The following is a 144,179-nucleotide window of genomic DNA, read 5'->3' as shown; positions in this document are numbered from 1 at the left end:
GCTGAAGCCGCCTATCTTTCGGAGGTGTCAGAGCTCACATTATTCCAGGAGGATGTGGAAGATGTGGAAGAGTATTCTTTGAGATATTGGAAGGTTTGTGCCTGTTGATGCAGGGGGAGGTTTGTGTTGGACAATGCTTGTTTATACTGAGACAGAGAGAGAGAGGAAAAGGAATCACCTGAATCCCATTGGGTCACAGGCTGAGTACCAGGATGATGAATCAGCCATCCCAGACAGAGAGTGTGTATCTCACCTCACAGGGTGTGGCATTCACTCTCTTCAAAACTCTCCACATCCCAAGCAAAGAGCAACAGGGAACATGGGCCTCAGGTTACAGGAGCCTGGGCTTTGGGACATGTTGGTAAAAGATATTAATCAGATGGTAAGAATGCTATTGTCACCTTGATTTTTTTAGGTCCTTTCTCTCCTATGCTGACCTGAAGAATGATTCCAAATATTCCCCGATTTTGTTTATTCTCATCTTCTTTAAATATTCAGAAGAGGAATTTTATTTGGTACTTCCAGTCTTCACCAGTAGATGGCAGAAATCGACTGTCACAGTGGTCAACAGCAATGGGAAAAGGGGAGAGGGTGTGGGGGAAATGGGGGAGAGGGTGTGGGGGAAATGGGGGAGAGGGTGTAGAGAAAGTGGGGGGAGAGGGTATGAGGGAAATGAGGGAGCGGGTGCAGAAAAAGTGGGGGGAGAGGGTTTGATGGAAATGGGGGAGCGGATGTACAGAAAGTGAGGGAGCAGGTGTGAGGGAAATGGGGGAGCGGGTGTAGAGAAAGTGGGGGGCGGTGAGGATGTGGCGATTGGGAAAATAGAAAAACTCTGCAGGAGGTTTCTTGCACATGCATTATCACCATCATCACAAAGCACTGTTTTCATCACCATTTGCGAATAGGAAGTGTACACCTCTCCGAAACCAACCACCCCCGCCCCCGCAGGTAAGTGAGCAAGAAGCTCCCTTATTTAACCATCAATTAAGACTCATCAGGTATTTCTTTTGACATCAACCAAATAAAGGACTCATCAGGTAATTCATACTCTAACAAGCCAATCTCATTAGCCTGGCTGAAGTCATAACACCAGGATGTGCTTCGCATGGAATGGGGCATGTACTATCTTTCAAAGATGGGTACCACCAAGTGGGTTGATGAATAAACAATTTACTAAGGGAAGTAACTACGTACTTCCAGAGAGAGATATAAAGGCCACCATACTCCACAGCTCCAAAGACCTAACTGGCAAGCTCAGATTCATGTCAAAATTGGCCAAAAGGGTCACATGATCCTCCGAGAGCTTGCCCTTAAAGGGGCACACTAACACACCCTTCCCTGTTTAAGTTCCCAATTAACACATTTCAGTAATAATGGAACTATTTCCTATATTATACAACAGGAACATTACTTGGCTCTTCCTTGGGGTAACTTGCTGTAACTTTACCTTCATCCAGAGCAATATCACTGACCGGCATACATGAGGCGGACTGGCCCACTAATTCTGTGCACAATTTTCTCCTCAAATGGTCCAGGTGTTTCTTTATACTTTTCCTTTGGACAACTATTTCATATGACATTGTTCTAGCCATTAATGTTCCAGGGATTCAATTTGGACCAGCAGCATAATTCTTTACATATATCAAGTCATCCACCTCAGAAGCCCTCTCCATTTTTGTCAAGCCGTAATACTTTTTTGTGCATTCTGTTTTGTCTCCATCCTCCCTGCCAAATTTGTTATCATGAAATCCAACCTTGTTTTAATACGTCTGCTCATTAATAATTGGCAGATATAAGAGGTGTTGTTTTATAGGAGATCTGGAAATGGGCTACTTTGGTTTGTAGAGGCTGATGACTGTTTCTTCATGTTGGCTTTGAATGTTTGGACGTTCCAGTCCATTTGAAGCTGGGTGGTGGGGTGCAGTTCAAACAGGTTGAATGCCTCTGGCTTTCAGTGATAAGTTGGAACCCTTCACTACTGAAAGCAGTCACATTATTGGATACTCACACCTCAGGGAACTTGTGGATGGCGAATGTCTGCTGCAAATTCTTGGCTATTGTTGATGGGGTGATGGACTTCAGTTCATGTATGGCCAACCATTTGGTGCGTGTATCTATTATGAGCAAGAACTTGGTGCCCACGAGTATGTCGCAAAATTGATGCGTCGTCACACTCGTCATTGACCTCACCACTCCCAATGTGTGTTAGGGCCACAGATGCCAATTTTTACTGCATTTGACTTTGGTCACATTGTTTGACCAGATTCTCAATGTAGGTATTTATCCCAGGCCATCACACATAACTGCGTGTGAGCATCTTCACTTCTATCATCCCAGGATAGGTACAAATAACTCTTGTAACAATAATTCTCTAGCTGTCTTCACAATTTAAATGGTCTTGTCTGAAAAGGTCTTAATTGTTCAGGCCTGTTATCATAATGCCAGCTGGAGTGAACTATAAGCTTAACTTGAGATAATATGGGGGCTTTCAGGGCCCAAAACTGACCTGTTGTGCCAATATGAATAATAAATCAAGAAGGTTTAGGGCCAGAACAATTGCTTACAGTGAGGGGAGCAGCATGCTTTCCATTGGCGAAGATGGCTTAAAGCATCTGTATTTGAAATGTGTGTGCCCAGTCAACGTTGAAAAGTGTGCTTGTAAGCTGCTAGCAATAGACCCCATGAGAGGATTGGCCTTCACTTCCTCAAATAAGCTCAATAGAGGTTTGTGGTCACTAACCCAATGGAATTGTAATGTCCTAACTATGTTAGAGCATGTGTTTTATACAAAGAAAAAATGTGGTTTGCATACGTAGATTCAAAATAACACGCAACAGGTTTATTCCAGGAGCTCTTAGCGGTACAGAGAACAAACTGAAAGCAAAACAGCAGCCTGTGACATTACCATCAAACCACGTGATCACCTTTTAAAGCAATCTGCAACTATTTAAATATATAACATCCATCCCCTTTTACTGCTGTGGTCATGATAATAAATTGTTAAGAGGTTGGACTAAACATAGGACCAATAATACTTTATACACAGCATTATGCATCATTAATCACTGTACACAGTCAATAAGAAAGTCAGTCAGGAGGACCTTTATTCTGCTTTGGTTGTATATGACATTTAGGCAACTTAACTTCAACTAAGTTTTCTGTAGTGGCATTCACACCACAATCCTGGAGATGATTCTGAGAAATTATTTTGAGATGACAATTGGTCAGCATGGCATTGCCAAACTAGTTCATCTTTGGTTTGAACCATGGAAGAAATTGGACCTGTTTTTGCTAAACCAATGGCTTGTAAACATTTCTCACTTGTAGCATAATAGCATGCTAACATTCAATCTCCTTTTTGAAATGTGTTGTTTTGCACTTACTTCTAATCTAGCAATTTGAGATTGTTGTTGCTGCTCTACTATCTCTGAAGGTGCTGGAGATAATAACAAATCAAACATAGTTCTCAACTTTCTCTTTAAGGTGAACTTTGAGTAGTTGCATGAGTAGTGTTTCTATAAGATGCTATTCACATGTTGTGATAATGAATTTTGTCCTCCTGATGTTCTTAAATAATATTTCAAGGATTGTACAAATCTTTCAGCTAATTCAGATGGATAACAAGGTGCAGATCTTAGATGCTGAATACCAGTTACTTTGAGATAATCCTCAAACTTTTGTGAATTGTGAACTGTTATCAATTGCAATTTGTTCTGTTTACCAAATTTTGCCAAAAGATTGTCAACTTTTTCAATGGTTTGTTTAGCTTAGTAGATCTCCTGATAATAACTTTGGCCACTTTGATTGTGGATTAATTATGACCAAGAACATGTAACCTACAAATAGACTAGTAATATCCACATGCAATCATTGCCATGGCATTTTAGGCCACTCCCAAAGGTATAAAGGAGACTGTGGTGGTGTATTTTTTATTTGTGCACACTTTTTCTTCAATCTGAGCATCCAGACCCGGCCACCAAAAAAAAACTACGTGCTAATTCCTTCATCTGGACTATATCAGGATTTCCATTTGAGAACCCTTCCATGCAAACCAGGAGGAATGATTGCCTGAATTCACCACAATAGACACCCAGCTTGGATGGTCAACTCACATTTTCTTGACACATGATTTTGAATCAGGATGTGTATGATGCATTTCAGCTATTGTTCCTTTAAATGACAGATCCATCATCTTCCCCATCACAGGATTATTTCTGGTATGCCTCTGACATTGAGAAACTGTCAAAGGCAAATTATCTACTCCTGAAAAATAAAGTATATTAGCAAAACTAGTTTATGGCATCTGCTCAATAGGTAAAGGTAAGCATGATAATGTGTCAACACTAGCATGGCACTCTGATTGCTGATGCTTTATATTGTAGGAATGTGCAGATTAAATCAATGCAAGGGCTAGCAGTTAACAAAGATAAATCTTTATATAGTCCAAAAATAATGCTAAATGTTGATCAGTCAATAATGTGAAATGATGTTTCTGATTTCTGCAAAGTATCTTTGATATTCTTGTATGCTTTTTTTCATCTGTTGTCCAGTCTCATTATTGTTCTTTACAAAGTAAAGTATGCAATGACTTCAATAATGTAGCTAAGTTAAGGACACTAATTTTCTAATCCTAGATAGGACCTCAGTTGTGTCATCTAAAATAACCTTTTTTTTGATGATTTTTGCAGATTGGCCTTTGCTATCAATACCATGACCCAATTATTAGACTGGCATGTGGCAAAAATCACACTTTTCTTTCTTGACGCACAGGCAATTGCTTGAAGACACTGTGATGTTGCTTCTTTATTATTCAAGCGCTCTTGTTCACTGTAATTAGAATATTATCCAGGTAACATTGTACATCAGAGAGACAAATTAAAAATTGATTAATCAATCTCTGGAGTTGGGCTGGTGCGAATGTTATGCCAAAAGGCAATTTTCTATATTAAAAAAGACCTTTATGACTGATAATGGTTATAATTTAGCCGCTACGTTCATCTGTAAATATGCTTTTTAAAGTTCAATCTTGCTGAGCTTCTGCCCACCTGATAACCCTATAAACAAATCTTCAAATAAAGGAAGTAGATATTGATTTTTCAAATCACCACGAATGCAAACTGCACCATTTGGTTTCATAATAGGTATGAAGCGAGTAGCCCAGTCACTCATTGTAACACACCAGTGTTAACAGGTTGTACTTATTCTTCTTCCAACTTGGGATAAATTGCATATGGCTCTTGCTTTGAGAATTTTTGGTTGACTATTAGGCTTTATCTTGAATCTCACTTGAACTCCCTTCATTGAGCTAGTTGTCTCCTTGAGTACACGCTTGTATTTATCCAGGTACTGTAGGTATGTTTTGGCATTGACAAATCTGTTGACAGCACTTTATTTAAGCTTTATCTTCTCCAACCATTATCTCCCAAATAGAGCTGGAAAACTGAATAAAATTGCAAACAAGCCACCCATACCAGCTTTCCTCAGTACAATAGCACAATTTCTCCCAAATAGAGACAACTCCACTGTTTGTCCACTCAACTCTACATTGACCATGATGTAACCTTTTTAGTGGCATGACATCTTCCATACATGTCCTTAAAATCACATCAGCTGGTTTTAAAGGAAGGTGCTTTAGCTTTTGTTGATATGTAATCTCAAAAATTAAAGATACAGGAGCACCATTATCAACCTCCAACTTAATATGTTGTCCATTTAACTTCAGAATCACCCAGAATCTGTGCATTCATCCTGTATGGATTAGGTGTTCAACTGGAGCTCTTCATCATATATCTGGACATTCTCTTCTTCACAGTCGCAATTTTTAAATTTAATTTAATTTTGTAGAATGCAACTTGTTCTCCTAGAAGGTACCCTGATTTTTCTTCTGAATATTCTTCCCAAGGGTTGTAGATTTAGCCCAACAAGCTGTGGCAATGTGACCCATTTTGCCACAGCTATATCATTGACTATCCTTGTTTTTGGATTCACTTACTGAATGGTCCATTTTGGCACATCTGTAACATGCTTGTTGCTGTTTTGACTTCTTATGGTCAGGTCCCAACTTGTTGATCTTCATTCCTACAGCAAATTGTGAAGCTTCTTTAGCAGGTGGTTCCATCAACACTGTGATTTCTACTGCTGTCTTTAAAGTCAAAGCAGGTTCAATAAGCAACCATCTTTCAATAGCATCATTTTGGAAACCACAAATTAGACTATCTAGAAGAGTGTCTTCTAATGACTTGTTACACTCACAATGTTGTGGCAGTCCTTTTTAAGGTTGTTACAAACTGAGCAATGCTTTCACCTTCCATTTGAGTTGATTAGTGGAAACTGAACCATTCTGTGATAATCATTGGCTTTGGAGATTAATGCTTTTCAGAGATTTCTCTTAAGTCATTGTAAATTTTGATTCCTGGCTTTACTGAATGAACCATGCTCTGGAGCAAATTGAAGATTTTATTTCCTATTGTACTGAGGAAAGCTGGTATGGGCAACTAGTTTGCAATTTTATTCTGTTTTACAAAGCACTGAAAACATTCTGCACATGATTCACGTTCTTTGTTGAAAGGTCGCATAGATCTTAAATGGACTTGTTATTTCGCTCGCAGGCACTAGTGACTTGAGACTGTTCAGTATTTTTATTTTACAGTCTTCCCAGTATTCCCCCTGGAGGCTGAATTGATTTTTTTTAAACAGCCTCAGCACACGGCACTGCATCCCCTTTCAAATATTCCAGATAGTGCCTAGAATCATACCTTTCTCTCATTGGGAAAAAAACCTCTCAAAACCACACAGAGCTTTTTTCTTCCTTGGTCTTACTGCACTGTGAGAAGATACATTGGATCTATCTTCACTAAGAAGGACAAAAAATAACTTTCCAGAAACACTGGGGAATATAAGTTCTAGCATGAAGGAGGAATTGAAGGAAATCCTCATTAGTCAGGAAATTGTATTGGGGAAATTGCTGAGATTAAACCCAACAAGTCCCCAGGGCCTGATGCTGTACATCCCAGAGTACTCAAGGAAGTGGCCCGAGAAATGGTGGACACATTGGTGATCATTTTCCAGCATTCTGTAGACTTTGGAAGGATTCCAGTAGGTTGGAGATTAGCTAATGTAACCCCACCTTTTAAAAAGGGAGGGAGAGAGGAAAATAGATAATTATAGATCGGTTAGACTGACATCGGTGGTGGGGAAAAATGCTGGAGTCAATTATTAAGATGTAACAGCTGAGGATTTGGAAAGCAGTGATAGGATTGGTCCAAGTCAGCATGGATTCACCAAAAGGAAATCACGTTTGACAAATCTTATGGAAGTATTTGAGGATGTGACCTCAAATAGTGGTGGACAAGGATGAACCCGTGGATGTTGTGTACTTTCCAAAGGCTTTTGGCAAAGTCCCACACAAAAGATTAGTGTGCGAAATTAAAGCTCATGGTATTGGGGATAATGTATTGATGTGGATAGAGAACTGGTTGGCAGACAGGAAGCAGAGAATGGGAATAAACTGGTCCTTTACAGATTGGCAGGTTGTGACTAATGGGGTACCACCAGGGTTTCAATGCTGGGACCCCAGCTATTCACAATGTACATTAATGTTTGGATGAAGGAATTGAATGCAATATCTCCAAATTTACAGATGACACTAAGCTGGGTGGCAGTATGCTTAGAGGCTGCAGGGTGACTTGGACAGACTGGCTAAGTGGGCAAATACTTGGCAAATACAATATGTGGATAAATGTGAGATTATCCACTTTGGTGGCAAAAGCAAGAAGACAGATTATTATCTGAACGGTGGCAGTTTAGGAAAAGGGAAAATGCAATGTAACCTGGGTGTCATAGTGGAACAGTTGCTGAAGGTTGGCATGTGGGTACAGTAGGCAGTGAGGAAAGCTAATGGCAAGCTGGTCTTGTTAGCAAGAGGATTTGAGTACAGGAGCCTTGCCGAAGTTTTGCAGGGCCTTGGTGAGGCCACACCTTGAGTATTGTGTTTAGTTTTGGTCTCCTAGTCTGAGGAAGGACATTCTTGCTACTGAGGGAGTCCAGCAAAGGTTCACCAGACTGATTCCTGGAATGGCAGGACTGATTATGAAGAGAGACTGAATCGACTAGGCTTGTACTCACTGGAATTTAGAAAAATGAGGGGGGGTCTCATAGAGACATAAAATCCTGATGGGACTGGACAGGCTAGATAAGGGAAAAATGTTCCATAGGGGAAATGCAGAATTAAGGGTTACTGTCTAATAATAAGGGGTAAAAGGGTAAGCCATTCAGGACTGAGATGGGGAAGAACTTTTTCACTCAGAGTTATGAAGGTATGGAATTCTCTACCACAGAACAGCCAGTTTGTTGGGGATGTTCAGGAGGAAGCTGGACGTGGTGTTTGTGGCTAAAGGGATCAAGGTGTATGGACAAAAAGTGGGAGAGGGATACTGAAAGTGCATGATCAACCATGATCATATTGAATAATGGTACAGGCTCGAAGGGCCAAATGGCCTACTCCTGCATCTATTTCCTGAGGTAGAGGGAAAGCTATAAAGGCTAGGCTGACATTGTTTCACTTCACACATCTGCTGAGGTTTAGATGGTGCAGACCGCAGGCGAACTCTGATCCAGGAGAGGAGGAGGGCCCATCACTGGTTGGCGCAAGGGCCAGAGTAGCAAGGGGCAGCAGGGCTTCAACAAGGGTAGAAGCTAGTGAGCAGGGTACACTGCCAACCTGAACATTGTTCAGGAATCCTGCCTCCATTAGGAATCTCTTATTCTGGCAGGAAATCCTCCTTCCCAGGACCAAATCTTCCGTCCCAGCAAGAATCCAAGGAGGAATCATCATTCCCAACATGAAACCCCCTTCCCAGCCAGAATCCTCCATTCCAATGTTAATCCCTCTTCCCAACAGGAATCCTATTTCAGATTAAGAATCCAGAACAAAGGAGAACTCCACGGACAGTGTCACCTATTCACTGAGGAGGCCATACAAAGTACAGCACAGGAACAGGCCCTTTGGCCCTCCAAGTCCGTGCCAATCATGATGCCCTATCTAATCTACGATAAAAAACCCTCTGCCCTAACTCAGTCCATATGCCTCTATTCCCCCATGTTTCTGTATCCATCCAGATGTCTCTTAAATGTTGCTAATGTGCCTGATTCTACCACTTGCTCTGGCAGTGCACTCCAGGCATCCACCACTCTGTGTGAAGCTCTTCCCTTAAACTTTCCCCTCTCACCTTGAACCTATGCCCCTTGTAACTGATATTTCCATCCTGGGAAAAAGCCTTTGACTATCCACCCTGTCTATGCCTCTCATAATTTTGTAGACCTCTACCAGGTCTCTCCCTCAGCCTCCATTTTTCTAGAGGAAAAAGTCCAATTTATTTAACCTCTCCCCATAGCCAACATTCTTGAGACCAGACATCATCCTGGTGAACATTCTTTGTATCCTCTCCAAAGCTTCCACATCCTTCTGATAGTGTAGTGACCAGAACTCTATGCAATACCCCAAATGCGACCTAACCAATGTTTTATGTAGCTGCAACATGATTTCCCAACTCTTGTATTCAATGCCCTGGCAGATAAAGACCTACACACCCAGATCCCCCTGGATGTTAATGGTCGTAAGGATTCTGCCATTTACAGTATAATTCAGACCTAAATTTGTCCCTCCAAACTGCATTTGTTGGATTAAACTCCATCTGCTATTTCTGTACCCAAGTCTCCAATCTATCTATATCTTAATGGATCCTCTGGCAATCTTTGTATCATCTGCAAACTTGCTAATCAGACCACCCGCATTTTCCTCCAGATCATTGATATACAACTACAAATAACAGCGGTCCCAGCACTGATCCCTTCGGAACATCACGAGCTACAGATCTCCATTCTGAAAAATACCCTACCACTGCTACTCTCTGTCTTCTATAACACAGTAAGAGGTCTTACAACACCAGGTTAGAGACCAACCAGTTTATTTGATAGTAATCCCACAAGCTTTCAGAAACGGTGTTCCTTCACACACCTGATGAAGGAACAGCGTTTCTGAAAGCTTGTGAGATTACTATCAAATAAACTGGTTGGACTTTAACCTGGGGTTGCGAGACTTCTTATTGTGTTTACCCCAGTCCAACACCGGCATCTCCACTTCTATAACAAAGCCAGTTCTATATCCATCTAGACAGCCCACCTCGCATGCCAAGTGATTTTACTTTTTGTACCAAAATGTTTCCTCACTCAGACACTCTGTCCCTCACTGAGGAGTTAATGTTTCCTCACTCAGACACTCTGCCCCTCACTGAGGAGTTAATGTTTCCTCACTCAGACACTCTGTCCCTCACTGAGGAGTTAATGTTTCCTCACTCAGACACTCTGCCCCTCACTGAGGAGTTAATGTTTCCTCACTCAGACACACTGCCCCTCACTGAGGAGTTAATGTTTCCTCACTCAGACACTCTGTCCCTCACTGAGGAGTTAATGTTTCCTCACTCAGACACTCTGTCCCTCGATGAAGAGTTAATGTTTCCTCACTCAGACACTCTGTCCCTCGATGAGGAGTTAATGTTTCCTCACTCAGACACTCTGTCCCTCACTGAGGAGTTAATGTTTCCTCACTCAGAGACTCTGTCCCTCACTGAGGAGTTAATGTTTCCTCACTCAGACACACTGCCCCTCACTGAGGAGTTAATGTTTCCTCACTCAGACACTCTGTCCCTCACTGAGGAGTTAATGTTTCCTCACTCAGACACTCTGTCCCTCACTGAGGAGTTAATGTTTCCTCACTCAGACACTCTGTCCCTCACTGAGGAGTTAATGTTTCCTCACTCAGACACTCTGTCCCTCACTGAGGAGTTAATGTTTCCTCACTCAGACACTCTGTCCCTCACTGAGGAGTTAATGTTTCCTCACTCAGACACACTGCCCCTCACTGAGGAGTTAATGTTTCCTCACTCAGACACTCTGTCCCTCACTGAGGAGTTAATGTTTCCTCACTCAGACACTCTGTCCCTCACTGAGGAGTTAATGTTTCCTCACTCAGACACTCTGTCCCTCACTGAGGAGTTAATGTTTCCTCACTCAGACACTCTGTCCCTCACTGAGGAGTTAATGTTTCCTCACTCAGACACTCTGTCCCTCACTGAGGAGTTAATGTTTCCTCACTCAGACACTCTGTCCCTCACTGAGGAGTTAATGTTTCCTCACTCAGACACACTGCCCCTCACTGAGGAGTTAATGTTTCCTCACTCAGACACTCTGTCCCTCACTGAGGAGTTAATGTTTCCTCACTCAGACACTCTGTCCCTCACTGAGGAGTTAATGTTTCCTCACTCAGACACTCTGTCCCTCACTGAGGAGTTAATGTTTCCTCACTCAGACACTCTGTCCCTCACTGAGGAGTTAATGTTTCCTCACTCAGACACTCTGTCCCTCACTGAGGAGTTAATGTTTCCTCACTCAGACACACTGCCCCTCACTGAGGAGTTAATGTTTCCTCACTCAGACACTCTGTCCCTCACTGAGGAGTTAATGTTTCCTCACTCAGACACTCTGTCCCTCACTGAGGAGTTAATGTTTCCTCACTCAGACACTCTGTCCCTCACTGAGGAGTTAATGTTTCCTCACTCAGACACTCTGTCCCTCACTGAGGAGTTAATGTTTCCTCACTCAGACACTCTGTCCCTCACTGAGGAGTTAATGTTTCCTCACTCAGACACTCTGTCCCTCACTGAGGAGTTAATGTTTCCTCACTCAGACACTCTGTCCCTCACTGAGGAGTTAATGTTTCCTCACTCAGACACTCTGTCCCTCACTGAGGAGTTAATGTTTCCTCACTCAGACACTCTGTCCCTCACTGAGGAGTTAATGTTTCCTCACTCAGACACTCTGTCCCTCACTGAGGAGTTAATGTTTCCTCACTCAGAGACCGTATCCTAAATGCTGTTTGAATGAGTGAAATCTTTATCTTTGCTAGAGAAAATAAATAATTGAGAGTCTAGGCCAAAGGATTGGTGACATGTAGCTGTATTGGGAAAACATAACAAATCCTCATATGGAGACAAAAATACCCTCAGTCTATACTGTGTGGAAGAATGCTTTGCTGTCAACTTGTTCTGAAAGAAACAGCAGTTAACCATCAGGATTTGAGAATCTCGAAAGGCTGGCCTTGGATTGGGAAATCCCATTATATGAGACAGCAAAGTTTCAGTGATTCATGTTGTATTTGAAGTGGTTTTGAATCTGAATGATTAGAGAGAGGAAGTCACTGGCTTGGTGCAATATTGTGTGAGAGTTTAACACGTAAGAACCTTCCCGGACAAATCGTGGGTTATAGCAGCCAGCAACTGGCAGAACAGGTTTCCCCATGCCTGTCTCTCAGTCAGATCACTCTGCCAGGCCCGATGTGCTGTATAGACTGAGGCCAGCAGCAGTTGTTCAAAGGTATCCATTTCAAAGGTCTCTCCGGAGCTTGGCAGATCACTGAGCCTTTTCTGGATGCTAGCTTGGGTCTTTGGGACACGAGTGTTCATAACGCTGTGGAAAACTTTAGCTGAACGCATTGATGATAATTCCTCATCATTCAGAGTTACAATATTCTTCTCATCAATTGTCAAGCCTCCTGCCAAGAACTGAAAAAAATCAGAACTATTAATGACACCACCACTCAATGGATTGAATAATGTGTCCCCTGCTTTCGCTTCAGATACGTCAATTATATAGATTGTTCCAGAAGGTGGCAAGATGAGCGTCCCCACCCCATCACATTTTGACTCCAATCAGTACAGCCTGTATATTGGGAGTAATTCAGCCCTGGGCCTGAACATTGTCAGTAATTTGATTTGTTATTGTCACATGTATTAACATACAGTGAAAAGTATTGTTTCTTGCGCACTACACAGACAAAGCATACCATTCGTAGAGAAGGAAAGGAGAAAGTACAGAATGTAGTGTTACAGTTATAGCTAAGGTGGAGAGAAAGATCAACTTAGTGCGAGGCAGGTCCATTCAAAAATCTGATGGCAGCAGGGAAGAAGCTGTTGTCCAGTCGGTTGATACATGACCTCAGACTTTTATATCTTTTTCTCAAAGGAAGAAGGTGAAAGAGAGAATGTCTGAGTCCTTGATTATGCTGGCTGCTTTGCTGAGGCAGTGGGAAGTGTAGACAGAGTCAATGGATGGGAGGCTGGTTTGTGTGATGGACTGGGCTATATTCACAATCTTTTGTACTTTCTTGCAGTCTTGGGCAGAGCAGGAGACATACCAAACCGTGATACAACTAGAAAGAATGCTTTCTATGGTGTATCTGTAAAATGTTGGTGAGGGTCGTAGCTGACATGCCAAATTTCCTTAGTTGTTTGAGAAAGTGGAGGCACTGGTGGACTTTCTTAACCGGCATGGAAGGACCAAGACAGGCTGTTAGGTGATCTGGATACCTAAAAACTTGAAGCTCTCGACCCTCAGTAACTCAGCAATGGGGCTGCATCACTGACAGGGTCCAGCCCCGGGCCTGAAACTTCCATTCACTCAGCCCCAGGCCCGAACACTGTCACTAACTCATCACCAGACCCGAACACTGTCACTAACTCATCACCAGGCCCGAACACTGTCACTAACCCATCACCAGGCCCGAACACTGTCACTAACTCATCACCAGGCCCGAACACTGTCACTAACTCATCACCAGGCCCGAACACTGTCACGAACCCATCACCAGACCCGAACACTGTCACTAACTCATCACCAGGCCCGAACACTGTCACTAACCCATCACCAGGCCCGAACACTGTCACTAACCCATCACCAGGCCCGAACACTGTCACTAACTCATCACCGGACCCGAACACTGTCACTAACCCATCACCAGGCCCGAACACTGTCACTAACTCATCACCAGGCCCGAACACTGTCACTAACCCATCACCAGACCCGAACACTGTCACTAACTCATCACCAGACCCGAACACTGTCACTAACCCATCACCAGACCCGAACACTGTCACTAACTCATCACCGGACCCGAACACTGTCACTAACTCATCACCGGACCCGAACACTGTCACTAACTCATCACCAGGCCCGAACACTGTCACTAACTCATCACCAGACCCGAACACTGTCACTAACTCATCACCAGGCCCGAACACTGTCACTAACCCATCACCAGACCCGAACACTGTCACTAACCCATCACCAGACCCGAACACTGTCACTAACTCATCACCAGACCCGAACACTGTCACTAACCCATCACCAGACCCGAACACTGTCACTAACTCATCACCAGACCCGAACACTGTCACTAACTCATCACCAGACCCGAACACTGTCACTAACCCATCACCAGACCCGAACACTGTCACTAACTCATCACCAGACCCGAACACTGTCACTAACTCATCACCGGACCCGAACACTGTCACTAACTCATCACCAGGCCCGAACACTGTCACTAACTCATCACCGGACCCGAACACTGTCACTAACTCATCACCGGACCCGAACACTGTCACTAACTCATCACCGGACCCGAACACTGTCACTAACTCATCACCAGGCCCGAACACTGTCACTAACCCATCACCAGACCCGAACACTGTCACTAACTCATCACCAGACCCGAACACTGTCACTAACTCATCACCGGACCCGAACACTGTCACTAACTCATCACCAGGCCCGAACACTGTCACTAACTCATCACCAGGCCCGAACACTGTCACTAACTCATCACCAGGCCCGAACACTGTCACTAACTCATCACCAGGCCCGAACACTGTCACTAACTCATCACCAGGCCCGAACACTGTCACTAACTCATCACCGGGCCCGAACACTGTCACTAACTCATCACCGGACCCGAACACTGTCACTAACCCATCACCGGGCCCGAACACTGTCACTAACTCATCACCGGACCCGAACACTGTCACTAACTCATCACCAGGCCCAAACACTGTCACTAACTCATCACCGGACCCGAACACTGTCACTAACTCATCACCGGACCCGAACACTGTCACTAACTCATCACCGGACCCGAACACTGTCACTAACTCATCACCGGACCCGAACACTGTCACTAACTCATCACCAGGCCCAAACACTGTCACTAACTCATCACCGGACCCGAACACTGTCACTAACTCATCACCGGACCCGAACACTGTCACTAACTCATCACCGGGCCCGAACACTGTCACTAACCCATCACCGGACCCGAACACTGTCACTAACTCATCACCGGACCCGAACACTGTCACTAACTCATCACCGGACCCGAACACTGTCACTAACTCATCACCAGGCCCGAACACTGTCACTAACTCATCACCGGACCCGAACACTGTCACTAACTCATCACCGGACCCGAACACTGTCACTAACCCATCACCAGACCCGAACACTGTCACTAACTCATCACCGGACCCGAACACTGTCACTAACTCATCACCAGACCCGAACACTGTCACTAACTCATCACCAGACCCGAACACTGTCACTAACTCATCACCGGACCCGAACACTGTCACTAACTCATCACCGGACCCGAACACTGTCACTAACTCATCACCAGGCCCGAACACTGTCACTAACTCATCACCGGACCCGAACACTGTCACTAACCCATCACCAGACCCGAACACTGTCACTAACTCATCACCAGGCCCGAACACTGTCACTAACCCATCACCAGGCCCAAACACTGTCACTAACTCATCACCGGACCCGAACACTGTCACTAACTCATCACCAGGCCCGAACACTGTCACTAACTCATCACCGGACCCGAACACTGTCACTAACTCATCACCGGACCCGAACACTGTCACTAACCCATCACCAGACCCGAACACTGTCACTAACTCATCACCGGACCCGAACACTGTCACTAACTCATCACCAGACCCGAACACTGTCACTAACTCATCACCAGACCCGAACACTGTCACTAACTCATCACCGGACCCGAACACTGTCACTAACTCATCACCGGACCCGAACACTGTCACTAACTCATCACCAGGCCCGAACACTGTCACTAACTCATCACCGGACCCGAACACTGTCACTAACCCATCACCAGACCCGAACACTGTCACTAACTCATCACCAGGCCCGAACACTGTCACTAACCCATCACCAGGCCCAAACACTGTCACTAACTCATCACCGGACCCGAACACTGTCACTAACTCATCACCGGACCCGAACACTGTCACTAACTCATCACCGGACCCGAACACTGTCACTAACTCATCACCGGACCCGAACACTGTCACTAACCCATCACCAGACCCGAACACTGTCACTAACTCATCACCGGACCCGAACACTGTCACTAACTCATCACCAGACCCGAACACTGTCACTAACTCATCACCAGACCCGAACACTGTCACTAACTCATCACCGGACCCGAACACTGTCACTAACTCATCACCGGACCCGAACACTGTCACTAACTCATCACCAGGCCCGAACACTGTCACTAACTCATCACCGGACCCGAACACTGTCACTAACCCATCACCAGACCCGAACACTGTCACTAACTCATCACCAGGCCCGAACACTGTCACTAACCCATCACCAGACCCGAACACTGTCACTAACTCATCACCAGACCCGAACACTGTCACTAACTCATCACCGGACCCGAACACTGTCACTAACTCATCACCAGGCCCGAACACTGTCACTAACTCATCACCGGACCCGAACACTGTCACTAACTCATCACCGGACCCGAACACTGTCACTAACTCATCACCGGACCCGAACACTGTCACTAACTCATCACCAGGCCCGAACACTGTCACTAACCCATCACCAGACCCGAACACTGTCACTAACTCATCACCAGACCCGAACACTGTCACTAACTCATCACCGGACCCGAACACTGTCACTAACTCATCACCAGGCCCGAACACTGTCACTAACTCATCACCAGGCCCGAACACTGTCACTAACTCATCACCAGGCCCGAACACTGTCACTAACTCATCACCAGGCCCGAACACTGTCACTAACTCATCACCAGGCCCGAACACTGTCACTAACTCATCACCGGGCCCGAACACTGTCACTAACTCATCACCGGACCCGAACACTGTCACTAACCCATCACCGGGCCCGAACACTGTCACTAACTCATCACCGGACCCGAACACTGTCACTAACTCATCACCAGGCCCAAACACTGTCACTAACTCATCACCGGACCCGAACACTGTCACTAACTCATCACCGGACCCGAACACTGTCACTAACTCATCACCGGACCCGAACACTGTCACTAACTCATCACCGGACCCGAACACTGTCACTAACTCATCACCAGGCCCAAACACTGTCACTAACTCATCACCGGACCCGAACACTGTCACTAACTCATCACCGGACCCGAACACTGTCACTAACTCATCACCGGGCCCGAACACTGTCACTAACCCATCACCGGACCCGAACACTGTCACTAACTCATCACCGGACCCGAACACTGTCACTAACTCATCACCGGACCCGAACACTGTCACTAACTCATCACCAGGCCCGAACACTGTCACTAACTCATCACCGGACCCGAACACTGTCACTAACTCATCACCGGACCCGAACACTGTCACTAACCCATCACCAGACCCGAACACTGTCACTAACTCATCACCGGACCCGAACACTGTCACTAACTCATCACCAGACCCGAACACTGTCACTAACTCATCACCAGACCCGAACACTGTCACTAACTCATCACCGGACCCGAACACTGTCACTAACTCATCACCGGACCCGAACACTGTCACTAACTCATCACCAGGCCCGAACACTGTCACTAACTCATCACCGGACCCGAACACTGTCACTAACCCATCACCAGACCCGAACACTGTCACTAACTCATCACCAGGCCCGAACACTGTCACTAACCCATCACCAGGCCCAAACACTGTCACTAACTCATCACCGGACCCGAACACTGTCACTAACTCATCACCAGGCCCGAACACTGTCACTAACTCATCACCGGACCCGAACACTGTCACTAACCCATCACCAGACCCGAACACTGTCACTAACTCATCACCAGACCCGAACACTGTCACTAACCCATCACCGGACCCGAACACTGTCACTAACCCATCACCAGGCCCGAACACTGTCACTAACCCATCACCAGACCCGAACACTGTCACTAACCCATCACCAGACCCGAACACTGTCACTAACCCATCACCAGACCCGAACACTGTCACTAACTCATCACCGGACCCGAACACTGTCACTAACTCATCACCGGACCCGAACACTGTCACTAACTCATCACCGGACCCGAACACTGTCACTAACTCATCACCAGGCCCGAACACTGTCACTAACCCATCACCGGACCCGAACACTGTCACTAACTCATCACCAGGCCCGAACACTGTCACTAACTCATCACCGGACCCGAACACTGTCACTAACTCATCACCAGACCCGAACACTGTCACTAACTCATCACCAGGCCCGAACACTGTCACTAACCCATCACCAGACCCGAACACTGTCACTAACTCATCACCAGGCCCGAACACTGTCACTAACCCATCACCGGACCCGAACACTGTCACTAACTCATCACCAGGCCCGAACACTGTCACTAACTCATCACCGGACCCGAACACTGTCACTAACTCATCACCGGACCCGAACACTGTCACTAACTCATCACCAGGCCCGAACACTGTCACTAACTCATCACCGGACCCGAACACTGTCACTAACTCATCACCGGACCCGAACACTGTCACTAACCCATCACCGGACCCGAACACTGTCACTAACTCATCACCGGACCCGAACACTGTCACTAACTCATCACCGGACCCGAACACTGTCACTAACTCATCACCAGGCCCGAACACTGTCACTAACCCATCACCGGACCCGAACACTGTCACTAACTCATCACCGGGCCCGAACACTGTCACTAACTCATCACCGGACCCGAACACTGTCACTAACTCATCACCGGACCCAAACACTGTCACTAACTCATCACCAGGCCCGAACACTGTCACTAACTCATCACCAGGCCCGAACACTGTCACTAACCCATCACCAGGCCCAAACACTGTCACTAACTCATCACCAGGCCCGAACACTGTCACTAACTCATCACCGGACCCAAACACTGTCACTAACTCATCACCAGGCCCGAACACTGTCACTGACTCAGCCTGGGGCCTGAACACTGTTACAAATTTGGCCCAGGCCAGGACACTGTCACTAACTCAGCCCAGGACTCGAATATTGCCACTAACTCAGCACGGGGCCCGAACACTGCCAGGAACTCAGCCCCAGGCCAGAACACTGTCACTAACTCAGACCCAGGCCTGAACACTATCACTAACTCAGACCCAGGCCTGAGCACGGTTATTTACTCAGCCCCGGGCCTAAACACTGTCACTAACTCAGCCCTGGGCCAGAACACTGTCACTAACTCAGCCCTGGGCCAGAACACTGTCACTAACTCAGCCCTGGGCCAGAACACTGTCACTAACTCAGACCCAGGCCTGAACACTGTCACTAACTCAGACCCAGGCCTGAACACTATCACTAACTCAGACCCAGGCCTGAACACGGTTATTTACTCAGCCCCGGGCCTAAACACTGTCAGTAACTCAGCCTCGGGCTCGAACACTGTCAGTGACTTGGCCCCAGGCCTGAACACTGTCACTAACTCAATGCCATGCTTGAACACCGTCACTAACTCAGCCCCAGGCCTGAACAATCACTAACACAGCACCAGGCCCGAACACTGTCATGAACTCGGCCCTAGGCCTGAACACTGTCACTAACTGAGCTGCGGGCCTGAACACTCTCAGTAAGTCAGCCCCAGGGCTGAACACTGTCACTAACTCAGCCTCTGACCCCAATACTGACACTAACTCGGCACCAGACCCGGACACTGTCACTAACTCAGCACTGGGCCCGAACACTGTCACTAACTCAGCCTGGGGCCTGAACACCATTACTGACTTGGCCCGGGCCAGGACACTGTCACTAACTCAGCCCAGGACTCGAATATTGCCACTAACTCAGCCCTGGGCCTGAATACTGTCACTAACCCAGCCCTGGGTCAGAACACTGACACTAACTCAGCCCCGGGCCTGAACACTGTCAGTAACTCAGCCCTGGGTCAGAACACTGTCACTAACTCAGCCCCGGGCCCGAACACTGTCACTAAGTAAATAGTCTGACAACACCAGGTTTTAGTCCAACCGATTTATTTGATAATAGATTCACAAGCTTTCGGGGTTAGTCCCTTCGTCAGGTGAATGGAGAGTTCTGGCCTCAGACAGAGCATATAAAGCACAGAGCATATATATGCTCTGTCTGAGGCCAGAACTCTCTATTCACCTGACGAAGGGACTAACCCGAAAGCTTGTGAGTTTACTATGAAATACATCAGTTGGACTAAAACCTGGTGTTGTCAGACTTTTTACTGTGTTTACCCCTGTCCAACGCCGGCACATCCATATCATCACTGTCACTAATGCAGGCCCGGGCCCAAACACTCTCATGAACTCGGCCCCAGGCCTGAACACTGTCACGAACTGAACCCAGACCTAAACACTGTCACTAACTCAGCTTCAGGCCCGAAAACTCTCAGTAACTCAGTCCTGGGGCTGAACACTGTCACTAACTTGACCCCAGGCCCAAACACTGTGACTAACTCAGCCCCTGGCCCAAACACTTATCACTAACTCAGCCCCGGGCCTGAACACTGTCACTAACACAGTCCTGGGTCTGAACACCATCACTAACTCATCCCCAGGTTCAAACACTGTGACAAACTCAGCCCAGGCCCAAACACTGTCACTAACTCAGCCCCAGGCCTGAACATTGTCACTGAGTCAACCCTGGGTCTGAACACTGTTACTAACTTAGCGCCAGGCCTGAACACTTTTACTACTTCTCCACAATCCTTCAGACTTCTTACCACTTTTACTAATACAGCCCTGGGTCTGGACACTGTCATTAGTTCAGCCCCAGGCCTGAACACTGTCAAGAGCTCAGCCCCGGGCCCAAACACTGTCAAGAGCTCAGCCCCAGGCTCGAACAATGTCACTAACTCAGCCCTGGGTCTGAACACTGTCACTAACTCAGCCCCAGGCCCAAACACTGTCACTAACTCAGCCCCAGGCCCAAACACTGTCACTAACTCAGCCCCGGACCCAAACACTGTCACTAACTCAGCCCCAGGCCCAAACACTGTCACTAACTCAGCCCCGGACCCAAACACTGTCACTAACTCAGCCCCGGACCCAAACACTGTCACTAACTCAGCCCCAGGCCCGAACACTGTCACTAACTCAGCCCCAGGCCCAAACACTGTCACTAACTCAGCCCCAGGCCCAAAACACTGTCACTAACTCAGCCCCAGGCCCAAACACTGTCACTAACTCAGCCCCAGGCCCGAACACTGTCACTAACTCAGCCCCAGGCCCAAAACACTGTCACTAACTCAGCCCCAGACCCAAACACTGTCACTAACTCAGCCCCAGGCCCAAACACTGTCACTAACTCAGCCCCGGACCCAAACACTGTCACTAACTCAGCCCCGGACCCAAACACTGTCACTAACTCAGCCCCGGACCCAAACACTGTCACTAGCTCAGCCCCAGGCCCAAACACTGTCACTAACTCAGCCCCAGGCCCAAACACTGTCACTAACTCAGCCCCAGGCCCAAACACTGTCACTAACTCAGCCCCAGACCCAAACACTGTCATAACTCAGCCCCAGGCCCAAACACTGTCACTAACTCAGCCCCAGGCCCAAAACACTGTCACTAACTCAGCCCCAGGCCTGAACACTATCACTATCTCAGCCCCGGACCCGAACATTGTCAGTAACTCAACCCTGGGACTGAACACTGTCACTAGCTCAGCCCCAGGCCCGAACACTGTCACTAACTCAGCCCCAGGCCCAAACACTGTCACTAACTCAGCCCCAGACCCAAACACTGTCACTAACTCAGCCCCAGGCCCAAACATTGTCACTAACTCAGCCCCAGGCCCAAAACACTGTCACTAACTCAGCCCCGGGCCCAAACACTGTCACTAACTCAGCCCCAGGCCCAAATACTGTCACTAACTCAGCCCCAGACCCAAACACTGTCACTAACTCAGCCCCAGGCCCAAACACTGTCACTAACTCAGCCCCAGGCCCAAAACACTGTCACTAACTCAGCCCCAGGCCCAAACACTGTCACTAACTCAGCCCCAGGCCCAAACACTGTCACTAACTCAGCCCCAGGCCCAAACACTGTCACTAACTCAGCCCCAGGCCCAAATACTGTCACTAACTCAGCCCCAGGCCCGAACACTGTCACTAACTCAGCCCCAGGCCCAAACACTGTCACTAACTCAGCCCCAGACCCAAACACTGTCACTAGCTCAGCCCTAGGCCCAAACACTGTCACTAACTCAGCCCCAGGCCCAAAACACTGTCACTAACTCAGCCCCAGGCCCAAACACTGTCACTAACTCAGTCCCGGACCCAAACACTGTCACTAACTCAGCCCCAGGCCCAAATACTGTCACTAACTCAGCCCCAGGCCCAAAACACTGTCACTAACTCAGCCCCAGGCCCAAAACACTGTCACTAACTCAGCCCCAGGCCCAAATACTGTCACTAACTCAGCCCCAGACCCAAACACTGTCACTAGCTCAGCCCTAGGCCCAAACACTGTCACTAACTCAGCCCCAGGCCCAAACACTGTCACTAACTCAGCCCCAGGCCCAAACACTGTCACTAACTCAGCCCCAGGCCCAAACACTGTCACTAACTCAGCCCCAGGCCCAAAACACTGTCACTAACTCAGCCCCAGGCCCAAAACACTGTCACTAACTCAGCCCCGGACCCAAACACTGTCACTAACTCAGCCCCAGGCCCAAACACTGTCACTAGCTCAGCCCCAGGCCCAAACACTGTCACTAACTCAGCCCCAGGCCCAAACACTGTCACTAGCTCAGCCCCAGGCCCAAACACTGTCACTAACTCAGCCCCAGGCCCAAACACTGTCACTAACTCAGCCCCAGGCCCAAACACTGTCACTAACTCAGCCCCAGGCCCAAAACACTGTCACTAACTCAGCCCCGGACCCAAACACTGTCACTAACTCAGCCCCAGGCCCAAACACTGTCACTAGCTCAGCCCCAGGCCCAAACAGTGTCACTAACTCAGCCCCAGGCCCAAACACTGTCACTAGCTCAGCCCCAGGCCCAAACACTGTCACTAACTCAGCCCCAGGCCCAAACACTGTCACTAACTCAGCCCCAGGCCCAAACACTGTCACTAACTCAGCCCCAGGCCCAAACACTGTCACTAACTCAGCCCCGGACCCAAAACACTGTCACTAACTCAGCCCCAGGCCCAAAACACTGTCACTAACTCAGCCCCAGGCCCAAACACTGTCACTAACTCAGCCCCAGGCCCAAACACTGTCACTAACTCAGCCCCAGGCCCAAAACACTGTCACTAACTCAGCCCCAGGCCCAAACACTGTCACTAACTCAGCCCCAGGCTCGAACACTGTCACTAACTCAGCCCCAGGCCCACACACTGTCACTAGCTCAGCCCCAGGCCCAAAACACTGTCACTAACTCAGCCCCAGGCCCAAACACTGTCACTAACTCAGCCCCAGGCCCAAAACACTGTCACTAACTCAGCCCCAGGCCTGAACACTATCACTATCTCAGCCCCGGACCCGAACATTGTCAGTAAGTCAACCCTGGGACTGAACACTGTCACTAGCTCAGCCTCAGGCCCGAACACTGTCACTAACTCAGCCCCAGGCCCAAACACTGTCACTAACTCAGCCCCAGACCCAAACACTGTCACTAACTCAGCCCCAGGCCCAAACACTGTCACTAACTCAGCCCCAGGCCCAAAACACTGTCACTAACTCAGCCCCAGGCCCAAACACTGTCACTGACTCAGCCCCAGGCCCAAATACTGTCACTAACTCAGCCCCAGACCCAAACACTGTCACTAACTCAGCCCCGGACCCAAACACTGTCACTAACTCAGCCCCAGGCCCAAACACTGTCACTAACTCAGCCCCAGGCCCAAACACTGTCACTAACTCAGCCCCAGACCCAAACACTGTCACTAACTCAACCCCAGGCCCAAAACACTGTCACTAACTCAGCCCCAGGCCCAAATACTGTCACTAACTCAGCCCCAGACCCAAACACTGTCACTAGCTCAGCCCCAGGCCCAAAACACTGTCACTAACTCAGCCCCAGGCCCAAACACTGTCACTAACTCAGCCCCAGGCCCAAAACACTGTCACTAACTCAGCCCCAGGCCTGAACACTATCACTATCTCAGCCCCGGACCCGAACATTGTCAGTAACTCAACCCTGGGACTGAACACTGTCACTAGCTCAGCCTCAGGCCCGAACACTGTCACTAGCTCAGCCCCAGGCCCAAACACTGTCACTAACTCAGCCCCAGGCCCAAATACTGTCACTAACTCAGCCTCGGGCCTAAACACTGTCACTAACTCAGCCCCAGGCCCAAAACACTGTCACTAACTCAGCCCCAGGCCCAAACACTGTCACTAACTCAGCCCCAGGCCCAAACACTGTCACTAACTCAGCCCCAGACCCAAACACTGTCACTAACTCAGCCCCAGGCCCAAACACTGTCACTAACTCAGCCCCAGGCCCAAAACACTGTCACTGACTCAGCCCCGGGCCCAAACACTGTCACTGACTCAGCCCCAGGCCCAAATACTGTCACTAACTCAGCCCCAGACCCAAACACTGTCACTAACTCAGCCCCAGGCCCAAAACACTGTCACTAACTCAGCCCCAGGCCCAAATACTGTCACTAACTCAGCCCCAGACCCAAACACTGTCACTAGCTCAGCCCCAGGCCCAAAACACTGTCACTAACTCAGCCCCAGGCCCAAACACTGTCACTAACTCAGCCCCAGGCCCAAAACACTGTCACTAACTCAGCCCCAGGCCTGAACACTATCACTATCTCAGCCCCGGACCCGAACATTGTCAGTAACTCAACCCTGGGACTGAACACTGTCACTAGCTCAGCCCCAGGCCCGAACACTGTCACTAACTCAGCCCCAGACCCAAACACTGTCACTAACTCAGCCCCAGGCCCAAACACTGTCACTAACTCAGCCCCAGGCCCAAAACACTGTCACTAACTCAGCCCCGGGCCCAAACACTGTCACTGACTCAGCCCCAGGCCCAAATACTGTCACTAACTCAGCCCCAGACCCAAACACTGTCACTAACTCAGCCCCAGGCCCAAAACACTGTCACTAACTCAGCCCCAGGCCCAAATACTGTCACTAACTCAGCCCCAGACCCAAACACTGTCACTAGCTCAGCCCCAGGCCCAAAACACTGTCACTAACTCAGCCCCAGGCCCAAACACTGTCACTAACTCAGCCCCAGGCCCAAAACACTGTCACTAACTCAGCCCCAGGCCTGAACACTATCACTATCTCAGCCCCGGACCCGAACATTGTCAGTAACTCAACCCTGGGACTGAACACTGTCACTAGCTCAGCCCCAGGCCCAAACACTGTCACTAACTCAGCCCCAGGCCCAAATACTGTCACTAACTCAGCCCCAGGCCCAAAACACTGTCACTAACTCAGCCCCAGGCCCAAATACTGTCACCAACTCAGCCCCAGACCCAAACACTGTCACTAACTCAGCCCCGGACCCAAACACTGTCACTAACTCAGCCCCAGGCCCAAACACTGTCACTAACTCAGCCCCAGGCCCAAACACTGTCACTAACTCAGCCCCAGACCCAAACACTGTCACTAACTCAACCCCAGGCCCAAAACACTGTCACTAACTCAGCCCCAGGCCCAAATACTGTCACTAACTCAGCCCCAGACCCAAACACTGTCACTAACTCAGCCCCAGGCCCAAAACACTGTCACTAACTCAGCCCCAGGCCTGAACACTATCACTATCTCAGCCCCGGACCCGAACATTGTCAGTAACTCAACCCTGGGACTGAACACTGTCACTAGCTCAGCCTCAGGCCCGAACACTGTCACTAGCTCAGCCCCAGGCCCAAACACTGTCACTAACTCAGCCCCAGGCCCAAATACTGTCACTAACTCAGCCTCGGGCCTAAACACTGTCACTAACTCAGCCCCAGGCCCAAAACACTGTCACTAACTCAGCCCCAGGCCCAAACACTGTCACTAACTCAGCCCCAGGCCCAAACACTGTCACTAACTCAGCCCCAGACCCAAACACTGTCACTAACTCAGCCCCAGGCCCAAACACTGTCACTAACTCAGCCCCAGGCCCAAAACACTGTCACTGACTCAGCCCCGGGCCCAAACACTGTCACTGACTCAGCCCCAGGCCCAAATACTGTCACTAACTCAGCCCCAGACCCAAACACTGTCACTAACTCAGCCCCAGGCCCAAAACACTGTCACTAACTCAGCCCCAGGCCCAAATACTGTCACTAACTCAGCCCCAGACCCAAACACTGTCACTAGCTCAGCCCCAGGCCCAAAACACTGTCACTAACTCAGCCCCAGGCCCAAACACTGTCACTAACTCAGCCCCAGGCCCAAAACACTGTCACTAACTCAGCCCCAGGCCTGAACACTATCACTATCTCAGCCCCGGACCCGAACATTGTCAGTAACTCAACCCTGGGACTGAACACTGTCACTAGCTCAGCCCCAGGCCCGAACACTGTCACTAACTCAGCCCCAGACCCAAACACTGTCACTAACTCAGCCCCAGGCCCAAACACTGTCACTAACTCAGCCCCAGGCCCAAAACACTGTCACTAACTCAGCCCCGGGCCCAAACACTGTCACTGACTCAGCCCCAGGCCCAAATACTGTCACTAACTCAGCCCCAGACCCAAACACTGTCACTAACTCAGCCCCAGGCCCAAAACACTGTCACTAACTCAGCCCCAGGCCCAAATACTGTCACTAACTCAGCCCCAGACCCAAACACTGTCACTAGCTCAGCCCCAGGCCCAAAACACTGTCACTAACTCAGCCCCAGGCCCAAACACTGTCACTAACTCAGCCCCAGGCCCAAAACACTGTCACTAACTCAGCCCCAGGCCTGAACACTATCACTATCTCAGCCCCGGACCCGAACATTGTCAGTAACTCAACCCTGGGACTGAACACTGTCACTAGCTCAGCCCCAGGCCCAAACACTGTCACTAACTCAGCCCCAGGCCCAAATACTGTCACTAACTCAGCCCCAGGCCCAAAACACTGTCACTAACTCAGCCCCAGGCCCAAATACTGTCACTAACTCAGCCTCGGGCCTAAACACTGTCACTAACTCAAACCCGGGCCTGAACGCTGTCAGTAACTCAGCCCCAAGTCTGAATCCAGATTTAATTTTCTATGTTGCCCCCTCACAATTCTCTCTTCTTCATAATAGCTTTTGCCTTGAGTATTCTGTGTGACGTTTGCTAAATTTGTTGTTCAATGTGTGAGCTGGTCTCATTGAGTTGGCTGGGAACTTGCTGGGAGCTGCTTAATCTCTGCTGGTTTTACACTGAGTTCCTTTGCTTTCTCTAACAACATAATGTTGGTGTCAAAGCAATGGCACTGGAACTGCTCTCAGTAATCAGCCAAACTTGCAGACTGGGTCCAGCACGACAGCTGTTTTTACTGCTGGCTAGACAGTTACAGGAATGCTGAACATCAACAGGAAGGCCAGCAATATTAATTCCAAATTCTCCACAGCTCCCTTTGCCATTGATCAGAGCTGAGAGTAGCACACTCTCCCATTACCAGGGCATTCACCCACACCACTGCCAGCTATCTGGGCAAATTGTGAGACGGCAGCTGCTGTGAGGCTCATACACTGCGTGTACACTGAGCACATTCACTAATCCTGCCATGCAAACATCAACAGCCTTTGACAGATGTTTATACAGCCTCATGTACAAGAAAAACTGCATGACCCCAAGATCTGGCCTGACTTTGGGAAACTGAAAGAGCCATCTGGAAGCTGCTGACAAACAGCATTGTGTTTTTCCATTCAATAAACAGAATGTGGGCTGAAAATAGAAATAGAGAAGGAACCAAGGAAACAGCTTAGCAAAAAACACACAGATACACTGGTCAACACAACATCACCATTGCACTGGAGACAGATTTTTGTCCTTTAAAAACTGGAAAGTAGATGTGTGGATGTGCGTGCAAGTACATGTGGTGCCTAGTGTTTCTGTGTGTCTCTGTGTAAGTGTGTTTCTAGTATCTCTGCGTGATTGCACGTGAGTGAGTGTGTATTTTTGAGTGTGCGTGTGTTCATAGAATCATTGAATTATAGAATCATACAGAGCAGAAGGAGGCCATTTGGCCCATTGAATCTGCACCCACCACAATCCCACCAGGCCCTATCCCCATAATTTTCACAATAACTTTTAATGTATTTACCCAAGCTAGACCCCCTGACACAAAGGGCAATATGGCACTGCCAATCCATCTAACCTGCATGTCTTTGGATTATGGGAGGAAAGCGGAGCACCTGGAGAAAATGCACACAGATGTAAGAACATAAGAACCAGGAGCAGGAGTTGGCCATCTGGCCCCTCGAGCCTGCTCTGCCATTCAATAAGATCACGGCTGATATTTTCGTGGACTCAGCTCCACTTAACCGCCTGCTCACCATCACCCTTGGTTCCTTTACTATTCAAAAATGTATCTATCCTTGCCTTAAAAACATTCAGTGAGGTAGCCTCAACTGCTTCACTGGGCAGAGAATTCCACAGATTCACAACCTTTCATGTGAAGAAGTTCCTCCTCAACTTAGCCCTGAATCTGCTTCCCCTTATTTTGAGGCTATGCCCCCTAGTTCTAGTTTCACCCACCAGTGGAAACAACTTCTCTGCTTCTATCTTATCTATTCCCTTCATAATATCTTATGTTTCTATAAGATCTCCCCTCATTCTTCTGAATTCCAATGAGTGTAGCCCCAGTCTACTCAGTCTCTCCTCATGAACCAACCCTCTCAGCTCCAGAATCAACCTAGTGAATCTCCTCTGCACCCCCTCAGGTGCCAGTATATCCTTTCTCAAACAAGGAGACCAAAACTATATACAGTACTCCAGGTGTAGCCTCACCAGCACCTTATACAGCTACAGCATAGCCTTGCTGTTTTTAAACAATGAAGGACAAAATTCCATTTGCCTTCTTAATTACCTGCTGTACCTGCAAACCAACTCCTTGTGATTCTTGCATAAAGTCACCCATGTCTCTCTGCAGGGAGAACGTGCAGACTCCACACAGACAGTGACCCAAGCCGGGAATCGAACCTGGGTATCTGGTGCTGTGAGGCAGCGGTGCTAACCACTGTGCCACCAAGCTGCCCACTCTTAATTTAAATGTTTCATCCCAGGTAGCACCCTGTGACTCTCCTCTGCACTCCCTCCAGTACGATCACATCCTTCCTGTAACGTGCTGACCAGAACTGCACCGTGGCTAAGCACTGCTGCCTCAAAGCACCAGGGATGCACGTTCGATTCCTGGCTTGGGTCACTGTCTGTGCAGAAGCTAAATGTTCTCCCCATGTCTGTGTGTGTTTCCTCCCATAGTCCAAAGATGTGTGCAAGTTAGGTGGATTGGCAATGCCATATTGCCCCATAGTGTCAGGGGCTTTAGCTAGGATAAATACATGGCGTTATGGGGATATAAATATTACAGCTGTGGCCTCACTAAAGTTCCATGTAACACTAACATGACTGGTCTGTTTTTGTAATCTGTCTTGATTGACAAAGTAAGAAGTCTCACAACACCAGGTTAAAGTCCAACAGGTTTATTTGGTAGCACATGCTTTCGGAATGTTACTTCTTCTTAGGTGAGCGAGGAGTTGTGTTGACAAACAGGGCATACATAGACACAGACTCAGTTACAAAATAATGGTTGGAATGCGAGTCTTAACAGGAAATCAAGTCTTTACAGGTGCAGACAATGTGAGTGGAGAGAGGGTTAAGCACAGATTAAAGAGGTGTGAATTGTCTCCGGACAGTACAGTTAGTGAGGTTTTACAAACCCAGGCAAGTCACGGGGGTTACAGATAGTGCGACATGAACCCAAGATCCCTGTTGAGACCGTCCTCATGTGTGCGGAACTTGGCTGTCAGTCTTTGCTCAGCGACTCTGCGCTGTCGTGTGTCGTGAAGGCTGCGTTGGAGAATGCTTACCCGAAGGTCAGAGGCTGAATGCCCGTGACCACTGAAGTGTTCCCCAAGAGGAAGAGTACAGTCTTGCCTGGTGATCGTCAAGCGGTGTTCAATCTGTTGTCATAGTATCGGCATAGTCTCCCCGATATACCATACCTCAGAACATCCTTTCCTGCAGCATATCAGGTAGACAACGTTGTCCGAGTTGCAAGTCTATGTATTGTGTACCTGGTGGATGGTATTCTCACGTGATATGATGGCATCCATGTCGATGATCCGGCATGTCTTGCAGAGGTTGCTGTGGCAGGGTTGTGTGGTATTGTGGTCACTGTTCTCCTGAAGACTGGGTAGATTGCTGAAGACAATGGTCTGTTTGAGGTTGTGTGGTTGTCTGAAGGCAAGAAGTGGGGGTGTGGGGATGGCCTTGGCAAGATGTTTGTCTTCATCAATGATATGTTCAAGTCTCCGGAGAAGATTTTGTAGCTTCTCCACTCTGGGGAAGTACTGGACGACGAAAGGTATTCCGTCCGCCATGTCATCCCACCATCGGACTCACCATGGACTACTCTCTGGAATCAGTTGCATTTTTGGACACACGCATCTCCATCAAGGACAGTCACCTCAGCACCTCACTGTACCGCAAGCCCACAGACAATCTCACAATGCTCCACTTCTCCAGCTTCCACCCTAAACATGTTAAAGAAACCATCCCCTACAGACAAGCCCTATGTATACCCAGCATCTGCTCAGATAAGGAGGATCGCAACAGACACCTCCAGATGTTGAAAAGTGCCCTCATCAGAACAGGATATGGTGCTCAACTCATCAACCGACCGTTCCGACGCCTCACAGTGATAAGCCGCACCGACCTCCTCAGAAGACAAACTCAGGACATGGCAGACGGCGTACCCTTCGTCGTCCAGTACTTCCCCGGAGCGGAGAAGCTACGACATCTTCTCTGGAGCTTTCAACATGTCATCGATGAAGATGAACATCTCACTAAGGCTATCCCCACACCCCCACTTCTTGCCTTCAGACAACCACACAACCTCAAGCAGACCATTGTCTTCAGCAATCTACCCAGTCTTCAGGAGAACAGTGACCACAATACCACACAACCCTGCCACAGCAACCTCTGCAAGACATGCCGGATCATCGACACGGATGCCATCATCTCATGTGAGAACACCATCCACCAGGTACACAGCACATACACTTGTAACTCGGCCAACGTTGTCTATCTAATATGCTGCAGAAGAGGATGTCCCGAAGCATGGTACATTGGGAAGACCATGCAGATGCTACAACAATGTATGAATGAACATCACTCGACAATCACCAGGCAAGACTGTTCTCTTCCTGTTGGGGAACACTTCAGCGGTCACGGGCATTTGGCCTCTGACCTTTGGATAAGCGTTCTCCAACGCACAGTTGCTGGGCAGAGACTGATAGCCAAGCTCCGCATACATGAGGGCAGTCTCAACTGGGATCTTGGGTTCATGTCGCACTAACTGTAACCCCCATGACTTGCCTGGGCTTGCAACATCTCACTTACTGTCCTGTCTGGAGACAATACACATCTCTTTAACCTCAGTTTAACCCTTTCTCCACTCACATTATCTGTACCTTTAAGACTTGATTGCCTGTAAACACTCACATTCCAATCATTATTTTATAAATTGAGTTTGTGTCTTTATACACCCTGCTTGTGAACAGAACTCCCACCCACCTAATGAAGGGACAGCACTCCGAAAGCTAGTGGCTTGTGCTACCAAATAAACCTGTTGGACTTTAACTTGGTGCTGTGAGACTTCTTACTGTGTTTACCCAGGTCCAACACTGGAATATCCACATCATCCTACAACTGAGACAATTTTGAATTCACTTCATCAAATTACTCTGTGTCCCATCTGCATTCCCCTTCTATATAGGTCTCCCAAGTTGGGCCTTGACAAAGGCTTTGTTGAAACCTATATAAATTACATTAACTGCACTACCCTCACCCACACGCCTGGTCACCTTCTCAAAAAATTTAATCAAAATTATTAGGCATAACCTCCCTCTGAAAAGCCATGCTGAGTATCCTTGATGAAACCTTGCCTCTCCAAATGGAGTTAGATGCTCTCCTTCAGTATTTTCTCCAATAGTTTCCTTACCATTAATGTCAGGCTCATTGGTTCCCTGGCTTCTCTCTACAACCTTTCTTAAATAGCAGAACCATATTACCTGTTCTCCAGTTCACTGAGTGGAATTAGAAATTTGGGTCAGAGTACCTGCAATCTCCATCCTTGCCTCCCACAGCAGCCTGGGAGACAATTCATCTGGACTTGGAGACTTGTTCACTTTTAAGCCTGTCAACACCTCCAATACCTTGTCCTTCACTATGTCAGTTTGCTGAAGAATCTTGCAGTCTCTTTCCCTGAATTCTATATCTTCATTTTTATTCTCTTGAGCGAAGATGGATATGAAGTATTCATTCAACACTGTACTACTGTCCTCTGCTTTCACCCACAGATTTCTCTCATTGTTCCAACTCTTTCCCTGGTTATCCTTGTCCCACTGATATACTTACGGAACATCTTTATCTGTGTGTATGCCTGTGAGGGTGCAACTGTTACTGTGTGTAGGTGTGGGTGAGGATGTGGTGAGCAGGCGAGGATGTATGCCCATGTCCATGTGGGTGAAGGGGAGTGTGTGTGGCAGGGGTGTGTGTGCTGTTTGTGTGTGGGTGAGTGCATTTCTGTGTCAGCAAAGGGATGGGCGAGAGGGGTGTGTGTCTAGGTGAGCCCATAAATGCATCAGTTCGTGTTCGGGATTACATTATAGAAGACATTTGGATTTCTGTTTATCTGAGCTGTCAGTCGCTTCTCATACCTCTTTCTGACCCTCATCCTTTTTTTCTCCTTCAGCACTTTTTATATTCAACCTGCTTTTCACACAAATCATTCACCTGAACTCTGTCATATTCGCCCTGTTTCTGCTTCTCTCTATCTCATTCCTCATTAGGCAAGCTCTTTATTTATCTCATTTTTCCCCTTTGAAACATACTTTGATTTGACATCAGCATTTCCTCCTTCCAGGCAACCTGTCAATTCACCCTGTTTTGCTGCCAATCTTTAATTCCAATTATCTTCAGCATGCTCCATTCATAACTCACTGAGATTGACCCTCCTTCAATTATATAAGTTGACTCCAAGGTGCTGCTGGTATTTTTCCATAACTCATCAAAACTGTATGATTCAATGATTTCTATTTGCTAAATGTTGTCCAAATGACATTTGTACATGCACATCCCCAGAATCATTACCTCTTGTCTCCTTTCTCATTAGGCCAAGGTGTTGGCTGTGGGAGTGCATCTGCCTGTCTACCCGTATATGTGTCCATGTGTGTATGTGTGTGCTTTTTATACACTTATGGGATGTTGGTGTCACTGGCTAGGCCAACATTTATTGCCCATCCCTAATTGCCCTTGAGTTGATGGAGGTGAGCTGCCTTATTGAACCATAGTTGTCCATGTAGTGTAGGGAGATGTTAGGGAGGGAGTTCCAGAATTTTGACCCAGTGACAGTGAAGGAATGATGATATATTTCCAAGTCAGGATGGTGAATGACTTAGAGGGGGGTCTCCAGGCAGTGATATTCCCAGATATTTGCTGTTCTTGTCATTCTAGATGGTAATGGTCATGGGTTTGGAAGATGCTGCCTAGGAACTTTAGTAAGTTCCTGCAGTGCATCTAGTAGATGGTACCCATGGCGCCACTGCTTATCAGTGGTGGAGGGATTGAATGTTTGTGGAAGGAATGCCAATTAAGCAGGCTGCTTTGTCCTGGATGGTGTTGAGATTCTCCAGTGTTGTTGGAGTTGCACTCATCCAGGCAAGTGGAGCATATTCTATCACACTCCTGACTTGTGCTTTGTAGATGGTGGACAAGTTTTGAAGAATCAGCAGGTGAGTTACTCACCACAGGATTCTTAGCCTTTGACCTGCTCTGATAGCCACAGTATTTATATGTCTAGTCTAGTTCAGTTTCTGGTCAGGGGGAACCCCCAAACTGGTGAAAGTGGGGGTTAAATGATGGTAGTGCCATTAAATGTCAAGGGGCAATGGTTAGATCCTTTCTTGTTGGAGATGGTCATTGACTGGCATTTGTGTGGCACAAATGTTACTTGCTAGCTGTCAGCCCAAGCCTGGATATTGTCCAGGTCATACTATATTTGTACATGAACTGCTTCAATATCTGAGGAGTTGTGAATGGTGCTGAATGTGGTGCAATCATCAGCGAACATCCCCACTTCTGACCTTCTGATGGGAGGAAGGTCATTGATGAAGCAGCTGAAGATAGTCGGGCTGAGCACACTACCCTGAGGAACTCCTGCAGAGATATTCTGGAGGTGAGTTGATTGACCTCCAACCACCACAACCATCTTCCTTTATGCCAGGTATGACTCCAGCCATTGGAGAGTTTTCCTCTGATTCCCACTGATTTCAGTTCAGCTAGCATTCCTTGATGCCACACTTGGTCAGATGCTGCCTTGTTGTCAAGGGCTGTCACTCTCACCATACCTCTGGCATTCCACGCTTTGGTCCATGCTTAGACCAAAGCTGTACTGAGGTCAGCAGCTGAGAGACCCTGGTGGCAATCAAACTGAGCGTCACTGAGCAGATTATTGCTGGCTAAGTGCTTGATAGTCCTGTTGATGGCATGTTTCTCTTGCCTGTGTTTGACCTGGTGCCATGAGACTTTATGGAGTACAGAGTCAATGTTGAGGACTCCCAGGGCAACTTCCTCCTGACTCTATACCACTGTGCCCCTACTTCTGCTGGATCTGTCCTGCCGGTGAGAACAGATACCCCCAGGAATGGTGATGCCTGGACATTATCTGTAAGGTATGATTCTATGAGTATGATTAGTGTGAGACAACTCTCCCAATTTCAGCACAAACCCTAATGTGTTAGTGAGGAGGATTTTGCAAGGTTGACAGGGTAGGGTTATCATTGTCATTTCCAGGTAGTCTGTTCAGTTTAATTCCTTTTTATTGGTGCTCTAGAAGTTTGATACATCACAGTGGCTGGCTCAACCATTTCATAGTCAATCACATTGCTGTGGGTCTGGAGTCATATCCAGGCCAGACTGTGTGTGTGTGTGTGTGTGTGTGTGTCCCTGTGACCAATGGTTGCAGCTGTTCAGAGCATCAACAATCATTGGCTGAAAGGCCTGTCAATCGGGATGGTCTCCATGCCTGATAGGCTTTTTTGGATATTGAGCCTAAAGCACTGTGTGTGTACTGCCCCCTCCCAGGCTCCTGTCTACACATGCAAGCTGGTTTGAACATGTGATGGTGCTTCGAGCAGCATTACCTCATACAGCAGGAAGCTGTCGCTGATATCACGATGGAACACAACTGGTTGCTCAGTCTGATCTCCCCAGAATAGATCTACAACCAAATAACAACTCATTAGCATAATAGTACGCTATTCAAACACCCGCAACACACCCCCCACAACACCCAACACACATACCCTAGATCGTCACAACACCCCACACACATACCCAACACTCCCACAACATACACACACATATAAGACATACACACACTTTATAAGACCCTTGTCAGGCCTCATTTGGAGTACTGTGCGCAGTTCTGGTCGCCTCACTATAGGAAAGACATAGAAGCTATTGAAAGGGTACAGAGGAGATTTACAAGGATGTTGCCTGGACTGGGAGGCATGCCTTATGAAGTTAGGTTGAGGGAGCTGGGACTCTTCTCCCTGGAGAGACGAAGGTTGAGAGGCGACCTGATAGAAGTTTACAAAATGTTGAGAGGAATAGATAGGGTGGATTCTCAGAGGCTATTTCCCCGGGTTGAAATGGTCGCTACAAGAGGACACAGATTTAAGGTGCGGGGAGGCAAGTACAGAAGTGATGTTAGGGGTAAGTTTTTCACTCAGAGGGTGGTGAGTGAATGGAATCGGCTGCCGTCAGTGGTGGTGGAGGCGAACTCGCTGGGGTCTTTTAAAAGACTTCTGGATGAGTATGTGGGGTTTTATGGGATTGGGGGTTATAGATAGGTCTATAGATTGGTAGGTGTTGATGTGATCGGCGCAACTCATGGGCCGAAGGGCCTGTTTGTGCTGTAGTGTTCTATGTTCTATGTTCTATATCCTAGACCCTCACAACACCCCACACACATACCCTAGACGTCCAGAATACTCCACAAAATACCACAGGCCCTCACCATACACAGACATACCCTAGATGCCCACCACCCACCCACCTTGCCCACACACATACCCCTTGCCCACCCCAACACACACACACACCCTGTCGCTGGGCTCTCCCACCAGTTCATGTCCATTTGATTTCTAATTGGAGAAATTCTGACATGGTTGATCTGAGCTGATCACTTTGGTGGGAATTTTCATTTAAAGTTTATTTATTAGTTACAAGTAGGCTTACATTCACACTGCAATGAAGTTATTGTGAAAATCCCCTAGTCGCCGGACTTTGGCGCCTGTTTGGTTACACTGAGGGAGAATTTAGCATGGCCAATTCACCTAAACTGCACATCTTTTGACTGCAGGAAGAAATCGAAGCACCTGGAGGAAACTCGCTCAGACACAAGTAGAATGTGCAAATTCCACACAGACAATAACCCAAGATGGGAATTGAACCCAAGTCCCTGGCGTTGTGAGGCAACAGTGCTAACCACTGTGCCATTGGGATGAGAGTAGGAGGGTGCAAGCAATTCCTTGCTTTCCTGCTGGCTTGTTTGTGCTCTGGTGTATTGTCTTGGAGGTTGATTAGGAGGGAGGCAGGGTAGCTGGTAACAGAAGCGGGTTGCCAGTTAGATCAATGAAAGTGTGTATTGATGGTAGTCAATAGATACTGGACTATTCCTGATGCCAGTGCCCTCGCTGATAAATAAATCCTCACCATCCTTCACTGAGGCTGCAGCCCACTCTATGGATAGAGGAGGTATCCTAGAGGCAGCCGATAAGTACCTCTTTATATCCCCGGACCCCACAGCCATGGTTGGCAGAGGGTGATGGCTGCAGCCCCAGGATGTTTTGGGGTAAGCACCACAATGCCCAGGGCCTCTTATGCAGAAACTACTGACTGTACTTGGAGGTTGGCTCCACCTCCAGGTGCCCTCCTGTTCTCACACCTACATTAGCAGTGCCCAGCTGTCCTGGTGAGGCTGCCAGCCCTTCAGGCATTATGATTGGCTCCCCAAACTCACAGAACTGCCCATTGCAGTTTTAATTGGATAGAGCTCCCAGAGGCAGCTTGTTCATTGCCACTTTCTCCAACATGTCTCAGGGTTCAGCCCACCAGAGGTTCCAGCTTCCGGAGCCATGCTCCATCATCATCCCTGCAGCAAGACCTGGGCTAAAACACCAGTAAGAAGTCTCACAACACCAGGTTAAAGTCCAACAGGTTTATTTGGTTGCAAAAGCCACTAGCTTTCAGAGTGCTGCTCCTTCGTCAGGTAAGTGGAAGTTGTGTTCACAAACAGGGCATATAAAGACACAAACTCAATCTACAAAATAATGGTTGGAATGCAAGTTTTTACAAGTAATCAAAGCTAAAAGATATAGACAATGTGAGTGGAGAGAGCGTTAAGCACAGATTAAACAGATGTGTATTGTCTCCAGCTGGGACAGTTCGTGAGATTTTGCAAGCCCAGGCAAGTCGTAGGGGTCACAGATAGTGTGACATGAACGCAAGATCCTGGTTGACGCTGTCCTCATGTGTCCAGAACTTGACTATCAGTCTCTGCTCAGCGACTCTGCGCTGTGTGTTGTGAAGGCCGCCTTGGAGAATGATTACCCAAAGGTCAGAGGCCGAATGCCTGTGATCGCTGAAGTGTTCCCCAACAGGAAGAGAACACTCTTGCCTGGTAATTGTTGAGCAGTGTTCATTCATCCGTTGTCATAGCGTGTGCATGGTCTCCCCAATGTACCATGCCTCATGACATCCTTTCCTGCAGCGTATCAGGTAGACAATGTTGGTCGAGTTGCAAGTGTAAAAACCATGTTCTTGGTGGATGGTGTTCTCACGTGAGAATATGTCATCCGTGTCAATGATCTGACACATCTTGCAGAGGTTGCTGTGGCAGGGTTGTGTGGTGTTGTGGTCACTGTTCTCCTGAAGGCTGGGTAGTTTGCTGCGGACAATGGTCTGTTTGAGGTTGTGTGGTTGTTTCAAAGCAAGAAGTGGGGGTGTGGGGATGGCTTTGGCGAGATGTTCGTCTTCATCAGTGACATGTTGAAGGCTTCGGAGAAGGTGTTGTAGCTTCTCTGCTCCGGGGAAGTACTGGACAACGAAGCGTACTCTGTCCATCATGTCCTGTGTTTGTCTTCTGAGGAGGTCGGTGCAGTTTTGTGGCGCGTTTGTCGATCGATGAGTCGAGTGCCATATCCTGCTCTTATGAGGGCATCTTTCAGTGTCTGTTGCGACTCTCCTCATCTGAGCAAATCCTGTGTATACGGAGGGCTTGTCCATAGGGGATGGCTTCTTTAATGTGTTTAGGGTGGAAGCTGGAGAAGTGGAGCATTGTGAGATTGTCTGTGGGCTTGCGGTACAGTGAGGCGCTGAGGTGACCGTCCTTGATGGAGATGCATGTGTCCAAGAATGCAACTGATTCCAGAGAGTAGTCCATGATGGAGTCTGATGGTGGAATGAAACTTGTTGAAGTCATCATATAGTTGTTGCAGTAATTGTTCACCATGAGTCCAAAGGAATAAAACGTCAACAATGTATCTAGTGTATAGCATTGGTTGAAGGTCCTGTGCGGTGAAGAAGTCTTGTTTGAGCCTGTGCATGAAGATGTTGGCATATTGGAGGTGCGAATTTCGTCCCATGGCTGTTCCGTGTGTCTGGATGATGAACTGGTTGTTGAAGGTGAAGACATTGTGGTCCAGGATGAAGCAGATGAGTTGTAAAATTGCATCTGGAGACTGGAAGTTGTTGGCATTGAGTACTGAGGCAGTTGCAGCAATGCCATCGTCGAGGGGGATGCTGGTGTAGAGCGCCGAGACATCCATTGTGATGAGGAGTGCATACTGAACAGAATGGATTACTGCAAAGAAGTATACCGACAACTGAACAATGAGGGACACTATAGACAGTTGCCTGCAGAACTGATCAAAGAACACACCCGTCAACTCAACAGATTGATCAAGACTTTTGATCCGGATCTTCAGAGCACCCTCCATGCTCTCATCCCCCGTACGCTCCGCATTGGAGATCTCTACTGCCTCCCGAAGATACATGAGACAAACACACCCGGCCTTCCCATCATATCGGCAAATGGGACCCTGTGCGAGAACCTCTCTGGCTACGTCGAGGGCATCTGAAACCCATTGTACAAAGAACCCCCAGCTTTTGTCACGATACGATGGACTTCCTATAGAAACTCGGCACACACGGAGCAGTTGAACCAGGGACACTCCTCGTCACAATGGATGTCTCAGCGCTCTACACCAACATCCCCCACGATGATGGTATTGCTGCAACTGCCTCAGTACTCAATGCTGACAACTGTCAGTTTCCAGATGCAATTTTACAACTCATCCAGTTCATCCTGGACCATAATGTCTTCATCTTCAACAACCAGTTTTTCATCCAGACACACGGAACAGCCATGGGGACCAAATTCGCACCTCAATATGCCAACATCTTCATGCACAGGCTCGAACAAGACTTCAACCACTAGATATATTGATGACATTTTCTTCTTTTGGCCTCATGGTGAACAATCATTGAAACAACTGTATGATGACATCAACAAGTTCCATCCCACCATCAGACTCACCATGGTCTACTCTCCAGAATCAGTTGCATTCTTGGACACATGGATCTCCATCAAGGACGGTCACCTCAGCACCTCACTGTACCGCAAGCCCACAGATAACCTCACGATGCTCCATTTCTCCAGCTTCCACCCTAAACGCGTTAAAGAAGCCATCCCCTATGGACAAGCCTTCCGTATACACAGTATCTGCTCAGATGAGAAGGATCGCAACATGCCCTCATAAGAACAGAATATGGCGTTCGACTCATTGATCGACAGTTCTGACGCGCCACAATGAAAAACCACACCGACCTCCTCAGAAGACAAACACGGGACACGGTGGACAGAGTACCCTTCATTGTCCAGTACTTCCCCGGAACGGAGAAGCTATGACGTCTTCTCTGGAGCCTTCAACATGTCATTGATGAAGATGAACATCTCGCCAAGGCCATTCTCGCACCCCCACTTCTTGCTTTCAAACAACCGCACAACCTCAAACAAACCATTGTCTGCAGCAAACTACCCAACCTTCAGGAGAACTGTGACCAAGTCACCACTTGGCCCTGCCACAGCAACCTCTGCAAGACGTGCTGGATAATTGACACGGATGCCATCACCTCAGTGAGAACACCATCCACCAGGGACATGGCACATACTCTTGAAACTCGGCCAACACTGTCTACCTGATATGCTGCAGGAACTGATGCCCCGAGGCATTGGGGAGACCATGCAGACGCTACAACAATGGATGAATGAACACCGGTCAACAATCACCAGGCAATAGTGTTCACTTACTGTTGGGGAACACTTCAGTGGTCACGGGCATTTGGCCTCTGATCTTTGGGTAAGCGGTCTCTAAGGTGGCCTTCACAGCACACGATAATGCAGAGTCGCAGAGCAGAGACTGATAGCCAAGATCCGCATACATGAGGATAGCCTCAACTGCGATATTGGGTTCTTGTCACACTATTTGTAACCCACTGCCCCGGCTGGAGACAATACACATCTCTTTAACCTGTGCTTAACCCTCTCTCCACTCACATTGTCTGTACCTTTAAGACTTGATTACAAAGACTCGCATTCCAACCATTATTTTGTAAATTGGGCTTGTGTCTTTATATGCTCTGTTTGTGGACAGAACTCCCACTTAGCTGACGAAGGAGCAGCTCTCCAAAAGCTAATGGCTTTTGCTACCAAATAAACCTGTTGGACTAACTTGGTGTTGTGATACTTCTTACTGTGTTTACTCCATTCCAACGCTGGCATCTCCACATCATCACTAAAACATCAGCTCCTCCGTCTGAAGCTGCCTCGGGATCAGTGACTCTTCCTGGGAATAATCTGAGGAATTGCAGAGAGGAAATGGGCATGGATGGGAATGACTGAGGAAGTGTATACCTGCCACTAAGACAGAGTGAACCAGAACAACCTCAAAGATAGGAAAGGCCAGTGACACAATGTTAACAGATGCATTTTCCTATCACTCCCTCAGAATAACACGCCTCACGACGGCCCTCAATCCTCTATCTCCACCTCACATTTCCATCTGAGCAGCCAGCCTTCACCTTCTTATCCTCTCACTCTCCACAGATGGCGCCCATTCCTCCATACCAGCCATTATCTGCTGCCACACCTGTCGATATACTCTCTTTGCAAGAAATGTGAGAACGTGAAAACATTATTTGATCATATTCACAGGCCCATGGCATGGGGGGAAGAAATGTGGCTGTGTACAACTGGCCTTCCAGTGACGGGCACTATGTGGGCCATTGGCAATGCATGCCCACCTGCTCCCCTTGTTGCAGGAGATTGCAGATGCCAGCAGTGAGCTCCTGAGTCACTGGTGCCCAGACAGGTGGTGAGAGCGGATCCTCTCTCGGCATGTAATCCCTGTGACGGGGGACGGTGCGGGGGGGGGGGAATCTCTCCTTCATCCAGCTGGATGTCAATGACCCTGTGAGGAGGCAGGGGGCTGAAGAGTAGGCAGCTGGTGCTGGTGGCTTTTGCCCTTGAACCTCAGCAGAGGTTGAAGGTGGAGCTGGAAGCCTCTGCCATGCTATTGTGAAAACTGTCAAATTGGCAATCAATTTGCAAGCAATGATAGCTGCTGTCTGAGAGAAGTGCTTTGAACAGCTGCCTCACCCCTGGCCATGGCGGCAGCTCCTCAGTCAAACTGAGCAAAGTCATGCCAGTTCGTGCCAGCTTCCTTGATGTGCACTCACTGCAGTGAGTTGAGTGGGTGCAGATACAGGCTGAAAGACATGTGAAAATGGGAAAGAAGGAAATCATGGTTAAAAATACTTGTCTTTGCTTCTTAATCTCTTGCGTTATTTTGAACCAAATCTAAGGAATTTTCTTCAGCACTCAGAAACTTTTCAGTAAAAAGCCAGAGGAGGGTGAGATAATGTCAGGATTCTGACCTGAAGCTATTTCCTGGGACTTTCCCTTGGCACAAACATTGGAATCTGCCTCCATCCAATGGGAGTGTGCACGTGTGGTTGTCAGCTCTGATATCGGTTTTCTGATACAGTGTGGGGCTAGGTGAGGACCCTGCATATCAACTGTGCACAATATATAAAGTACAGCTCCACAAGTCACTGGAGGCTAAACTACACCCTGCAAACACAGATCCCACATCCCAATACACCCTGGAAACACAGCTCCCACATCTCAATACACCCTGGAAACACAGCTCCCTCATCCCAATACACCCTGGAAACACAGCTCCCTCATCCCAATACACCCTGCCAACACAGCTCCCACATCCCAATACACCCTGCAAACACAGCTCCCACATCCCAATACACCCTGGAAACACAGCTCCCTCATCCCAATACACCCTGCCAACACAGCTCCCACATCCCAATACACCCTGCAAACACAGCTCCCACATCCCAATACACCCTGGAAACACAGCTCCCTCATCCCAATACACCCTGCCAACACAGCTCCCACATCCCAATACACCCTGGAAACACAGCTCCCTCATCCCAATACACCCTGCCAACACAGCTCCCACATCCCAATACACCCTGGAAACACAGCTCCCTCATCCCAATACACCCTGCCAACACAGCTCCCACATCCCAATACACCCTGGAAACACAGCTCCCACATCCCAATACACCCTGGAAACACAGCTCCCTCATCCCAATACACCCTGCAAACACAGCTCCCTCATCTCAATACACCCTGCAAACACAGCTCCCACATCCCAGTACACCCTGCAAACACAGCTCCCACATCCCAATACACCCTGGAAACACAGCTCCCACATCCCAATACACCCTGGAAACACAGCTCCCTCATCCCAATACACCCTGCAAACACAGCTCCCACATCCCAATACACCCTGCAAACACAGCTCCCACATCCCAATACACCCTGCAAACACAGCTCCCACATCCCAATACACCCTGCAAACACAGCTCCCATATCCCAATACACCCTGCAAACACAGCTCCCACATCCCAATACACCCTGCAAACACAGCTCCCACATCCCAATACACCCTGCAAACACAGCTCCCACATCCCAATACACCCTGCAAACACAGCTCCCACATCCCAATACACCCTGCAAACACAGTTCCCACATCCCAATACACCCTGCAAACACAGCTCCCACATCCCAATACACCCTGCAAACACAGCTCCCACATCCCAATACACCCTGCAAACACAGCTCCCACATCCCAATACACCCTGCAAGCACAGCTCCCATATCCCAATACACCCTGCAAGCACAGCTCCCACATCCCAATACACCCTGCAAACACAGCTCCCTCATCCCAATACACCCTGCAAACACAGCTCCCACATCCCAATACACCCTGCAAACACAGCTCCCACATCCCAATACACCCTGCAAACACAGCTCCCACATCCCAATACACCCTGCAAATACAGCTCCCACATCCCAATACACCCTGCAAACACAGCTCCCACATCCCAATACACCCTGCAAACACAGCTCCCATATCCCAATACACCCTGCAAGCACAGCTCCCACATCCCAATACACCCTGCAAACACAGCTCCCTCATCCCAATACACCCTGCAAACACAGCTCCCAAATCCCAATACACCCTGCAAATACAGCTCCCACATCCCAATTCACTCTGCAAACACAGCTCCCACATCCCAGTACACCCTGGAAACACATCTCCCTCATCCCAATACACCCTGGAAACACATCTCCCACATCCCAATACACCCTGCAAACACAGCTCCCACATCCCAATACACTCTGCAAACACAGCTCCCACATCCCAATACACCCTGCAAACACAGCTCCCACATCCCAATACACCCTGCAAACACAGCTCCCACATCCCAATACACTCTGCAAACACAGCTCCCACATCCCAATACACCCTGCAAACACAGCTCCCACATCCCAATACACCCTGGAAACACATCTCCCTCATCCCAATACACCCTGCAAACACAGCTCCCACATCCCAATACACTCTGCAAACACAGCTCCCACATCCCAATACACCCTGCAAACACAGCTCCCACATCCCAATACACCCTGCAAACACAGCTCCCTCATCCCAATACGCCCTGGAAACACATCTCCCTCATCCCAATACACCCTGCAAACACAGCTCCCACATCCCAATACACCCTGCAAACACAGCTCCCACATCCCAATACACCCTGCAAACACAGCTCCCTCATCCCAATACACCCTGCAAACACAGCTCCCACATCCCAATACACCCTGCAAACACAGCTCCCTCATCCCAATACACCCTGCAAACACAGCTCCCACATCCCAATACACCCTGCAAACACAGCTCCCATATCCCAATACACCCTGCAAACACAGCTCCCACATCCCAATACACCCTGCAAACACAGCTCCCACATCCCAATACACCCTGCAAACACAGCTCCCATATCCCAATTCACTCTGCAAACACAGCTCCCACATCCCAATACACCCTGGAAACACATCTCCCTTATCCCAATACACCCTGCAAGCACAGCTCCCATATCCCAATTCACTCTGCAAACACAGCTCCCACATAGAACATAGAACATAGAACATTACAGCGCAGAACAGGCCCTTCGGCCCACGCAATACACACTGCAAACACAGCTCTCTTGTTCCAATTCAATGATAGATTCTATCATTGAAGCTCGGCAGTATTTGCCACGTCTGTGGGGGGCTCTCCCTCTGAACTGCAATCTGGCAGTGTTTGAGCGCCATCCTGAACCGCTTCACATCTACTTCCAGGCACCAGCTGGAGTGCAGAGTCAGGAATTTCCTGAGCGCACGAGACTGGCAGTCATCCCACTAAAACAGAAGAGAAACCAAGTGAGAAGGAACATAAGAGGTGACAGGAGAGCCCTTTGCAAGGAAATAACATTGAAAAGGGAAGGAAAGGTGGCAATAGGAGTGAAGAGTAGCTGGATAAAACTCAGAGCCGAGTATCAATGTACTCACCTTCACCATTCCTCAGCCTGTGTGCTGTGCTCAGGGTCACACTGAATGAGAGGCATATCAACAGGCACCAAGCCACTCTCACTGCCATCCACATCATCGACATTCACACTGGACTGAAACCTGTCACTCTCCTAGCTCTCTGATCTTTCAGCCTTCCTCTTCAGTGTCCACATACACTGACACATTCCTATGTATTGAAATCACACACCCTTTGGCAGCAAGGAACTGAAAATGGAATTGGAGGCGAGGTTCTGGCAAGGACCAGACCCCTACGGCTCTCGGCATCTGACATACAACTGTGTAGTTAGCAGCATCAATCCTAAACACCTCATGGCAGCAGCTTGGACAAGAGGAATGCTGCAGTACAAAGAGTGAGAGCTACTCAGGAAGCTCCTAATTAACACCGTGATTCTTTGTTAAAAGTGAGTGAGAGAGAGAGACAGGAAGGTGATTTGATTTATCATTGTCACATGTATTAGTATACAGTGAAAAGTATTTTTCCTTGCAAGCTATACAAAGCATTCCGTTTATAAAGGAAAGAAGAGAGTGCAGAATATAATGTTAGTTATAGCTAGGATGTAGAGAAAGATCAACTTAATGCAAGGTCGGCCCATTCAAAAGTCTGATGGCAGCAGGAAAGAAGCCGATCTTTTGATTCGGGTGGTATGTGACCTCAGACTTTTGTATCTTTTCTCGACGGAAGAAGGTGGAATAAATTATGTCCTACCCTTTGTAGATCCTTGTGGTCTTGGGCAAAGCAGGAGCCAGACCAAGCTGTGATACAACCAGAAAGAATGCTTTCTATGGTGCACCTGTAAAAGTTGGTGAGAATCGTAGCCAAATGTGACAATGTGGGAGCTGTGTTTACAGGGTGTACTGGGATATGGGAGCTGTGTTTGCAGGGTGTATTGGGATGAGGGAGATGTGTTTGCAGGGTGTATTGGGATGTGGGAGCTGTGTTTGCAGGGTGTATTGGGATGTGGGAGCTGTGTTTGCAGGGTGTATTGGGATGTGGGAGCTGTGTTTGCAGGGTGTATTGGGATGTGGGAGCTGTGTTTGCAGGGTGTATTGGGATGTGGGAGCTGTGTTTGCAGGGTGTATTGGGATGTGGGAGCTGTGTTTGCAGGGTGTATTGGGATGTGGGAGCTGTGTTTGCAGGGTGTATTGGGATGTGGGAGCTGTGTTTGCAGGGTGTATTGGGATGTGGGAGCTGTGTTTGCAGGGTGTATTGGGATGTGGGAGCTGTGTTTGCAGGGTGTATTGGGATGTGGGAGCTGTGTTTGCAGGGTGTATTGGGATGTGGGAGCTGTGTTTGCAGGGTGTATTGGGATGTGGGAGCTGTGTTTGCAGGGTGTATTGGGATGTGGGAGCTGTGTTTACAGGGTGTATTGGGATGTGGGAGCTGTGTTTGCAGGGTGTATTGGGATGAGGGAGCTGTGTTTGCAGGGTGTATTGGGATGAGGGGGCTGTGTTTGCAGGGTGTATTGGGATGTGGGAGCTGTATTTGCAGGGTGTATTGGGATGTGGGAGCTGTGTTTGCAGGGTGTATTGGGATGTGGGAGCTGTGTTTCCAGGGTGTATTGGGATGTGGGAGCTGTGTTGGCAGGGTGTATTGGGATGTGGGAGCTGTGTTTGCAGGGTGTATTGGGATGTGGGAGCTGTGTTTGCAGGGTGTATTGGGATGTGGGATCTGTGTTTGCAGGGTGTATTGGGATGTGGGAGCTGTGTTTGCAGGGTGTATTGGGATGTGGGAGCTGTGTTTGCAGGGTGTATTGGGATTTGGGATCTGTGTTTGCAGGGTGTATTGGGATGAGGGAGCTGTGTTTGCAGGGTGTATTGGGATTTGGGATCTGTGTTTGCAGGGTGTATTGGGATGTGGGAGCTGTGTTTGCAGGGTGTATTGGGATTTGGGATCTGTGTTTGCAGGGTGTATTGGGATGTGGGAGCTGTGTTTGCAGGGTGTATTGGGATGTGGGATCTGTGTTTGCAGGGTGTATTGGGATGAGGGAGCTGTGTTTGCAGGGTGTATTGGGATGTGGGAGCTGTGTTTGCAGGGTGTATTGGGATGAGGGAGCTGTGTTTGCAGGGTGTATTGGGATGTGGGAGCTGTATTTGCAGGGTGTATTGGGATGTGGGAGCTGAGTTTGCAGGGTGTATTCGGACGTGGGAGCTGTGTTTGCAGGGTGTGTTCGGATGTAGATTAGATCAGAATTTTACACTGATGGACAGTGTGATCTGCCTTCACTATACACGCTTCACGGTGTATTGTCTCCCCTCCTCCATCTTCTAGCAGCTTGTCCTGCTCTCTGTCACCTCTTCTCATTCTCCCAGGCTGCTGCAGTGCAAGGGATGTGCTTTCTACTACAGCCATATCTGGGAGAAAGTGACTTGTGCAGAATAGACTTACTGCACATGCCATACATTTCCCATTAAATTCAGCAAGAGTGAATCAGCAATGAACCTGTAGTTGGTTAGTGATGTGGGGGATGGGCTGGTAAATCCCTCTGTTGAACATATGTTAAAGTTGAGATAATGTTTTCTAGAACATTGATCACCAATGACAGCGCTGGCATTAGATCAGAATTATACACTGATGGACAGTGTGATCTGCCTCCAGTATACACACTTCAGACAGACTGTCCTTGCTCTAGTGCTAATGGCCTTTTGGATGTTACACATGGGCATTTATATAGCACTTTGAATCTAGTAACTCACTTCCCAGAATGTAAGCATTTAGAATTTCACCCAAACCACGAAGAGAGAGCCCACAGGTACATCTTAAAGGAGGACAAAGGAGAGAAACACATGTTTCAGGAGCGGATTCCAGAGGTTAGGCCCTGTGAGAAATGAAGGCCGAGCCAACGATGGAGTAATTCAAACTGCGAATCCAGAATGAAAAGAAGCATACAGATCTCAGGACTGAAAGAGAGGACAGAGATAGTGAGAAGAAAGGCCATGAGAGATTTGAAAACAAAAAGAATTTTAAAATTGTGGCACTGTACTGACCAGGTAAATAGGCCTTGTCCAGTATTCATGTCCAATTGATCTTTTTGCCTCATAATTTTCTATCTAATGTATAGACTTTGATTTATTATTGCCGCATGTATTAGCAGACGGTGAAAAGTATTGTTTCTTGTGTACTATACAGACAAAGCATACCATTCATAGAGAATGAAACAAGGGAGTGCAGAATGTAGTGCTATAGTCATAGCTGGGGTGTAGAAAAAGATTAACTTAATGCGAAGTAGGTCCATTCAGAAGTCTGGCAGCAGCAGGGAAGAAGCTGTTCTTGAGTCGGTTGGTCTGTGACCTTTGTATCTTTTTCCTGATGGAAGAAGGTGGAAGAAAGAGTATCTGGGGTTTGTGGGGCCCTTAATTATGCTGACTGCTTTTCCAAGGCAGCGGAAAGTGTAGACAGAGTCAATGGATGGGAGGTTGGTTTGTATGATGGACTGGGCTTTGTTCACGACCCTTTGTAGTTTCTTGGGCAGAGCAGGAGCCATACCAAGTTGTGATATAACCAGAAAGAATGCTTTCTATGGTGCATCTTAAAAGTTGGTGAGAGTCATAACTGACATGCCAAATTTCTTTATCTTCTGAGAAAGTAGAGGCAATGGTGGGCTTTCTTAACTATAGTGTCGGCATGGCGGGGACTCAGGACAGGTTGTTGGTGATCTGGATACCTAAAAACTTGAAGCTCTCGATTATTTCTACTTCATCCTTGTTGATGTAGACTGGGGCATGCCCTCCACTACGTTCCTGAAGTCCATGACTGTCTCCTTCTTTTTGCTAACATTGAGGGAGAGATTATTGTTGTCACACCAGTACCTCCATCCTGTGCCGAGCTGGGTTATGAAATTACCATTGCTACTGTCAGCCTTTCCGCTCTAGATTGTAGAGGGGGGACTTAGTGGTAGGGGATGGGGAAATGGCTGAGGCCTTGAATAACTTTTTTGTTTCAGTCTTCACGGAGGAGGACGTGAATAATTTGCCGGTTGTTAGCGATGGGAAGATGGTAGGAGTGGAGGGCCTGAATGACATTACTGTTACGAGAGAGGCAGTGCTCGACAGACTGGAGGGACTGATTGTGGACAACTAGAGGTGAGGCTATATTGGATTTGGTGCTGGGAAATGAGCTAGACCAGGTGCTAGACTTGGAAGTTGGGGTGCATTTTGGTGATAGTGACCACAATTCGGTTACGTTCACCTTAGTGACGGAAAGGGATAGGCAGGAACCTTGGGTCAGTAGTTTTAGCTGGGGGAAGGGTAATTATGAGGCTATTAGGAGAGAATTAGGAAGCATAGGTTGGACTAGGAGACTACAGGGTCTCGGAACGTCCGAAATGTGGAGTTTTTTCAAGAAGCAGCTACTGCGAGTCCTTGATATGTATGTCCCTGTCAGGCAAGGAGGTATTGGTCGAGCTAGGGAACCGTGGTGCATTAGGAAAGTTGATTCGCTGGTTAAAAAGAAAAAGGAGGCTTATGTCCGGATGAGACTTGAGGGCTCAGATAGTGCACTAGAGAGCTTTAGATTGGCTAGGAGGGAGTTAAAGAGAGAGTTAAGAAGGGCTAAAAGAGGACATGAGAAGACTTTGGCTGATAGGATTAAGGAGAATCCTAAGGCGTTCTATAGATATGTTAAGAACAAAAGGTTGGTTAGGGCAAGATTAGGGCCAGTTAAAGACAGCAGTGGGAATTTATGTGTGGAACCGGAAGAGATTGGAGAGGCATTGAACCAATATTTCTCTTCGGTGTTCACACAGGGGGACATAAATGTAGCTGTGGAGAACACTGGGTTGCAGGGGTGTAAACTGGACAGTATTGCAGTTGACAAGGAGGATGTGCTAGTTATTCTTGAGGGTTTGAAAATAGATAAGTCCCCTGGGCCGGACGGGATTTACCCTAGGATTCTCTGGGAGGCAAGGGAGGAGATTGCAGAGCCTCTGGCTCTGATCTTCAGGTCGTCGTTGGTCACCGGTATAGTGCCAGAAGATTGGAGGTTAGCGAATGTTGTCCCATTGTTTAAGAAGGGGAACAGAGACTTCCCCGGGAATTATAGACCGGTGAGTCTCACTTCTGTTGTGGGCAAGGTTTTAGAAAAAATTATTAGGGATAGGATTTGTAGTTATTTAGAGAGTAATGAAATGATTAGAGATAGTCAGCATGGTTTTGTGGAGGGTAGGTCGTGCCTTACTAACCTTATTGAGTTTTTTGAGAAAGTGACCAAAGAGGTGGATGGGGGTAAGGCAGTTGACGTGGTATATATGGAATTTAGTAAGGCGTTCGATAAGGTTCACCATGGAAGGCTTCTGCAGAAAATGCAGATGTATGGGATTGAGGGTGATTTAGGAAATTGGATCAGGAATTGGCTGGCAGATAGGAGACAGAGGGTAGTGGTTGATGGTAAGTATTCGACATGGAGTTCGGTTACGAGTGGTGTGCCTCAGGGATCTGTTTTGGGGCCACTGCTGTTTGTAATTTTTATAAATGATCTGGATGAGGGTATAGCTGGGTGGATTAGTAAATTTGCTGATGACACCAAAGTCAGAGGTGTGGTAGATAGTGAGGAAAGGTGTCTTAGTCTACAGGGAGACTTGGTCAAGTTGCAGAGCTGGGCCGAGAGGTGGCGGATGGAGTTTAATGCGGAAAAGTGTGAGGTAATTCACTTTGGCAGGAATAACAGATGTGTAGAGTATAGGGCTAACAGTAGGACTCTGAATAGTGTGGATGAACAGAGGGATCTAGGTGTATGTGTCCATAGATCCCTGAAAGTTGGGAATCAAGTAGATAGGGTTGTTAGGAAGGCATACGGTGTCTTGGCGTTTATTGGTAGGGGGATTGAATTTAAGAGCCGCAGCGTCATGTTGCAACTGTACAAAACTCTGGTGCGTCCGCACTTGGAGTATTGTGTGCAGTTCTGGTCCCCACATTATAGGAAGGATGTGGAGGCTTTGGAGAGGGTGCAGAGGAGGTTTACCAGGATGTTGCCTGGTATGGAGGGGAGGTCCTATGAGGAGAGTCTGAGGGAATTGAGTTTGTTTTCGTTCAAAAGAAGGTGGCTGCGAGGGGACCTTACTGAAACATATAAGATGATCAGAGGTTTGGATAGGGTGGACAGTGATAGCCTTTTTCCTCGGATGGAGAAAGCTAGCACGAGGGGGCATAGCTTTAAATTAAGGGGTGGTAGTTATAGGACGGATGTCAGGGGTAGGTTCTTTACCCAGAGGGTGGTGAGGGATTGGAATGCCCTGCCTGCTGCAGTTGTGGATGCGCCTAGTTTGGGGGCGTTTAAGAGATCTGTGGATAGGTTTATGGATGGAAAGGGTTTGGTTTAGGTTAGAGGGTCATTGTTTTTTAACTGGTTGGCGCAACATCGTGGGCCGAAGGGCCTGTTCTGCGCTGTAATGTTCTATGTTCTAAGTCCCCAGGACCGGATGGAATGCATCCAAGGGTTCTGAAAGAAATGGCGGAGGTGATAGTGGATGCCTTGGTGATTATTTTCCAAACCTCGCTGGATTCCGGGGAAGTGCCGGAGGATTGGAAAACGGCTAATGTTACGCCGTTGTTTAAGAAGGGTGGCAGGCAAAAGGCAGGGAATTATAGGCCGGTTAGTTTAACGTCTGTTGTAGGTAAAATGTTAGAATCCGTGATCAAGGAGAAAATAGCGTAGCATCTTGAGAAGAATTGTTTGATAGAGCAGACGCAGCACGGTTTCATTAAGGGGAAGTCGTGTCTGACGAATTTATTGGAATTCTATGAGGATGTGTCTAGGGCGGTGGATAGAGGAGAGCCAGTAGATGTGGTGTTTCTTGATTTTCAGAAGGCGTTTGATAAGGTGCCGCATAAGAGGTTATTACAGAAGGTCAGGGGGCATGGAGTTGGGGGTAGGGTGTTAGCGTGGATAGGGGATTGGCTGTCAAATAGGAGGCAGAGAGTGGGGGTCAATGGGTGCTATTCGGATTGGCGGTTGGTGACTAGTGGAGTGCCCCAGGGGTCGGTGCTGGGGCCTCAGCTATTTACCATTTATATAGATGATCTGGAGGAGGGAACCAAGTGTATGGTGTCGAAATTTGCTGATGACACCAAGATTGGTGGAAAGGCAAATTGTGCAGAGGGTGTGGAGAGTCTGCAGAAGGATCTAGATAGGCTGGGCGAATGGGCCAGGAACTGGCAAATGGAATTTAATGTTGGCAAGTGTGAGGTTGTTCACTTTGGTAGGAATAATGGTAGGAAGGACTATTACTTACTTGGCGAAAAACTGCAGCATGCGACGGTGCAGAGGGATCTCGGGGTCCTTGTGCATGAGTCGCAAAAACCCAGCCTGCAGGTGCAGCAGGTGGTCAGGAAGGCGAATGGGATGCTGGCCTTCATAGCGAGGGGGATTGAATATAAAAGTAGGGAGGTCTTGCTGCAACTGTACAGGGCACTGGTGAGGCTGCAGCTGGAGCACTGCGTGCAGTTTTGGGCGCCGCACTTACGCAAGGATATTTTGGCCTTGGAGGGAGTGCAGAGGAGGTTTACTAGGCTGATACCGGAGTTTAGGGGGTTGAACTATGAGGAGAGGCTGAATAAACTAGGCTTGTACTCGTTACAGTTTAGAAGAATGAGGGGAGATCTCATTGAGACATATAAGATGATGAATGGGATGGATAGGATAGAGGTGGAGAGGCTCTTCCCGCTCTGAAAGGACAGTAGGACCAGAGGGCACAGCCTCAAGATAAAGGGGGGGGGGCGGTTTAGAACGGGGTTGAGGAGGAACTTCTTCACTCAAAGGGAGGCGAATCTCTGGAATTCTCTGCCCGTTGAAGTGGTGGAGGCTGCCTCACTAAATATATTTAAGACGCGGGTTGATAGGTTTTTGATAGGCAAGGGGATTAAGGGTTCTGGGGAGAGGGCGGGAATGTGGAACTGAGACACGACAGATCAGCCATGATCTTATTGAATGGCGGGGCAGGCTCGAAGGGCTGGATGGCCTACTCCTGCTCCTATTTCTTATGTTCTTATGTAACGTGCGACCCCTGGAACTGTGTGCGCCAATGTCATACAGGAGCAGCATTAGACTGGATGACAGTGCCTTCCATCGTCAAGGGTTTAGGTGCATTGACTCACTTATCTTCAATGAGAACATTGCTGACAATTGGAAACTTTGACATGGTGCTGCTCAAAAACTGCCACATAAGATAAAGGAGCACGGTGTTACGGGTAATATATTAGCATGGATAGAGGATTGGTTAACTAACAAAGCAAAGAGTGGGGGTAAATGGGTGTTTTTCTATTTGGCTTTCAGTGACTAGTGGTGTGCCTCAGGGATCAGTGTTGGGTCTGCAATAGATGATTTGGAGTTGAGGACCAAATGTAGTGTGTCAAAATTCACAGATGACACGAAGATGAGTGGCAGAGCAAAGTGTGCAGAGGACGCTGAAAATCTGCAAAGGGATATAGATAGTCTCACTGAGTGGGCAAAGGTCTGGCAGGTGGAGGCCAATGTTGGTAAATGGGAAGTCACCAATTTTAGTAGGAATAAGAGCAAAATGGACTATTATTTAAATGGTAAAAAATTGCAGCGTGCTGCTGTGCAGGATCTCAAGGCATTGGTTTGCAGGTCCAGCAGGTAATTAAGAAGGCAAATGGAATTTTGTCCTTCATTGCTAGAGGGATGGCATTTAAAAACAGCGATGTTATGTTGCAGCTGAATAAGTTGCTGGTGAGACCACACCTAGAGTACTGCATACAGTTTTGGTCTGCTTACTTGAGAAAGGATATACTGGCACTGGAGGGGGTGCAGAGGAGATTCACTTGGTTGATTCCAGAGTTGAGAGAGTTGGCTTATGAGGAGAGACTGAGTAGACTGGGGTTATACTCACTGAGTTCAGAAGAATGAGGGGAGATCTTATAGAAGCATACAAGATTGTGAAGGGAATAGATAAAATAGAAGCAGGGAAGTTGTTTCCACTGGAGGGTGAAACTAGAACTAGGGGGCATAGCCTCAAAAAAACAGGAAAGCAGATTTAGGACTGAGTTGAGGAGGAACTTCTTCACATAAAGGGTTGTGAATCTGTGGAATTCCCTGCCTAGTGAAGCAGTTGAGGCTACCTCATTGAATGTTTTTAAAGCAAGGATAGATACATTTTTGAACAGTAAAGGAATTAAGGTTTATGATGAACGGGTGGGTCAGTGGAGCTGAGTCCACAAAAAGATCAGCCATGATCTTACTGAATGGTAGAGCAGGCTCGAGGGGCCAGATGGCCTACTCCTACTCCTAGTGTATATGTTCTTAAAAGGAATGGCATGTATACCAGCATTCTGGACAGATACAGATTTGTCCACGTGCTCTATGCTATTTCCACCAATAGTGAGGTCTTCCATTGGTCTATGGATTAGTGCTTTGCAGGATAACCTTGTCAAATCACCTTCCTGGTTAGGTGAAATACAAGAACATGATGCATCTCTGCGTTTGCCCCTCAGCAGAATCAGTACCATAGAGCTGAAGCTCAACTCTGCTAAATGCAGATTCAGCATCAGCCAGCTCCCCTGTGTGGGCCACCTGCTCACTGCTGATGGCATAATGCCAGACTCAGGTAAAACAACAGCTTTATGTAAATGTCCACTCCTGAGGACAAGCATGCCCTGCCGTGTTTCCCCATGATGAATCACCGATCAAAGATTGTTTGCTGTTACATCGAGGTAACTCTCCACCCTGCCCCTATCAACTTCCCCACCAGGATGTAGATTGCCAATGGCTTATTATCAATGACTTAGAAGAAGGGACTGAAGGGTGGGTTAGTAAATTTGCTGATGACACCAAGTTTGGTGGAGTAGTGGATGAGGTGGAGGGCTCTTGCAGGCTGCAAAGGGACATTGATAGGATGCAGAGCTGGGCCGAAAAGTGGCAGATGGAGTTTAACCCTGATAAGTGTGAGGTGATTCATTTTGGTAGGGCAAACTTGAATGTGAATTACAGGGTCAACGGCAGGGTTCTGAGGAATGTGGAGGAACAGAGAGATCTTGGGGTTCATATCCACAGATCTCTGAAGATTGCCACTCAAGTAGATAGAACCGTGAAGAAGGCTTATAGTGTGTTAGCGTTTATTAACAGGGGGTTTGAGTTTAAGAGCCGGGGGATTATGCTGCAACTATACCAGATGTTGGTGAGACCACATTTGGAATATTGTGTTCAGTTCTGGTCACCTCATTATAAGAAGGATGTGGAAGTATTGGAGAGAGTGCAGAGGAGATTTACCAGGATGCTGCCTGGTTTGGAGGGTAGGTCTTATGAAGAAAGGTTGAGGGACCTGGGGCTTTTCTCTTTGGAGCAGAGGAGGATGAGAGGAGACTTCATAGAGGTTTATAAGATGATGAGAGGGATTGATAGAGCGGACGTGCAGAGATTATTTCCTCAGGTGGATGTAGCTGTTACTAGGTGGCATAACTATAAGGTTCATGGTGGGAGATATAGGAGGGGATGTCCGAGGTATATTCTTCACCCAGAGAATGGTTGGGTGTGGAGTAGTCTGCCTGCTGTGATAGTGGAGTTGGAGACTTTAGGAACTTTCAAACGGTTATTGGATAGGCACATGGAGCACACCAGAATTATAGGGAGGGGATAGATTGATATTGTGATTGGACATAGCTCGGCACAACATTGAGGGCCAAAGGGCCTGTACTGTGCTGTTATGTTCTATGTTCTATGCTGTTGTCAGGAGCTCTACAATGCTACATTCAATAAATTCAAGGATTCTGCAGTCAGCCCCAATACTTCCACATTTGAACATCTGAACTCTTACCAGCAGATGTTTCTCATTACGGCCTTGGAGCATTGTGCATCCAGAATGGCAGACCAGTGGCTATCACATCAAGGGCTCTGTGTCCAATTTCATTACGTCTAGATCGAGAAGGAACTCAGAATTCTTACAATGCAGAAGGAGACCATTTGACCTACCCAGCCAACACTGTTCACAATCCCTCCCAGGCCCTATCCCCATAACCCCATTTACTTACCTCACTAATCCCCTGACACTAAGGGTCAATTTATCATGGTCAATCAAACTAAACCATGCATCTTTGGACTGTGGAAGAAAGCCAGCGCACCCGGAGGAAACCCACGCAGACACGGGGAGAATGTGCAAACTCCACATAGACAGTGACCCAAGCTGGGAATTGAACCTGGGACCCTGACACTGTGAGGCAGTGGTGCTAGTGCTCTAGTCTTCATATGTCAGGAATTCCATGATTTCATCTATATCTGCTCTGCCAATGTCACAAATGATCATTACCATCCTTAAAAAGCCCTTTCATACCGCATCATCATGCCTACAGCAAATGATGCTCAATCTCCAAGGGTACCAGGGGAATTTCACAGTAACTTAATTGCAGTGTTAACATTAGCCTTACTTGTGACTAATAAATAAACTTTAACTTTACAACCTTAGTGTGATCAACAAGTGTGATAAGGAGCTATCCCTCACCAATGCCCGCTCTAGGGCTTACTTACCCACTGCTGAGCATGCAGATTTTGAGGAGGATATTGATATTATGACAATGTTATCCCAAAGAATTGAGGAACTCAAAACTGTCCACAAGTGATCACACAAGCAGGCAGCTCCACGATATCATCATGAAAGGATGGCCCGTGTCATCAAAAGAATTTCCTCATAACTGCTGCATTTTTATGTCATGAAAGAGGAGTTAACTGTGCAAGATGTTGTGATGCTGCAGGGCCAGAGGTTCACCATCCCCAGCTCTCCAGAGAGGTACTTCACCCAGCAACTCCACCAGGGGTACTTGGGAATGGAAGCAACTAAGAAAGGGCAAAAGAAACTGTGTACTGACCCTCAATGTATAGTGACATAGAAAGGGAAGTATCCTGATGTGCATCAGGCAACATCTCTGAAGCCTCATCAAACTACAGAAGCACTGTATCTCAATGAGGTCAAGGGCTCTCAGAGCAGATGTATTTGAGTTGAATGGGAGACAATATCTAATCCTTGTTGATTCATTCTCAGGGGGTATAAATCTAATTATTTGTCCAATCAGATGAGCATCACAGTAATTGGAAAGCTGAAGAAACACTTTGCCACCCTTGGTATTTCCCAGAGTATCATGGTGGAAAATGCCCAGCAGCTGTCTCTAGAGAGTTCATGGACTTTACACACACATTAGGCTTTGAACATATTACAAGCAGCCCCCTATAGCTACAATCAAATGGCTTGGTGGACCGAGCAATACATTGAGCAAAGTATTTCCTTGCAAAAGACCTCCATGAGAATACAGATTTGTAAGTCACGCTGCGTAATCTAAGTAACCTGCCAAGAGAATGTCTGCCCTTACCACAGACAGATGCATCCAAACCACGATCCTTATCCCCAAGATTCTCTTGTAATCCAAAGTGGAAATGAACATAGGAAACGCTCACAAAATGGCACAAAGATGGAAAAGGTACTATGACCAATCCGCCTGCGGTCTCTATGCTCTGGAGCAGGGCCAGACAGTCAGAATGCAAACCTCACACAAGACTATAATAAATTGGATGTGGTATATAGCCATGACCCCGAATCAGACAGTTACCTGTTGGCCTCAGATGATAGCCCATGTGTCAGTAACTGGTGTCATCTGTTACAGGTATCCAAACTTGTGCCATCAGCTGCGACAGAGATTGACAACCTTCGTCCTCTGTAACAGAGGAGATGGAGAGGCTTCCTGCTACCAATGCAGTGAGCCCTGCAACCCCTGTACACACCCCAAATATGCCTGATACCATTCAACATGTGGATAATAATCCAGGCTCATTCCAGCTGGTGTCATTACAAACTTGAGGTGACTAAGCAGACAAAATGCCAAGCTCAAGGTCTAGGTATTGATCTTGTATATATGTATCAGCCATTTAAAGGGGGCTAGACAGGCTGGGCTGTGCACCAGGTTTTGTGGTGTGTGCATTGTGAATAGTGAATGTCCTGTTGCTGCCATCCAGCATTGTCATATACACGTGGGAAGATGTAGGTTGTGTGTACACGTGTGCAGTGAGATGAGCTGGATACAGGAAGTGACATAGCAGTAGTATGGCATGGCCACATGCTGTTCCAGTTGCTGAGGAACTCCTCAGTAAACTGTTAATCTCTTGTCACCATTTCTATCCAACCCAAGAACATTGCACCACGAGTTAGTACAGTTGGCATCATTGATCGAGCTGGTGATTAATGAGATCAATGCAGTCTCAGTTAAAATGCTGGAAACTTAGGCAATGGAATGAGGTGCAAGGGTTCACTGGATCTCACTGTGCTGCCAGAACAGGGCTCGATACTGGCCAGAAGTTCCTGTAGTAACCCCTTCATAATACTACTTCAATCTCCACAGCTAAATCAATAATAAATCCCTGGACTACAGCAACAGCCTGCATTTATATAGCACCTTTAAAGTACAAAGGTGCTTCATACAAACTTTATCTGACAGAATTTAACATCAAGACACCAAGCAAATATTTGGGAAGGTGACTGAAACTTGGTTAAGAAGAAATATTTCAGCAAAAGTCTCAAGGAATTTAAGGAGCTTGAATGTTTCAGGGAGAAGGTTCTGGAGTTTTGGATCTTGGCAGCTAAACGCAGTCCTCAATATATTGGACACTCTCCACTGCAGAAGCAGAACAGTGTATGAAGCTGACAGCAGTAAGGCCCAGGACGGAAACACAGAGGAAGAAAGAAAGATCGTTGAAAAAAGAAAAAGAGTCACCCTACCACAAAACAAAGGAAATAGTTAAATGGTGGCAGCTGAAGAATACCAACTCTGGTCACATGTTTGAACAGGATAAGCAGTTTGCTGAGATGTCAAATCCAGTCAGTATGGCCTGTATCCAGTTCCCATCATAATTCACAGTCAGGCTGGCTGGGGACAAGGCTAAGCAGTGATAAATAGTTCAGTACAGACTGGAAATTCTGTAAAATAGGTAAACTGCTAGAGCTTGCAGCAAAACTGGAACATTGGCTCAGACAATGGAAAAATATTAAAGTCTGATGGAGCACTGGAATCTGTACAGAACTGAGCACTGAGTACTGGAGCCTGTAAGAAGTCTCACAACACCAGATTAAAATCCAACAGGTTTACTTGGTAGCAAACGCCACTAGCTTTCGGGGCTCAGCTCCTTTGTCAGGTGAATGGGGACTTCTGATCACAAGCAAGGCATATAAACACACACACTCAGTTTACAGGATACTGATTAGAATGGAAGTCTTTGGGTAAGCGTTCTCCAAGGCAGCCTTCACGACACACGACAGCGCAGAGTTGCTGAGCAGAGACTGATAGCCAAGTTCCGCACACATGACGATGGCCTTAACCGGGATCTTGAGTTCATGTCACACTATTTGTAATCCCCATGACTTGCCTGGGCTTGCAATATCTCACTTACTGTCCTGTCTGGAGACAATACCCATCTCTTTAATCTCTGCTTAGTGCTATCTCCACACATCGTCTGCACCTTTAAGACTTGTTTAGCTGTAAAGACTCACATTCTAATCAGTATTCTGTAAACTGAGTGTATGTGCCTTTCATATGCTCTGCTTGTGATCAGAACTCCCCACCCACCTGATGAAGGGGCAGAGCCCTGAAAGCAAGTGGCTTTTGCTATCAAATAAACCTACTGGACTTAAACCTGGTGTTGTGAAACTTCTTGCTGTGTTTACACCAGTCCAATGCCGGCATCTCCACATCATGACTACCGGAACCTGTGACAGGCCTGAGCACTGAGTATTGGAACTTGTAACAGATCTGAGCACTGAATACTGCAGTTTGTAATAGTCCTGAGCATTCATAGTGTTACAGCACTGCAGTCTGCAAAATTTCCCAGACCAAGGTGAACATCTGAGGAGTCTTCTACCTCCCTCTTTGTAGTAATCCTTGGCTGAAGCCTGCCCTGTGATTTATTTGTATGTGTTCTAGGGGTTACAGTGAAAAGGCAGAATAATGACACTCATTCATTCTGCTCATCTGGAGGGCTGGTCTAGACCCAATGGGCTGAATGGATTGTTTCTGAGCTGGAATAACGTGATTCTGTGATTGTGTTGTGGAATTCACAATGAAGACTTGGAAAATACAAACAAATCCTTCCTTTGACAGGAAGTCAGTGAATAAAAACATAAATACAAACTCCCTCCACCACTGATGCCCAGTAGCAGCAGTGTTTACTATCTACAAGATGCACTGCAGCAATTCACCAAAGATCCTTAGACAACACCTTCCAAACCCACGACCAATTCCACCTCGAAGGATAAGTGCAGCAGATAAATGAGAACACCACAACCTGTAGGTTCCCCTCCAAGCCACTCACCGTTCTGACTCGGAAATATATTGCCGCTCTTTCGCAATCACTGGGTCAAAATCATGGAATTTTCTCCCTAACAACATTGTGGGTCAACCCACAGAACATGGATTGCAGCAATTTGAAGAAAGCAGCTCGACAGCATCTTCTCAAGGGCAACTAGGGATGGGCAATAAATGCTGGGCAGCCACCGACGCTCATGTCCCACGAATGAATAAAAAATATTGACATGAATCAATCCTAGCAGCATCTCAGTGACATACCAGGGAGGGAATGTCCTTGGCCCTCAGTGTTGCTGCTCGTGTCCACTCTTACTGACTCTCTCTGGAGCATAATCCTACCTTCAGTGGCTCTCCTTCAGTGCATGGGGCTGCATGGATCATGCAAAACAATCCAAGGGGATGCGGTGGAGCTGGAAACACATTCCCATGGACAGTGATCACAGGCAGACTGTTCCAATAGGTAGATGAAATAAACCTGGTGGGGTAGGGGGTGAGGATGATGCAGTCGGAAGGATGTGCCTCAGGACCGAGAAGTAGTTAGAACAGAAATAAACCATCAGCGTCACGGAGCAGGAGATAACTCGGGGACACTGTGTATTGAAGATGAGAGTGTAAAGTAGATTATCAATAGATGTGATTGCATTTGCGATGGGTCTTTAGGCACAATAGGTAACAACCATGAAGCTCTGGATTGGAGTCAGGGGCTCATTAGCCGAGGGTGGTGTGTTCATAACATGGCCAATCCTGAAGCCCAGTCCATCACGCAAACCAGCCTCCCATCCACTGACATTGTCTACACTTCCCGCTGCCTTGGCAAAGCAGCCGGCATAATCAAGGACCCCATGCACCCCGGACAGTCTCTCTTCCACCTTCTTCCATTGGGAAAAAGATACAGAAGTCTGAGGTCACGTACCTACCAACTCAAGAACAGCTTCTTTCCTGTTACCATCAGACATCGGAATGGACCTAGCTCATATTAAGTTTATCTTTCTCTATACCTTGGTATGACTGTAATAATACATTCTACACTCTCTTTTCCTTGTCTATGTATGGTATGCTTTATGTGTAAAGCACGCAAGAAACAAGAAAAATAGGGTGGTAATAGTCAGAGATTTTAATTTTCCCAACATTGACCGGTATAGCCATAGTATTAGAGGGTTGGGTGGAGAGAAATTTGTTGAGTGTATTCAGGAGGAATTTCTCATTCAGTATGTGGATGGCCCAACTAGACAGGGGGCAAAACATGCCCTCCTCTTGGGGAATAGGGAAGGGCAGGTGACAGAAGTGTTAGTGTGAGATCACTTTGGAACCAGTGACCATAATTCCATTAATTTTAAGATAGCTATAGAGAATGATAGGTCTGTGCCAAAAGTTAAAATTCTAAATTGGGGCAATGCCAGTTTTGATGGTATCAGGCAGGAACTTTCAAAAGTTAATTTGGGGAGTCTGTAGGAAGGCAAAGGAATGTCTGGTAAGTGGCATGCTTTCAAAAGTGTGTCAACCAGGGTTCAGGGTAAACACATTCCTCTCAGAGTGAAGGGCAAGGCTGGCAGAAGTAGGGAACCCTGGATAACTTGGGATATTGAGGGTAGGGTAGGGCCTGACTGGGATTGTGTTCGGTGCAGACTCGATGGGCCGAAGGGCCTCTTTATGCACTGTAGGGTTCTATGTTCTATGTTCTTACATGTTGAAGGCTCCGGAGAAGATGTTGTAGCTTCTCCGTTCCGGGGAAGTACTGGATGACGAAGGGTACTGTGTCCACTGTGTCCCTTGTTTGTCTTCTGAAGAGGTCGGTGTGGTTTTTGGCTGTGGCTCATCGATCAATGAGTCGAGCGCCATATCCTGTTCTTATGAGGGCATCTTTCAGTGTCAGTGTCTGGATCCTCCTCATCTGAGCAGATCCTGTGTATACGGAGGGCTTGTCCATAGGGGATGGTTTCTTTAACGTGTTTAGGGTGGAAGCTGGAGAAGTGCAGCATTGTGAGGTTATCTGTGGGCTTGCGGTACAGTGAGGTGCTGAGGTGACCCTCCTTAATGGAGATCCATGTGTCCAACAATGCAACTGATTCTGGAGAGTAGTCCATGGTGAGTCTGATGGTGAAATGGAACTTGTTGATGTCATCATATCGTTGTCAGTTCACCATGAGTCCAAAGGAAGAAAATGCCATTGATGTATCCAATGTATAGCATCAATTCAAGGTCCTGTGTAGTGAATTCATTGTACAAAGAACTAATTGTACAAAGAACCCCCAGCCTTTGTCGTGACACTACGGACTTCCTACAGAAACTCAGCACATATGAAGCAGTTGAACCAGGAGCACTCCTCGTCACAATGGATGTCTCAGCACTCTACACCAACATCCCCACAACGATGGCATTGCTGCAACTGCCTCAGTACTCAACACCGACAACTGCCAGGTCTCCAGATGCAGTTTTACAACGCATCAGCTTCATTCTGGACCACAATGTCTTCACCTTCAACAACCTGTTCTTCATCCAGACACACGGAACAGCCATGGAGACCAAATTCGCACCTCGTATGTCAACATCTTCATGCACAGTCTTGAACAAGGCTACTTCACCACACAGCACCTTCAACTGATGCTATGCACCAGAAACATTAATGACATTTTCTTCCTTTGGACTCATGGTGAACAATCACTGAAACAACTATATGATGATATCAACAAGTTCCATCCCATCATCCCACCATCCCAGTTCCTACACGCCACAGCCAAAAACTGCACCGACCTCCTCAGAAGACAAAAACAGGACACGGTGGACAGAGTACCCTTCGCCGTCCAGTACTTCCCCGGAGCGGAGAGGCTACGACATCTTCTCAGGAGCCTTTAACATGCCATTGATGAAGACAAACATCTTGCCAAGGCCATCCCCACACCCCCAATTCTTGCCTTCAAACAACCACACAACCTCAAACAAACTATTGTCCGCAGCAAACTACCCAGCCTTCAGGAGAACTGTGACCATGGCACCACACAACCCTGCCACAGCAACCTCTGCAAGACATGCCAGATCATTGACACAGATGCCATCATCTCGCGTGAGAACACCATCCACCAGGTACAAGGCACATAGTCTTGCAACTCGGCCAACATTGTCTACCTAATACGCTGCAGGAAAAGATGTCCTGAGGCATGGTACATTGGGGAGACCATGCAGACACTACAACAACGGATGAATGAACACCGCTCGACAATCACCAGGCAAGAGTGTTCTCTTCCTGTTGGGGAACACTTCAGCGGTCACGGGCATTTGGCCTCTGATCTTCGGGTAGGCTTTCTCTAAGGCGGCCTGCATGATACATGATGGCACAGAATCGCTGAGCAGAGACTGATATTCAAGTTTCGCGCACATGAGGACAGCCTCAACCGGGATCTTGTGTTCATGTCACACTATCTGTACATAACAGCTTGCTCCCACAACTTGCCTGGACTTACAAAACCTCACTAACTTTCCTGTCTGGAAGCAATACACATCTTTTTAACCCGTGCTTAATGCTCTCTCCACTCACATTGTCTCTACCTTTAAAAACTGATTAGCTGTAAACACTCACATTCTAATCATTATTCATGTAAATTGAGTTTGTGTCTTTATATGCCCTGTTTGTGATCAGAACTCCCACCTACCTGACAAAGGAACAGCCAGTTCCGAAAGCTAGTGGTGTTTGTTACAAATAAACCTGTTGGACTTTAACCTGTTCTTGACAGAAGCCAGAGGGTGGTTGTAGAGAGTTGTTTTTCAAACTGGAGGCCTGTGACCAGCGGTGTGCCTCAGGGATCAGTGCTGGATTTGTCATTTATGTTAATGATTTGGATGAGGATATAGGGGGCATTGTTAGTAAGTTTGCAGATGACACCAAGATTGGTGGCATAGTGGACAGTAAAGAAAGGTATCTCCAATTACAACGAGATCTTGATCAATTGGGCCGGTGGGCTGACAAATGGCAAATGGAGTTTAATTTAGACAAATGCGAGGTGATGCATTTTGTTAGATTGAACCAGGGCAGGACTTACTCAGTTAATGATGTGGCACTGGGGAGAGTTACAGAACAAAGAGATCTGGGGGTACATGTTCATAGCTCCTTGAAAGTGGAGTCACAGGTGGACACAGTGGTGAAGAAGGCATTCAGCATGCTTGGTTTCATCGGTCAGAACATTGAATACAGGAATTGGGACGTCTTGTTAAAGTTGTACAAGACATTGATAAGGCCACACTTGGAATACTGAGTGCAATCCTGGTCACCCTATTATAGAAAGGATATTAAACCAGAAAGAGTGCAGAAAAGATTTATTAGGATTCTACTGGGACTTGATGGATTGAGTTATAAGGAGAGACTGGATAAACTGGGACTTTTTTCTCTGGAGCTTAGGAGGCTAAGGGGTGATCTTATAGAGGTCTATAAAATAATGAGGGGCAAAGACAAGGTAGATAGTCAATGTATTTTCCCAAAGAGTCTAAAATTAGAGGGCATAAGTTGAAGGTGAGTGTGGAGAGATACAAAAGTGTCCAGAGGGGCAATTTTTTCACACAGAGGGTAGTGAGTGTACGGAACAAGCTGCCAGAGGTAATAGTTGAGGCAGGTACAATTCTGTCTTTTAAAAAGCATTTAGATAGTTACATGGGTACAATGGGTAGAGAGGGATATGGGCCAAATGCGGGCAACTGGGATTAGCTTAGAGATTTAAAAAAAGGTGGAATGGACAAGTTGGGCAAAGGGCCTGTTTCCATACTGTAAACCTCTATGACTCCATGTGATAATAAATCAAATCAGGGGGATTGAATATAAAAGTAGGGAGGTCTTGCTGCAGCTGTATAGGGCATTGGTGAGGCCGCAGCTGGAGTACTGTGTGCAGTTTTGGGCGCCGCACCTGCGCAAGGATATTTTGGCCCTGGAGGGAGTGCAGAGGAGGTTTACTAGGCTGATACCGGAGTTGAGGGGATTGAGCTATGAGGAGAGGCTGAATAAACTAGGCTTGTACTCGTTAGAGTTTAGAAGAATGAGGGGAGATCTCATTGAGACGTGTAAGATGATGAATGGGATGGATAGGATAGAGGTGGAGAGACTCTTCCCGCTCAAAAAAGACAGTAGGACTAGGGGGCACAGCCTCAAGATAAAGGGGAGGCGGTTTAGAACGGAGTTGAGGAGGAACTTCTTCACTCAAAGGGTGGTGAATCTCTGGAATTCTCTGCCCGTTGAAGTGGTGGAGGCTGCCTCGCTAAATATTTTTAAGAAGCGGGTTGATGGGTTCTTGATAAGAGAGGGGATTAAGGGTTATGGGGAGAGGGCGGGAAAGTGGAACTGAGCCACAACAGATCAGCCATGATCTTATTGAATGGCGGGGCAGGCTCGAAGGGCTAGATGGCCTACTCCTGCTCCTATTTCTTATGTTCTTATGTTCTTAAATCAAATAAAGAACGTGGCAGTCTCTTCCATGCCTCTTCCATCGCTAACCATAGTTCTGGACCACGTCGCCATAGATACGCAGACTCCCTGAGGAAATGTGTGCCCACCAGCAGCATTCACAAGGAGTGGTCAACCAACAGGGCAAGACAGTGAGTGACACAGCCTCAGCAAGAGGAGAGGAAGCTGTCAGAGACATTTTCAAACCATCATACTCCAGTCACCCCATTAATAAAGTCCGTGCGGCGCCAAACATGGGAGACTGGGACAATCTGGGAAAATCTGACATTGTAAAGCTTCAGAGGAGCTGAGTGAGAGGACGTCCCAGAAAGAGAAGAAACAAACATTTATGTAGCACCCTCCTAACCTCAAAACATCTCAATGCTTCACACTAACCGATATGTTACCATGGAAACACTGTCATGAGACTTGAATCCATAATCCTGTGACTTGGATGGAATACTACGAGTAACTAAGCCACAGCTGACGCTGTGTGTTATGGGATAAATGACTGAGGAAACATCTGGAGCATGATTTTGAGATGTGAGAGTTAGAGAAGGAAGCACAAGTTCAAACTGGTGAGCGATGCCCCAGAGCTAACACCTCCTGGTAACGTGTTCTGAGTGAGCATGGGGGTCCTCCTATCCAGGCCTCCAGTGTAAATCAGAGTAATAGGCCCAGCTGAGAGCAGACAAAAGAAAGCATAAAATCTATTGAGTTGTTGTAAATTCACACACTCTGGAAAGTGAGTTATAAACAGTAAATTCAGCAGGAGAGATACAGTGAGTGGAAAGAGAAAAGGAGAGAGAGAGGAAGAGAAGGAAATGGTAGACACAAAGAGGAGAGAAAGGGGGGAGAGAGAGAGAGAAAAAGGGAATGGAGAGGGAGAGAAATACCAGACACAAATATATAGAAACATACATAGAAACTAGAAGAAGGCAGAGGCCATTTGGCCCTTCAAGTCTACTCTGCCATTCATTTTGATCATGGCTGATCATCAAATTCAATATCCTAATCCCCCTTCTCCCCATATCCCTTGATCCCTTGAGCATCAAGAGCTATATCTAATTCCTTCTTGAAATCACACAATGTTTTGGCCTCAACTACTTCCTGTGGTAATAAATTCCACATATTCATCATCCTCTGAGTGAAGAAGTTTCTCCTCACCTCAGACCTAAAAGGTTTTCAAACAATAACCCCATCTTCCATCATTCAGAACATTCATTCTGAATCTACCCTGTCTAACTCTTAGAATTTTATAAATTTCTATGAAATCTCCTCTCACTCATCCTAACCAACTCAATCTCTCCTCATGTGGCAGACCCACCATCCCAGGAATCAGCCTGGTATACCTTCAGTGCACTCCTTCTATGGCAAAGACATCCTTCCTCAGTTAAGGACACCAAAACTTCATACAATACTTCAGGTGTGGCCTCATCAATGCTCTGTACAATTTCAGTAAATATCCCTACTAATATCCTCAAATCCTCTTGCTACGATGGCCAATGTGCCATTTGATTTCTTCATTGCCTGCTGTACCTGCACGCTTACTTTCAGTGACTGATACACAAGGACACCAAATGGGCGAAGCAGAGAAAACGGAAGCAAGAAGGAAAGAAAGGGGGAGAGAGAGAGAGAAATACTACACACAAACAGGGGAGAGAGAGAAAAGAGAGAGGGGGAGAGAGAGAAGGGGAAAGAGGGAGAGCAAGGGGGTAGGGAGAGGGGGAGAAAGTGGGCAGGGAGTGGGAGAGAAATAATAGACACAAACAAGGTACAGAGGGGAGAGAGAGAAGAGAGAGTGGGAGAGACTGGGAGAGAAATACCAAACAAAAACTGGGGGAGAAGAAAGAATAGGCGGGGGGAGAAGGGAAGAGAGAGAAGAGGTGAAGAGAAAGGAAGAGAAGGTGGAGGGAAGGAAAGGAGGAAAGAGATAAATAAAGAGAGAGAACTGAAGAAGAAGAAAGGAGGAAGGGGAAGGAAGGAGAGGTGGAGAGGTGAAGAGAGAGATGGAGAGTGAAGAAAGAGGGGGAGGGGAGGAAAGAAGGGGAGTGTTTGATGAGACAAAGCTTTACTCTGTATCTAACCCCATGCTGTACCTGTCCTGGGAATGTTTAATGGGATAGTGTAGAGCTAGCTTTACTCTGTATCTAACTCGTGCTGTACCTAACCTGGGAGTATTTGATGGGGCAGTGTAGAGGGACCTTTACTCTGTCTCTAACCCCGTGTTGTCCTAACTCGGGAGTATTTGATGGGGCAATGTAAAGGGACCTTTACACTGTATCTAATCCCGTATTGTCCTTGTCCTGGGAGTATTTGATGGGACAGTGTAGAGGGAGATTTATTCTGTATTTAACAGCTTGCTGGAACTGTCCTGTAAATGTTTGACGGGACAGTTTAGATGGAGCTCTACTCTGCATCTAACCCCATGTTGTACCTGTCCTAGGAGTGGTTAGCCGTCAAAAGCCCCAAGCTTTCGGGACAGGCTGTCCCGAAAGCTTCGGGCTTTTGCCACAAATAAACCTGTTTGGACTTCAAACTGGTGTTGTGGGATTTCTTTCTGTTTTACCCCAGTCCAACACCAGCGTCTCCACATCATTGTGGTTAGTGGGACAGTGTTGAGGGAGCTTTACTCTGTATCTAACTCCCTGCTATCTCTAACTGGAGCACAGATGGGAAAGGCACTAGAAAATTTTCCAGGAAAAATAAACAATATAGAGTGTGAGAGTGTTTGGAGTCTGACTGTGAAAGTGCAGCAAGAAGTCTCACAGCACCAAGTTAAAGTCCAACAGATTTATTTGGTAATAAACGCCACTAGCTTTCAGGGTTTGCCCTGTTGTCAGGTGAGTGGGTGTTCTGATCACAAACAGAACTCCGACTCACCTGACGAAGGGGCAAACTCCAAAAGCTAGTGGTGTTTACTACCAAATAAACCAGTTGAACTTTAACCTGGTGTTGTGAGACTTCTTGTTGTGTTTACCCCAGTCCAATGCCGGCATCTCCACATCCTGAAAGCACACACAGAGGCCCTAGGCAGCAGCAGTTTGTCCAAGCTCAGTGGACAGGCCAGTTGATCTGAAGCTTGCTCCACTTGGGGACAGTGTGGATTAGAATGATGTAGCCTCTCAGACGCTATCCTCCTTGTTTGTCTCAGTGTGCAGGATGCAGACAGTCTATCTGACGGGCTGCAGCTGGAAAGCATAAATCAGTGTGGGAGCACTTAAAGAAGCTGGAGATGAGCCAGGCACTCACAGCTTGACTTTCCCCAACCCCCCGGAAACAACCCCGGCACTCAATACTTCACAGCTTTGGTCTGGAATCAGGCACAAAGTGAAAATAAGGAAAAGCTGACTCACAAATCCCAAGGAGCAGATTCCATTGATCCCAGACAGAGCCTTCCGGTCAATATTCTTCTGGATTCCATTGATTCAGGTCTCCAATATGGAGTGTTCTGGTCAAGATTCCTGTGACCCACAGTCACTCAACATGCGAGTGAGGACTGAGCTGAGAGGAGGGGAGCGCGGGGAGGAGGGAGAGTGCAGGAGGAGAGGGGGGAGGGAGTGGGGTGGTGGGGGAGGGAATGGGGGGAGGGAGCGAGGGAGCCGAGGGGAGGGATTGGGGGGAGGGGATTGGGGGGAGAGAGTTGGGGGGAGGGAGTGAGGGGAGGGAGTGAGGGAAGGGAGTGGGGAGGGAGGGAAGGGAGTGGGGAGGGAGGGAAGGGAGTGGGGAGGGAAGGGAGTGGGGAGGGAGGGGAGGGAGGGGGGGGCGATGGAGGGAGTGGGGGGGAGGGACGGGGCGGGGGAGGGAGTGGGGGTGAAGCAGTGGGGAAGGGGTGGGGGTGGGGGTGTGGGGGAGAGGGAGTGGGGGGGCGAGAGTGGGGGGGCGAGAGTGGGGGGGCGAGAGTGGGGGGGCGAGAGTGGGGGGGCGAGAGTGGGGGGGCGAGAGTGGGGGGGCGAGAGTGGGGGGGGCGAGAGTGGGGGGGGCGAGAGTGGGGGGGGCGAGAGTGGGGGGGGCGAGAGTGGGGGGGGCGAGAGTGGGGGGGGCGAGAGTGGGGGGGGGCGAGAGTGGGGGGGGCGAGAGTGGGGGGGGCGAGAGTGGGGGGGGCGAGAGTGGGGGGGGCGAGAGTGGGGGGGGCGAGAGTGGGGGGGGCGAGAGTGGGGGGGGCGAGAGTGGGGGGGGCGAGAGTGGGGGGGGCGAGAGTGGGGGGGGAGGGAGTGGGGGGGAGGGAGTGGGGGGGAGGGAGTAGGGGGGAGGGAGTGGGGGGGAGAGGGTGAGGGGGAGAGGGTGAGGGGGAGAGGGTGGGGGGGAGGGAGTTTGGGGGGGAGGGAGTTGGGGGGGAGGGAGTTGGGGGGGAGGGAGTTGGGGGGAGGGAGCGGGGGGGCGGGGGGGAGGGAGTGGGGGGTGGGGGGGGAGTAGGAGGAGGGAGTGGGAGTGGGGGGTGGGAGGAGGGAGCGGGGGGAAGGGAGCGGGGGAGGGGAAGACGGTGGGGGAAGGGAGTGGGGGTGGGGGAAGGGAGTGGGGGTGGGGGAAGGGAGTGAGGGTAGGGGAAGGGAGTGAGGGTGGGGGAAGGGAGTGAGGGTGGGGGAAGGGAGTGAGGGTAGGGGAAGGGAGTGAGGGTAGGGGAAGGGAGTGAGGGTGGGGGAAGGGAGTGAGGGTGGGGGAAGGGAGTGAGGGTGGGGGAAGGGAGTGAGGGTAGGGGAAGGGAGTGAGGGTAGGGGAAGGGAGTGAGGGTGGGGGAAGGGAGTGAGGGTGGGGGAAGGGAGTGGGTGAATGGGGTGTGGGGGGAGTGAGAGTGTGGTGTGTGGGGGAGAGAGAGTGTGGTGTGTGGGGGAGAGAGAGTGTGGTGTGTGGGGGAGAGAGAGTGTGGTGTGTGGGGGAGAGAGAGTGTGGTGTGTGGGGGAGAGAGAGTGTGGTGTGTGGGGGAGAGAGAGTGTGGTGTGTGGGGGAGAGAGAGTGTGGTGTGTGGGTGAGAGAGAGTGCGGTGTGTGGGTGAGAGAGAGTGCGGTGTGTGGGGGAGAGAGAGTGCGGTGTGTGGGGGAGAGAGAGTGCGGTGTGTGGGTGTGAGAGAGTGCGGTGTGTGGGTGAGAGAGTGTGCGGTGTGTGGGGGAGAGAGAGTGCGGTGTGTGGGGGAGAGAGAGTGCGGTGTGTGGGGGAGAGAGAGTGCGGTGTGTGGGGGAGAGAGAGTGCGGTGTGTGGGGGAGAGAGAGTGCGGTGTGTGGGGGAGAGAGTGTGGGGTGTGGGGGAGAGAGAGTGCGGTGTGTGGGGGAGAGAGAGTGCGGTGTGTGGGGGAGAGAGAGTGCGGTGTGTGGGGGAGAGAGAGTGCGGTGTGTGGGGGAGAGAGAGTGCGGTGTGTGGGGGAGAGAGAGTGCGGTGTGTGGGGGAGAGAGAGTGTGGTGTGTGGGGGAGAGTGTGGTGTGTGTGGGAGAGAGAGTGTGGTGTGTGGGGGAGAGTGTGGTGTGTGTGGGAGAGAGAGTGTGGTGTGTGGGGGAGAGAGAGTGTGGTGTGTGGGCGAGAGAGAGTGTGGTGTGTGGGGGAGAGAGAGTGTGGTGTGTGGGGGAGAGAGAGTGTGGTGTGTGGAAGGGTGTGGTGTGTGGGGGAGAGAGAGTGTGGTGTGTGGAAGGGTGTGGTAGGGGAAGGAGTGGGGGGAAGGGAGTGGGGCTGGAGAGAGAGGGAGTGGGGGGGGTGTAGAGGAAGGGAGTGGGGAGTGTAGAATGGAGGAGGGAGTGGGGGTAGGGAGTGGAGTGGGTGGGGGTAGGGAGTGGCGGGGTGGGGGGAGGGGGAGGGAGTGGGGGTGTGGTGGGAGGGAGTGAGGGGGTTGGGGGGAGGGAGTACGGGGGATTGGGGGGAGAGTATGTGGAGTTGGGGGGGTGGCGTTTTGGGGGAGGAAGTGAGCAGCTTTGGGGGAGGGAGTCGGGGTGTTGGGGGGTGTGGGGGAGGGAGTGGGGAGGGTGGGGGGAGGTAGTGGAGGGGGTGGGGGGAGGGTGGGTGAATGGAGTGGAGGGGGTGGAGGGACTGAGCTGAGTTTGTCTCTCTCATTTCAGTTTCTGACACCAAGAAGCATTTAATTGTTCATGTCGAGATTTGTGTGGAAACCTGAGCTGACAAAAAGGTTTCCCCAGAGCCCAGACTCCATGGTGAACAGAATTCACTCAGACAATATGTTTGAAAACATCAGCCCATTGTTATATGAGGGAAGATGTGGGGATAACAGTGAAGGCACGTTGTACATGCCTCCGTGACTATGAGCTGGGAATACAGATAGAAAGAGGGAATTCAAACTTGGGCAGTGCTGTGGTTGGAGCTGAGGAATTGAAGGGGTGATTCAGAGGTATTTAAAATACTGAAGGGAAGGGACAAAGTGCGTAGAGAAAGGGGTGGAATTTTCATGTATGCAGTGGATGGATGGGGGAAGGGATAGAGGTCAGGTTAAGGCCCTGAATTATGCTACTGGATTGGACCAATTTTCACTGCCAGTTAAGGCATGTAAATATTTAACTAATGGATGAATTGTAGTTTGAACCCAGCATTCTGCTTTAACAGCAGGCGTATGGAGATTCCCCAGTCAGTGACGAGGAACTCAGCAGGTTCGGCACAGGGAGAACATTGTGGAGGGAAATCGATCAGCTGGAAGAAGCTGCCGGTAGTAGTCATGATGTGGGTATGCCGGCGTTGGACTGGCGTAAACACAGTAAAAAGTCTGACAACACCAGGTTTTAGTCCAACCTATTTATTTGATAAATAGACTCACAAGCTTTCGAGGGGACTGCCTCTTCGTCAGGTGAATGGAGAGTTCTGGCCTCAGACAGAGCATATAAAGCACAGACAGTTTAGAGATTACTGATTAAAATGCAAATCCTTACACCTAACCTGCTGTTCAAGACCTGAAGTGGCTGATAATGTGAGTGGAAGGAGCACTGATCACAGGTTACAGAGATGTGTATTGTCTCCAGACAGTACAGTAAGTGAGGTTTTGCAAACCCAGGCAAGTCACGGGGGTTACAGATAGTGCGACATGAACCCAAGATCCCTGTTGAGACCGTCCTCATGTGTGCGGAACTTGGCTATCAGTCTCTGTTCAGCGACTCTGCGCTGTCGTGTGTCGTGAAGGCCGCCTTGGAGAATGCTTACCCGAAGGTCAGAGGCTGAATGCCCGTGAACATCGCTCGACAGTCACCAGGCAAGACTGTTCCCTTCCTGTTGGCGAACACTTCAGTGGTCATAATCTGAAAAATTAACTCTGTTTCTCTTTCCACAGACACTGCCTGACCTGAGGCAAATTTCCAACATTTTCTGCTTTTATTTCAGATTTCTGACAACTGCAGTATTTCGCTTTTCTATGGATGTTGGGAGGACATTTGCCTTGTTTGTGGGGGTCTCAGAATCATGAAGAATACGCTGTTTTTTAAATTGGAAGGACAGTGAATTTTGGACACTCTCCTAAATACTCTCCCTACTTTATGCTGGGTATAGCAGTTGTGAAAGTCAAAGCTTGTGAAGCTGTGACAAGTGGAAGTATCAAAGATGGTATTTCACCAAAAATCCATCTGAAAGTGCTTCCACATCTACCGTGACCAGAACCCTGTCAGATCAACAGCATCAAGAGTTGTTTGAACTTTATCCTTTTCAAAATTTTCCTTTACACCAATCTCTATAGAGATTTTATTTGTCTTGTCCTTCATCTTGTCTTTGTGTGTGTGTTCGGATTGTAAAAAGGGATAAATCGTTTACACTTTCATATTGCAAATAGTATGTTGACCAGTTTTGCAAATTGTTTTAAAAGAAGTTTGAATTCATAATAAATCAATTATTCTGTGTTTACTGAAAGAAGGTTAGTTAAAGTCGACTGTATGCTGGGTATAACAGTGGACAAAATACACATCCGCTCCCTTCACTACCAATGAACAGTAGCAGCTATGTACATCATCTACAAGATATACTGCAGGAACTCACCAAGGCTCCTTAGGCAGCATCTTCCAAATCAACAACCACTACCGTCTAGAATGACAAGAGCAGATACTGGAGAACACCACAACCTGCAAGTTCCCCTCCAAGTCATTCACCATTCTGACTTGGAATTATATTGCAGTTCCTTCACTGTCACTGAGTTAAAATCCTGGAACTCCCTCCCTAGCAACACTGTGGATGTACCTACTCCACATGGACTGCCACAGTTCAAGAAAACAGCTCACCACCACTTTCTGAAGGGTAACTGGGATTGGCTCGCAAATGCTGGCCTCACCAGTAACACCCACATCACTTGAATGAAATAAAACTTGCACATTAAGTTTTAAAATGATATATTCCAATCACAAACAAGAATCTCAAACTTAAACAAAACCAATTACATTGATATGAGGGGAGAATTGGTTTTGGCGAATTGGATAAGTAAACTGAAAGGTATGGAAGCAAACAAACATGGAACACATTTAAATAAATAATTCAAAATCTTCAACAAAAGTACATTTCATTGAGAAACAAAAAGTTGGCAATGAAGACCTACCAGTGGTTCACTCAGCCAGTTAAAAATAGTATTAGATTAAACAAGAGGCTTATAATGCTGCAAAAACCAGCAGCCAGTCTGAGGATTGGGAATGTTTCAGAAACCAGCAAGGAACTACTAAAAAAATTAATTGTAGAATGAGAATAAAGTATAAATATAAAATATAAAAACAGATTGTATAAATATATAAAAAGGAAGTGAGTAACTAAAATAAACGTTGGCCCCTTGAAAGCAGAAAAAGGAGAAATTATCACAGGGATAGAAGAAATACAGAGGTATTGAACAAAAATTTGGGACTGTCTTCACAGAAGACACAAGATTAATCCTAGAAATAGATGATAACCTAAGGGTTAATAAGAGTGAGGAAATGAATGTCAGCAGTGAAAAAGTATTGGAGAAACTTAAGTGACTAAAATCAAACAAATCCCCGGGAAGTGATGGTCTACAACCCAGGTTCTAAATGAGATAGCTGCAGAGATAGTGGATTTGCTAACTACAATTTTCCAAAAGTCCTCAGATTCAGAACAGGTCCCACTGGATTGGAAGTTTGCAAACAATACAGTGCTTTTCAAGAAAGAAGGGAGAGAGAAAGAGGGGGGACTATAAGCCAATTAATCTAACATCAGTTGTTAGGAAAATGCTGGAATCTATTGTTAAGGATGCCTTAACAATGCACTTAGCAAAGTATGGTATAAGAACCAGGACAAAATCCTCTTCAATAAATTCATTCAAATTTTTTTGAAGATATAACTAGCAGTATAGATAAAGGGGTACAAGTAGATGAAATATATTTGAACTTCCAAAAGGCCACACACAAGGTTAATAAGCAAGACAAGAACTCCTGGAGTTAAGATTGTATTTTAGTATGGATAGAGGATTGGTTAGCAGATAGAAAGCAGAGAGTAGCCATATATGAGGCTTGTTCAAGTTGGAAGGCAGTGAATAGTGGAGTGCTTCGAGGAGCAATGCTGCAGCTTGTGCTGTTTACAATCTGTACTAATGACTTAGATAAAGAATCAGAATAATGTAACCAAGTTTGATGTTAATACTAATTGAGGTGGAAAGATAAGCTATGGGGAGAATGCAGAGGCTGCAAAGATATATAGACAGGTTAAGTGAGTGGATAGCAAGATGACAGATAGTGTATAATGGAGGGAAGTTATTCACTTTATATATAATATATTCAAATTATATTTGGTCGCAGGAATAGAAAAGCAGAATATTTTTAAAAGGTGTGAAACATTGTGAAAATTTTAAAATATATATTTCTGGGTCTTCTGTGGTATTCCATAAAGCAGGATTGTGGAGGCTATGGATGTGTGTCTATGTGTGCATGGCTAGGCAAAGGGGCTAGGTGTGAAAGACAGACATTTTAAGTGAGTCAGGCTGAGTTGGATATTTGATAGGTAAACACAATGTGGGTTAAAATTTGCATTAGGAGATAAATAAGAATTTGGGTGTTCAATTTTAAAGGGAGGTACGGAAGAACTTAGAAAAGGTCAAAAGTAAGGAAAGCAAAGTTATTACATTTTATTTTATCTGAAACTATGATGGTTATAAAGAAAAACAATTTTTATATTTTGGGAAAGATAAGTTTCAAAGAAGGATAAAGACAATGGGAAAAGATGAAAGGGAAAAGTCATATTTAGAGAGGTTGGAGGCTGTGTTGTGGCCACATTATCCCTGGGATGAGGCAGTTGTTCTCTGATGAGAGGCTGAGTAAACTGGGTTTAAAAGAATGAGAGGCCACATTATTGAACCTATCAAATTCTGTAGGGGGTTGTTAGGGTGGATGCTGAGAAATTGTTTCAGCTGGTCAGGGAATGTAGAACATGAGGCACAATCTCAGGATAATGGACTGATAGCACAGAGGTTAGCACTGCTGCCGCTTAGAGCCAGGGTGCCAGGTTCAATTCTGGCCTTGGGTCGCTGTCTGTGCGGAGTTTGCACATCCTCCCTATATCTGTGTGGTTTTCCTCTGGTTTCCTCCCAAGTGCAAAGATGGCCATGCTAAATTGTCAGGGGGATTAGCAAGGTAAATATGAGGGAAACGAGAATAGGGCCTGGATTCTGCACTCCTTCTGTACTGTACTCTCTGACTGATCATTTAGGACTGAGATGAGGAGATATATCTTCAAAGATATCCTTAAAATTCTACACCCCAGAGGCTTGTGGATGCTTCTTCACTTGAATGCACTGAAGCTGGGATAGACAGAGTTTTAATTGACGAGGGAGTCAAGATTCTTAAGTTTATTATTGTCACAAGTAGGCTTACATTAACATTGCAATGATGGTACTGTGAAAATTCCCCTAGTTACCACACTCTTGCGCCTGTCGGGGCACACTGAGGAAGCATTTAGCACAGGCAATGTGCCTAACCAGCATGTCTTTCGGACTGTGGGAGGAAACCCACGCAGGCATGGGGAGAACATGCAAAACTCCACTCAGACAGTGACCCAAGCCGGGAATCGAACCTGGGTCCCTGACACTGTGGGGAACCACTGTAAAGGGTTATGGGGACCCCAATTGCTCCCTCAATCTGTTTTTTCTCTCGCACCTGTCTCCACGTCTCTTTCTCTGCTCACACTTTCTTCCACATTCTGTTGTGTTTTCTTGACTTCTCAGTCTCCTTCCCCCTCCCGCGCTGGGTGCCCTCTCCCTGTCCCGCTCAGTGCCACATTCGGTTTCACTCAGTCGGAGTTCCTCTTTCTCAGTTCCTCTTTCTCCTCCTCCTCCCCCTGTAGGTTGGCTCTGTCTCTGTCTCTCTCTCTCAGGGGGAAGGAAGTCTCTGCTGTTTTCTCTCAGTTTATAATCAGTTCCAGTGCAGCAGTTTCAGCTCCCGCTTCTCACCATTTCTCGGTAAGTCTTTCCCCGTGCAGCGCCGGGGCGGCGGCGGCGGCGGCGGCCCAATTCACCGAGCAGCACCCGGCCCGGCCCGGCCCGGCCTGGCTCTGCTCAGCGCGGCTCAGCTTCTCTCAGCCCGGCACGCATGATGTGCAGATGCTGCCGTTGGACTGGGGGTAAACACAGTAAGAAGTCTCACAACACCAGGTTAAAGTCCATCAGGTTTATTTGATAGTTAAACCCCTAAGCTTTCGGAGTTTGCCCCTTCGTCAGACTCAACTGACTGAAAGCTTGTGGGTTTCCTGTCAAATAGACTTTAACCTGGTGCTGTGAGACATCTCACTGTGTCAACCCGGCAGGGCCATGGGCTCGGATTCTGGGACAACTGGACGAGTTAAAGGGACACCGCCAGACCGGGAAGGGTCAGGGTCCGACTGGGATCAGATTTAGAAGCACTCATGTTAAACCACTTGACATTACTGCTATTTGCACATTGCTACTTGTGCTGACTACCTGTAATCACAATCGTGAGTGTTTACGTGCACACATTGTGATCCTGTCTTTACATTCCTCGTTGTCTTGCATAGCCTGCTCCTGTCTAATTTAGAGCAACTTTCTTCTTTAGTACTGCCCAGCAATCTCACTTGATGCACTTAATCTTCTTTTCCACTCCTATATACTAGTATCCAACCACTCTGACAGTGTTGTTTAAATCCTCCCCAACTACACTAATGAATCTCCCCATGAGGACATTGGAACACAGTCCTGTTGAGGTGCAATAAATACCTTATAAATAGGTAACCTCTATCCCAGAACTGATTTCAGTGTCTTAGAATCTGAAGCCTTCCTTCTTGCATCAAGCTTCAAGCTACGCATTGTTCCTTTCTATTTCCCTTTCACTGCTCTGGCTAGTGCTGGCACTGGGAATCATCTAGGGAATACTGCTCTGGAGGTTCCTAGCTCCTGAAAATTTCACATCAGAATCTCAAAGCTGCTCCCTCCATGTCTCTGGTACCAACATATACCGCAACTTCTGGCTGATTTCCTTCTTCTGAAGAATATTTTGCATCCTCTCTGTGATCTCATTTTCCCAAAGTCTCATGGAAGGGACAGACCATGTAGAATTTACAATGGTGCCTCTCTTCCACTAATTATGGAATCTCCTATAACTAATACGTTTCTACTCTTTGCTACTCCCTCTTGTGCAGTCCCTTGCCAACTAATGGCCAATATCTTGGTGAGCAATGTTAAGCTTTCGGTAGGAGAGACTTGGTTCTTTGTGACAAGTAAATCCCGTGTGTTCTGCATTGTGTTCCACCTTGGCAAGAGTTGTGGGGCTGCTATTCAGTCCGATGATAGGGTAGAGAGCAGGAGCTGTACACTTCACTGCAGGGACAGGTACAGCAGCAGGAATTCCAATGCAAGAAAAACTATCAGAAAAACAGAAGGAATTTTAATATCAGCAATGTGCAGAGTGGAACAGAAAAGAACAAAGAGAAGAAAGTAGACAGAGGTGTGCTTCCTGTGATTGGTGATTGAGTAAAAGTGTTCAGTTAATAAGAAGCAATAAAGCTGGCAAGCGAAAGAAAGGACTCTGCTCACACCATTTGTACAGTGTTGGGCCTTTTTCCACTCCCTCCTTTTCCAAGGCAGAGCCTTCCAAAACATTTTCTGCTCACCAGCATGGACAATTCCTGGACACTCATCAGGAATTTTACACAACTCTTGCAGTGGTGTAACAGGAGCAGCCAGGAAATTGCTGAGGTGTGTTGGTGGAGATTTAATCTCAGATATTCCACTCGAGATCGGGCAAATTCAGGACAGAGTTGAGCAGTCTGAGTAAATCCATGACTGCTTTCTTCTTAGAATCACAGAATCCCTATAGCACAGAAAGAGACCATTTGGCCCATCAAGTCTGCACCTAACACAATCCTACCCAGACCCTATCCCAGTAACCCCACTTATTTACATGACTAACCCCCTGACACAAAAGGGCAATTTAGCATGGCCAATCAACCCAACCTGCACACCTTGGAACTGCACTGTGGCAAGACCAGCCTTCTTCCCTCTAAGCTGTTTATTTGTCTGTACCTTCAAACATCATTTGTCACAACTATTCCCGTCGTCACGGTGCGTTCTATGAGATGGAAGGTGAAAACCTTACTTTGAGAAGGAGCATTTAGATCATGCAGCTTTGTACTTCAGGAGAAGGAAACTAGACCTGTGAGCAGTGACTAGTTGACACTGAGGCTGGGGTTTGATAGCCTGCTGATTTAGGCTGTAGGAAGTGAAGAGTTAACACATCAGGAGTGCCGGGGAGGAATTAATCTGGCTCGCTGATCTTAAATTTCCACAAAGAAATGTGGAGAGAATGAGGAGATCTGGAAAGGATGTGTGGGATGAGGCCATTACTGTATGGATCAAACAACATTGGCAAGTTCAGAGGAGCCAGTGTCAATAAAATAGAGCAAGCTGTGACAAAAATAGTTCAGAGGCTGCCTAAAGTGAGAGGATTACAGAACAGAAAGGTGTTTTTTTTAATGTTATCCTGTCCGGGATTATGAGGGCAGTGTCAGAATAGCCATGTCAGATACGTAACCTAGCGATAGATTTATAGAGTTGAAATAAATTCATGTCCTATTTTTCCAGTTCCAGATCTCCCTCAGAGACACAAACGCCAATGCTTTGTTTACAATAAAAATCTGGAGAGCATTAACCCATGATCAGTGGTTTCTGTAGAGCAGCTGTGGAAACCACTTCCCAGTCTCTGACTGAGTATGATCCCAGTGGTTAAATCATCTTACCATAGTCACCACATCTTTCTGTTCAATACACCTTCACTTAAACTGATTTCACCTCTTACCGAACTGTTAAAGGTACCATTCCTGTAGTGGAATATCCTGTACAAAACAAGGTCTTGTCTGAAGTAATTTTATTGCCTTAAGTGTGGCTGTCCTGTGTTGCTAATTGTGCCATGAAGGTACTGTTGAACCTGTGCTTTAATGTCTCCATGGACTTGCTCCTCCTTCACCTTCCTACTACCCCATACTTTTTATGCCCCTGAATCTGGCCCTATTCACCTCATGTTGATACTCAGCCTTCAGCTGAGTAAGGCCCACAGCGTGGATATCCCTGTCCAAACCATGTACCTCTCTCACAACTCTTCTCATAACCCATTACCTGGACCTGGTCGGTCATATGTCCCAATATCTCCTTCACCACGGTGTCTATTTTTTCTGATGAAACACTTTGACACCCTTGTCAAAAGACGTAGGAATACAGCTTGTTGTGAGATGGCTTGTTTTTTTGAATCCATGACAGACCTTTTGGACGGAGTTGACCTTTGACTCAGGAGCCTGAGATGTCCAGCTGCAGATTGAAATATGATCCAGGTGTAGGCCTGCCTATGTGCAGTCATGTTCCTGACCTGGCGTTGCCACTGGGCACTGCCTATCGTCACAATGACCTTCATGACAGAAGCTTCCCCCCCGCACCCCCAGCAGTATCTCCTCGGCATCCTGGTAGTGTCAGTATGCCAGAAGCAGTATAAAAGGGGTGGAGTCATGAAAGGGGGCCATGATTGGCTGGGGGGGGGGGCTATGCGAGGGAGGTCAAGCAGGAGTTTATCGTGGAGGGGTTCATGATGGAGCACCTATCAAAGGGGCCTTGATGTCCCGATGAAATTGACCTGTCTAGGGGTTGGGGGGAGGGGTGTCTTGGTACTAAGGGGGGCAGGATGGAATCTCTGGTGCCCATCAGTGCCAGTTTACAAAGAAAAGGCAAAGAAACATTTCACCCACAGAGCGGTGAGAGCTATGGAGTGGGCCACAAGGGAGGGCCAGTGAAGGTGGCAGTGGACAGGCTATTCATTGTGTTTATAGGGACACAGTGACGGAGTGGGTAGCTGGATTAACCAATGATAAACTTGAAAGAATGTTGGCCCAGATGTTGCTGACAGCTGTGCTGTTCTTTCATGTGTCATATGGTCAATCCGAGCTGTCTGTAATGTCGGACCCTCGTACTGTGGAACAGCTAGTGTCTCACTGTCTGCTGAAGGAACTAAATCACATTTGGATACAAGCCAGGATTTATTATCTTTCAGCTGCATATCAACTACTTCTCAGAGAACAGTCAGCTGTTCAGTTACCTGCTAACTGCTCCTTGATTGATCGCTGATATTTTGCCATACTTCTCGATAAACACTCTGTTGCTGTTTGAGCTGCTGCCCATTTCCTGTAGTTATCCCACAGAGATTTGTAAATTTGTGGGTCCCTCGGTTGATGTTATCATCTTTTCCATTTCATCCCCTCATTGATCTTTACCAGGCTCTGTTTGCCAGCTGTCCATGTCCTGCCTCATTTACAATCTTTCTCTGCTTGGCTAAACATTCAGACATTGCGTGGCTCCTTCATTTTGATCAATTATTTTTCTTATATTCAATCAGGCTGGACTCAATATTAACTCCGTTTCACCCTCTCCAGATTTTAAGCTTTTCCAGTCTTTTCTATTTTTGTTTCAGAATTTCAGTATCCATAGTGTTTTATCTTCATTATTATGCCTGAATCTATCCCTGTTCCACATATGGTGACCTGGGAACATGCATATGGGTTTTCACACACCTTGATCTATCTCTGTTCCATATATGGTGACCTGGGATCTTGTGTGTGGGTTTTCACGTGTCTCGATCTATCCCTGTTCCACATACGGTAACCTGGGTTCATGTGTGCCTGTTATCATACACCTCGATTTATCCCTGTTCCACGTACGATGATCTGGGAACATGTGTGTGTGTGTGGTTATCATACGCCTCGATCTATCCCTAATCCATGTATGGTGACCTGAGATTATGTGTGTGGGTTATCACATGCCTCAGTCTATCCACATGTGGTGAGTTGGGACTGCTAATTTCCATCCACCTCTCACTTTCACCTGGTCCTTCTCACCCCTACCTTGAATTTTCTGTCTCCATTTCTGGAGATGGGCTACCAATTAATATTCATTATAAACCCATCACCCCCACAACTAGCTTGACTACATGTCTGTGCACCCAAAATCTCTGCTGATTCCATTCCATCCCCCCAGTTTGTCCATCTTTGTCACCTCTGTTCCACCGATGGAAACTTCCACATCAGTGTTTTGTGCTGAGGATACCCTCCGTCTTCTCACTCTAGTTAACACTTGACTAAATCCAATGCATTTTCCACCCTGCTGTCACCCCCTTCCCAGAACTGTGATAGAGCTCCCTTGTTCTCACCATTCACCCCACCAATCTCTACATTTAACAAATCATTTCCTGCCTTTCTTCCACCTCCAGCATGATGCCAACACATTGTGAAGGGACCGTTTCCTCTGCAAAACCCTGGCCCCCTGCTCAATCATGCCCAACACCTCGTCCCCTTCCCCACGCAATGGCAAGAGATGCAATACCTGCCCCTTTAGCTTCTCCCTCCTCACCATGCAAGATCCCAAGCTCTCCTTCCAGATGAAGCAGTGAATCACTTATGCTGCTTTCAGTATAATGCCTACTGTATCTGCTGCCCACAACACAATATCCTCCATATTGAGGAGACTAAATGCAGACTGTGTACATTCTGTAAGCTGAGCTTTCTGTAACCTATCATTTCAGTTCTCCACCTTGCTCTTATTCTGACATCTCCTTCTTGTGTTGCTGCACTGTTGCAGTGTAGATCAGTTTGAAGGATAGAACATAGAACAGCATGTTATCTACCAGTGAGGCACTTTGCAGGCTTCCTGACGACATGAAGTTTCACAATTTCAGAGCGTAAACTGTTCCTTATTTTGCTTCCCTTTGAGTTGCCCAGTCACTTCATCTCTCTTTATCTCATAGCAGCCATCTGGCACAGAGTTGGGGGTAAGGTGTTAGCGTGGGTTGGGGATTGGTTGTCTAATAGGAAGCAGAGAGTTGGTATCAATGGGTGCTATTCTGATTGGCGGTTGTGACTAGTGTAGTGCCGCAGGGATCGGTGCTGGGGCCTCAGCTATTTACCATTTATATAGATGATCTGGAGGAGGGGGCTGAGTGTAGGGTGACGAAATTTGCTGATGACATGAAGATGAGTGGAAAAGCAAATTTTGCGGAGGGTGTGGAAAGTCTGCAGAGGGATCTGGATAGGCTGAGCGAGTGGGCGAGGACCTGGCAGATGGAGTACAATGTTAGCAAGAGTGAGGTTATTCACTTTGGCAGGAATAATAGAAGGAGGGATTACTATTTAAAGGCGAAAAGCTGCAGCATGCGACGGTGCAGAGGGACCTGGGGGTCCTTGTGCATGAGTCGCAAAAACCCAGTCTACAGGTGCAGCAGGTGATCAAGAAGGCGAATGGGATGCTGGCCTTTATAGCGAGGGGGATTGAATATAAAAGCAGGGAGGTCTTGCTGCAACTGTACAGGGCACTGGTGAGGCCGCAGTTGGAGTACTGTGTGCAGTTTTGGTCGCCGCACTTGCGCAAAGATATTTTGGCCTTGGAGGGAGTGCAGAGGAGGTTCACTAGGCTGATACCGGAGATGAGGGGGTTGGACTATGAAGAGAGACTAAATATACTGGGTCTGTACTCATTGGAGTTTAGAAGGATGAGGGGGGATCTTATAGAGACATATAAGATAATGAAGGGGATGGATAGGGTAGAGGTAGAGAGATTCTTCCCACTCAGAAAGGACAGCGGGACTAGAGGGCACAGCATCAAGGTGGGCGGTTTAGAATGGAGTTGAGGAGGAACTTCTTCACTCAAAGGGTGAATTCTCTGCCCGTTGATGTGGTGGAGGCTACCTCGCTAAATATATTTAAGACACGGGTAGATAGGTTTTTGGTAGACAAGGGAATTAAGGGTTATGGGGAGAAAGTGGGAAAGTGGAACTGAGCCACTTCAGATCAGCCATGATCTTATTGAATGGTGGGGCAGGCTCGAAGGGCTAGATGGCCTACTCCTGCTCCTAATTCTTATGCTCTTATGTTCTTATTGTGTCATCTTCAAATTTAGCCACATGAATCTCTCTCCCTTTGTCTAAATAGCTGAGACCCTGGCACTGACACTGTGGAACCCCACTAGTCACAGCCCACCAACTTAAAGGTGTCTATTAGTTATAGAGAATAATAATAGAGAATAGTGTCAGTAATAGAGAACAATAATAGAGAATATTATTAATAGTATTGATGATAATGAATAATAATAGAAAAGCAAGGAGGCAACTGTTGCATCCAGGTTCCACCAGGCTGATTACCTTATCTGGCTTTAGTTCCACTGAACACGACTCTAAATCCCCATTGTTCAATAATTTCACACCTTATCATCCCTCAGGCACCAGTCATCTCAGTTTACACTGAGCCACAATGCTGAAATGAAAAAACCACCGCAGCTTTCCACAACAAAAAAAATCAGTATTCCACATAAAATTCAACACATCACCTGAGTTAATTCCTTTAGGCCTTGTGTTTATTGAACTTGATTTGATTTATTATTGTTACATGTATTAACATTGAAAAGTATTGTTTCTTGCGTGCTATACAGACAAAGCATACTGTTCATAGAGAAGGGAACATAGAATGTAGAACATTACAGCGCAGTACAGGCCCTTCGGTCCTCGATGTTGCGCTGACCTGTGAAAACAATTTAAAGCCCATCTAACCTACACTAATCCAATATCATCCGTATGTTTATCCAATGATCATTTAAATGCCCTTAATGTTGGCGAGTCCACTACTGTTGCAGACAGGGCATCCCACGCCCTTACTATTCTCTGAGTAAAGAACCTACCTCTGACATCTGTCCTATATCTATCACCCCTCAATTTAAATTAATAGCTCGTGCTAGCCATCTCCATCTGAGGAAAAAGGCTCTCACTATCCACCCTATCTAATTCTCTGATCATCTTGTGTGCCTCTATTAAGTCACCTGTTACCTTCTTCTGTCTAATGAAATCAGCCTCAAGTCACTCAGCCTTTCCTCATAAGACCTTCCCACCATACCAGGTAACATCTGGTAAATTTCCTCTGCACCCTTTCCAATGCTTCCACATCCTTCCTATAATGCAGCGACCAGAACTGTACACAATACTGGCCACACCAGAGTTTTGCACAGCTGCAACATGACCTCACAGCTCTGAAACTCAATCTCTCTACCAATAAAAGCTAACACACCATACACCTTCTTAACAACCCAATCAACCTGGGTGCCAACTTTCAGGGATGTATGCACATGGACACTGAGATCTCTCTGCTCATCCACACTTACCATTAGCCCAGTACTCTGTATTCCTGTTACCCCTTCCAAAGTGAATCACCTCACACTTTTTGGCATTAAACTCCATTTGCCACCTCTTAGCCCAGCTCTGCAGCTTATCTATGTCCCTCTGTAACCCGCAACATCCTTCCGCACTGTCCACAACTCCACCGACTTTAGTGTCATCCGCAAATTTACTAACCTATCCTTCTATACCCTCATCTAGGTCATTTATAAAATTGACAAACAGCAGTGGCCCCAAAACAGATCCTTGTGGTACACCACTAGTAACTGAACTCCAGGTTGAATATTTCCCATCAACCACCACCCTCTGCCTTCTTACAGCTAGCCAATTTCTGATCCAAACCACTAAATCACCCTCAATCTCATGCCTCTGCAATAGCTTACCGTGAAGAACCTTATCGTTTTACTGAAATCCATATATGCTACATCAACTGCTTTACCCTCATTCACTTCCTTGGTCACCTTCTCAAAGAACTCAATAAGGTTTGTGAGGCACGACCTATCCTTCATAAATCTGTGTTGACTATCCCTAATCAAATTATTCCTTTCAAGATTATTATAAATCCTATCTCTTATAATCCTTTCCAAAACTTTGCCCACAACAAAAGTAAGGCTCACTCCTCTATAATTACCAGGGTTGTCTCTACTCCCCTTCTTGAACAAGGGGACAACATTTGCTATCCTCCAGTCTTCCGGCACTATACCTGTATACAATGACGACATGAAGATCAAAGCCAAAGGCTCTGCAATCTCCTTTCCAGCTTCTCAGAGAATCCTAGGATAAATCCCATCTGGCCCAGGGGACTTATCTATTTTCACACTTTCCAGAATTGCTAACACCTCCTCCTTATGTACCTCAATCTTGTCTAGTCTAATAGCCTATATCTCAGTATTCTCCTCGACAACATTGTCTTTTTCCTGTGTGAATACTGTTGAAAAATATTCATTTAGTGCCTCTCCTATCTCTTCAGACTCCACACACAATTTCTTACTACTGTCCTTGACTGGCCCTAATCTTACCCTAGTCATTCTTTTATTCCTGACATACTTATGGAAAGCTTTAGGGTTTTCCTTGATCCTACCTGCCAAAAACTTCATTGTCCCCTCCTAGCTCTTCTTAGCTCTCTCTCTTTAGGTCCTTCTGCTAACTTCTAACTCTCAAGAGCCTTAACTGAGCCTTTGTGTCTCATCTTAACGTAAGTCTCCTTCTTCATTTTCACAAGAGATTCAACTTCTTTAGTAAACCATGGTTCACTTGCCCGACCACTTCCTGCCTGCCAGACAGTTACATACTTATCAAGGACATGCTGTAGCTATTCCTTGAACAAGCTCCACATTTCAATTGTGCCCATCCCCTGCAGTTTCCTTCCACCTCCTATGCATCCTAAATCTCGCCTAATTGCATCATAATTACCTTTCCCCCAGCTATAACTCTTGCCCTGTGGTATATACCTATCCCTTTCCATCACTAAAGTAACCGAGTTGTGGTCACTATCACCAAAGTGCTCACCTACCTCCAAATCTAACAACTGGCCTGATTCATTACCCAGTACCAAATCCAATGTGGCCTCGCCTCTTGTTAGCCTATCTACATACTGTGTCAGGAAACCTTCCTGCACACAATGGACAAAAACTGACCCATCTAAAGTACTCGAACCATAGAGTTTATTTGTAAAGTTAAAGTTCCCCCATCACAACTGCTCTGTTACTTTCGCTCCTATCCAGAAACATCTTTGCAATCCTTTCCTCTACATCTCTGGAACTTTTTGGAGGCCTATAGAAAACTCCCAACAGTGTGACCTCAACTTTCCTGTTTCTAACCTCAGCCCCTACTACCTCAGTAGATGCGTCCTCATCAAACATCTTTCTGCCACCATAATACTGTCCTTGACTAACAATGCCACACCTCCCCCTCTTTTACCACCACCCTTGATCTTATTGAAACATCTAAACCCAGGAGCCTGTGACAACCATTCCTGTCCCTGCTCTATCCATGTCTCCGAAATGGCCACAATATCGAAGTTCCAAGTACCAACTCATGCTGCAAGTTCACCCATCTTATTCTGGATGCTCTGAACATTAAAATAGACACACTTCAAACCACCTTCCTGCCTGCCGATACACTCCTGCGACTTTGAAACCTTATTCATGACCTCACTACTCTCAACCTCCTCTACACTGGAGCTACAATTCAGGTTCCATCCCTCTGCTGAATTAGTTTAAACTATCCCAAAGAGCACTAGCAAATTCTCCTCTCCCCGCCCACCACTTCTCCTCCTCCTCCTCCCCCCCCCACCCCCGGATATTGGTACCACTCTGGTTCAGGTGTAGGCCATCCCATTTGTAGCAATCCCACCTACCCCAGTATGACTCCCAATTATCCAAGTATCTGAATAAGAACATAAGAACATAAGAAATAGGAGCAGGAGTAGGCCATCTAGCCCTTCGAGCCTGCCCCGCCATTCAATAAGATCATGGCTGATCTGTCGTGGCTCAGTTCCACATTCCCGCCCTCTCCCCATAACCCTTAATCCCCTCTCTTATCAAAAACCCATCAACCCGCTTCTTAAAAATATTTAGCGAGGCAGCCTCCACCACCTCAACGGGCAGAACCATCCCTGTAGCCATGTGTTCAACTGCTCTCTCTCCCTATTTCTTGCCTCGCTAGCACGTGGCAGGGGTAACAAACCAAAGATAACAACTGTGTTTGTTCTAGCTCTAAGCTTCCACCCTAACTCCCTGAATTTCTGCCTTACATCCCCATCCCTTTTCTTACCTATGCCATTGGTGCCTGTGTGGACCATGACTTGGGGCTGGCCCCCCTCCCCCCTTAAGGATCCCGAAAGCATGATCCGAGATATCGTGGACCCTGACACCAACGACGAGTCCCTCTCGTTCCCACAAAATCTCCTATCTGTCCCCCTAACTATGGAATCCCCAATGACTAATGCTCTAGTCCTTTCCCCCCTTCCCTTCTGAGCAACAGGGACAGACACTGTGCCAGAGACCTGTACCCCGTGGCTTACCCCTGGTAAGTCATCCCCCCCAACACTATCCAAAATGGTATACTTGATATACAGAGGAATGGCCACAGGGGATTGCTGCACTGACTGCTTCTTACCCCTTCTGACAGTCACCCAAGTATCTTCATTTCTAGAAGTAACTACCTCCCTGTAGCTTTTATCTATAACTGTCTCTGCCTCCTGAATGATCCTGAATTTATCCAGTTCCAGCTCCAGTTCCCGAACACGGTCTTCAAGGAGCTGGAATTGGGTGCACTTCCTGCAGGTGTACTCAGCTGGGACACTAATGGTGTCCCTCACCTCAAACATCCCACAGGAGGAACATTGCACTGCCATCCCTGCTAACTTCCCTTACTAAGAAACGAAAGAGAAAAAAAAAGCTTACCTGATTTCCCTCTAATGCTGTAAGGTTAGAGGAGGTGATTATGTGGGAGACGCTACAGGTTTAGGGTCTCGGGTTTACCAAACATCCAACTTATATACCTGTAGAGGGAAAAAGAGTCCCAGAAGCCTCTGCACTCTGGTAAGTTTTTAAATGGGGAACTTACCTTCCCAACAGCCCCCTGGTTTCTGCTCTCGCAGTTCCCAATGCAGAAATGAAATGAAGGCCACTGGCTCCGTGAGGTAAGTTTTTAAATGGACAACGTACCTTCCCAACAGCCCCCTGGTTTCTGCTCTCGCCACACCCTCTGCAGCGAGAGAATGCAGAATGTAATTATACAGTCATAGCTAGGGTGTAGAGAAAAATCAACTTAATGCAAGGTAACTTCCTTCAAAAGTCTGACAACAGCGGGGAAGAAGCTGTTCTTGAGTCGGCTGGTACGTGAGCTCAGACTTTTGTATCTTTTTCCCGACGGAAAATGGTGGAAGAGAGAATGTCCGGGGTGTGTGAGGTCCTTAATTATGTTGGTTGCTTTGCGAGGCAGCAGGAAGTGTAGACAGAGTCAATGGATGGGAAGCTGATTTTGTGATGGATTGGGCTACATTTATGACCTTTTGTAGTTCCTTGTAGCCTTGGGCAGAGCAGGAGCCATACTAATCTGTGATACAACCAAAAATAGTGCTTCCTTTGGTGCAACTGTAAAAGTTGGCGAGAGTCGTAGCTGAAATGCCAAATTTCCTGAGTTTTCTGAGAAACTTAGAGGCTTTGGTGGGCTTTCTTAACTATAGTGTCAGCATGGGGGGACCAGGACAGGTTGTTGGTGATCTGGACACCTAAAAACTTGAAGTTCTCGACTCTTTCTATTTTGTCCCTGTTGATGTAGACAGGGGCATGTCCTCCTTTACGCTTCCTGAAGTCGATGACAGTCTCCTTTATTTTGTTGATGTCGAGGGAGAGATTATTGTTGCTGCACCAGATTCTCTATTGCATTCCTGTAGTCTGTCTCGTCTTGATAGGCAAGGGGATTAAGGGTTATGGGGAGAGGGCGGGAATGTGGAACTGAGACATGACAGATCAGCCATGATCTTATTGAATGGCGGGGCAGGCTCGTGGGGCTAGATGGCCTACTCCTGCTCCTATTTCTTATGTTCTTATTGTTTTGAGATTTGACCCACTACGATGGTGTCATCAGCAATCGAAATGAAGGGGAATTTGGCCCCACAGCATCAATGTATAAGGAGTATAGTAGGGGGCTGAGAACACAGCCCTATGGGACACCAGTATTGAGAATGATCATGGAAGAGATGTTGCCTATCCTTACTGATTGTGGTCTGTGCATTGGGAAGTTCAGGATCCAATCACAGAGGGAGGAGCCAAGGCTCGGGCCATGTAGTTTGGAGTTGGGTTTGTTGGGAATAATGGTGTTGAAGGCTGAGCTGTAGTCAATAAATAGGAGTCTGACATAGGTGTCTTTGTTATCCAGATGTTCAAGGGTTGGGTGCAGGGCCAGGGAGATGGCGTCTGCTTTGGACCTGTTGCAGCGATAGGTAAACTGTAGTGGACCTGGTGCTCTGACATAGTGGTACACACTGGCTGCAGCATGGCTGGTGGGAGGTTGCCGACACTAACGGGAAGAAACTGCAGGTGTCCTTACAGAATATTCTCGAGAACCTCTAGGCCTAGAAAGCCTGGTTTCAGTCTTGGCCGCCTGACAGGCAACATCGGGTGGCACGGTAGTACAGTGATTAGCACTACTGCTTCACAGCTCCAGGGTCCTGGGTTCGATTCCCGGCTTGGGTCATTCTCTGTGTGGAGTCTGCACATTCTTCTTGTGTCTGTGTGGGTTTCCTCCGGGTGCTCCGGTTTCCTTCCACAGTCCAAAGATGTGTGTGTTAGGTTGATTGGCCATGCTAAAATTGCCCTTAGTGTCCTATGATGCGTAGGTTAGAGGGATTAGTGGGTAAATATGGAGGGATATGGGTGGGATTGTGGTCGGTGCAGAGTCGATGGGCTGAATGGCCTCTTTCTGTACTGAAGGGTTTCTATGATCTTCTATGATCAGTGGGAGAGATGCTGGGGGAGTGGTACCAGTAATCTGGAGGCTCAGGCTCTGGCATCACAGCAAATGGTGGAATTGAAATTTCACAAGTAAATCTGGAATTGAAAAGTTAGTCTCAGTATGGTAGCCATGGCAACAACCATCTGGTACACTTTAGGGAAGGAAATCTGCTGTCTTGATTCTTAACTGCCCTTTACAATTCAAGGGCAATTAGGGATGGGTAACAACTGCTGACTTTGCCAATGATGGCTACATTCTATAAAAGGATAGATGAAAAGGGCCCTGACGGAGTGGCAGCAATGGGGTCATGAATATTGTCACCCTGAGAGAGAACAGCTCATGGTTCACAGAGCTTTAGCAATCTGGGTTTGCTGGGTTAACTGGCAAAGGCACTGCCATCTACAGCCTGAGTCTCACACTGCAATCTGAGCTAGCACTGCCTTCTGTTCTCATTCCGCCACCCCAATCTGAGCTGACACTGCAGCACTCCAGCACTTGGTGACTTCTGTTTGTGTTGCGATGCTAACTGAGGCATCAGCCATCAGATGCAGCATCCCGCCGAGGTCCATGAATATCCTCAATGACCTTCTTGCCACATCCACACTGGAAAGAGTGGGGCAAGCTGGGAACTGGATCCCCCCAGGGAGTGGGATCTCTGATGGAGTGTCAGTGTGTTAAACATTGCTGTGAGCCAATGCGAGTTTCACATGGAGCAGAGTGTTTCTTCATCAATCTCTTCCTCCAATGGGACTACAGAATTCCACATTGGAGCTGGGCATTTCCTGGCTATCTGCTGCAGAATGATATAAAGGTTATTGTTATAGCGCGTGGGGAAAACAAGATTTGATGTTGGCTGTATGGACCGTTTGTAATTCCGAAGTGAGTGTGCCATGTAAGTACCCTTCATTCACTGGCATTAATCGAAAGGGCAGGTGGAGGAAGCTACACCATGAAACACTATCCTAGAAACAGACAGGCTGTACATAGACAAGTTAATGAGTAAACTCTCTAAACTTTAGAGAGAAGTATTCACCTGAGTGTTTTGACAACTCCATAATGTAGGATCAGGAGAACCTCTCAAAACTGGAAGTAAATGATCCCACCCTGTCAAAATACAGGGCAGGCAGACAGGTATTAAGCTGGAGGCTGAGTGATTATTTATTGCTCAGTTATATATCCTAGACCCCGATTTAAAATGGGAGACCTTGGTGCCTCAGCAGTTTAACTCATTTGTTCAGCCTGAAATAAGCTGAGGCACATTAATGCTGTCTGAGCATGTGACAGGTACTCCGCCTGTGATATACACTGGCAGCAACAGGTTGTAAGTACTCCTCAAATTCATTCAGGTTCCACTTCTGACACCATAGACAGATCTACAACTCTGATCCCTGTTCCCAACACTGGTTTAACTCTAATCCTTCCTTCAAACACTGGTCTAACTCTGACTATTGGTCCCAACACTGGTCTAACTCCGATCCCAACACTGGTCTAACTTTGATCCCTGCTCCTAACACTGATCTAATTCTGATCCCTGCTCCCAACAGTAGTCTAACTCTGATCCCTGTTCCCACTACTGGTCTAACTCTGATCTGTGTTCCCAACACTGGTCTAATTCTGATCATTGATCCCAACATTGGTCTAACGGTGATCATTGATCGCAGCACTGGTGTAACTGTGATCCCTGTTCCCAACACTATTCTAACTCTGATCCCTGCTCCCAGTGTTGGTCTAACTCTGATCCATGTTCCTAACACTGGTCTAACTCTGATCCCTGCTCCCAACATTGATTTTACTCTGACCCCTGCTCCCAATATTGGTGTAATCTGATCCCTGCTTCTAACAATGGTCTATCTCTGATCCCTGTTCCTAGCACTGTTCTAACTCTGATCATTGATCCCAACATGGTCTAACTTTGATCCCTGTTCCTAACTCTGGTTTAACTCCGATTCCTGCTCCTAACACTGGTCTAACTCCAATCCCTGTTCCTAACACTGGCCTATTTCTGATCCCTGCTCCCAACACTGATCTCAATCTGACCCATGCTCACTATATTGGTCTAACTCTGACCTCTGCTTCTAACAATGGTCTAACTCTGATTCCTATTCCTAACACTGTTCTAACTCTGCTCCATGTTCCTAACACTGTTCTAACTCTGCTCCATGTTCCTAACACTGTTCTAACTCTGCTCCATGTTCCTAACACTGTTCTAACTGCTCCATGTTCCTAACACTGTTCTAACTCTGCTCCATGTTCCTAACACTGTTCTAACTCTGCTCCATATTCCTAACACTGTTCTAACTCTGCTCCATGTTCCTAACACTGTTCTAACTCTGCTCCATGTTCCTAACACTGTTTTAACTCTGCTCCATGTTCCTAACACTGTTCTAACTCTGCTCCATGTTCCTAACACTGTCCTAACTCTGCTCCATGTTCCTAACACTGTTCTAACTCTGCTCCATGTTCCTGACACTGTTCTAACTCTGCTCCATGTTCCTGACACTGTTCTAACTCTGCTCCATGTTCCTGACACTGTTCTAACTCTGCTCCATGTTCCTGACACTGTTCTAACTCTGCTCCATGTTCCCGACACTGTTCTAACTCTGCTCCATGTTCCCGACACTGTTCTAACTCTGCTCCATGTTCCTGACACTGTTCTAACTCTGCTCCATGTTCCTGACACTGTTCTAACTCTGCTCCATGTTCCTAACACTGTTCTAACTCTGCTCCATGTTCCTAACACTGTTCTAACTCTGCTCCATGTTCCTAACACTGTTCTAACTCTGCTCCATGTTCCTAACACTGTTCTAACTCTGCTCCATGTTCCTAACACTGTTCTAACTCTGCTCCATGTTCCTAACACTGTTCTAACTCTGATCCATGTTCCTAACACTGTTCTAACTCTGATCCATGTTCCTAACACTGGTCTAACTGACCCCTGCTCATAACACTGGTCTAACTATGATCCCTGTTCCTAATACTGGTCTAACTCTAACCATTGATCCCAAAACCGGTCTAACTTTGAACCCCGCTCTTAACACTAGTCTAAATCTGATCCTTGCTCCAACACTGGTCTTACCTGATAGAAGTTTACAAAATGTTGAGAGGAATAGATAGGGTGGACTCTCAGAGGCTATTTCCCCGGGTTGAAATGGTCGCTACGAGAGGACACAGATTTAAGGTGCGGGGAGGGAGGTTCAGAAGTGATGTTAGGGGTAAGTTTTTCACTCAGAGGGTGGTGAGTGAATGGAATCGGCTGCCGTCAGTGGTGGTGGAGGCGAACTCGCGGGGGTCTTTTAAAAGACTCCTGGATGAGTATATGGGGTTTAATGAGATTGAGGGTTATAGATAGGTCTGTAGGTTGGTAGGTGATGATGTGATCGGCGCAACTTGTGGGCCGAAGGGCCTGTTTGTGCTGTAGTGTTCTATGTTCTATGTTCTATTCTGATCCTTGCTCCCAATAATGGTCTAACTCTGACCCCTCCTCCTCACCATGGTTTAACACTGATTCCTGCTGTCAACATTGGACTAACTGATCCCTGCTCCGAACACTGGTCTAACTCTAACCTTTAATCCCAACACTGGTCTAAGTCTAATCCCCTTCCTAACACTCATCTAATTCTGATCTTGTTTCTGAACAGTGGTCTAACTCTGATTCATGCTCCAAACACCGGTCAAACTCTGATCCCTGCTCCTAACATTGGTCTAACTGTGTTCAGTGGTCCCAACACTGATCTAGTTCTGATCATCGATCCCAGCAGTGGTCTAACTCTGATCCATGTTCCTAACTCTGGTTTAACACTGATTGCTGTTCCTAATACTGGTCTAATTTTGATTCCTGCTCCCAACACTGGTCTAAGTCTGATCCCTGTTCCTAACAGTGGTCTAACTGTGATCCCTGCTCCTAACACTGGTCTGACTCTGAACCCTGCTCCCAACACTGGTCTAACTGATCCCTGCTCCTTGTACTGGTCTAACTCTGATTCCTGCTCCTAACTCTCATCCATCTAATTCTGAACCCTGCTCCTAACATTGGTCTAACTCTGATCCCTGTTCCCAACACTGGTCTAACTCTGATCATTGATCCCAACACTGGTCTAAATCTGATCATTGATCCCAACAGTGGTCTAACCCTGTCCTTGCTCCCGCCGGACTAACTCTTATCCCTGTTATCAACTCTCGTCTAACTCTGACCATGGATCCCAACACTGGCCTAACTGTGATCCCTGTTCCTAACACTGGTCTCACTCTGATCCCTGCTCCCAACACTGGTCCAACTCTGATTCCTGTTCCTAACTCAGGCCTAATTCTGATCCCTGCTCCCAACACTGGCCTAACTGTGATCCCTGCTCCCAACACTGCTCTAACTCTGATCCCTGCTCCCAATACTGGTCTAACTCTGATCCCTGCTCCTAACACTGGTCTAACTCTGATCCCTGCTCCTAACACTGGTCTCACTCTGATCCCTGCTCCCAACACTGGTCCAACTCTGATTCCTGTTCCTAACTCAGGCCTAATTCTGATCCCTGCTCCCAACACTGGCCTAACTGTGATCCCTGCTCCCAACACTGCTCTAACTCTGATCCCTGCTCCCAATACTGGTCTAACTCTGATCCCTGCTCCTAACACTGGTCTAACTCTGATCCCTGCTCCTAACACTGGTCTCACTCTGATCCCTGCTCCCAACACTGGTCCAACTCTGATTCCTGTTCCTAACTCAGGCCTAATTCTGATCCCTGCTCCCAACACTGGCCTAACTGTGATCCCTGCTCCCAACACTGCTCTAACTCTGATCCCTGCTCCCAATACTGGTCTAACTCTGATCCCTGCTCCTAACACTGGTCTAACTCTGATCCCTGCTCCTAACACTGGTCTCACTCTGATCCCTGCTCCCAACACTGGTCCAACTCTGATTCCTGTTCCTAACTCAGGCCTAATTCTGATCCCTGCTCCCAACACTGGCCTAACTGTGATCCCTGCTCCCAACACTGCTCTAACTCTGATCCCTGCTCCCAATACTGGTCTAACTCTGATCCCTGCTCCTAACACTGGTCTAACTCTGATCCCTGCTCCTAACACTGGTCTCACTCTGACCCTTCTTCCCAACACTGGTCTAACCCTGACCTTTGATCCCAACACTGTTCTAAGTCTAATCACTTACCTAAAATTGGTCTGATTCTGACCCCTGTTCCTAACACTGGTCTAACTCTGATTCCTGCTCCGAACACTGGATCCCTGGTCCTTACAGTAGTGTAACCCAATATTGGTCTAACTCTGATCTCTGCTTTTAACAATGGTTCAACTCTGATCGCTATTCCTAACACTGTTCTAACACTGATGCCTGCTCCCAGCACTGGTCTTACTCTGACCCCTGCTCCCAGCACAGGTCTTACTCTGACCCCTGCTCCCAGCACAGGTCTTACTCTGACCCCTGCTCCCAATATTGGTCGAACTCTGATCCCTGCTCCTAACACTGTTCTAACTCTGACCACTGCACCTAACACTGGTCTAATTCTGATTGCTGCTCCCAACACTGCTCTAACTCTGATCTCTGCCCCTAACACTGGTCTTACTCTGATCCCTATTCCTAACTCTGGCGTAACTCTGATTCCTGCTCCTAACACTGGTCTACCTGTTCCCTGCTCCTAACACTGGACTAACCCTGATTCCTGTTCCTAATACTACTCTAACTCTGATCATTGATCCTGACACTGGTCTAACTGTGATGCCTGTTCCCAACACCGGTCTCATTCTGACCCCTGCTCCCAATACTGGTCTCATTCTGACCCCTGCTCCCAACACTGGTCTAAGTCTAATCCCTTTCCTAATATTGGCCTAACTCTGATGCCTGTTCCTAACAGTGGTCTAACTCTGATTCGTGCTCGTAACACTGGTCTAACTCTGATCTGTGTTCCCAACACTGGTCTAATTCTGATCATTGATCCCAACATTGGTCTAACTCTGACCCCTGTACCTAACACTGGTCTAACTTTGATCTGGCTCCCAACACTGGCCTAACTCTGATCCCTGCTCACAACACTGGCCTAACTCTGATCCCTGCTCCCAACACTGTCCTAACTCTGATCCCTGCTCACAACATTGGCCTAACTCTGATCCCTGCTCACAACACTGGCCTAACTCTGATCCCTGCTCACAACACTGGACTAACTCTGATCCCTGCTCACAACACTGGACTAACTCTGATCCCTGCTCCCAACACTGGTCTAACTCTGATCCTTGCTCCCAACACCGAACTAAGTCTGATCCCTGTTATCAACACTGTCTAACTCTGATTCCTGCTCCTGACATTGGTCTAATTCTGATCCCTGCTCCCAGCACTGGTCTAACTCTGATCATTGATCCCACGCTGGTCAACTCTTATCCCTGCTCCTAACACCGGTCTAATGCTGATCCCTGTTCCGAACTCTGGTCGAACTCTGATCATGGATCCCAACACTGGTCTAACTGTGATCCCTGTTCTGAACACTGGTCTCACTCTGACCCCTGCTCCCAACACTATTCTAACCTTGACCTTTGAACCCAACACTGGTCTGTGTCTGATTCCTTTCCTAACGTTGGTCTAACTCTGATCTGTGTTCCCAACACTGGTCTAACTCTGACCCCTGCTCCTAACACTGGTCTAACTCTGATCCCTGCTCCCAACACTGGTCTACCTCTGATCCCTGTTCCCAACTCTGGTCTAATTCCAATTCCTGTTCCTAACACTGGTCTAAATCTGATCCCTGCTCCCAGTACTGGTCTTACTCTGACCACTGCTCCCAATATTGGTCTAACTCTGATCCCTGCTTTTCACAATGGTCTAACTGTGATCTCTGCTCCTAACACTGATCTATCTCTGATCCCTGTTCCCAACACTGGTCTAACTCTGATTCCTGTTCCTAACTCTGGTCTAATTCTGATTTCTATTCCTAACACTGGTCTAATTCTGATTCCTGCTCCTAACACTGGTCTAACTCTGATCCCTGCTCCCAGTACGGTCTTACTCTGACGCCTCCTCCCGATATTGGTCTAACTCTGATCCCTGCTCTTAACACTGGTCTAACTCTGATCTGTGCTCCTAACAGTGATCTATCTCTGATCCCTGCTCCCAACACTGGTCTAACTCTGACCTCTGCTTGCAACACTGGTCTAACTCTGATCCCTGCTCCCCGCACTTACTCCCAAGAATGGAAAGTAGAGTGGTCTCTGCTGGGTAATTAATCCATGAAGCTGTCAGGTTAATGCGATGTGGAGACCTTTCACTCTTGGAGTATATGGTAATCCCTGTATGGTGCCAGTTGAAGGGTATGTTATATTTGTTTGTGCTGATGTGGTGAGCTGTTGAAGCTGCAGTAACATTTCACTGCCACTTCGTCCGAATTTAATGTACTGTTTACATTTCATGCTCTATTGGCTTTATGTCTTTTCTGTGAGATGATTATCATTTTGATGGTGCATTGGCTGCTCAGATCCATTGCAATAAACACTCTAATAGTGAGGTCATGTCCCTGGGGGCTGTTTTGCCCTTGAGAGGGTACACCTTCCACCTGTAACTGTGGGAAGGGACATAATCTCAGCATAGTCTCGATGGGAGCTAGGTTACCATGGGAACAGATATTGAAGAGAGCTGCTAAGGATATATACCGGCATTGGAGGATAACACAGAATGCGGATGGCCAATTCTGTGTGCTCAGTAATGACCTTCAGGGTTCACCTTCAGCGTCCATTGTTATAGAAACCCGTTTTCCAGAATCTTCCTGGTTTACAAGCTGCCTATCATTGACACTGTATTATTAAACTTCCTGTTTTACAGGAAACCAGCTCATTTTCATTCCATTGCTGAAGGTCTTTGGAGTTGGATTGATTAAGGGCAATCGTTTGTAACAGAAGGAAACCTATGAAATAGCTTGCCCCTGTCACATTGTGGCACGATGGTGTTGTCACTGAACTAGTAATCCAGAGACCCAGGGTACCACTCTGAGAACTTGGCTTCAAATCCCTCCACAGTAGATGGTAGAAATTGAATTCAATAAAAAAATTCTGGGACTAAAATAATTTTTGGTTGTAATAGAAACTCATCTTGTTCATTATTGGGAAAGGAATTTAGGGAAGGAAATCTGTCATCCTTCCCTGGTCTGGCCTACATGAGAATCCAGACCCACAAAAACATGGTTGGCCCTCTAAAATGGCTTAGCAAACCACTCCAAGTCAGAAGTGCCCATATCCCATGCATGAATAATAAAGTATCACCGTCAACTCTTTCAGCATGGTGTTCTATGATAGTCTCAGATTCTCATGAAGTTGGGTAGAATAGTTGACCTCTTGTTAAGGTGGTTTAAAATAGCTCCTGGGTTAGTTTAAAGGAGAGATTTAAATAACTCTGTCCTTAGCCACTTGCTGTTATCCTTGGAACTTTCCCCACAATCTCCTCTCTTCCCCACTTGGTCAATCCCAGTCCGGAAGATAAAGGCCAATCCCGGCCAAGGGGTAAAGGCCGAATCCAGTCCTGGGGTTAAAGATCAATCCCGGTCTAGGGGCAAAGGTCAATTCCGGTCCGGGGCAAAGGTCAATTCTGGTCCAGGGGCAAAGGTTGATCTCATCCTGGGGGTGGAGGTCGATCCCTTCCTGGGGGTGGAGGTCGATCCCTTCCTGGGGGTGGAGGTCGATCCCTTCCTGGGGGTGGAGGTCGATCCCTTCCTGGGGGTGGAGGTCGATCCCTTCCTGGGGGTGGAGGTCGATCCCTTCCTGGGGGTGGAGGTCGATCCCTTCCTGGGGGTGGAGGTCGATCCCTTCCTGGGGGTGGAGGTCGATCCCATCCTGGGGGTGGAGCTCGATCCCATCCTGGGGGTGGAGCTCGATCCCTTCCTGGGGGTGGAGGTCGATCCCTTCCTGGGGGTGGAGGTCGATCCCTTCCTGGGGGTGGAGCTCGATCCCATCCTGGGGGTGGAGGTCGATCCCAATCCAGGGGGTGGAGGTCGATCCCAGTCCAGATGGTAGAGGTCCATCCAATCCTGGGGGTAGAGGATTGGATAAAAGTCGATCCTAGTCCTGGGGTCAAAGGTCGATCCCAGTCCAGGGGTCAAAGGTTGATCCCAGTCCTGTGGGCAAAGTTCGATCTCAGTCCCGGTGACAAAGTTCCATGCCAGTCCTGGGGGCAAAGGTCGATCCCAGTCCAGGGGTCAAAGGTTGATCCCAGTCCTGTGGGCAAAGTTCGATCTCAGTCCCGGTGACAAAGTTCCATGCCAGTCCTGGGGGCAAAGGTCGATCCCAGTCCTGGGGTAAAGGTTGATCCCAGTCCCGGGGGCAAAAAGCAATCCCAGTCCTGGGGATAAAGGTAGAACAAAGAACAAAGAAAATTACAGCACAGGATCAGGCCCTTCGGCCCTTCAATTGACCATGTTGCCCATCTGAACTAAAGCCTCCTATCCTTCCGGGGACCATATCCCTCTGCTCCCATCCTATTCATGTATTTGTCAAGACAGCCCTCAGAAGTCACTATCGTATCTCCTTCCACCACCTCCTCTGGCAGCGAGTTCGAGGCATCCACCACCCTCTGTGTAAAAATCTGCCTCGTACATCTCCTTTAAACCTTGTCCTTTGCACCTTAAACCTATAGTGCTAGTAATTGACTCTTCCACCCTGGGAAAAAGCTTCTGACTATCCTTTCTGTCCATGCCCCTCATAATCTCGTAGAGTTCTATCAGGTTGCCCTTCAAAGCACATTCCAGTTTCTCCAATCTCTCCTCATAGCTAATGCCCTCCATGCCAGGTTACATCCTGGTAAATCTTTTCTGTACCTCTCCAAAGCCTCCACATCCTTCCAGAATTGAACAGAATTCCAAATGTGGCCTAACTAAGGTTCAATAAAGCTGCAACGTGACTTGCCAATTTTTAGACTCAATGCCCCGGCTCATGAAGGCAAGCATGCCGGGTTAATCCCGGTCCTGGGGGCAAAGGCCAATCCCAGTCCTGGAGGTAATGTTTGATCGTACTCTTGGGGTAAAGGTCAATCCCAGTCCTGGGGGTAAAGGTCAATCCCAGTCCTGGGGGTAAAGGTCAATCCCAGTCCAGGGGTAAAGGTCAATCCCAGTCCTGGGGGTAAAGGTCAATCTCAGTCCAGGGTGTAAAGGTCAATCCCAGTCCTGGGGGTAATGTTTGATCCCAGTCTTGAGGTCAAACCTCATGTCTTGCTGAAAATGAAGTATTGTTCATTGTTACAGTTAAGGAGACTGTGCTGATTTTGGTTTTATTACATTATAATTTAATTATTGTCTGTATGATTTGGAATTGATTGATACCAGTCTGAAATAAGTTTCTATTTTTTTCTTCACACAGATCACTTGGAAAACATGGGAGGAGGCTGTATTAAAGCCACCAAGTATTTCCTATTCCTCTTCAACCTGCTCTTTTTTGTAAGTATAATACTTGTTCCTCTGGTATCAACCTAAACAGCCATTCAGACCACATTAGCATTTGTTAAATTAACCAATCCTTGGGTTTTCTGGATCCTTAACACATTCTGAGACTTGGTGGACATCTTTTTGTCAAATCTCCTCCTCTCTGCAGAAAACCGTAGTCACCTGGACTCCGGTTTTACAGCTGGAGTCTAGAGCCGGAACTTTGCCACTTTGCCACCTTGCCCACCCTGGGATTGGTGAAGGTGCAGGTCCGACAATGGAAATTTCTGTTGACCTCGGGCATCAATTTTCAGCCTCACCTGAGCGAGGATGTAAAATCCTGTTCTATATATATATTGCTCAGGCCAGGGGAAGAGGGGAAGGTGCTGAGTACCATGCTTACTGAAAGAAAAATAGTTTGCAGTGTTCCCAGTGTCCAGCTGATGTACAATCCACACAGTTTATGTAGACACAACTTCGATCAAATTCCAATGGTCCATATAGGGTGCTGGCACATAAGGCCAGTGTTGGCACATGAGGGGGTGCTGGCCCTGAAGTGGGTTGGTACTGAGGAGGGGTACTGGCACTGAGGAGGCGTTGGCCTGAGGGGAGCATTGGCACTGAGGTGAAGGAGATACTTTGGCCTGAGGTAGGATGCTTGAGGTTGTTGTTGTTAACGTTCCAGTCTAACATTACATTACCCAGTGAAAGCGCGTGTATGGAAAATGAACAAAAATAAACCAAACTGAAACTCAATATTCAGAATATTAACAATTTGACTGAATATGGTTGGAAGGGTTGTGCCCCTGGACTGCAGTTTGTGAGGGTTCATGGACGGTGAAACTACCCCAATCGCATGCAATTCTGTTTAGAATCATCTTAGCTGAAAGTCATTAACTTTGAGAGTGAGCTGGAAACAGTCAGATTAGCAAGAGAAGTCAGTGTAAGGATTGTCAGTTCCAACCGGTGCACGCAGCTGGTAAAGAGAAAGATGTAGAGAATGGGGTTTGTGGATCGATAGTAGAGAACTCAGAGAGAGAGGGAAAACATGGAACCACAGAAATAAACACTATCCAACAGATTGGTTCTACTCCCACTCTGTGGAGATACAGGCGGCTCCTCACAGGCCATGGAGATACAGGCAGCTCCTCACAGGCCATGGAGATACAGGCGGTTCCTCATTGACTGTGGAGATACAGGCAGCTCCTCACAGGCCATGGAGATACAGGCGGTTCCTCATTGACTGTGGAGATACAGGTAGCTCCTCACAGGCCATGGAGATACAGGCGGTTCCTCATTGACAGTGGAGATACAGGCCATTCCTCACTGACTGTGGAGATACAGGCAGCTCCTCACAGGCCATGGAGATACAGGCGGTTCCTCATTGACTGTGGAGATACAGGCAGCTCCTCACAGGCCATGGAGATACAGGTGGTTCCTCATTGACTGTGGAGATACAGGCAGCTCCTCACAGGCCATGGAGATACAGGCGGTTCCTCATTGACAGTGGAGATACAGGCCATTCCTCACTGACTGTGGAGATACAGGCGGCTCCTCATTGATTGAGGAGATATAGGCAGCTGCTCACTGACTGTGGAGATACAGGTGGCTCTACACTGACTGCAGAGGTACAGGAGCCTCCTCACTGTTCCTATGGCAATACAGACGCCTCCTCACTGACTGTGGAGATACAGATGGCTCCACACTGACTGTTGTGATACTGGTAGCTCTTCACTGACTGCGGAGATACAGGCAGCTCCTCACTGACTGTGGACATATAGATGGTTCCTCTTTGATTGTGGAGATACAGGAGTTTTTTCACCGAATCTATGGAGGTACAGGCAGTTCCTTACTGACTGTGGAGATACAAGCAGCTCCTCACTGACTATATGGCAATACAGGTGACTCCTTACTGACTGTGGAGATATAAGTGGCTCCACACTGACTGCAGAGGTACAGGTGGCTCCGCGCTGACTGCAGAGCTACAGGCGGCTCCGCGCTGACTGCCGGGGTACAGGCGGCTCCGCGCCGACTGCCGGGGTACAGGCGGCTCCGCGCCGACTGCCGGGGTACAGGCGGCTCCGCGCCGACTGCCGGGGTACAGGCGGCTCCGCGCCGACTGCCGGGGTACAGGCGGCTCCGCGCCGACTGCCGGGGTACAGGCGGCTCCGCGCCGACTGCCGGGGTACAGGCGGCTCCGCGCCGACTGCCGAGGCACAGGCGGCTCCGCGCCGACTGCCGGGGCACAGGCGGCTCCGCGCCGACTGCCGGGGCACAGGCGGCTCCGCGCCGACTGCCGGGGCACAGGCGGCTCCGCGCCGACTGCCGGGGCACAGGCGGCTCCGCGCCGACTGCCGGGGCACAGGCGGCTCCGCGCCGACTGCCGGGGCACAGGCGGCTCCGCGCCGACTGCCGAGGCACAGGCGGCTCCGCGCCGACTGCCGAGGCACAGGCGGCTCCGCGCCGACTGCCGAGGCACAGGCGGCTCCGCGCCGACTGCCGAGGCACAGGCGGCTCCGCGCCGACTGCCGAGGCACAGGCGGCTCCACACTGACAATGGAGTACAGTTGGCTCCACACTGTGGAGGTGCAGGCAGCCCCGTGCGGACTGTGGAGGTGCGGGGGGCTCCTCACTGAGTCTGGTGTATAATTATAGCAGAGCACTTGGAAAAATCAAAGGAATCAGGCAGAGTCAACATTGTTTTGTGAGAGAGAATCCATCTTTAACCAATTTATTGGCATTCTGTGAAGAAATAATAAGGAGGAACCAGTGGATATAGACTAATTAGTTTTCCAGAAGGTATTTTATAAGGTGCCACATCAAAGCTTATTGCAGCAAAGAGAAACATATGGTATAGGAGGTAATATACTGGCATGGATACAAGTTTGGCTATCTAACCAGAATTTGAGAGTTGGCATAAATTGGTCATTTTCTGTTTGGCAAGATGTGACATATGGGATGCTTCAGGGATTACTTCTGGGCCTCAACTTTTAACAATTTGTGCAAATGATTTGGACAAAGGGACAGAAAGTATGGTTTCTAAGTTTGTTGACGACACAAAGATAAATAGGAAAGTTCTGAAGAGGACACAAGGAGGCCACAAGAGGATATAGAATGGTTATGTGAGTGGGCAAAAATCTGGCAAACGGAATATTGTGTGGACAAATGTGAGCTTGTCCATTTTAGCAGGAAGAATAAAAAAGGCATACTAATTAAATGGTGAAAGATTGTAGAGCTTTGAGATGCAGAGGGATCTGAGTGTGAATCACAAAAGGCTAGTATACAGATACAGCAAGTAATTAGGAAAACTAATAGAATGTCATTGTTTATTGCAAGATGAGGTGAGAGTGACAGCCCTTGACATCAAGACAGCATTTGACTGAGTGTGGCATCAAGCAGCCTAAGCAAAACTGGAATCAATGGGAATCGGGGGAAAATTCTCCACCCGTTGGAGTCGTACCTGCTACATAGGAAGATGGTTGTGGAGGTCATTCAGCTCAGCTCCAGGACATCTCTGCACTAGTCCCTCAGGGTAGTGTCCTACACCCAGCCATCTTCAACTGCTTCATCAGTGACCTTCCTTCCATCATAAGGTCAGAATTGGGGATATTTGGTTCAATGTTCAGCACCATTCGTGACTCTGCAGATACTGAAGCAGTTCATGTCCAAATGCAGCATGACCCGGACAATATCCAGGTTTGGGCTGACAAGAGAGGATCTAATCAATGCCCCTTGACATTCAGTGGCATTACTATCACTGAATCCCCCACTATCAACATTCTGGGGGTTACCATTGACCAGAAACTGAACTGGACTAGCTATATAAATACTGTAGCTACCAGAGCAGATCAAAGTCCAGGAATCCTGCAGTGAGTGACTCGCCTCCTGACTCCCCAAAGCCTATCTACCATCTACAAGGCAGAAGTTAGGATTGCCTGAATGAGTACAGCTCCAACAACACTCAAGAATCTTGACACCATCTAGGACAAAGCAGCCATTGATCGGCACCACATCTACAAACATTCACTCCCTCCCCTACCAACGAACAGTAGCAGCAGTGTATCATCTACAAGATGCACCGCTCCTGATTTGCATGTTCATATGGATAACTGCCATCTCTCACTGAACCTTTTCTGGAGACAGCCAGATCAGGGAAGAGGTTTTTTAATCAGTCCCTTCTTCTTTATCATCCCCCAAGTTGAAACTGTGGCCAAACACCGATTTAACCTGATAGTGCCCCACATTTGTGAGTTGGGACAACACGCAAGTCCTGGTGTATGCACATGTGCGCTGAAAGAGTGCCAAGTTTGAAGGTATGGTTTGGGTTCAGAATGTTGCCTGTATGGCTGTGCCAAGCTGTAATCTTGCCCTCACGTCTGCCACTTGGGCTGGGGATAGGTGAGTTTTTGCCCTTATTTATTTTGCACTCATTTTTTGGTTTAGCTGCAGAGAGTAGAGGCAGCAGACATTTTTTGGGTGGGTTAATTTTTTTTGTAAATGTTTTAAAAAGATGTTTAACATGTATGTAATGTACACAAAGTGAGATTTTTCAATTTTACAATTTTATCATGGCAATTAATTCCAGTAAAAAAGTACATATAACAAGGTAGATGTTAGTGTCTGTTCATTTGCATTTTGCTATATATTTTGAGCAGTATTTAACCCTATTTTGAGAGTCTGATGCAGTGTTGATCCCAATGCAACTGAGCTAGTTCAAATGCTTTAGGAAAGTATTGCTGAAGGTGACATGTGCAATCCTCCTGTCAGCTGATAAGAACTATGTCTGATAGGTATCCAGAATAGGTAGAATCCAGTGCAGATTGAAAATCTGGAGTCATCACACTTTTAGCACGGCTTTTTAACTGAAGTTCTTTTTGAGGTGTCAACCTAGGCGTGGAAGAGTCAGGCTACATGTAAAATCCCTCCTCCCACTACTTGCCACCACCTCCCCCTCCTCGCCACTCCCTCCATCTCCTCCCCATCCCCTCCCCCTCCTAGGCACCCCCTCCCCCTCTTCTCCTCCCCCTCACCCCTGCTCTCCAGACTCCCCCCCATCACCATCCCCTCCTCTCCACCCTCTCGCCCTCCACTCCCTCTCCCTTCCTCCCTCCTCTCCACCCTCCCCGTCTTCTCCACCCCTTTCCATCCCTTCCCCTTCCCTCCTCTCCAACCCTTCCCCTTTTCTCCACTCCTTTCCCCCGCCTCCCATTCACCCCATCTCCTTTCCCTTCTTCCTCACCCTCCTCATCCCCTTACTCCCTTCCCTCCCCATCCCACTCCCCACCCGTCCTTCTTCAACCCCTCCCTGCTCTTCTCCCACTCTCACAGAGCTGTTGTGTTAATGTATAAAAATATTTTGTTGAACATTGGATTAAAGAAAAATATATTTTGTTAGAAATGTGAAAAGATGGGGCAATTAAACAAAATGCATTGTGCAACTGCTAAAGTAAAATGTTTAGTTAAGTGTTTACATGTTACTAAAGTTTTATATTTATAAAATTATTTTTGTTAATAATTGTTTCCATTAAACTGCAAAATTTTACTAATACTTTATTGAAACAAAACAATTAAATCTGAAATCATACAAGTGCTTTATTGAAACATGCAGAACAGGTAAACAGGAGAATTTTCAATTAAGTAAGCAAACCAGAAAAATATTAAAGATAAACAAATTTCCATTTTCCATGGCCCAGAACGTGAACCCTAATTTTCGGAGCCTCTTGCAGGAATCCAACTCATGGTCCGAGATATTCTGAACTCTCACCTTCCCAATGAAATTTTCAGTTCCATATTCAAAATTAAAACATACTAACACTTATAAACATGCCACAAGTAAAGGTACACAATAATATAATGTAGGTTTAAATAGTAGTTTCACAAATTTAGAACAAATAACACAATATATGTGCATTTATATATTAAATAATATTCATCTTCAATCATAAAAATACATTTTAAATGAGCCAATAACAATAGGATTAGCTACTTTAAATAAATAGCAACTTTTTTAAAAAAAGCTTCAACATACTTTTAATAACAGCAGGAAAATACTTCTCTGTATTCAGTGTAAAACTGCTATTTCCAAGCTTGATCTTAATGTGTGTTCCCAGTCTGGCCATGTGTTAAGCAGGGGTAGTTAGGATCCTTCTGCAACGTGCTGGGGTCTGCGGAGATGGTTTGGCTGAAGGCTGCTGCTCCCATTGGGAGTTTGGGCACTATTTTTCAAGTTAGATTAGTGTGCAAAATTTTTTTTTATATCTAGCAGCCCAGAGCTTTCCAGCGCTGGTCACACGTTCTGGGCTAATGATTTTATTTCTTTCCCTTCTGGACTAATTGGCTGGTGTGCTGATTTTACAGATTCTGGGCGCTGTAATTCTCGGATTTGGATTATGGATTCTCCTGGATAAAACCAGTTTTATTGCTGTTATACGTGAGTATCTGCAATGATATCTTCTCTCTCTGACAAGGGCTCAGTGCGTACAATTTCGGGAACGAGAACTCTGCAGTTCTGACCACATTTCTCATTTGGATGGAAACATACGCATCCAATTGGCTGCTATTTTCAGGTAAAGATGAATTGGTATTGTTGTGCCTGCCGAACAGTCTGTTTTAACCCTTATACGGTGGACAAATAATTGCGAGTAGACGTCCTGTTAGTATAACCAATATTTATTTAAGACACACAATCAATAATCACCCACCCAACCAACAATAAGTTATCTTTACAGAAAATATGAGAGTTCAAGTCCAATACAAGACCTTGACTTAACTTTGTGTGACTGGCAAGTACCCAAGCAGATATTGGCCTTTATCTGTGCACTGGTCTCGGTCGTCCTCTGCGTAGTCTGGTCCTTTAGTCTGGTCTGGCACTCTGGCTATGGTCTTCCTTCCTTCTCAAGTGTGGTGGCTCTCCTCATGCTAGTCGTCACTGGCAATGGTCACCGGTGTTGTAGCTCATTTGTGGGGTCAGAGAGAGAGAGAGATTCTGGGTTGTGCAGCACCCTTTATACCCTATTGGATTCTGCGCTCCTTTTGGCCATTGCCAATCAATCGATCAGGACTTGATCACCCTGATCGATAAAATCCAATTAGGTGCTGCCACACCAATCTCTGGGTCTGTCCCCAACGCCCATGTTTGCAGGTGCTGGGGGCACCTCCCAGATAGGCGGTTACTGGCACCCTTATGTCTGGTCAACAACCCAGTTTGACCAGAAAGTCTCTTTTGTCCTGGAGATGACCCATATCCTGTATATTCACTGGTCTGGGTTGCAGCCTGTTTGTCTCTGTCTTTTAGGCTGAAGCCTGTCATTTTATTTCTTGCCCAATTGTCCCAGCGTGCTTTACAAATCACCATTTTAGATGGCTCGTTTGGCCACAGTATATTTACCTTAACAATCCTGCAAATATTAACGGTGTCATCAGCAAGCTTTCCAATCTGTAACCACTGACTTCCAAACAGGTTCTTTTCTAATGGTGCCAGTGTTTGAACACAGTCTCTCTCTCTCTATGACAAACTGGTTTGGACACTGGGGGCGATTCTCCAAAAAAAAGTGCCGATGGGCAGGAACATGGGAGCTTTTCCTGCTGATTTTTCAGGCGAGCTGGGTGAAATGAATCTACAGGACTCTGTGCACCAGGCAGATCCTTACTGACTGTGCAGACACAGGCAGTGGGGGACTTTAGCGAACTTGGGCAATACCATCCCAGACTTGCTAATGATACTGAAATGTGAATATCAGACTGATTTTTTTGGCACATTAATAGAATGGCCCAGGAGAATCGCAATCAACTGGACACAGGTCGCGAATCCTGCTGCAGGACTCTCGCTGATTTCTCCTACTCGAGCAGTGCAGTGGGCTAGGAGTGGCAATAACAGACTGCTTAAACACAGTCAGAACGATCTTACCAAAATAATTCTAAGTGTCGAACGAGCGTGAAAATGGGAGAGTTTCAGACCAGTTTTTCAGCAAGAGAGAATATCAAATTGTATGCCACTTCGGAAAAGAAATGAGGCAAAGTGTGATTCTTGCCAGTGGAGGGAGTGGACCGAGTCTGTTCACACTGGGAAGCTGGCTGATGACTGCAAGAGGGCATGCGTCCCGATATCACAAGCTGAGCAGTTTGAATGAGAGTTTTCTGTAATCATAGCTGTGATTGAAATCCCTGGGATGTCTTCTTAGAACATAGAACAGTACAGCACTGTCTTCGGCCCTCCATGTTGTGCCGAGCTATGTCCAAACCCAAGTTCAAGCTATCCCACTCCCTATCATTCTTGATGTGACATTGGTGCAAAGTTTTGTAATCCACTGAAGTTGAATAATGCTGGACTCCCTTCATGAAAAGCTCAGTGGTGAAAACGAAACACAACATTCACTGCCCTCCTCAGGCGATCACCAAACCCATTCACCACAGCCTCACATGTTCAATCGCTGCTAAGATGATCACTGGTGGAGAGTGTGCAGCACCCACAATGCTGGTTTAGACACAGTCCCTTGCTCTCTATGAGAGATTGGTTTGGAACAGTCTCTCTATAACAGATTGTACTCTTGTTGGGATGGAATACTGTACCCCGTTTGGAGCGGAACACCATCCGCCGGTTGGAGCGGAACGCCGGTTGGAGCGGATGGAGTGAAATGCCATCTTTCAGTGGACTGAACGCCGTCCCAATGTGAGTGTCTCTGGCTAGACCAGCATCTATTGCCCAGCCATAATTGCCCTTGAAAAGGTGATGGTGAGCAGCCTTCTTGGACCACTTCCGAACCTGATGTGTAGGGACACCCACTGTGCTGTTGGGGAGAGAGTTCAATACTGTTACTGAGGGAGCAGACTTTGGGGATTCAGGAAGTGAGTTATTTGCCATAGAATTCCTAGCCTTTGATCTGCTCTGGTAGCCATGGTATTTATATGGCTAGTCCAGTTCAATTTCTGGTCAATGGTAACCTCCAGGGAGGTGTGGCACCGTGGTATTGTTGTTTGACTAGTATTCCAGAGACCCAGGGTAAAGCTCTGGAGACCCGGGTTTGAATCCCATCACAGAAATGGTGGAATCTAAAAATTCAATAAAAATTTTGGAATTAAAAGTCCAGTTATGACAATTCTTATTATACTGGGGACCGCTGGAGGAGGCCAAGATGGATCATCCACTTGGCACATCTAGCTGAAGATTGTTACAAATTCTTCAGTTTTTTTTGGGCTCCTCAATCATTGAGGATGGGGATATTTGTGGAGCCTCCTCCTGAAGTGAGTTGATAAATGGTCCATCATCATTCACAGCTGGATATGACAGGACTGTAGAGCTTAGATCTGAGCTATTGGTTGTGGGATTGCTTAGCTCAATCTATCATTTGCTGCTTCTGCTGTATGGCTCTACTCTACCCAGTCCTGTTGGTAGCTTCACTGCATTTTTAAGTATGTCTGGTGCTGCTTCTGGCATGCCCTCCAACACTCTCCATTGAATCAGGGTAGATCCCCTGGTTTGGTGGTAATGGTAAAGTGGGGGATATGCTGGGCCTGAGGTTACAGATTGTGGTTGAGTACAATTCTCTGCTATTGCTGATGACCCACAGCACCTCATCGATGCCAGTTTTGAGCTGCTAGATCTGTTTGACGTCTGTCCCATTTAACATGGTGACAGTGTCACACAACACAATGGAGGATATTTTCATCTTCAATGAAGACGGGACTTTGTCTTCACAAGGACTGTGCTGTGCTCACTCCTACCGATACTGTCATGGACAGATGTATCTGTGACAAACAGGTTGGTGAGGATGAATCATGTACTTTTTTCTCTCTTGTTGGTTCCCTCACCACCTGCCTCAGACCCAGTCAAACAGCGATGTCCTTAAGGACCCAGTCAGCTCAGTCAGTGGTGCTACCGAGACACTCCTGGTGATTGAAGTCCCCCACCCAGAGGACATTCCGTGCCCTTGCTGTCCTCATGTAGTGTTCAACATGGAAGAGTTATTGGTACTGATAGAGCAGTGGGGGGCAGCACATGGCAATCATCAAGTGGTTTCCTTGCCCATGTTTGACCTGGTGCCATGAGACTTCATGGGATTCAGACTTGATGTTGAGGACTCCCAGGACAACTTCCTCATGACTGTATAGCACTGTACCACCACTCTGCTGGGTCTGTCCTGCTGGTGACACAGGACATACCCAGGGTTGGTAATGATGGTGTCTGGGAAATTATCTGTAAGGTATGACTCTGTGAGTGTGTCTAGGTCAGGCTGTTGTCTAGTTTGTGAGACAATTCTCTCAATTTCAGCACAAACCCCCATGTGTTAGCGAGGAGGACTTTGTAGGGTCGACAGGGCAGGGTTTATTGTTGTCATTTTTGGTGTCGCTGCCAGGTGGTCCAGTTTCATTCCTTTCTCTTCCATTTGTAACAATTTGATATAACCAAGTGGCTTGCTGGGCCTTTTCAGAGACATTGCTGTCACACGTAGACCACACCAGGTGAGGTAGGCAGATTTCCTTTCCTAAAGGACATGAGTAAACCAGATGGATTTTTACAACAATCAACATCATTAGACTTTTAATTTCAGGTATTTATTGAGTTTTTAAATTTCATTATCTGGCGTGGTGGTATTCGAACCCAGGTCCCCAGAGCATTACCATGGGTCTCTGGATTACTAGTCCAGTGACTATACCACAGTGCTGGATTGGACAAAAATGCTGTCCTACAATGCAGAAGAAGGCCATTCGGCCCATTGAGTCTGCATTGACCACAATCCCACCCAGCCCCTATTCCTGTAACTCCCACATATTTATCCTCCTAATCCCCCAGGCACTAGGAGCAATTTAGCATGGCCAATCAACCTAACTCACATATCTTTGGACTGCGGAAGGAAACTGGAGCGCCTGGAGGAAACCCGCGCCGACACAGGGAGAATGTGCAAACTGTATGCAGCGTGACCTGAAGTCAGAATTGAACCTGGGTCCCTGTTGCTGTGAGGCAGCAGTGCTAACCATTGTGCCACTGCCTCGCCTTGTACTCCTGTCAGAATGGCATCATGTTTGGAAGGATTTCTGATTGTGCTTGAACCGATTGGAATATAAAGTGGAATAAAATAATTTGAGAATTTTAACATTACATTTTAACACATGAAAATCTGAAGTGTTCAGATGATTCTTTCATTAGTTGATTTATGAAATGTAAGATTTTGGAATGGGTGCAGCTAAAGGATTTGATCTGATTTATTATTGTCACATGTGTTAGTATACAGTGAAAAGTACTGTTTCTTGTGCAGTATACAGACAGAGCATGTTGATCCAAAAAGAACTCTTTCAGTATAGACAATAAAAATATAGCAAAGCTTAGTCCAATTTATAAATCAAAGAAAAGATTTAATAAACTTTATTACTCCAAATTTGAGGCCTCACTCTGGGCCATTCCAAGTAGGATCTCTCTGACTGAAGCATGCCTTAACATATAACTTAGCTCTAGGACATTATAGCTCCCATTCTGTCTTTTCTGTGTGCATAGCCAATTTAACTGTCCTATCGTACTCCTCAACACTTCTGATTCTTTTTTGTTGGCCCACTCTAGCTTTCGGAGCACTGGTTGCCCCTTCGTCAGGTGAGTAGGAGTTCTATTCACAAACAGGGCATATAAAAACACAAACTCAATTTACAAAATAGCGATTGGAATGCAAGTCTTTACAGCTAATCAGTCTTAAAGGTACAGACAATGTGAGTGGAGAGAGGGTTAAGCACAATATAAGCACTGATAGCCAAGTTCTGCACACATGAGAACAGCCTCAACCGGGATCTTGGGTTCATGTCACACTATCTGTAATCCCCACGACTTGCCTGGGCTTGCAAAATCTCACTAACTGTCCTGTCTGGAGACAAAGACATCTCTTTAACCTGTGCTTAACACTCTCTGCACTCACATTGTCTGTACTTTTAAAACTTGATTACCTGTAAAGACTCACATTCTAATCATTATTTTGTAAATTGAGTTTGTGTCTTTATATGCCCTGTTTGTGAATAGAACTCCCACTCACCTGACAAAGGGGCAGCACTCCGAAAGCTACTGGCTTTTGCTACCAAATAAACCTGTGGACTTTAACCTGGTGTTGTGAGACTTCTTACTGTGTTTAACTGGACACAGCCAGTCTTCAGTAGTACAGGTTGTACAGAGAAATACCAAATCCTTGATGCATCAAGGACACTGGCTGTGTCCAGCATTTGTTCAATTTCTGCAAATGTCCTTCTGTATTTCCTGCTTCTTTGGGTGGCCTCAAAAAAACTTCTCTCTGAAATGTTTCGCCCTGCAGAAATGCTGCTTTGATATCTATTGATTTACACATTCAATTATTAGATGCTAGAATAACTGCTGTGGGTGAATCAACCCTATTGTTTCTCTCATCCAAATGTTCCTCATACCCACGGGCTACTAACCTGGCTTAAGCTTTATACATTTCATCTTGCAAAACTTTCCATATGCAAACCCACCAATGGGAGAGAGCAGGCTGCCCTTTCTCTGGTACCTTGGTGTGCCCCCAAACTCTTTCCAACTATCAGCTCTCTTTGTTTGGCCTCTCTTACATCCATGAGCTCCATTTTGTTGGCAGTCACCAAAACTTCCTTACCATGGGGACTTCTATTCATATCATTGGTTTGATTCCTAGCCTTCCTTGTTAAACTTCGACCTCTACTGCCGTGTTTGTTTCTGTCCGGGCTGCTACTGTCAGACTGCTGTTCTCTGTTGACACAACTTTGGTCACAGATTTGTGACCTTTTCACGAATGCTTGCTGTCTCATCCTCAGGACTTAGGTCTCACTTTTTGTTTGTTTCCATCTTTCCACCCCATTTTCCCAATCTAAAGCTTTGACTTCTTGCCCACGCTGTTGGACGTTGAGCCAATGTCTATACTTCCCTGAGGGTTTTCTGGCCCTCCAGATTATAATGGCATCCCTTCACTCACTTGAGCCTTCGGGTGTGTATGATATCACTGTGCCTATTTTGGATAACTGAACCTTTGAAGTAGCAGTTTCATCCTGTGCTTCACTGGTACTTGACTGATCTATAGCTGTCGGATCCTCATAAGTAGCTCAGGGTATGCGTGTTTGCGGTACAAAGTGTTTCCTGCACTTCCACATCTTGATCAGATGCTCCAAATTCATACCCAGGTCCCACTACTTTCAAAGAATAGGCTTGCACTGTCTGGTTACCATGTTGCAGTGTAACAACCTTGCCATGTGTCTCTATCACTTTCCTGGGTCCTTTCCACCCTTTTAGGCTCTCTTTTGCAGTAGACCACAGCCCCTTTCTCAAACTATACTCTCTTTGATCTTATGCGATTCCTTCGGGCTCGTCTTATCTGTTCTGAAACCTCAGTCTTAATGATGGCCTTTCTCCCTGCACATATAGCGTTTAAGTGTGCAGAAAACATGGAACTAATGCTCGTCCCTTTTAGTGCAGGAGGAGTATCTGTTAATACTGATGGCAAATTTGGATTCCTCCCGTATACCAACTAGTGTGGACCATCTGTAAAGAATTTTACATGTGCACTATCCATGCTAATTCATGATGTGGAGAGGCCAGAGTTGGACTGGGGTAAGCACAGTAAGAAGTCTCACAACACCAGGTTAAAGTTTGATAGCACAAGCCACAAGCTTTTAGAGTGCTGCTCCTTCATCAGGTGAATGAGAGTTCTGTTCACAAACAGGGCATGTAAAGACACAAACTCAATTTACAAAATAATGGTTGGAATGCGAGTCGTTACAGGTAATCAAGTCTCAAAGGTACAGACGATGTGAGTGGAGAGAGGGTTAAGCAGAGATTAAAGAGATGTGTAATATCTCCAGCCAGGTCTACCTCACGACTTGCCTGGGCTTGCAAAATCTCACTAACTGTCTTGTCTGGAGACAACACACATCTCTTTAACCTGTGTTTAACCCTCTCTCCACTCACATCGTCTGTACCTTTAAGACTTGATTACCTGTAAAGATTCGCATTCCAACCATTATTTTGTAAATTGAGTTTGTGTCTTTATATGCTCTGTTTGTGAACAGAACTCCCACTCATCTGATAAGGGAGCAGCACTCTGAAAGTTTGTAGCTTGTGCTACCAAATAAACCTGTTGGACTTTAACCTGGTGTTGTGAGACTTCTTACCATGCTAATGCAGCCTGGTTGATCCACCAAAATTTTATGCAACATGTCATCTGAGGTCCCTATCTGCTTCAAGAAGATGAATATCATCCTGATACCTAAGAAAAACTAAGCAGCGTGCCTTAATGACTATCGGCCAGTGGCTCTGAACATTCATCATTATGAAATGCTTCGAAAGGTTAGTCATGGCACGAGTCAATTCCAGCCTCCCGGACTACTTGGATCCACTACAGTTTGTCTACCACTGCAACAGGTCTACAGCAGACGCCATCTCCCTGGCCCCGCGCTCAATCCTGGAACACCTAGATAACAAGGACACCTATGTCAGACTCCTATTTATTGACTACAGCTCAGTCTTCAACACTATTATTCCCTCAAAACTCATCTCCAAACTCTGTGGCCTGGGCCTCGGCTCCTCTCTCTGACTGGATCCTGAACTTCCTAACTCACAGACCACAATCAATAAGGATAGGCAACAACACCTCCTTCCATAATCATCCTCAACACCGGTCCCCTACAAGGCTTTGTTCTCAGCTCCCTACTATACTTATACACCTATGACTGTGGGGCCAAATTCCCCTACAATTCGATTTTCAAGTTTGCTGATGACACCACCGTAGTGGGTCAGGTCTCAAACAATGACAAGACAGAGTACAGAATGAGACAGAGAATCTGGTGAATTGGTGTGGAAACAATAATCTCTCCCTCAATGTCAACAAAATGAAAGATTTCAGAAAGCGTAAAGGAGAACATGCCTCTGTCGACATCAATGGGAATGAAGTAGAAAGGATCAAGAGCTTCAACTTTTTAGGTGCCCAAGAAAGCCCACCAATGCCTCTACTTTCTCAGAAGACTAAGGAAATTTGGCATGTCATCTGCGACTCATCACTTTTACAGATGCACCATAGTTGAATCACAGCTTGGTATGGCTCCTGCTTTGCCCAAGACCGCAAGAAACTACAAAAGATCATGAATATAGCCCAATCCATCATGCAAACCAGCTTCCCATTCATTGATTCTGTCTATACTTCCTGCTGCCTCAGCAAAGCAGCCAGCATAATTAAGGACCCCGCACACCCTGACCATTCTCTCTTCTACCTTTTTCTTTCGGGAAAAAGACACAACAGTCTGAGGTCACCTACCAACTGACTCAAGAACAGCTTCTTCCCTGCTGCTGTCAGATTTTTGAATGGAATTACCTTGCATTAAGTTGATCTTTCTCTACATCCTAGCTATGACTATAACACTACATTCTGCACTGTCTCATTTCCTTCTTATGAATAGTGTGCTTTGTATAGTGCGCAAGAAACAATACTTTACACTGTATGTTAATACATGTGACAATAAAAAATCAAATCAATTCTATAACTGTGTGATTCCTTTCACAGAGGTCATTGCTGAATGGGCTCTGTGCTGCAGTGTGCATTATCACAATATTTAAATTTTCACACACATCTTGAAACCCATCATTTGTATATCCCTATTGTCAAAAATTTAGACAGTGCCCTCAATCCTGTTCCAATCCAGTGGGTCATAATTTATAATGGTCTTTTTATTTTTGCTGTAAGTCACTCTGGATATGCTAAACTGGGTGGCCATGTCCACAAAGTGCAATAGATAGACGCCTTTGCCCTTGTCCCATATCTTTAGATCCATCGCCACTACAACATTGAAATCTCGTGCTAGTGGTAGACTTACGACTGGATGTGGGGGTGTCCTATATTTTATGCAAATTTCACACTGGGTTGATATTTGCTCTATGAGATCATTATAACGTTTGTCCAGCACATCTGCATCCTGCAGCAGTGCTCCCAGTCTGTGTGGTGCTGGATAAGCAAACTGTTTATGGAGTTTCAGAATAATCTTCTTTGTACCCATCATCATGTTAGGGACACTAATGTGTCATGAATCCTTTGGTCTGATTATTTTGGTTTGCTTAAACGAAGACAATAGTAGCCAGATCTTGTAAAATGTAGGTCCACAGTTTTCCCAAACGCCACAGCTTTATCCAGTGTCAAATCGATGGCCATTTGCATCGCTTCATTGCAGACCTGCTTAACAACAAAAGTATATCATTGGAAACTTCTTATGTACTTAAAAATAAGCTAGTTCCTGCAATCCTACAGGGAAGTATCACCCTTTTAGAAGACGTTAAAGTGTTGCTGTTTCCAAATCTAAAGCAGGTGGAGATATCATGTACTTCCACTTTCTTTTGGTCTTTATTATCAAGACCACCCTAAATAACAATTTAGCCAATCTTGGTTGCAGACAGTGGACATACATCCACTATCTAAAATAACACAGTGGAAAGAGTCTTATCATCAGGACACTCATTATAGGACTCAATTTTTCTGCTGCCAACACCTGCTCCTTATCCTGGTCACTGTGGGTTTTTACATATTCTGTGTCACATGTAGTTACAAAGACATGATTTCTTTCTTTTGGGCAGTTTACAATGTAGTGGTCTGGGGAAATCACATTGGAAACAGTGATTTGCAATCCCTTTAGCATTTCTTTGATTTAAACATCTTTTATCAGTTTCCCATGTATATTTTCTTTTCCCATTATCAAATTGGCTATACCTGGTTTCAACACTAGTCCTGTTATTAATGTAACTGTCTCTGTTTAAGGGCCTTCGTGTACTATTTGGTCTGGATTGCGGCTGAGTCACTGTTGACTCCTCTGCTCTGGGCGCCATGGTATTCTGGTCTGTATTGAACAAGGTGGCAGAAAATGATTATTTCCCAAAAAACTTTTTTAATGATGCTGTCATTTGATCTGTTCCTTTAATTGTATTGCAGTCATTACTGAAAGAGTATCCATTTGTGACAGACATGCACAATCCAACAATTTAAAAGCCAATACTGTATCTGGAATCTCCAAATTAAATTTCATTAGCCTGTTATGGTCCCTATCAGAATCCATGATATACTCTTCCATGGACTGGTGCCTTCTCTCCTAATCCTGTCAAACATCGCCGATCCTTCGTAATTCTGCAAGAACTCATCTTTCTGGTCAAACTTATCTAAGTATTGTAGCAGGAGTTGAAGCCCTTCTTTTTTATTTAGGGCATCTGCTGTCCAATCAGAAAATACTTCTTAGCTTGCTCCTAATTGGAAACAACTAGGCTAGTGCCATACCTTTTTTTTCAGTATTGTGGTGACAAAGGTCCACATTTCCACCTCTTCCTTCCATTGCCAATATAATTCAGCATCTGAAAAGACAGCGGGGGCAATGAGATCCCACCAGTTTACTTCTACCTTCTGTCATGGTTGTAGCATCTCTTCAAAAACAAACACCAAGTTACGAATGGTTTTCCTCTGCTATGAATGTTGATCCAGAAAGAATTCTTCCAGTGTAGACAATTAGAAATAGCCAAACTTACTCCAACTTATAAATCGAAGAAAAGGTTTAACAAAGAACTTCATTACTCCAAACTTGAGGGCTCACCCTGGGCCATTTCAAGTTCCCCACTATCCCAACATGTTCTAATTTATATTCAGTCAGCTTATCATCATGTTCTGTCATTGGTTACATGGTTTACTGGGTCAGCTGACTTTTGCAGCTTATTATCATTGGTCAGATTACAACAGATCCAATGTTATCACTGGTTACATTCTAACAAAGCACACAATACATAGATAAGGAAAGGACAGAATGCAGAATGTAGTGTTACAGACATAGCTAGGGTGTTGAGAAAGATCAAGTTAATGTCAGATAGGGCCATTCAAAAGTCTGATGGAAGCAGGGAAGAAGCTGTTCTTGAGTCTTGAGTTCTTGGTTGGTATGTGACCTCAGACCTTTTCTCGATGGAAGAAGGTGGAAGAGAGAATGTCCGGGTAGTTGAGGCTCAGTGAATCATGCTTTATGGGTCCACGCTATTGTCCGCTCTTGTTCAATCCTTGATTCCCTTCCTGCAGAGTCCTCATCTTCAGCATTAAAAATTGGATCGTACATCCTGCTGGGAGTTGGTTCTGTCACCATGCTGATGGGATTTCTCGGCTGCCTTGGCGCTGTTAATGAGATCAAATGCCTCTTGGGATTGGTGAGTCTGGTTTGAAAATCTAGGATATGGATTTATTAAATACTAATATGGAGTGATCAACATATGGCACCCAAAATCTTTACTTTATTAAATCAGTAAGTGTGAGGGGATGTTTTCCACTTGTCTGGGTGGGTGTAGCTTCAACAATACTGGAGAAACTGTTCAAAGCATTCACTCCCTCCACCATTAACGAACAATAACAGCCATGTGTACCATCTACAAGTTTTTTGCGGAAACTTGCCAAGGTTCCTTAGGCAGCACTTTCCAAATCCATGACTGTTACCATTTATAAAGAGAAGAGCAGCAGATACTTGGGAACACCACCACCTGGAGGTTCCCCTCCAAACTACTCACCATTCTGACTTGGAATTATATCACTGCTTCTTTACTGTGACTGAATCAAAATGCTGGAAACCCCTCTCTAACAGCACTATGGGTGTACCTACACCACTAGGACTGCAGCGATTCAAGAAGGCAGTTCACTGCCACCTCAAGGCAACAAATGCTGATCCAGCCAGCAACACCCACATCCTGTGAAAGAATAAAAAAAGTGAGCATCGGAGCACATTACAAGAGTCACTGGTTCAAAGTAGTTGTAACAAATGTTCTGACTCTCTTGTTATGGAATGATGTCTAATACATACTTTAAACTCTTTCTTCTGAATGAGCTCAACATCATACACACAGGAACAAAGGCTGGCAAACCTGAGACAGAATCTGTGCCGCTACATCAGCAATTTGTTTATGGGAGCTACACCTCGGGGCAGCCATGTCTCAGTGAAGCAAACACAATGCTGATTTACTAGGAGCACACAGGAGTTAAAGTTCTTCTATAATCCTCCTTCTCTTCAGTAACCCCAGCTGAAACCTTTCCAGCTGAAAGGAAACCAAGCTACCATCCCCAATTCTGATCGTCCCCATACCCAGAGCAACAGGACATATCCACATGCTGTCAGGTGGCACCAGCTGAATTTCCACCACTGCTCTGCCATGACGTGGTACTGTGGTACAGTGGGTAGCACTGCTGCCTCACAGTGCCAGGGACCCAGGTTCGGTTCCTGGCTTGGGTCACGTCTGTGCGGAATTTGCACCTTCTCCCTGTGTCTGCGTGGGTTTCTTCCAGGTGTCCTAGTTTCCTCCCTCAGTCCAAAAGACATGCTGGTTAGGTGTATTGGCTGTGCTAAATTGGCCCTCAGTGTATCCGAACAGGTGCTGGAGTGTGGCAATGAGGTGATTTTCACAGTAACTTCATTGCAGCATTAATGTAAGCCTACTTGTGACACTAATAAATAAAAAAAAGGACACACAAACATACACACACATATGCAGTAATAGGCACACACAGCCATGCACATGCACGCATGTGTGTACACATACAGCCACATAACTACACATACACATACTTGTGCATGTATGTGCACACACTCACACCCATGTATACATGCGCAGGAATGCAGACACGCAGACACAAACAAGCACATATACCTGTGCACACATTTACACACAAGTGTAAATATACATGAACACACACAAACAATAATGCACACACAAACAATAGTGCACACACAAACGTCCATATAAACATAGCTTCATATATAGGAGAACACACAAGTGGACACAGTCCTTTATATGAGTGCACGTAAGTTAACATACACATGCCACATGAGTGCAGACCCGAGCAAGCACATGAGCTCATACGAGGAAACACATGGACTTCAGAGCAAACACAAGAGATGCATGAACATATGTGAACTCGAGACACATGTATGTCCACGTGAACACAAACACTTGCACACACCTGCATGCACAAAGATACATGTGTACACAGACAATGCACAAGCTTACATAAGTGCACACAAGCTCAGATGCATGTATACATGGGCACAGACAGACACAGAAACACACATGGATGCACGCAAACTCAAATGTGCACACAAGCTCTCATACACGCACAAGCGCGCACACAAGCACATGAGTAGACACACATATGCATGTACACAAATACAAATACAAAATCTCCTCCAGAGGTCGCCAGCATCACACATGCCAGTCTCCAGCCAATTTGATTCACTCCACGTGATATCAAGAAATGGTTGGAGATGCTGGCTACTGTAAAGGCAATGGGCCCTGATAACATTCCAGCAAATGTACTGAAGACTTGTGCTCCAGAACTTGCTGCTCCCCTAGCCAAGCTCTTCCAGTACAGTTACAACACTGGCATCTACCCAACAACTGTGGAAAATTGCCCAGGTATGTCCTGTACACAAAAATCAGGACAAATCCAACCCGGCCAATTACCGCTCAGTCAACTCTCGATCGTCAGTAAACTGATGGAAGGGGACATCAATAGTGCTGTCAAGCAGCACTTTAAGTTTATTTTATTAGTGTCGAAGTAGGCTTACATTACACTGCAATGAAGTTACTGAAATTATTAGGCGGGTACACTGAGGGAGAATTTAGCATGGCCAATGCACCTAAGCAGCACGTCATTCAGACAATGGAGGAAACTGAAACACCCGGAGAAAACCTCACAGATTCGGGGAGAACGTGCAGACTCCACACAAACAGTGACCCAAATCGGGAATCGAACCAGGTCTCTGGCGCTGTGAGGCAGCAGCACTTGCCATTGTGCTGCAATAAACCGGCACTCAGCTACTGTCCTCATTACAACCTTCATTCAAACAAAGGAGTTGAATTCCAGAGGTGTGGTGAGAGTGACAGCCCTTGATATTAAGGCCACATTTGATGGAGTGTGGCATCAAAGACCCCTAGCCAAACTGGAATCAATGGGATTCGGGGGAAAGCTGTCTACTGGTTGGAGTCAAATCTGACACAGAGGAAAATGGTGCAGTGATTGGTGGTCAGTCATCTCTGTCTCAGGACATCTCTACAGGAGCTCCTCAGGGGAATGCCCTAGGCCCAACTATCTTCAGCTGCTTCATCCTTCTATCATAAGGTCAGAAGTAAGGATGTTCAGTGATGATTGCACAGTGTTCAGCACCATTCGCCACTCCTCAGATACTGAAGCAGTCCATAGCCTTGTGTGACTGTTAGGTAGATTGACCATGATAAATGTGTGGGGTAATGGGGATAGGGTGGGGTAGAGGGCCTCAGTAAGAGTGTGGACAGAATGGCCTCCTTCTGCTCTGTAGGAGCTCTATGATATCCAAATGCAGCAAGACCTTGATAATATCCAGGCTTGGGCTGACAAGTGGTACATAACATTCATGCTACAAGTGCCAGGCAATGACCATCTCCAACAAGAAAGGGTCTAACCATCACCCCTTGACATTCAATGGCATTACCATCACTAAATCCCCCACTATCAACAACATCCTGGGGTTTACTATTGACCAGAAACTGAACTGGACGAGTCATATAAATACTGTGGCTACCAGAGCAAGTCAGAGGCTAGGAATCCTGCACTGAGTAATTCACCTCCTGACCAAAGCCTGTCCACCACCTATAGGGCACAAGTCAGGATGGGTGCAGCTCCAACAACATTCAAGCAGCTCGATACCATCTAGGACAAAGCAGCCCGCTTGATTGGCACCATATCTACAAACATCAGCTCTCTCCACCACTGATGCTCAGTAGTAGCAGTGTGTACTATCTACAAGATGCACTGCAGCAATTCACAAAGATCCTGAGACAGTACCTATAAACCCATGACCACTTCCACCTAGAAGGACAGCAGATAAATGGGAACATCATCACCTGGAGGTTTCTCTCCAAGCCACTCGCCATCCTGATTTGGAAACATATCGTTGTCCCTTCACTGTTGCTGAGTCAAAAGCCTGAAATTCTCTCCCTAACAGTGCTGTGGCTGTACCTAACCTCAGGGACTGTGGCATTAGAAGGTGGCAGCTCACCATCACCTTCTCAAGGGCAATATAGGATGGGTAATAAATGCTGACCTAGCCAGCGATGCCCACATCCTATAATGGAACAAAATAAACAAAGGAGGGTGCGCAGACACGAGGGCGTGTGCACACACGCTCTTCTCTCCTCTCCTCCAGAATGAATGTTGATTGACTATGACACCATCTGCTGAAGGATGTGATCCAAATAGAGTTGTCTTGTCTTGCAGTATTTCACCTGTTTACTGCTAATCCTGGTCGCACAAATTACAGCCGGGCTGCTGATCTACTTTCAGAGAGACGAGGTGAGTCATTCTCTTGTTTCATTCTCATTGTTCTTCTTGTTGAGTCATCCTGGAGAATGGCTGTACTAATGCTACAGAAGCTCCAAGTTTGTGAGAAAGTTCCGGAACAGTGATGATGCTTTGGAATTACTCCATACTCATTGAATTCTGCTTCCTTCCATTTGAACATTGAGTCTATTAGCTTTAACGTACAGGTGGAAGGTTATACAATGTGTCAACCTTTCATATAAAGGTCAACAATTTAAACATCCAGTGATTGTGGACATGCAGAGATTAAACGCCAGTTAATGGAATGAAAGTCCATTATACTGTCATTCCAATGCAGCATGGGGGGGTGGAGAGGAGGCAGGGGGGATACATTTCATTGCTTATCTCATAATCTTTATAGCTGGGTAGTATAAAGGTGTTTGGATTAATAAGAGTTACTGTGGGACTGGGGAAACAGTATTGTCCACAGTATGGTATAGTGAGTCACAAGATGGTACATTGTGTAGATGAGTCTGGAAAGAGCCAGCGTGGAGACAATATCTATGCAGGACTGTACTTTGGAGATGTGTACAGTGACTTGTTACCAATAAATAGTTTATTTTCAACCATACAAACTTCAAATCTCTCAGAGAGACACTAAAGAACCTGACAAAATGGTGGCAGTGAAGCATGGACCTGAAATCCCAGACAGGCTGAAAAAGGATCCCAAGATCTCAAAGCTGGGTAAACTAAAGAAACTAAAGGCTGATCTGCAAAAGACACAGTTGGAGATCACCCAAAAAGAAGCTCCATTGCAATGTGGAAGCTGAAGGACTCCACCAGGGCATGTGGACATCCTTTGCCAGATCTGGTGTAATGTAGAGTCAAAGGACCTAACTAGATCATAAAAGGCTGAACAGAATTCCAAAAAGACAAAAAAGGGCTAAAATGTAGAAGAATAATTTGTGCAGATGGAAAGAAGAACCTGCACGAATGCAGAATCAAGGGATTGGGCCAAATACAGAAGAGTGAGTCGAATACAAAATTGGCAGCAATTCTGATCAGCACATTCTCAGTGCAGCTGGGAGAAAACTGCAACAACAGATCCATAGTTTACATCTTTAAGCATAGTCACTGAGCTTAACTGAATGAAAAAAAGTTTTAAAAAGGCAGGCAGAGTTTAAAAATTACTTTCCATTTGATTCCCAGGCTTAAAAAACAAGCTCTTCTGAAGGGCTCCTGCAGAGGGAAAATTGAAGGAAAGTGGGTCTGTCAGAGCAGCAGGAACCAGCTGTCTGCCGACAAGTACAGAATGATCAAAGAGATAAAAAACAGCAGCTGCAGAGTCATCTTGAAGAAAAGCAAAATTAAAGAGATACTCACCTGTTATAAAACAGATACATGGATAATAAATTAAAACAACCAGACCAGTTTAGGTTAAGAAAGGGCAAAACCAGACCCAAAATTGGGCATCTTGGAGAAGAAAATTTTGGATGACAGGAGTACATCAGAATTAAGCAAGAAACCAGAAGACACCCAAGTTAATACATTTTTGTATTTATTTGGTGCACTTGTAGATGAAATAATCCAAGACATGCTGTAGATGAATCCTCAACCACATTTAATGGGATATTAAAAGCCTTTGACAAATATTTTAAATTCCATGTTGTGGAGGATTCACATCTTTAAAGAAGGCGTACAACAACTCCAATGAAGCAGCAAAGGGACAAGGAGATCCTAGGGCAAGGGAAACATGGAAGCCCAGGCTCAAGGAGACATGAGACTCCAGACCCAGAGAGACATGAAACCCCAAGCTGAGACAGGGGACCACAGGCTGAAGGAATCCATACTCAGGCAAAACATAAAATGATCGCAGACCATGTCAGCACAATGAAGTGTTGAAGTCGTCAGTGCTGAAGAAAGGAGAGGCAAGAAGCAGGCTTAAAAACTGAGCTTTTTGAAAATGTCAGCACATTGTCCAAACCACAGCAGGTGGCAGTGTAGAATAAGCAAATGGCTGAGAATGAAGAAAAGCTAATGGAGCTAACTCAAACTTGCAAAATAATAAAGCTCTTCCAGGCGAATATGTTTGTATCAAAGCTAAGTTGGAAGAATGCAACCCATAGTATAGCCAGGCACAACAACAGGTAGAAAGAGTATGCAAAGATATCGCTGTCCTGAGAGTCTCTTTGAAGATTTAATGGATGGAATTTTCCAGCTGCACACACCCCAAGATGAGAAAATGCCGTCCAAGGTCAACGGACTTTTGCATAGTCCATGTCCTGCCTGCTATGATTCCCATGGTGGGCCGGATGGGAAAACTGTGGCCAATATGTATTCCTGGAAAACCATGAAGAACTAGTAAAGATTTTAAATACAACTAATACTGGAACTATCCAGTATAATACAAAGCAATGCCCCTGTTACTGTGTTGTGTAGAGGATCAGCGATGCAGTGTCACTGTCACAGTGTACAGTGATATTGGGCCTTGCCAAACACCACCCCATCTCTCACAAGTGATGCCCGCTTCACTGTGTCCCTTGGCCCAGCTCGTGCAAACACATTGACTTGTCTTCTGGGCCTCTATCTACTGCCCTCCTGATGGAGCCGGCTCCCTAAGTCATATCACTGCTTCTGTGAAAGATTTCTCTCACGTCCCTTTGGAAGCTCTGACTGTATCACCCCTTCTACACATCACTTCACCCCCAGCTCATTCTTTACAATCCACACCTTTCACTGCGCTCTCCAACATCACCACATTTTCAACTTCTCATTGCTGTTTCCTCAAACACGCCCTCTCCAACCACTGTACCTTCCCCCCGTCACACACAGCATTCACCCCCACCCACACAGAGTGGACTTCCCACCCACCCATACACACAGTGTGCATCCCCACCCACACACAGAGTACGCACCCCTCACACACACACAGTTCCCAATCCCCCAAACACAGAGTATGCACCCTCCCCACAAACACACAGTGCTGACCTCCCACCCACACCCACGGTGCAGACCTCCCATCAACACACACACTGTGCACCACCACCCACACGTACAGTAAGCACCCCACCCCCCCACACACACAGTATGGACCCCCCTCGCCCTCCACACACAGTGTGGACTCCCCCCATTCCCCTACACACACAGTGTGGACTCCCCCCATTCCCCTACACACACAGTGTGGACTCCCCCCATTCCCCTACACACACAGTGTGGACTCCCCCCATTCCCCTACACACACAGTGTGGACTCCCCCCATTCCCCTACACACACAGTGTGGACTCCCCCCATTCCCCTACACACACAGTGTGGACTCCCCCCATTCCCCTACACACACAGTGTGGACTCCCCCCATTCCCCTACACACACAGTGTGGACTCCCCCCATTCCCCTACACACACAGTGTGGACTCCCCCCATTCCCCTACACACACAGTGTGGACTCCCCCCATTCCCCTACACACACAGTGTGGACTCCCCCCATTCCCCTACACACACAGTGTGGACTCCCCCCATTCCCCTACACACACAGTGTGGACTCCCCCCATTCCCCTACACACACAGTGTGGACTCCCCCCATTCCCCTACACACACAGTGAGGACCTCCCACCCACACACAGTGTGGACCTCCCACCCACAGACACAGTATGGAAACCCCCCCACATGGACCGTGCGCATCCCCACCCACACACACACTGTGCAACACGCCCACACACACAGTGCGGACCTCCCACCCACACACACACTGCACACCACCACCCACACTCACAGTGCGCAATGCCATCCGCATCCACAGTGCACACCCTCCTCCCCCACACACACAGTGCACACCACCCCCCACACATACCATTTGGACCTCCCACCCACATGAATAATGCACATCCCCTCACACACAAACAGTGTGGAGCCCCCTCCCCCCTACACACACACACACACACACACACAGTGCGAAGTCTGCCCTCCACACACACAGCGCAGAGCACCCCCCCCACCCCACACACACACATACACACACACACACACACACACACACACACAGTCCCCCCGCCACCCTCTCCAATACACAGTGCAGACCCCCCCCTTCCACATGCATACACAGTGCAGGGCCCCACCTCCCCCAACCCCCGCCACCCCCATCCCCCCTATGCACGCACGCACACACACACACACACACACACACACACACAGAGTTCAGACCTCTCCACACCCTTTCCCATTGACAGGGAGCAGAGTAGAATAGGAGGCATTTCATTGTGAGGTCTTGCTATTTCTCCAGCTTTGCGCCACATGTTCTTGAGTAATTTTCAGGATGAGGAATGTTGGTTTCTGTGTCTCTGGCTCAATTTCCAGCTCACTACTGAACATGGTCCAAGAAGAAAGATGAACTGTTTTAAATCACTGACATATTTAGCAGCTAAAAGAAGCTAAGGGTTGACTGAATTCCTCATTTTGATAGCAGTTGCCATTCTGAGAACAGTAAGATCACACAGACAGTAAGTTGGATAAATGACCAGTTGAGAGAAGAATGTTTTCAGGAAATGTAAAGAACTTATTCACAACGTGTCATAAGATTTTTAAAGCTGTATTTTCTCTATGATTTCCACCTAAGATTCTAACTTTGTGAGGGCTAATGAAAAAGTGGAGCGAGTGAGGCCTGTGTGGGCAGTGAGGCCTGTGTTTCAGTGAGGATAGTGAGGCCTGCCTCTGCCTCACTGGGTGGTACACACCCAGCCTCCAAATGACAATTAATGTCCTCTCAACAACCACCATTTCTATATAACATAGCAGTGAATGGCCAGGCGCCTTTGCAGGATGTTCCTCTTGGGAAAGCGATGTTCCCTCCATGTTGTGTGGGGATAGGGGAAGTGTTGTTGTCACTAAGGTCTCAGTTTTGATGAATGGTCACCATAAAGTTATATTTTCTTCATCACGTAGATGCTGTCTGAACTGCTGAAGCAATTCCCAGCACTTTCATTGCACACACAAGTCATTTGACCCGACAGGTCTTGGTTGGTGTTTATGCTTCACGTGAGCTTCCTCTGACAGCATCTAACCTGTGCAGTTTCCCCACAAACTTTCCAGTCAGCATTGCTGTCCTTTCCACTTACCACACTTCACTTCACAAATCCTGCCTGAAAGTGAATAAATGGGCAGAAGGGGATATTTTCCAGCAGTCAGGGACGCCGGTACCTGGAAATTCAAACACATAACATAATAACCATCGAGCGTGGACTTTAAACTGTGTATCCATCACAGTCCAAGATGCCGAGGAGTGAGATGATTATTTTAAAGTTGAATAACACCAGCTTGAGTCAGTGTTGTCACTGAGAGTAATTCGCTCACTCTCCTGTTGTACAGGAGCTGACGGGAGAAATCTAAGTCCATTTTTTGACCTGAACTGACGACTTCCTCTTACAGCTTAAAGCAGAAATATCTGACATTATTCACCAAGTCATCGTCAACTACAACCCACTGGGAAACACAGAGAACAGCTTTGGAAAAACATGGGAATACATCCAGGAGAAAGTGAGTAAGGAATGAAAGCAGATGATAAAATAGAAATGGGAAAAGATTATGCAATGCCCATATACTGCTGGACATGTAACTGAGAGCGAGCTGTCCCCTACACCCAACCTCATTACTCTAAATACTCACTCTCTCTCTCTCCATGTTGTTACTCTAACACCCTTCTCTTTCTCCCCATGTTGTTACCCTAACTTCTCTTTCTCTCCATGTTATTCTAACTCTTCTCTCTCTATCCATGTTGTTACTCTAACTCCACTCTCTCTCTGTGTCCTTACTTTAACTCCTTTCTCTTTCTCCCCGTGTTGTTACTCTAACTCCTCTCTCTCCCCGTGTTGTTACTCGAACACCTCTCTCTCCCCATGTTGTTACTCAAACACCTCTCTCTCCCCATGTTGTTACTCTAACTCCTCTCTCTCCCCATGTTGTTACTCTAACTCCTCTCTCTCCCCGTGTTGTTACTCGAACACCTCTCTCTCCCCATGTTGTTACTCAAACACCTCTCTCTCCCCATGTTGTTACTCTAACTCCTCTCTCTCCCCATGTTGTTACTCTAACTCCTCTCTCTCCCCATGTTGTTACTCTAACTCCTCTCTCTCTCCATGATGTTACTCTATCTCCTCTCTCTCTTCCCGTGTTGTTACTTTAACTCCTTTCTCTTTTTCCCCATGTTGTTATCCTAATTCTTCTCTCTCCCTCTCTGTTGTTACTCTATCTCCTCTCTCTATCTCTGTCTCTCCAAGTTGTTGCTGTAACTCCACTCTCTCCCTGTGTTGTTATTCTTACTCCCCTTTCTCTCTGTGTTATGACTCTAACTGCTCTCTCTCTCCATGTTGTTACTCTCACTCCTCTCTCTCTTTCCACATGTTGTTAGTCCACCTCCTGTCTCTCTCTTGCATTGCTACTGTAACTCCTCTCCCTGTGTTGTTACTCTCTCTCTCTCTTTCTCCTTGTTGTTACTCTAATTCTTCTCTCTCTCTGCTGTTACTGTAACTCCTCTCAAGCTCTCTCCGTGTTGTTACTCTAACTCCCCTCTCTATCTGTGTTGTTGCTCCAACTTATGTCTCTCTCTCTCTCCGTGTTGTTACTGTAACTCCTCTTTTTCTCCCCGTGTTGTTATTCTAACTCTTTTCTGTCTCTCTCTCCATGTTGTTACTTCAGCTCCTCTCTCTCTCCATGTTGCTAATCTAACTCCTCTCTCTCTGTCTCTCTGTGTTGTTATGCTAATACCTCTCTCTCTCCTTTTGCTGACACTCTAAATCCTCTCTCTCTCCGTGTTGTTGCTCTAACTCCCCTCTCCATGTTTTTACTCTAAATCCTCTTTCTCTCTGTATTGTTACTCTAACTCCTCTCTCTTTCTCTCCATGTTGTTACTCTAACTCCCCTCTCTCCGTGTTGTTATTCTAACTCCTTTCTCTCTCCCTGTTGTTACTCTTAACTCCTCTCTCTCTCTGTCTCTCTCTGTGTTGTTACTCTAACTCTTTTCTCTCTTCGTGTTATTACTAACTCCTTTCTCTCCATGCTGTTAATCTAACACTCCCCTCTCTCTCCCTGTGTTGTTACTCTAACATCCTCTCTCTCCACATTGTTACTAACTCCTCTCTCCATGTTGTTACTCTAACTCCTCTCTCTCTCTTTGTTGTTTCTCTAAATCCTCTTTCTCTCCATGTTGTAACTCTAACTCCCCACTCCCTCTCTCTTTGTAGTTACTCTTACTTCCCTCTTTTTCCGTTTTGTTTCTCTAACTCCTCTCTTTCTCTCCATGTTGTGAATCTATCTCCTCTTTCTCTCTCTGTGCTGTTATTAACTGCTCTCTCTCTCTCCATCTTGTTACTCTAGCTCCTCTCTCTCCCTCTTTCCCCGTATTGTTACTCTAATTCCTCTCTCTGTGTTGCTAATCTAACTCCTCTCTCTGTCTGTGTTGTTATGCCAATACCTCTCTCTCTCTCTCTCTCTCTCCCCTCCTTGTTGACACTCTAACTCCATCTCTCTCTATGTTGTTACCCTAACTCTTCTATCTATCTCCATGTTGTTACTTTAATTCCTCTATCTCTTCCCATGTTGTTACTTTAACTCCTTTCTCTTTTTCCCCATGTTGTTACCCTAATTCCCCTCTCTCTCTCCCCTTGTTGACACTCAACTCCCCTCTCTCTCTCTGTTGTTGCTCTAACTCCCCTCTCTGTGTTTTTACTCTAAATCCTCTTTCTCTCTATGTTGTTCCTCTAACTCCTCTCTCTCCGTGTTGTTACACTAACTCCTCTCTCTCGGTGTTATTACTCTAACACCTCTCTCTCCCCGTGTTGTTACTCTAACTCGTCTCTCTCTCTCTCTCCGTGATGTTACTCTAACTCGTCTCTCTCTCGTTACTCTAACTCCTCTCTTTTTCTCCATGTTGTTACTCTAACTCTTCTCTCTCTGTGTTATTACTCTAACTCCTCTCTTTTTCTCTGTGTTGTTACTGTAACTCCTCTCTCTCCATGTTGTTACTCTAACTCCTCTCTGTCTCGGTGTTGTTACTCTAACTCCTCTCTCTCTCTCTCCGTGTTGTTTCTCTAAATCCTCTTTCTCTCCATGTTGTTACTCTAACTCCTCTCTGTCTCGGTGTTGTTACTCTAACTCCTCTCTGTCTTGGTGTTGTTACTCTAACTCCTCTCTGTCTCGGTGTTGTTACTCTAACTCCTCTCTCTCTCTCTCCGTGTTGTTTCTCTAAATCCTCTTTCTCTCCATGTTGTTACTCTAACTCCTCTCTGTCTCGGTGTTGTTACTCTAACTCCTCTCTGTCTCGGTGTTGTTACTCTAACTCCTCTCTGTCTCGGTGTTGTTACTCTAACTCCTCTCTGTCTCAGTGTTGTTACTCTAACTCCTCTCTCTCTCTCTCCGTGTTGTTTCTCTAAATCCTCTTTCTCTCCATGTTGTTACTCTAACTCCTCTCTGTCTCGGTGTTGTTACTCTAACTCCTCTCTGTCTCGGTGTTGTTACTCTAACTCCTCTCTGTCTCAGTGTTGTTACTCTAACTCCTCTCTCTCTCTCTCCGTGTTGTTTCTCTAAATCCTCTTTCTCTCCATGTTGTTACTCTAACTCCTCTCTGTCTCGGTGTTGTTACTCTAACTCCTCTCTGTCTCGGTGTTGTTACTCTAACTCCTCTCTGTCTCAGTGTTGTTAGTCTAACTCCTCTCTCTCTCTCTCTCCGTGTTGTTTCTCTAAATCCTCTTTCTCTCCATGTTGTTACTCTAACTCCTCTCTCTCCATGTTGTTATGAGAACTGCTGTCTCTCTCCTCATGTTGTTACTCTAACTTGTTGCTCTATCTTCTCTCCAGTTATGGCTTGTGGGTGTCACTCATTGGCCAGCATTTATTGCCCATCCCTGTTTGACTTTCTTTAGGGGGCATTTAAGGTCAACCACATTGCTGTGAGTCTGAAGTCAAATTCAGGCTAGACCAGGTAAAGACGACAGATTTCCTTTCCTAAAGGACATCTGTGAACCAGGTGGGATTTTCTACAACGGATAATGGATTCATGCTCATCAACAGACTTCCAATTTTACCATCTGCCATGGTGGGATTGGAACCCGCGTCCCTGGATTACCAGTCCATTGACAATACCTCTCTGGCTCTCCTTTCCCTGGTTACTCCGTTGTAATTCCTCTCCTACAGCTGTGTTGTTCCAGTAGCCCTGAATTGGAAATATTTCTTGCCTGTAAATTTGAGGAGGTTGTACATTTTTCTGCAACTGATTCCTTTTACTTTTTCAGCTGGATTGTTGTGGTTGGACTGGTCCTTCAAACTGGACTGAAAATGTGATCATCCGAAACAGTACGGTTAAACAGTTTCCCTGCTCCTGTTTGCCAGAGAATGCCACTGTGCTGGTGACAGGATTCTGTCTGGGGGACATTAACCCGCTACTCACTGTGAGTCTCCCATAGCTTTCAATCTGTTTTATAACATCAGCAAAAGCTTCTCTCACTGGGCACTGTAACAGATGAATTTCACAAATTCCTAGCACATTTCATTAGGAACCCCAAATGGAAGTTTGGGAATGTGTGTTTACATTGGCCAGTCTTCCCTTAGTCTGGCACCTACAGGATGACACTCGAGGCTGCTCTTTGTACATCATGCCATCTGTTTTCAATCTAACGTCCCGCTGTAAAGCTGCCATTGTGGTTTGCTCTTTCATGCTGTGCACCCTGTAGGTTTCAATGCCAAATTTGAAGAGAATTGGAAGCTGGGTAAAGATGGAGGTGGAGGGGGAGCACTGTTAATCAAGGATTGCATTGGTGAAGTAATTAGAGATGTCTTTGGTTCAGGAGATCAGGATGCGGAATCAATTTGGGGGAGATAAGGAGTAGGAAAAAGAAGTCACTAGTAGCAGTGGTTGACAGGCCCCTAATAATAACCATAACATACAACAAAGTATTCAAAAAGAAATATTGTGTGAATGAGATAAAGGGATAGAGTGATTGTAGGGTGATTTCAGTCTACATATATATTGGAAAAATCAGATCATCAGTATTAGACTGGATGGATAGTTCATAGAATGTTTTTGAGCTAGTTTCCAGGAGCAATATGTTCTGCAGCCAACCAGAGAGGAGGTTATACAAGACTTGGCATTGTCTAATGTGATAGGATTATTTAATGACATCAGAGGCACTCCTAGTTAGCAGTGATCACAACATGATGAATTTTTCACCTAGTTTGAAAGAGAAAGATGGGGTCTAAGACTAGAATTTTAAACTTGAATAAAGGCAACCATGTGGGCATGAAAGCTGAGCTAGCTGAAGTGAACTGATTTGATTTGATTTATTATTGTCACATGTGTTAGTATACAGTGAAAAGTATTGTTTCTTATGCGCTATACAGACAAAGCATTCCGTTCATGAAGAAGAAAAGGAGAGCACGGAGAATGTAATGTTACAGTCATAGAACAAGAGTAAAAGGTAGAATTAGACGATATGCCGGACACAGCTGGCAAGAATCACAGAATCCCACAGTGTTGAAGGAGGCAATTCGTCCCATTGAGTGTACCGACCACAATCCCAACCAGGGCCTATTCCTATAACCCTTTTACTCATTCACTCTAGCTAGTCCCCCTGACACTAAAGGACAATTTAGTATGGCCAATCCATCTAACCCGCACATCTTTGGACTGTGGGAGGAAACCAGAGCACCCAGTGCCTCAGGGATCAGTGCTGGCCCCACTGTTATTGGCATTTATATTAACGATTTGGATGAGAATATAGGGCATGGTTAGTAAGATTTCAGATGACATCGAGATTGGTGGCATAGTGGACAGTGAAGAAAGTTATCTCCAATTGCAACGGGATTTTGATCAATTGGGCCAGTGGGCTGATGAATGGCAGATGGAGTTTAATTTAGACAAATGTGAGGTGAAGCATTTTGGTAGATTGAACCAGGGCAGTACTTACTCAGTTAATGGTAGAGCGCTGGGGAGAGTTACAGAACAAAGAGATCTAGGGGCACATGTTCATAGCTCCTTGAAATGGAGTCACAGGTGGACAGAGTGGTGAAGAAAGCATGCTTAGTTTCATCGGTCAGAACATTGAATACAGGAGTTGGGACGTCTTGTTGAGGTTGTACAAGACATTGGTGAGGCCACGCTTGGAATACTGTGTGCAGTTCTGGTCACCCTATTATAGAAAGAATATTATTGAACTAGAAAGAGTGCAGAAAAGATTTACTGGGATGCTACCGGGACTTGATGGATTGAGTTATGAGGAGAGGCTGAATAGACTGGGACTTTTTTCTCTGGAGCGTAGGAGGCTGAGGGATGACCTTATAGAGGTCTATAAATTAATGAGGGGCATTGACAAGGTAGATAGTCAATATCTTTTCCCAAAGTTAGGGGACTCTAAAACTAGAGGGCATAGGTTTAAGGTGAGAAGGTAGAAATACAAAAGTGTCCAGAGGAGCAATTTTTTCTCACAGACGGTGGTGAGAGTCTGGAACAAGCTGCCAGAGGTAGTAATAGAGGTGGGTGCACAATTTTATTTTTTAAAAAGCACTTAGATAGTTACATGGGTACGATGGGGATAGACGGATATGGGCCAAATGTGGGCAATTGGAATTAGCTTTGGGATTTTAAACAAAAAAGGGCGGCATGGACAAATTGGACTGAAGGGCCTGTTTCCATGCTATAAACCTCTATGACTCCATGACACCCAGAGAAAACCCATGCAGACACAGGGAGAACGTGCAAACTCCACACAGGCAGTGACCCAAGCTGGGAATGGTACCCGGGGCCCTGACACTGTGAGGCAGTAACCACTATGCCATCCACGGTCTGGGGCCATCTTGGATTTCAAGTAGAATACTAGGCTGAGAGGATGGAAAAATAAAGAATCAGTGGCAGACATTTAAAGGGGTATTTCAGAATGCTCTAGAAAGATATTGCTACAATGGAGGAGAGCCCACCATCCATAACTAACTAAGTTAGTTAAGGAAAGCATCAAGCTTCAGAAAATAGGATACAACTTTGCAAAGATGAATGGCAAGTTAGATGATTGGTCAGGATATAAAGAATGGAATAGAATGGTTATAAGAGATAGAGTAGAAACCCTACTGTGCAGAAAGAGGCCATTCAGCCATCAAGTCTGAAAACAGTCATGCTACAAACTCATCTACCAGATTATCATTTCCCATTTGATGGTCCCATCTAAATGAAGATTAAAGTTTCCCATGACTATTACATACTTTTTGTTTCAAACTCTGATAATTTCTTGTTTAATGCTCTGCTATATAGATGTTCAGGAGTCTATAACCTACTCCTGGTGTTCCTAAACTCTACCCATACTGATTTTACTTGCTGAATTTCTGATCCAAGATTCTTTCTCACTATGTCCCTAAGTCAGTCTTTAGTATTAGAGCTATTCACCTCCTTTCACATGTTGTGATGATGTGTGCCCTGGAATTTTTACTAGGTTGATTCCAGAGTTGAGAGGGTTGGCTAATGAGGGGGGACTGATTAGACTGGGACTATAATCATTGGAGTTTAGTAGAAAGAGGGGAGATCTTATAGAAACATTTAAGATTATGAAGGGAATAAAAGCAGGGAGGTTATTTCCAGTGGCAAGTGTAACTAGAACTAGAGGACATGGCCTCAAAATAAGGGTGAGGAGACTTAAGTTTGAGTTGAGGAGAAACTTCTTCACCCAAAGTGTTGTGAATCTGTGGAATTCCCTGCCCAGTGATGCAGTTGAGACTACCACATTGAATGTTTTTAAGGCAAAGATAGATTTTTGATCAGTTGAGTTATGGTGAGCAGGCGGGTAAATGGAGCTGAGTTCACAAAAAGATCAGCCGTAATCTTGCTGAATGGCAGAGCAGGTTCGAGGGGCCAAATGGCCTACTCCTGCTCCTAGTTCTTATGTTCTTATTTATTTTCCAAGCTGGTCACGATGTAATTATGTCACTGTAATGATATTTTGATCTAAATAATTTATTTCTATTTATGCCTCTTGTTGCAGATCTTATTGGAAATGCTCCAGGCATTCAAATAAATTTGTTTTACTACAGTTTCCTGCAGGGACCTTACTCTCTGATCCACTATTTCCATTCAAATCTCTGCCCCTTCCTATTAAGTTTAGCTTACCTTGACTGACTTTTTTATTGCCACAACCTTTAACTTTGGGTTAATTCCTCCCCCTTTGTTAGCTTAAAGCCATTTTGTTTGAAAACTCTTTCTTTCTGTTGCACTCTGATTATCATTACCCATATCGCTAATGTAGTCTTTTAACTTTCCAACTCCGCCCCCCCCTCCCCCCACCATTATTTAGTTTAGAGCCTTCTCTACAGCTCCCACAGGATTCAGGCAAAGACCATCCCAAGAGTACAACCCCCTCTTTCCTCAGGACTGGAGCCAGTGCACCATGAACTGAAACCCACACCAGTCTTTGCGCACACACATATTCAACTCTCTCTTCCTGCTGATCCTGAGGCAATTTGCTTGTGCCTGAGATAATAATCCAGACAGGACTGCCTCTGTGGTTCAGTTTTTGAAGTTAGTGGCTTGTCAGCAATGTGTTGACAGGGATGTTATTTTGAATGTTGCTCAGAAGACTGGTACCTGAATATTTAGTTTGATGTTCTTCTCACAGTTATGTTTGGAAATTTGTGGTCTTTGAGGAAGTCAATTTGGCCAAAATCTCTCCAGTGATGGAGCAAGTACAAGGGTGAGATTTTATTTTCTTCATGCACTAATACTTCCTCCATCTCTCGACTGAAGGGTTGCATGTCTAATGTTGAAAACTGGCTTTATCAGAACATTGGCATTATCATGGGCGTATGTATTGGAGTCGCTGTGATTGAGGTAAGTCAGCATTCAGTAATTTTTTTTTTCCTCTTCAAACTCCTCTCACTCCAGTGCATGATTAGGAATCAGAATAATTCCTCAGATTTTCCTGGGATACAAAATCCCAGTCTCTGTGTGGTTTTTACTTTACAAACATGTGTTTTTATTACTCACTCACTTTGAACTAACTACTGTATATACTGGTGCAAAAGCCAATATTTTCAGATCCATTTTTGAGACAAATACTTGACATTTTCTATAGAAAACAGTTCTGAGGGATTTGTGTTTAACTATCGATGCTCCAGTCAGCTGGTTACTCTACACACAAACCTCTTGTGCTGCCTTACTCTGACTTGATAGGTGGTTCCAATCTCAACTCATTTCAATGAAAAATTAAACATTAGTAAAGGTCCCCTGTATCTACTGTGTCATCTATCAGAAACATCACAAAATGCCGGTCTCCAATCCCACTCTCTGTTGTGTCATTCTGAAGGTTTAAGTCCAACCGATTTATTTGATAGTAAACTCACAAGCTTTCAAGGTTTCCCTCTTCGCGTAACCTCGAGGTTTTGAGTAATCTTCGAGGTTTTGAGTAACCTCGAAAGCTTGTGAGTTTACTATCAAATAAATCAGTTGGACTTAAACCTAGTGTTGTCAGACCTCTTACTGTGTTTACCCCAGTCCAACGCTGGCATCTCCACATCGTGTCATTCTCAACACAGAGGGAGAGTGAGGGAACTGAGTCAGTGAATCTGTGTCAGTTGAGTTAAGGTGAGTAAGGAACGGAGGGAGCGAGTGTGAGACATCCTTGGAATATTCGGGATTAACTTTTACACAGCATATTTGAAAGATACTTTGACTAAAGTTTGGAGTTAATTTTGAAATAAGATTGACTATTACTCAAGTATTTACAGTACTTTCAGCTGCCAATTAGCCAAACACAAGCAGATCATAAGGACATTCCTAAATTGTTGATTTTCATCAAATTACTTTTAATATTTGCCAGGCTGCAGGTATCACAGCTCCGAGTGAATGTCTGTTAATCAAGAGGAACTGAAAGGGAATGAAAGGGGGAGAGATTGGAGATGGGGAGAAATCAAAGATGGGGAGAGAGTTGAGAGGGGAGAGAGATGGAGATGGGGAGAAAGATGGGAGGGGAAGAGAAATGGAGACGGGGAGAAAGATGGAGATGGGGAGAAAGATGGGAGGGGAAGAGAAATGGAGACAGGGAGAGATGGGAGGGGAGAGAGGTCAGCGTTCCTGAGGTTTGGAACTGCAGATCACATCTCGTTACTCTCCAGAAACGATTGCATGAACACCGGGATACGATATTCTGCCGGAAATATCGACAGTCCGTATCAGCTCCCGGTAAATGCAGTGGAATTCTTTCTGTAAAAAATCCACTGTAGATGTGAGCCAGTGTGTTGATTCCTCAGATAGCACCATCTAATTCTCTCCCTCACCCCCATTGCTGATGTGGCACTGTTAGTGCTGATGTAGAGATGCCAGCGTTGGACTGGGGTAAACACAGTAAGAAGTCTCAATCAGTTTATTTGATAGTAATCTCACAAGCTTTCGGAAACGGTGTTCCTTCATCAGGTGTGTGGAAGGTTCTCTAACCTGGTGTTGTGAGACTTCTTACACTGTTGGAGCTTGACATCTGTGACATTTTCCAGTGTGGATCATTGGAGTTGAAAAGTATCTTATTGGAGCCTCCTTATAATGTGTACTAAGTTGCTTTATAAATATGAGACTGATCCAGTAAAGAATCATCTATTTTCTATATTTACAGTTGCTCGGAATGATCCTCTCGATGTATCTGTGCAAGAATGTGGAACAGGAAGACTATAATAAAGTACCTAAGTACTGAGGATTTGGGCTTCCCTGTGCCACATCAGTGATCAATTACAATCCAATGGATTTGTTCAGCCTTTGTATTCGCTTCACTGCTTGTCAACTTTGCCTTATATACTTCAGCACTTTAGTAATATTATTAAAACTGTTGATCAGTATACATCTTGTAAAGATGACATTTTCTACTTCACGGAAGTTACTGCATGGTACCTTTTAAGAAGATTGTCAGAAAGATTGAAACATGCATTTGGCCATTGTCACAAGTTAAGTTTCTCTATGAATGCCTCGGCTAGAATCATGGAACTTGTTTTTGGAGTGTGTGTGGCCGCCACAAGGTGACTGCTCCACAATCCAATCAGAAAGTACGTTTCAGCACTGCATTCAAATGATGTCTCTGCTCTTCCCTGTAGCCAATCCGAAGGCGAGTCAATCTTCTGTAGAACACTTATTATCTTAAGAAAGTATTTTGAATCATAATCTTAAAAATATACCCACAAACTATAGATGGGGTTTCCATCTTCCAGCCTCAATAAATATTTTTTAAAAAAAACATGTGTTGTCCATGCCTTGACTCTTTTAGCAAATATTGTATGAAGTAGAATTCAGTTTAAGTGAGTTATTTCATTGGAAAAGATTTGTATACTTACAATGGTTTTTTCAATAAAGTAATTGTGAAATTGGCTAAGAAATGCTTTTGAAAAATTGTAAAGGGAAAAATGAAAAAGACTGGCTGTACTTAATGTTGAAAGTCACCAGGACATTGTGCAATCATTGGTGAACATCCCCACCCCTGGCCTTATGATGGAAGGAAGGTCATTGATAAAGCAGCTGAAGATGGTTGGACTGAGGACACTACCCCAGACACTACCCTGAGGGACTCCTGCAGAGATGTCCTGGAGCCAAGATGTTGACCAGCAACCACATCTTGGGTGGCCAAATAAGTGTTTCTACCTTTACTGCCCTCAGTATCGTGTGATTCAGCCTATCTGACCTAGACTTGCACAGGGCTTGATTTCAAAATTGGTGGATACTGTAGAATTTAAGAAGGGCAGAGATCAGTAGTTGGAATTGGTGGAGCAATGGCAGATTAATTATAATGCAGAGAAGATTGAAGAATTTATCTTGGTGGGAAGAAAATGAAGAGACAGTATAGAATAGAGACACAATTCTAAAGGGGATGAAGGTCCGGGTTTCTAGCTGTATATGTGCATAAATATTTGAAGGTAACCGGACAGGTTGGGCAAGGGGTTAATAAAGCAATGAGGATTCTAGACAATTCTATAGAATACAAGCGCAAGTAAGTTATGTTAAATTTGTACAAAATACCAGTTTAGCATCAGCTGGAGTATTGTGCCCAGCTCTGGGCAGCATACCTTAGGAAGGATGTGAAGCAAACTGGGAGGATGCAGAAAAGATTCTCAAAAATGGTTCTAGGAACAAGGACCTGCAGTTCTTAGATTAGAAAATTTGAGGCAGCTCTCTTTGGAGCGAGGCTTTGATTGAGCTGTTCAACATCATAAGGGGGTCTGAACAGAATAAACTGGGAGAAACTACTCATTGGTGGAAGTTTGAGAATCAGCAAGCATAGATCTAAGGTAATTGGCAAAAGAAGCAATGGCGACAGGAGGAAAAAAAACCTTTTCACACAGTGCATGGTTAAGGTGTGACACACACTGTAAGAATGAGGTGGAGACAGGGGCAATTAAAGCATTCAAGAAGGAATTGGCTTAATTGCTGTAAAGAATGTGCCGGGTTACAAGGCAGTGGAGTGGCAATGTGAATTGTTTTCTCAGCACAGACACAATGGGTCAAACAGCCTCCTGTACTGTAACCATTCTGTGATGTGAGGCTGATTTAATTGTGTTTCTGACCAATGGTAAACCTCAAAAGGCTGACATGGTCAGTTGCAAAAAGGAGAAAACCTAGATATACCATTTAATTTATTGTGGAGGTGGTTATTCTCTTTCTTGTTGGATCACTTGCCTTGTTTCTTCCTTATGAAAATAAATCTGGTTTGGTTCTGTGGGGGGAACACACACTAATTTGATGTCACACTTATATTAGGCCCAATAAGGACACATCATGTTCATAACTTTAAATATAGACTCTTTGTTCATACAGAAGTTTCTGGAACTATCATTTATTTAAAATAGATGCTGATAAACTGTTAAAAATCAGGTCACCATTGCAACTTCAACACAGACTATCTGAAGCTCAAAGTTCTTAACTGCATCACCCTGGTTGGGAACCTCAGAATAGCCATATCAAGACAAATTCTATTTATGGAATTCACGCTGCTATTACTCAGGAAATTACCCAAAACACAAGTCCAAACTCCATGACTTCTAGCTGAAACCCTAACAATGAGAGCTGGGCAGAAACAAATTCATCCTGATTCAATATGTAGAGTAAGAAATCTCACAACACCAGGTTAAAGTCCAACCAGTTTACTTGATAGTAAACCCACTAGCTTCTGGAAACCCTGTTCCTTCGTCAAGTGTGTGGAAGGTTCTGATCGGAGAAGGGCATATAAAGGCGCACACAATTTACAGAATACAGATTAGAATGTGAGTCTTTACAGCTAACCTGCTATTCAAGTCTTAAAGATGCAGACAATGTGAGTGGAGATAGCATTAAGCGTAGGTTAAAGAGATGTGTATTGTATCCAGATAGGACAGTAAGTGAAATGTTGCAATTTCAGGCACGTCATCGGGATTACAGATAGTGTGACATGAACCCAAGATCCTGGATGAGGCCGTGCTTATGTGTGCGGAATTTGGCTATCAGTCTCTGCTCAGCGACTCTGCGCTGTCGTGTGTCGTGAAGGCTGCCTTGGAGAACACTTACCTGAAGATCAGAGGCCGAATGCCCGTGACCACTGAAGTGTTCGCCAATAGGAAGGGAACAGTCTTGCCTGGTGATTGTCGAGCGATGTTCATTCATCCATTGTTGTAGCGTCTGCATGGTCTCCCCAATGCAGTTGTAAATGCGCCTAGTTGCAGTTGTAAATGCGCCTAGTTTGGGGGCGTTTAAGAGATCCGTGGATAGGTTTATGGATGAAAAGGGATTGGTTTAGGTTAGAGGGTCATTGTCTTTTAACTGGTCGGCGCAACATCGTGGGCCGAAGGGCCTGTTCTGCACTGTAATGCTCTATGTTCTAATGTACCATGCCTTGGGACATCCTTTCCTGCAGTGTATCAGGTAGACAACGTTGGCCGAGTTGCAAGAGTATGTGCCGTGTACCTGGTGGATGGTGTTGTCACGTCAGATAATGTCATCCGTGTCGATGATCCGGCATGAATTGCAGAGGTTACTGTGGCAGGGTTGTGTGGTATTGTGGTCACTGTTCTCCTGAGGCTGGGTAGTTTACAGCGAACAACGGTCTGTTTGAGGTTGTGTGGTTGTTTGAAGATAAGAAGTGGGGATGTGGGGATGGCCCTGGTGAGATGTTCATCTTCATCAATGACATGTTGAAGACTCCGGTGAAGATGTCATAGCTTCTCCGCTCCGAGGAAGTACTGGACGACGAAGGATACTCTGTCCACCGTGTCCTGTGTTTGTCTTCTGAGGAGGTTGGTGCCGCACCGACTCGGGAATCTTCAACATATCATTGATGAAGACGAACTTCTTGCCAGGGCCATCCCCACACCCCCACTTCTTACCTTCAAACAACCACACAACCTCAAACAGACATTGTTCGCAGCAAAATACCCAGCCTTCAGGAGGACAGTGACCATGATACCACACAACCCTGCCACAGCAACCTCTGCAAGACATATCAGATCATTGACACGGATGACAACATCTCACATGAGAACACCATCCACCAGGTACATGGCACATACTCTTGCAACTCAGCCAACATTGTCTACCTAATACGCTGCAGGAAAGAATGTCCCAAAGCGTGGTACATTGGGGAAAATATGCAGCCATTACGACAATGGATGAATGAACATTGCTCGACGATCACCAGGCAAGACTGTTCTCTTCCTGTTGGTGAACACTTAAGCAATCACGGGCATTCAGCCTCGGATCTTCGGGCAAACATTCTCCAAGGTGGCCTTCACAACACACGACAGCGCATAGTTGCTGAGCAGAGACTGATAGCCAAGTTCCGCACACATGAGCACGGCCTCAACCGGCATCTTGGGTTCATGTCGCACTATCTGTAACCCCCATGACTTGCCTGAACTTGCAACATCTCACTTACTGTCCTGTCTGGAGACAATACACATCTCTTTAACCTATGCTTAATGCCATCTCCACTCACATTGTCTGCATCTTTAAGACTTGAATAGCAGGTTAGCTGTAAAGACTCGCATTCTAATCAGTATTCTATAAATTGTGTGTACCTTCATATGCCCTTCTCTGATCAGAACTTTCCACACACCTGATGAAGGAACTGCGTTTCTGAAAGCTTGTGAGATTACGATCAAGTAAACTGGTTGGACTCTAACCTGGTGTTGTGAGACTTCTTACTGTTTACCCCAGTCCAACACCAGCATCTCCACATTATCAAAATGAAGAGCCCATCTCTT

The 144,179-nt window shown here is 46.5% G+C and overlaps 2 protein-coding genes across 3 annotated transcripts; one reads left to right on the top strand and one right to left on the bottom strand.

Annotated features, from left to right (window-relative positions):
- Nucleotides 1-12,005: 12,005 nt before the first annotated feature.
- Nucleotides 12,006-45,940, bottom strand: LOC145344477 (protein FAM180A). 2 transcript variants are annotated; one of them, XM_080191625.1, is made up of 3 exons: nt 45,471-45,940; nt 35,575-35,651; nt 12,006-12,617 (listed from the first exon to the last, which is right to left on the bottom strand). In XM_080191625.1, the coding sequence occupies exons 1-3, from the start codon at nt 45,571-45,573 to the stop codon at nt 12,282-12,284; spliced, it is 516 nt and encodes a 171-aa protein (XP_080047751.1). In that variant the 5' UTR covers nt 45,574-45,940; the 3' UTR covers nt 12,006-12,281. The 2 variants fall into 2 exon arrangements, with proteins under 2 accessions (XP_080047751.1, XP_080047750.1); XM_080191624.1 differs by lacking the exon at nt 45,471-45,940 and adding an exon at nt 42,434-42,614.
- Nucleotides 45,941-77,428: 31,488 nt separating this feature from the next.
- cd82b (CD82 molecule b) lies at nt 77,429-140,462 on the top strand. The gene is made up of 9 exons (XM_080190539.1): nt 77,429-77,557; nt 101,598-101,674; nt 108,017-108,089; nt 119,704-119,828; nt 123,919-123,993; nt 129,378-129,485; nt 133,235-133,390; nt 137,722-137,805; nt 139,580-140,462. Exons 2-9 carry the CDS (start codon nt 101,612-101,614, stop codon nt 139,655-139,657), a joined length of 762 nt encoding a protein of 253 aa, XP_080046665.1. The 5' UTR covers nt 77,429-77,557; nt 101,598-101,611; the 3' UTR covers nt 139,658-140,462.
- Nucleotides 140,463-144,179: the final 3,717 nt, after the last annotated feature.

Source organism: Carcharhinus amblyrhynchos, chromosome 6 (assembly GCF_965287045.1).
Source record: "Carcharhinus amblyrhynchos chromosome 6, sCarAmb.v2.hapA, whole genome shotgun sequence".
NCBI classification, from domain to species: Eukaryota; Metazoa; Chordata; class Chondrichthyes; order Carcharhiniformes; family Carcharhinidae; genus Carcharhinus; species Carcharhinus amblyrhynchos.
The sequence above is the reverse complement of the archived record's forward strand: the minus strand, read 5'-3'. Positions and strand labels throughout refer to the sequence as shown.

Bases quoted from the DNA above. Each gene is read 5' to 3' on its own strand.
- LOC145344477 (XM_080191624.1), bottom strand. From the start codon at position 42,569: ATGCAGGGTCCTCACCTAGCCCCACACTGTATCAGAAAACCGATATCA. The intron at 35,652-42,433 runs GTCAGAATCCTG...ATTTGGTTGTAG, and splicing joins GTCCCAGGAAATAGCTTCAG to ATCTATTCTGGGGAGATCAG. The intron at 12,618-35,574 runs GTAATGCTGCTC...GATTTTTTTCAG, and splicing joins ACAGCTTCCTGCTGTATGAG to TTCTTGGCAGGAGGCTTGAC.
- cd82b (XM_080190539.1), top strand. From the start codon at position 101,612: ATGGGAGGAGGCTGTATTAAAGCCACCAAGTATTTCCTATTCCTCTTC. The intron at 123,994-129,377 runs GTGAGTCATTCT...TTCCTCTTACAG, and splicing joins TCTACTTTCAGAGAGACGAG to CTTAAAGCAGAAATATCTGA. The intron at 129,486-133,234 runs GTGAGTAAGGAA...TTACTTTTTCAG, and splicing joins GGGAATACATCCAGGAGAAA to CTGGATTGTTGTGGTTGGAC.